We start from the raw sequence: 141,503 nt of genomic DNA, 5'->3' as shown, positions 1-141,503 counted from the left end.
TCCACTTTTCTGAATCACTTGAATTTCTGGTATTTTTATATGTATCTAGGGGTCAAAGATAATCTTTGGTCATAATGAGGAAACTGAAAGATGTGGATGTGGGTGGAATTTTTAGTTCGGAGGAGATTATCACATCAATAAAAAATTATATTCCGAAAATCACCCTATTTGATCGAATCTTTTGTAAAGCCCGTTGGCAACAGCCGAGAATTCTGTAGAGAATTTATGCGCCGTGAATTCTTTACAGTTACATACCCACTTTCGATAGAATTCACTGTTCAGTTGCATACAAAATAATCTCTGCCGTTTTCTTACCAGAATTTGGTAGAGAATTCTAGGCAAACAAATGGGCTTCGGATGTAATTGAAAATTACGTTTTTTTTTCAAGGATTTCAGTCGAGCCGGATTGGAAAAAAGTGTTTCTTTTGATCTCAGAAATGTTCCGTTAAAATATATGTACGAGTCAAAGACTCGCCCTGTATAGTGAGAATCGTTAGGATCGGTTCTGAAATTCAGGGTCATGGTTTGGGAATTCACATTTCTCCCAATGCACAAAGTGTAATCTCATTGCGCATTTGATATCGAATCATTGAACTCGATATAGAGACTCTTTGTCTAGTTCAATATGTATCATTTTTATTTTATTTCTGCAAATTCGAAATTCCCACTGATATAACAACCAGTTCAGAATTTCACAAAAAGGTATAGCATCTCTAATATAGTAGTAGTATATTCCTTCTCATTATTGAATAAACTTTTTGATTGTCTTAATTCGGTCGTCGATAATCTAGCCTTGATTACTGCCAGTTTTTATATCTGTATCAGACCCCACTTTTGAGTACGTTGTTACTAATCTACAAAACGGGCAAAGTGATGATACAATCAGATGCTGTCGGATAAACGTTAAAATACAGGTCTGAAAGATATATTGAAAATTCAGAGAATAGCGACGTGGAATGTTGTACATGTAGTTAGAGAGCCAAAGAATTGAGCTTTCGGATAGTTCTGGAGCGGAATGGTATCACTAACGTATGCTTTCGACCTGCAATGAAATCGATAAAAATTGAAAAATTGCTTTCAAATTTGTTGTTTACTTTCAGTAATGTCGCAAGTCAAAGATTGTCTTTACCTACTTAAGTTTTTCTTATTGATAGAGGATGCTCTCGAAAAGACGTGAAGATAACTCGAGTGTAACCTTCGATTGGGCATTCACTAGTAGTTTGCGTTTTTTTCAAGGTTTTTCTCTATTTTAAAGAAAAAGATTGCATGAGGGCTAAAGATGGTTCTACGGTAATATTTCAAAGGGGATTTCGAACTGGTCTGACTAACTGGTAAATTACAAAAATCAATTGGATTTCACAAACTAATGCAAACCTTACACGTCCTTACATATTTTACAATTCATTCTGAAAAACACCCAGGATAAAATAAATCCATGAAAGATATGTAGAATTATAGTAAAGAACATTTTATTAGTATAATATAAAGATGACTTATCAGTTATATACATCACATGTTTGCTAATTTGACAAAATAGAAACAAGTTGAAATGCACTTAACGAAAATTATTATAATACTAGTTGTTCTTAAATATTTGAGAAAAATATGAAGAACACAAATCAATGGTGAAAGCATATGTTGCTTTACAAAAAGTTGAGAAAAGCTGTAAGCCTTCTCCTAAACATCTTAAGTAACATTAAGAGATCAAGCCCTTCAGCAATCTGGGGCCATGTCCGTATTTACAAGGGGGTAATTGCCCCTCATTTTATACACTATATCCTACATGCTACCTTTTACCTATAACTGAACAATCATACCTACTTATGAATTGATACTATTTGAAAATAACGAACTTCTCCCCCTTAAAAGTAGAGGGTCCTCTTCCTAGCTTTCTGATTAATAAAACTAAAGATGAGCAAACATGAGAAATAAATTCAATAGTATAGTATATGCGCTTCAGAGTATAAACCTGAACAATTTTCAATTTACGCATGGAAAGGTGCATATGAATAGTTTTTGTTCCTGAAGACAAAATATGGTTTAGAAGACACTAAACAACCAAGTCATCAAGTTGAACAGTATGTTTCAAGGTTGTTGTATTTGCAAGAAATTTAAATTTGTGCACTTGTATTTTATGTTCAGAGTTTATTACTCTTGAATGTTCAGTCAGTATTTGAAGTCTTGCTTGAAGAATTAGTTCAATGTTCATGTTCAACATAATTTGCTTTTTTTATTATTCTATGATGCTTCAAAAATAATAGTTTAAAAATGAAAGCCTCTTTATGAAAAACGTGAATAGTAACGCGGAACAAAAACAACTTGTTTAAAATAACAAACTGGGATCTGCCATCAAAGTTATATTTAATGGTATCACAACCGTACAAATATTTTGGTATAAATTGAGACAAGCATTAAATGCTAGCTTAGCTTTTCAATTCACTCGAATGAATATCAATGCTCAATTTTTCATGAAAATGTAAGTATTATTTAAGTTGAATATGATTATTCTCATATTTTTTAACATAAATGAAATGAAAACAAGGGACCTGATATCTTCATAAAAAAATTAAAACTATAATATATTTACCATCGCCAATTATTATCTGAAATAAATAAGTTAATATTTTTTAATTATGAATTCATACAGTATCAAAGTCTCAATGTGTGCCTTTAAAAATAATTAAAATAAATAAAGTCTTCTCCAATTATTGAAAACCCTGAAGGAAACGGCAGTGGAATCATTAATATTTAGAAAATACTTTTTTCGAATGTTTTTAAAAAAAAAAACAGATTAGGTCTTGCCACATTCTGGTAGAATGAAATGTTTAATTTTGTTTCAGACACTTGAGTATCATTTTGCAACTGAATTGTCTGTAAATAAATTATCTAATGAGACATGTATACAGAAGGTTTTCCTTCATTTCCGGACTGACTCTTCTGATTCCTAATTTGTTGCCATTGCAAATTCATGATTATTGTGCGCATTTTCATTTACGATTCTATGGGTTATACATCAGATTTGTGAAAAAATTCAGAAATGTATTGCAAGACGAATAAAGACAAGAAAATTGCTTCAGTTCAATTTCCATATAATTATGGTATCACATATATATGTCAAATTGAGGAAATCAAAGTTATATGTTGATCTTCCCCATTTTCAGATGAATTAATAAATTAAAGACAAAACTGAGCAAGGTTCTGCCTATAGTTAAAACCCTCGAAATTCTTTTTAAGATGACATGTGAAATACACTGTGAAATAAAATCGATAAATATAATTAACATGACAAAGGCACTTCAAATGAGGTGCAATGAAAAAATGATTATTTGCTCTAATCACAGTGTATGTTATATAATGTAAGAAATACAATTGAAAATATTCACCATTTGAATTAATAAGTATATTCAACATAAATTTTTCAATATCCAAGAATAACTAAATATCTGAAATTGACCTACCATCCACATATACAACAATAAATACTTGCTTCAAATATATATTTTTTATGACAATGTAGCTCTTTCAAGCATTAACAAATATGTAAATGATTCAAATATGTTTCGCACCCAGTATAATTGCCATGTAAGGTACAATACTACTTTCTATAGGCACTATCTATTATACACACTGCAAATATTACTACTAAAAATTCAAATATGTTGTCCACAATGCTAAAAGCTAAAAATTTTCTTTGTCGTAATAGTAAAGTATCACAAAATTTGTGTTTGAATCAACTTCTATTACAAAATAAAAGTCTAATATCTGGGAGGCCTTACTGAAGGTCGTTGTTTGTCCACTGTCTTGCGGAATAATTAGAAGACTTGCTGAATGAATAATTTAGAAAGATCTCTATCTTCATAAATTATTCACTTGCTGGATTGAAAGTGTTTCCTCATTCATATGAGTTTATTCTGTGTACAATTTTTCATATTCTGTACAAATACATAATTTTTCGTATTCAATGAGGTGACACTAATAAAAATGGAATCGGTACTTACAAATTGAAAATATTCTCAAATATGTATCTGTTGAAACTAACATGATACTTTCACATATTTACATCTTGATATACTTTGGTCATTATGCAATTACTTTTATCTGTAGATAAATACTCAATTTTTACAGCAGTGTTTTAAATGGACTCCTTGGACAGGATAGTTCTGCAAGGTTTCGAAATTTTCGGCTTTCTAATACCTTCAAATATGCACCTATAAAATGATCCATTCTTTCAATTTTCTTAAAAGAAATTCTGGTCTCTGAAGGATTAGTTTTCCCAAGAATGAATATTGTAAAAATATTAGGAAGAACTAAATCTTGAAAAATGTTCATTGAAATTACATCACATATTCAAAAAGTTAAAAGCTTAACGAAAAAGCAAGCGATCTAAAATATGTATACAGAAATATTTCAACCAAATTCATCAAGTAGGCTGTAGAATATTCTTTTAAGGTCGATATTTTGTGTTTTAACTTCTCCTACTATACCATTTTGAGGTTATTTTTAAGATTAGACCAGTATTTTCTCTTCAAAAGCTCATTACTATAAAAAATAACGCATCAGGTCATGTCATCGATAGGTTAACGTTTTTCCAATCTGTGAATAATTTTTTGGTAGAAGTAAAAAATAACGTTAAGAAACATCAACTAACAAAATTCCAAAGCCTACTTAACAACTGTACTAGCTTTGTTCGACCAGAGACACTTTGGATCCACATACACAATGAAATTGATTTTAAACTCTAAGCAATTGAATGAATGAAATATTTGCTCTGAACATTTTGAAAAGAATTGGAACATCGTCAAGATATATATATATATCTTTTTTTCAGAGGGTTACGTCCGTTAAATCTCTTATGTATATATATATATATATATATATTTATCGCGTCAAAAGGGTGTACGAAATTCAATTATTTTTTCCAATTTTTTTAAATATGGCTTTGTATTAGTTTCACCCCGCCATGAGTGGTAAAGCAAATTAATTAGATGTTTCTACAAGTAAAACATTGATATGACAATGAAGTACCTTTAACATTTTTCCATTACAATGCAAGACCCATTAAACAATACTAATAAGTATAAAGAGCTGAAGGAATAGCTGATGATGTAATTTGGAATAAAAAAATGACGGCGGTCTTTACTACAATAGTTCGATTGATATTTGTTTTGTGGATATTCTTCAATAAAAAATTATGTGTCATAAAAATTAATGCCATTGTGGTGAGGGCTACGTAACTGGAGGAAGTTTACCTGAATGAAGTGTTGAAGAACGTTCATCATTTAATTGAACTCTCACCTTGCCTAATACGGGTGTTCTTGAGGAAGGTTGCTTGTTGGATGAAGACGATGTATCTGGACCAAAACTCGTTTCGACAGGAGCTCTTGGTAGCCTTCGTCGCAACCACAGATGTCGCAATGCAGCAGAAGGCGTAAGACGAGCCTCAGGATCCCATTCCAAACATCGTTTTATGAAATCTAAAAATGTGGGGTCATCACACCCTTTCAAAGCCGTTTTCAAGTCTTTAGAAGCAGGAGGTCCTCTCAATTTTCCTCGACGGCTCAATCCACCCCTTAAAGTTACTTGTCCATTAGGTAAAGTTGTGCAGGTACAATATCTGGGAATGCCCTTAGAATTGATGAAGCTTTTAGCTCTTTTTGATTGGTCAAGTAGTTTTTGTGGCGGCATTCCAAGAAGCTCCATTATACAAGCTAATTGGTCAGCTTCATCTTCTCCAGGAAGCAAAGGAAATCCAGTAAGGAGTTCAGCTAGGATACATCCCAAAGACCACATGTCGATAGGCATACCATATTGGGCACCAAGAATAACTTCAGGTGCTCTATAATATCTTGATTGAATATATGTGTAGACCCGATTTTTTTCATAACAGGATGATCCAAAATCTATTACCTGAAAAAAAAAAGCAGTTCCTGATTGATGTTGAAGAAAAAAGCTTTTGGAAATAAAAATTTGTGTCCCGCAGTACAGTAAAGAGGAATGATTTGGAAATCACATACGATAAGCAGATTTTAAATTAAACAACTAACCCATAAATTTTCAGTCACAACTCATTGTGTAATTTCTTTTTTTCTTTCTGCTATATTAACGGTTTTAAAATTTCCACATTTCCCGTTAACACCATACTTTGGCGCTCGTGTTCTTAGGAATAAGCGCGTATTATTTGGCTCGCATGTGGGTAATATTCAAATTTTTCATCAAAAATAGTCTTCAAACAGTTGGTTTTGACTCATTGTTAAAGAATTCTTGGTCGAAATCATTTATGCTCCATGTATGGTCAAATTCAAGTATTAGGAATTTTTTTTTGTTTTTTTTTTTCAGAAAGCTTTCCCAGCATAGGTAACAGTGTAATAGGTCTGTTAGTTTAGGTTGATTTGTGGTCCGAATATGATTAATATTCGGCTGTTGACTAGCCTTGTTTAGGAAATTCATGGATCTCTTGAGATCCCTAATGATATCTCTCCCTCTCAGCACCCATCTCTCTTCTCTGCGCCTAGCCTACTTTTAACTGATCTTTTTAGCATCATGAGCCAACATAAAATCCTGCTGCCCGTAGTATTTCGAAGGAGCCTACTCATGAAGGAATTCAAGATGTATTTTAATATCATTTTAGTGTTGGACTCAATATTTGACAGTTCTACATTCGCATCTGTACAGTGAGATGAACATTTTATAAATGTTTATTATGAAAAAAAAAAATTGGTTTCTTCAACATACCTTCAGGCCACTCCTTCCTTGTTGTTTGAGCAAAACATTTTCAGGTTTCATGTCACAATGGATGATTTTATTTTTGTTCAAAGCATCGAGACACTGTAGTAATGAATGACTGAATTTCCTCACTAACTGTAAACTGAATCCTTGGAATTTATTTTTTTTTATTAGTTCATATAAATTTATAGATAATAACTCGAAGGTGATGCACATATGACTTCTGAATGTGAAAGAGTTCAACATATGAATAATATTCATAGTATTATCTTTGTCTTGTTTACGTAGATGGTCTAATATTCGAACTTCCTCTAAAGCTTGTCGATGAAATCGCTTTTCATTTCTCACCATTTTGAGAGCTACATGTATGTGGCATTTATGGTCATAAGCCTTCACAACTTGGCCGAATGATCCTTTACCAATCACTTTTAACACTTCATATCTATATGCTACATGATCATGGGGAATATGTATATAAGAACCTTGGTCATTATCATACTCTGAATTATTAGGTGTACCAATTATTCCTGGTCTCTTCTTAGCATTTGCTCCAATAAAATAAATTTGAGGGTAGTTGTATATTTCAACATGTTCATATGGAGTCAGTTTATTCATGTAAAGCTTCATTACTTGCTCTGGGCTAGCTACCATAGTCTTTGGTTTGTCTGGCGGTGTAAGAGCTGAAGGAAGTGGTCGAATGGCTGATCCACTTTGTTTTCTTTCTCTTTGTTCAGATGCAGTACTGGGGACTGACTTAATTGCACGCATACACTGAAGAGCCTGAAGCTCTGGTAGCCCTGTGGAAGTACTGTTTGACGACGCTGTGCTGGTACATGTAGTCGGTGGGCTCTGTTCTTTCAAAGGAACAATTTTCAAAGGGGGCAATGCACCCCCTTCTTGGATATATGAATGGGATACTGGATATAACTGTTGAGCTCTTGTCATAGGCATTTTGACTGAACTAACTACAATAGCACTGGACATTTCTCATTCATATCTCATAATCATTGCTTGTGGTATCGGTGATTTTTTCAGAAAAAAAAAAGCATTTCCAACTAAAGCCATCACTGTACACTAGAATACAATCACTAGAAATTATGAACTCAGCTCTTTTCGAAAAGCATCCACTTTATGTTTTCTTTGTACTGACTGAATAACTGTTTGTTATTAATTTTCAATTTGATCATGATTGTCACTAAAACAAAGAGAACTTGGTTATTGTATAGCTATATTTTTCATCAACTAATTGTCAAATGTCAAGAGATCTCAACTGGAATATTTCTCCTCAATGATGCGTCACCATCTTGTGGGAAGACCCGATTTAACGTTGCAACTTATTATTCTTCTTCTACTAAAAAAATGAGCTTTATGAGTAAAATTCAGAAATAATTCCCCCTCTCAGTCCTTCATGAAAGGGTTAAACAAAGAAGAATCTTTGGTTTAATTGGCACGTGCAAATATTTTCATTGTCCGTCTAGTCTAGTTGATAAATCGCAGCCATAAATCTAAAGATGAAAACCACAGAACACTAATATACATATGATCATGGGCGTAGACAGGTAGGCGCCAGGGTTGCCCCCCCCCTCCCACCCTCCAGAACTCTCGGTGCACCACCTCACAGATTTTAAAAAGACATAATTTTCAAGCAAGCAAGCTCAAAAAACACTGAGCTTCCCAGCGCCCTTAAAACAAAACTCGGCTACGCCTCTGCCATATTGCACTATATTCAAAATTAGATTCATCATGTTAGGGAGAAGAGGGAAGTGTATTTTAAATAGTGACGAATCAAGAAACATCAGTAAATGCGGCCAACCTGATTTGTTTGAGGCTGTACAAATTTTTATTTTAACTTTGGTTTGAGATCTGTTGGATATGTGTTCATCACAGATTACAGAGTGTATTGAAGTACTTCAATCAACGATTGGAGTATATTAGTGTTCTGTGGTGGATTGGTTTCAGACATGGACCAAGTTAGTATTATACATCTATGGTTTCAGATGACCAGTGGCGTAGTCGCCAAATTGAAACCGAAAGATTTTTATTTGTGGGGACATGAAGCTACTTTTTTACAGGCCGCCGATTTGGCACGTACAATAACAATCCGGGCGCAACACCTAGAATTAATACAAAACACCTCAAAGGAGATGTTGTGCGAATACTCGTCAGTTCGACCAAAGAGGACCCTCCTCTTTGGTTCGACGCTGGCCTCTGTTGATACCACGTATTGATCATTTTTGCACTTACTCACTGTACTGGCCGAAAGTCCGAACACGTGTTCAGAATTCCATAATTTGTCTGCAGCACTATGCATGAAATACCGTCAAAAAACAAAAAAAGTGAAAGAGAGAAACTGAACATCGGGCATGCAGTTGTCTTTTTCTAGAATTTTGATTGGTCTACACTCACTTCTATGTGAACAGGTAAATGCCCGACGATCATTTCTCTCTTTCTATAAAAAGCCAATTTCATACTGACATTGCTCAGTCCATGTCTCTATGTCTATGTTTGTAGACTTGTGCAAGATCTCGTGATAATATCACTAGAAATTTTTTTTTTTATCCGAGGGAAAAGACTAGTTTTTACTCCTTTTCATTGATGGAATCATTCGCACTCGCAACTTTTGGAATTTACAAATACTGAAAGAAAAAACTTTACTAAACTATTGTATATAAGTGTTGTACGTTCAGGAATTGTGAATCTATTTTTTTTTCCAATAATTGTTGTGAATCAGTATAATTTCTACTCACACATAAACAGTAATGGCTAGTTGCTACGTACCAAAAACTTCAACAATAACAATATTTCTACATCAATAGAATAATAGGAAACATAATTTTGTCTACTGCATACAAATTTAGTTACAATTCAACAAAATATAAACGATAATCTCTAATTCTGGGGTCATTGGCGGGTACCTACACATACAATAAAAACTATTCATTCTCATTAAAACAGTACCTACATTTCGGTTTTTAGGTGTAATTGAGAGAAACGATAAAATATTGCTAGTTTTTTCAAAAACCGTAGTGACACCCTGTAAACGTATATATACCATTCTTTTTATCAAACTGTAGTTTTTCAACTTTTAGTTTTTTATGAGAACCTTAAGATGAATAATTTGCTTTTTTATCAACTTTTTTTTCATTATGATATGCAAAAATATAATTATACATTTCTTTAAAACTAATCAACTGAACAAAGTGTATTTTTACAAACAATATGGTTAATGTTGGGGGCTTCTGTAGGCTTGTTTCAACGAAGCAGATTGATCCTCCAAACTCTTTTTCAGATTAGCTATAGTGTTAATTAATACTTGATGCCTCAAACTTTCTGCACTATTTCTGTGTCGCTGCTGCAGAGCATCTGTAAAGATTTATATACATTTATATATACAAAACATTCTTCAATTTAGATTATTTTTCATGTACAGTTCATTTCATATTTTATATCTTTCAACCCAACAGAAATTAATTTGTCGAGGGCTTAGGAAAGTAAAAAATATTTACCTTTATAATCAGAGTGAATTACCTGCCAATTTGTGGCTAGAATATAGAATAAAATATACATATACAGGGTGTCCCAGAATGAATGGACAATTCTGAAATGATTTTTCAAACATCGAGTTACGTATCTGGAAATCACGGTGACAAATAAATGAAATATAATCAGTTTTCTCGTGCTAAAATATTCTTCATAGAATACTAAAAATAGATATGCAGTATCAACATGTTTTGTTATTCTAAACAAAAATTCGCAATTTAAAATTTCATCATAAGAAATAATAAATAACTTGCGTATATCCATCGAATTCTAAATATTTTGTTATGTTATTTACCCCTTATATACCTATTCAAATAATAAGAGCTATATTTACTCGAAAGTTATGACGAATCGTTATGTACCATTTTGGATTCTGCATAAATGGCACATATTATTGAAACATTTGGCCACTTCACAACGAACGATCAAACATTCACCAAATGAAGAATTTATCACATTTTATGATAAAATTTCAAGTATAGTGAATTTTTGTTTCGTATAACGAAAACACTATCTATTTTAGTATTCCATGAAGAATATTTTAGCAAGAACTGATATAGATTATTTATTCGTTACCGCGGCCCCCCGAAATGCGAATGTTGGAAAAAATCGTGTTTCAGGATTATCAATTCATTCCGGGACACACTGTATAACAATCGCATTATATACAGGGTGAGTCTTTGACTTGTACATATACCTATTTCAACAAACAATTTCATCGAATGGAATGCTATTGTGATAGCGAAACACGTGTCGTGGTTTAAAATATCATTTTTGAGAAATTCGTATAAATATAAATCTGTTTTAAGAAGAATATGATTTTGGCGAAATCGAATGGATACGGGGGAAGAAATAATGGATAGATATTATTACTTACTGCAATTGTTCGGATGAATTATAATATTTTTATTGAAAGTTGCATAAACTTTTCTTTTGACTGGCTCGCTTTGTGGCGGCGCTCGCAATCTTGGACGCTCGTCATCTGAACTAGAAGAGGTGACATCCCTTCTGATTTTACTTGACTTTTTTTTGTGTTTAGGACTCCTATGTGGAGATTGTCGCTCTGAATGTTTTCTGAATGGAATGGGTGATCTGGGAAGATAAGTGTTGGAAGAATTTAGTCCTGGAACGGTGCTTATTGCATGGCTACATCTAGGTAACATTCGCACAGATGATAAATTAGTGGACGGAACATTTACTACCCTAGCAGTTTTAGAACATTCTGTACTCCTCAAAAGTTCTACGCGTTTATTTGCTGGACCGGGAAGTCTCCTAGGGGACAACCCTTCTGTTTTCATATTCCTCAATATATGCTCAGCTTCTACTATCAGTTGCTCGTATTTTTGTTCAGCTTCTTCGTCTTTTTTATCGATCGAATCTATTGGATTTCTGTATAAATTAACGGAATTGGACCTCCTCACCAACGAATCATCGAGAGCCAATTTCGAAACCGGTTGTGGTTGAGTTCTTCTGGCAAACAACGGTGTAGCCCCCACGCTTCTGGATCCGTCACACTTATTGTATTTTGTTGTTTTCTCTGGTATAAGTACAGGTGGTGTACGTTTTCTGTGGGAGTTTAACTTATTATGTCTAGATTTTCTTGTTGTTTTTCTTCGGGAAGCCTTTCTTTTCTCTTGAAAATTGAAGTAAGAGCAGTGCCCAGTGTTCTTGCTTTCACATGTGTTCATTTCTGTCAGTGGTCCCTCATCAATGTAAAACATATCGCCTTCCTGGGGTTCTAATTCATCTCCACCATCTTGACCTGTATCTATATCTGTATCAAGGTCTGTAGGCTCACTGTCACTCAGAATGTCCGTCTCTTTTTCATACACGTAGCTCTCGTCATATTTTCCCATCATCTCATTAAGGGTGCAGTCATCTTCGCTACCTTCCCAATATGTTTCACCCCCGCTTAACGAAGAGCAAGTAGAAGATAGGGGCGATTTCCCTCTAGAACATGGACCTGCAGCTACGCATTGATTTCTGCAAAGGGGCGCTATTTTATTTGAATGAATAGATGAATACCTACTCAAATACAAATCATCGATTTTTTCATTCACAACTAAGCATTAAGTGGTAGATATAGTTTCTATACACTTACGAGAGCGTGAGTAGTCCATTCTCAGGAAGTCCTGTAGAGTACGAATTTTGAATTTGTCTACCAGATGTTGATGTGCATCTTGGAAGCCATGGGTTTGTCCTAATTCTATTCCTTTGCCTTGGTGAAGCAACATCAACAGCCTGGTATTGCACAAATTCGTCAATAAATTTAATGAGACTATGCATGCAGACAACTTAAAATATGCTCCCCACAAGTTGGTTCTTTGATTTACCTTGTTCAAAATAGGTCGATTATTTTCTAGAAGAGGTGATGCTATTTTGTGGATAGTTTGGTGTATGGAGGGATTGTTATCACATTGACGTATTGGAGGTTTTGGTTCCAATATTATTTTAACCTCAGCATAGTAGTCAGGTGGTGCTCCGGGTGAAGTACCATCTGTTGAATAGCCCGTCGAATAGGCCGATTCCGGTGATGATAAAGTTGCTACTGAATATCTACTACTTGTCGGCTCAGAACGAAGGGGGTCGTTCGTTGAGGTTCCACTTTCAACTTTTTTTATTTCCTGAAATGAGGGTCATATTTGAAAGATTCTCTTGTTATTATTTTCAATCTGGTGAAAATTCATTTCTTGTTCTACAAATTGCAGATTGCTGATTTTGAATCTTTTGTTGATGCTCAGACATCCTTACGATTTTTTTATTCTCAAGATATAGTGGAAAAGACGGTTACCTGTACCTTATAGAAATATATAATAACAAGAAAATTTTAAACTAAATAGTCGTATTCGGAAAAGGATCTCAGATTTGACTTAGGGCGGACTATTCGTAATCCACTGGCGTTTTGATTTATTTCGTCTTTGAAAATTATGTGAAAATTTAGTGCAAGCGAGGAAGGAGTTTTGGCCTTGGGGAGGCACATGCCCCTTGTGCCACTTCCTGGATTCGCTACTGGAAATGTGTTGCCGTTTTGATTTTTTGATACGATTTTAATGAAATCGCAAGGTCTCATTCCAGCACCCTGTAATTTCTTACAATTTCTGAAATAATCTCATCAAATATTCATCCAAAGGCAGAGACAACCTCTCTGCCTGTCTCTGTCCAAAGGTAACAATGCACTCCTAAAAACAATTCAATTGGAAAATGGGATGACAATTCAGGATTGGCTAGATTTATATGCCAGGTCTTTTAAATATAATTATATTCATAGGTACATATTTCTTATTGAAAAATCTACTAAATCTACTGATTTCAGATTTGATATGTTTAGGTAGGCTTGTTATAATGTTTCTTGGCAATAAAAACGATTACGGTTTTTATGAAAAAGTTTTAGAGCTTTTACCTTACAAGTATACTTTCGAAAGATTCGGTGTTAAATAAGAGAAACTATTAATGTTTGAAATATACTTACTTTCTTATTTTTTGGTGATTTCCCCGCATCCAATTTTTTTGCGAATGATAATTTGGGAGACGTTGCATCAATATTATTTTTCAATTTAATCTGTTTGTCTTTCCTATGTTGTTTCTTCCTAGGCCTCACAGCTTCCATCCAGGATCTGAATTTGCTTCCGAACATTTTTCTAGAATCGAATATAGGTACCTACCTACAGTTTTTCAGTGTAATTATAACAAAAGTTAATATGTTGTGCTAGGTATTTTACGCTAACACAAGTTACGAAATTGAGCACTCACAGACATATATGACGTGTATCAGATATTATTAAATAAAGGTTTATAAGACATATAATATATCCAAAATAAAGATACGGTCTCAATTTTTCGTTGCCCCAGCTTTACGTATGTAAACTTACCTCCTACAATCCGCAATAATCCAACTCAAAACAGAACATCGACAAATATCTTAAATTGAAAGGTACATTTCACAAATTTTAAGCACCAGCTTCGATATCCACAGTGATTATTTCACGTTCCTGGAAGCGCCATGACTGAGATCGGGAACATTCGACGCTAGCCGTCGTTCCATCTGTTGAAATCCAGACGCCTGGGCAAAATCGAAATGGGATGTGGGTTTAGGGGTGACGCAAAAGTAACGCGGTCGCTTAATTCCCATTGGAACGAAATTGAATAACCAGAATATATCTGCTGCTCCATATATAACTGTATAATTTTTAGTTGAAGCGTTTCATGAGGCCCATACCTGCGTTGATCAGAAAATATAAGAGCTTCAAAAGAGGACAATTTTCGGAATAATAAGTTTTTCCAATGAGAAACCACAAAATTTTGTGTAAATGAATCAAATGAAAATCCATATTGCATTCAATGAAATATTTATTTAAATACCTACAGGATCGGTTTTCATTCAAACAGGAAATCATTTTTCTATTTGTTGCAAAATGTATCAATCGATCGGCAAATCTCTGCATGGAAGACACCATAACGAAGTCAACCAGGATTATATCCTGAGTTTGTGTAAAAACCAGTTGGATTGGTACTACACGTGCGTAGATGAACGATGCCAATCACACATCTAACGACGACCACATTTCATTGCTAAATTTGCAATAATTCTTGTAAACGCAATATTTTGAGAACTATAATTGGTCGAAACTATAAAATATCAGGTATATTAACATCATGATCGGATATTGAGGGCGACCATCATCGAATCCATTCTCATATTATTGATGTTATTATTGATTATTATTCCTAAAGAGATTCACGAGGATAAGAATCATTACTATTATACAGAGTGTTCCATCTCAGACGAGCCACCCCGTATATTTCTTATCTCATAGTGATTGAAAAAATTTCCCGAAACACGATGAATGATTTCGTTTGGGGGACATATTTTGACGTATATTTAAGGCTTGAACGAGCAACCCCCTAAGAAGGGGGGCATCAATTCCTCAAAATTGATTAGGGGAGAAGGGTTGAGTGATACTTCATTTGAAAGGTCATGGAAGCCTCCCTTACAACGAGGAGGATCGTCTTCTAATTTTTCATTTTTCTGTTATCAACAGATCAATCGCATTTTCAAGATAAATTTCGCCATTTAAATAAGCAGGAATGAACGGAGGTCCAATTAGGTGGTCTCTCAAAATTCCTCCATTGTAAAAATAACCAAAATATTCAAGGTGGTTTGAGATAAAAATTGATTTTTGGCGAAAACGGTTCGTCAAAATTACGTTTTTCATACACCGTTGTAAAGAGACTTCCAAAACCATTATTATTATTAACGGTAGTTATCAGAGCTTGATATATAGATTTTTTTTAGAGTTCACTATATATATCAGAGACAACACAGTGTTCTGTGGACAACATAGTGTATTAGTGTTCTGTGACTTCTTTCTCTATGGTGAAAGGGAGAGATCTGTGATCTGTCATTACAAGTTCTATGACTGCGTATTTTGTATGTGAAAAAAACAGTCATTAGGAACTCAAAATTTTATTTTAAAACTAATAAATGTTTATCTGGATACCTATAAGACTACGTTTTATCCTTTTCTGAGTTAATATTTTAATGAAGACATTAAAATGATTCGAAACCACGAAAATTGTCAATTTTCTTAGAGGTATATCCAAGATGGTGGGTGTTTACTTTACTTTCATCTGTTGTATCAGTTTTTTAATAACAGTGAAATGTAACGTTTGTTCTGAGGTTTGTTCATGTCTTGGAGGTCACGTTGATTGTACCACCAAGAATTTAAGAAGCATACCACCCAATTTGCCTGAGTGGTCAAAGCAGCTGTAAGTAATCGCTGGTTCTCTAAATAAATAGTATTCTTGAAATTTTGTTCCCTCAGGTATTTGAATAGTAATCATATTAAAGATTTGAATGCTGCAGTTTGGGAAAAACTTACAGAAATACAGGAGTTGAAACTTAATAAGAATGAAATTGAAGTCATACCAAAGGATGTTTTTGTGCACCAGCGACATCTTAAGATATTGTAGGTAGATTCTTTATGAACTAAGGATAGATTAATTATTAAAAATTTACAGAGAACTTAACCGGAACAAGCTTACTACAATAAAAGGCTTAACTTTCAAGTCTTTGAAATGCCTCGATACTTTGAAATTGAAAAAGAATGAAATACATCATCTACCTGATGGAGCTTTCTTTGGATTGGAACATCTTTACAAGCTGTAAGTTTTTCATGTGATAAAAAGTATTCTGTTCACAAATATACCCAAAATAAATTTCAGCTTTTTGGATCACAATAAAATTTCTTCCATATCCAAGGAATGGCTTTATGGTTTACATAATTTAAAAGAACTCTCGTTGAGCCACAACAATTTGAACAAAATCAATGTAGATGCTTGGGAATTCTGTTCTGGCTTGGTGAATCTGTATGTACTCATTTCTAAATCTTCCTGCCAAATCATTGAATTAATCGAATTCTTATATTTTACAATTACATTGATGTTGAATAATTCCGTCAGTCTTCCCAGCTAGTTATTCCTGACTTTTTATGATGTAAGGTTGTTATGTGATCCAGAAATAATGTATTTTATATTTTAGAGATCTTTCCTATAATTTCCTGGAATCTGTCCAGTCAGATACTTTCAGGCATTTGAGAGTCGTGCAGAAGCTGAATCTGAATAATAATAAGTTGATGTTCATTGATGAAAATGCTTTCAATTCATTGATAAATCTCAAGACACTGTGAGTATTGTGTAGCTCATTATACATATATTCAACATTACTTAATATTTTTCTTCCTTTCAGATATCTGAATGGAAACAAATTATCAACAGCTATTGAAGATGCTAATGGTATTTTTCATAATCTAACAAAATTAACAAAATTTCATTTAGCAAATAATGAGATCAAATCAGTCAATAAGAATGCATTCAGTGGACTCTATTCTTTAATATTGTTAGACCTCACTAATAATAATATAACATCTATACAGGAAAATGCATTTGCTGAAATACCTCATTTAATGGTAAGTGCTTTGAATGTTATATTTTAACATAATTGGTTAACATCTCCCTGACTTCAGTTATGTAGGTTTTACACAAATTTGGCATATTGAATCAAAGACTAATAAGATGGACTGGCCCTTGGGTTGCTTTGATTCATATATTAAAGAGGAAAAAAACGAGAACTGTACTTCACACAACAATTCAAACTTTTTGATTCAGATAAATTTATGTAAAAGTTTCTTGAGTAACATTGTGGCAACGTAAAGGTGTTTCACAAACAAAAAATAGAATTTTCTTTTATATCATATTTGCAACCTTCATTGACCTTTCAGGAAACCTGAAATCACCTTCTGATTTTTGCACTAGAGAGTCTGCATAGTAAGGCATCGGTGTAATAGTTTTTCATAATGATCTGAAAATGATAGTGCCAAAACTATTTATCCATCCTATCTTTCTCCCTGTATGGCTCAATTCTCTCTCTTAGGGCCTGTCTATATATTAGTTTAATGGTTCATATAAACACTTGAATAAAAAAAAAATCTATGAAATAACAATATCTCTCTATTCAAATACATTCACTGTTGCTATGGCTTTGTTCATTATTATGAAAATGAATTCAAGAATATGACTAATAGAATACTAATTTTAGGAATTACATCTCAATACAACATCTCTTTTATGTGATTCTAATATAAGGTGGTTCCACAATTGGATCAAAAATCGCAAATACAATATTAACACAGTATGTGGCTTTCCACCAGAATTGAAAGGAAAGAATCTACAAGAAATAAAAGCTAATGAACTATCAAGTAATGAACTACCTAAGCCTAAGCTTTTAAAAAATTTAGATACAGACATCATGGCACTCAAGGGAGAAAATGTTAGTTTGCATTGTACTGCAAGATCAAGCTCTGGTGCTAATATGACATTTAGCTGGAAAAAAGACAACAATGAGTTAGATGATAGTATGTTCCATAATTTTATAATTAGCTCTTCCTCTCAAAAAGAATTAGATGTAGATTCTGTGTTGAATATAACTCTAGTACAGAACTCTGATGCTGGTAAATATCAGTGCATAGTTTCTAACCAATTTGGAACAGCCTACTCTCAAAAAGCGACCATTTCGGTTATGATATTTCCCACTTTCCTAAAAATTCCCTCGAATATAACGGTGAAAGCAGGTGAAACAGCAAAGTTGGAATGTTCCGCACAAGGTGAACCTCAACCAGAAATAGCTTGGCATAAGGATAGTGGTAACAACTTCCCGGCTGCTAGTGAAAGACGAATGTTCATGATGCCTACAGATGATGTGTTTTTCATAACAGATGTAAAATTGGCAGACATGGGAATATACAGCTGTACTGCTCAGAATGCAGCAGGTACAATAATAGCAAATGCTACCTTGAATGTAGAACAGGAACCATCATTTGTGAATGCAATGGAAAATATGGAAATCAATGCAGGTGAATCTGTTGTTTTCAAATGCAAAGCAGCTGGTGCTCCTAAACCCACTATACGTTGGTTAAAGAATGGTCAACCTATCATTAGGACTGAACGACATTTCTTCACAGCTGAAGATCAACTTCTGATCATTGTTGACACTACACAGAACGATTCAGGTGACTACCAATGTCACTTGAATAATACTTTAGGACAAAGAACAGCATTCAGTCGGCTCACAGTCAAGCCTAGCTTCTTAAGTTCAAGAGATATGTGGGGCATAATAATAATAGCAGTTGTGTGTTGTGCTGTTGTAACTTCCCTAGTGTGGGTTGTGATCATTTATCAGACCCGAAAACATATAGCCTCACCACGAAGCCCTGAATCTTCTGGTGCCTTTTCTCTACCAAAACTTTATACTGATGACAATTCAGATAAGGATAGTGGAACCGGCGATTCTGCAAAGAGAAGTAGTGACGATTTAGCAGCAGAAGAGTTTGATCTGATAGTTGAAAGACCTATGTATTCTATTAGAGAAACTCATACTCCACTTCTCCATTATTCCATACCTACAAATCATGATCGATCTAAAATTGAGATCCATGAATCACAAGTTGTCTCTGTGTGAGGTTTTTTTCTTTTTATTTCTAAGTTATTTAATTTATTAACTAGTAAAGCACCTGTAATAACAGTAAGTTCAGGAAACAAACTTATTGATATGCCTTCATAAAGTATTATCAGGATAGCCAAGTGGAAAAATGAAGCAAAGTGTACTGTTTCAAATGTAAAGCATTTTGATTTTTCAATGATGTAAATAATTTCGGAAGGTCTTAGTTGAAAATTAATTTTTGGGTTATCATTTTTACAATAAATGAAACAATTATCGAGTCCTTCATGTACAATTTTCCTTGTATATATGTATATACATAGATTTTTTTTTTAATCTTTAAAAGTTCCTCTTATAAGGTATATAGTTTTATCACTATTTATCCATTTCCACAAAGAAATGAGACCAATTAGATAGTATATTCCATTATTTAGGAAGATTTGATATTTAAGCAATATTTGAACTGCGAATGTCACATACAAATTATTTCAGTACATGGAGACCCAAAGGTGTTTAATTTTTCAGGTAGTTTGTGGTCCAGTTCTTTTTAAAATTTAGCTTCTATATTTTAATGGTCTCATTTTATTAGTATTATTGAACATACCTCATTGTGATCATTTTATTTTTGTTGAAATAAATATTTTTTCCAATATTGTGATTTTCACATCCTACTTACAAATATTACCAAGTTGATAACATGGTCGAGGAATAAGGTGGCAAGTAAAACGGATATTTCGCTGAAGTTTAGTCTTGATTTCAGATTTTATTGAGGCTCGTTTAGTGTTTTACTTTTCACCTATAGTCCCAACCCCGTCATCAACCCTATAATGTGTTCTCGAAATTTTGATGAATTTCATTACCTTTGTATAGTTAAATAATTACCAATTGTTATCCATTCCTCACGTTAAATTCTTTAGTAGGTATTGTCCTCGGAGATGTTGGTTGCTTAGGAATTTATCTCCCAGAAGCAAGTTTTAAACCTCAGTGCGAGTCTTCAGTTTTTCACCCAACACTGATTATAATCGTGATATATGTCGTATGAACAATACTTTCGTGAAGCAACGTTATGTCGATTGAATCCTGGAGAAATTGTATTTTTAGAATTATTCCTAGGGAAATTTTCTTCAAAATCATTTTTAGTTTTTTTTAGTGTTTTCCTCAGAGTGAATAACCCTTCAAGAACAGATTCTTCATATCTGCGACAAAAAACTTCTCACGTTATTGATTTTCTTCTGATCGTCATTACGCTGTGATTTAATTATTTTTTAGGGATGACAGTAAAACGAGTGTACAAAATTATTGGAGGTAAAGAAAGTAAGTACCAAAAAAGAATATTTGGAACAGAACGGTTTTGCAAAATTGGGTACTACCGAAGCTTTATTACGAAAATATTTAACGCAGTAATGTCTCGTCTTGATTCTATAGAACAGAAGTTCATTATTGAGTTTACAGTATGGAGTTGGATGGACTGAACGATTTGGATTAACTGATTTTGCCTGCAGGACTGGAAGTCCACTTGCATCTTAGGTAAAAATCTGAATTGATTATTCAATGGCAATAGTTATCAGAGGCCGCTATTTCCCCCAGAAAACACCGAAAACATTGCCTCAATATTGATATAAAAAATTGATAACTTCGATTAGTCACATCTTTTAGAGTGAACCTCAAATAAAAGTTATCAACTTGAGGAATGAATTAGAATTCGCAATCATATTATTATTATGATATGTCAACGGAATGCTGATCTGTAAACATTTCTCTACTTCGAATCCATTAAGAAACAAATCCATTTATATTAATGCTATATAAATTGAAAATTGGTTTTCATGATTTAACGACAAGGCACTTCAATTTATCATCGATGCTAGTAGAAAAAGTTTCCCATATCTTCCCAACTTTTAATTGTTCAGGAGAGAAAGTAAAAAATAATATATATTCCACAACATAAAAACAGTTCATTTGTAATGCAATAAATGTTTCTTTTTCATAGTGAATAACATACAATTCCCTTTGAATGAAAAATTTTAAGTACAATCATCTTTTTTTTGTCCTTGCTTATTACTTTTTATTGATCCACTTATAAGATCCTGTGAACTTGTAATTATTATTTAATAGTAATTCATCTGCTTCTTTTGGTCCTCTACTTCCATATCTGAAACAATAAAATGTATTTGAATAACAGATACAAATCATTTGTTGAGTTATACTTCTCACTCACTTGTAGGGAACTGGAACAACGTGTTCCTGCTGAATTTCATGAAGAAGAGGAGTAAAGATTCTCCAAGCTTCACTTAATTCATCAGATCTTACAAAATGCATTTGAGATCCACAAAATACATCCAGGATCAGCCTCTCGTAAGCGTCAGGTAGTTTCACATTCTGGATATTTATAAAAATTCGATCAATGGATTAACGTTCAAGTACATATAATATTTACCTCGTATCTACTGCTATATGTTAAATCCAACTCGGTTTCTTCCATATCGAACGCCATTCCAGGAGTTTTAACCATCATTTTAACATAAAGAGCTTCTCCAGGTTGTACTCTGATTACCAATTCATTCCTTTTAGGTTTTCCACTGAATATATCTCCAGGTACATCCCTGAATTGTATTCTGACTTCAGCTTTGCGTTCATTCAATGCTTTGCCACATTTAAGAATGAATGGTACACCATCCCAACGTTCATTATTTATCTTCAATACAGCCATTGCATAAGTTGGTGTATTTGAGCCTGGTGGAACAGTGGGATCATCCAAATATGATAGTTTGGCATCTCCTTGAAATGATATATTCATGGAATCATTAAGTTAATGTAGATGTAGCATAAGTGTGTTAGGATGACTGAAGGAAAAACAAGATTGAACATTGAAATAATGCCTATACAAATCTGAATTATAAATACATTCATACCCTCTCCTTCTTCATTTCCTATATATTGACCCAAGACCACATCTTTTAACACTATTTCTGGTATACTCCGCAAAACCTTTACTTTTTCATTCCTTATATCATCAGGTAAACAAGATGTAGGTTTTTCCATAGCAACTAAAGTGAGAATTTGCAGAAGATGATTCTGCATTATATCTCTAATTATTCCAAACTCATCGAAGTATCCTCCTCTTCCTTGGGTACCAAATGGTTCCTTGAAACTTATTTGAACAGAAGCTATATTATCCCTATTCCAGCACGGATTGAATATCCTATTTCCGAATCTAAAAATGAATGTGTGAAAAAGCTGCAAGTACAAAGGTGATATTTGAATTTGCACCTTAAAGTCATCAAGTTTTGAACCATCTCTTTTCCAAGATAATGATCAATTCTATAAACTTGTTGTTCAGTGAATAAAGAAGCAAGATGATCAGATAACTTTTTTGAGGATGCTGAATCTTTTCCAAATGGTTTTTCGATTATTATTCTAGTCCATCCCCTAAAAATATTCAAGAGGTCTTAGTAATGATATCAGACTGTTCTTATAATCACACTGACTTCAAAGCCATGCAGGCATTTCTTATATGTATTGTACAGGATTCAAACACGCTTGGTGGCAGGGCTAAATAAAAAATTCTATTTGCAGAGGAATGTTTTTCATGATTGTATAACTGTTGATTGAGTTTTTCAAAATCCACTCTAGAATCATAGGATCCAGCAACATAATGGTTAACTTTCCAAAATGCTTCATACTTCTCTTTCTCACTAGCCGCAAGCTATAAAAACCTATACTCAATTAAATTCTTGATGTGTGCAAGAATACTCACTTTCATATACTGTAGACATTTCATCTGAATATCTTCAATTGTGGTTTTACTTCTTGCATATCCATAAAAAACGGTATTTGTTGGTAGAAGGTTATCTCTGTATAACCACCATAAAGTAGGGTAAATTTTTTTCCTGGCTAGATCTCCCTATGAATATTAACTCTCGTCATTTCTATACATTTTCAGTTGTTCTTACCTACAGAAGCTCCAAGGATTACAAATACGTGAGGTATCTTTTGGTCAAAATGAGTACCATCATGGTCCATGTCCTTTGAACTAAGTGAATCTCTGTATAAAGCAAGGCATTTTTCTATACTGGTGCATTCTGCGAATAAAACAATTTCATGTTGTGGTGCTGCTAACTTGGAAACAATGAATGATTCATCAAAATTTGGTAATAGGTACTCTACTCAAGAAACTACATTTTCATCAAGGTAAAATTTCTTTAGAGTATTCGATTTTTATGTAACATAACATGGAAGTGCAACTAAAATCGGATATCCTAATTTAGTGCTTTATGGTATTAATGGTAAAACTTCGAAATTCATTCAAAATAATCACACAGATTTGTTACCTTTTTCAATATTTTTTGGACTTCTTTTCAAAGGCATGATTAAAATATTTCTTCAACAGCAAGATAACTATAGTCGACTAAAAAGTAGCACAGTGAACAACTCTGTTATATGTGGTGAACAACGAAGACAACCGCTTCTTTCAAAAATGTTCTCTAAAATAACAATCTAACAGATTTGGGAGAGGTATAATGACTTTCATTACTTTTCAATATCAACACTCAAGGTTATTCTGGTGTAGTCAATGAGTAGAGTAGGATCACTAAAATTCATGTTGTGATTTATCGCTGAATGATCGTCCTGAAACAGCATAGAGAAAGGAGGTCTCTGTGAAACAATTTCCAAACTGTGTTATGGAACTGAACATGATCCCGATAAAATAGCATAAGAGATTATCAACGAGTCTATTTGAAACAAAATCAACAGCTTTCTGCATATCTTGTTGACTTTCTGCTTTCACTTAAAAAAAAAAAGAAAAATTCTGAGATAGTAATAAATTACTTTGGCTCTGTGCAATAAGGCAGGCCTCGCATTCGGGTAATGGGGCGTTTTCCACCACTTGTGAAAATCATTTGTATATTCATCAATCTGTTTCTAGTCAAATGACCTCTTTAAAAAGAACATTGTTTTAAATCAATTTTATAGATTTACAACGTTTAAACTGATGATGATGGTTTATACTCGAGAGTTAAGACCGGTTCACACTATTCGTGCTCACCTGTCTTGGGCTTGTCTAGTAGGCTGTACAGATTACTGATATTTATGGTTGACTCGCGGCCGTGTTCGTTCTATCCAAAGATTATAGAGTTAGGCCTGACTCTATAATCTTTGATTCACATTATTTCATCTCAGTTGCTTGTCAAGCTTCGACTCGCGAGGATCCGCTTCATTTGCAGGCTTGTTGTCCTCCAGGTGACTCGAGCGGCTTGAGGAGCATAGCGATCCTTTCCTTTGATTTACCGACAACAAGCGGAGCCACTCAAGCCATATAATAGTATAGGTTCGTCAGGCTCGCTCGCTTATCTCTCGGTTCGAGCTATCGTCCACATTACTCGCAAACCACCTGAGATACACGAGCACGAGTAGTGTATACCGGCCTTTAGACTTATCGCATCAGGGACCTGACATGTAAAACTTGAGATGTACAAAATTGTAGCTAATATTTTTTTCTCTCTTATAGTTTACTATATGTGAGATGTGTCCGCTTCGTAGGGCGAATTTTCTTTCCTCAACGGGGGACCCAAGCAACGATAGGTGACTTCAAATACCAGGATGGGTGACTGCTATGGTTATGAATTTGAACGAAAGGGCATAACGTAAGCACTTACTACTGCTTAGGTATCCCATTTTTTCTTATAATAACATATTATCTATCATTCATTTATGCAATAGGATCATCTGTCGGATTTAAGTTTCTGTAGCGGCGGCTGTAGTTTCTCCAAAACTACAAATTTATTGTCGATTATTTCTTTCGTTTTTATTCGGTTTTGGATATTTATTCCCTTCTACAATGTAATGCTGTAGGGTATTGAATCAAAAATTCATAGTCATTCCTCGTATACTATATATATTGTATTTTTTTGATTCAATACCCTGTACCAAAACATCATTATATGAAGTGAAGTGATTTTCATTAGGATAATGCTATTTAACCATTAACGATGGTGAGGGTTCACACCTTATTACCTAAGAGTCAGGTAAGTCAGTTTTTAGTTTAATTATGGATTTTCATCAAGTATCTATCAGTCACACCAATTTAACATTTTCATTAAATACTTCCTATACAATTTTAGAATTATTGTCATTATCAATGATGGTACTACTACGTAAGGGTTCCCGCAGATAATTGGAGGACAGGTTTCCAATTTCCAGATATCTAGATGATCAATCTCTCATTATAAGGCCGGATTATTGACGGAACATTGGGTAGGATACTTTTGAATATAAAATTCAAACGTTTTTATTAAATACGAATTCAATTTCTACGCGATACCGACCTTTGGCTTTTATTCAAGGCATTCAATTCCTACACCTTATTTTGGGTCGGGGATCAATGTCAAATTGTAATCAAGCAGAACAATACACGAAAAATATTGAATTGCTTCATTCACGATTGAAAACGAATAAAACTAGGTAAAAATGGTTTCATTAAAAAATGTATGATATGATTATACTTTTTACATTTGCAGATATTTAATTAAGACCATGTACTTACTTGCCGAGTGCTGGTGATTCAATGTACAGGCCATAGCAGTACGTATTCCGAAATAAATCCAAATCAGATCAATGAATTTTGTCTTTGGAATACTAACCCCACCTGCTACCTCGTACCTCGAACACAATACACGTACTGCCTCAAGGCGCTACCAAATGAAATTGGTCTTGGAATCTGCGTTGAATTATACTTGCGGTTGTTATTATTCAAATTCATAATTTCCCTTTACTGGATGAACTGTATAATCAGTGATTCGATTAATTTACAATAGTGGACTTACATACAGTGCGAGTCTTTAACTCAGAATGTATTGAGTAAATCGAAGACAGTTTTTTTTCTTCTGAATTTGCTTGCGCAGGTCGATTATTATTTTTTTCCGATATAAGAGAATCTACTACAGCGTGTACAAAATTTAAGATATGACGTCATCGGTATTTTTTTAATGGCGATGCTGATTTTTTTACGACTTTTCTTGAAGGTTAAAACAAGTTTCACATGTGCACAAAATATGAAATTATTATTCTTTGTCGTTAAAAGAACATTTATTAGTTTGAGTAAATTGTAAAAACCCTTTTCACATTCATTGCTTCGAATCGAGTTCCATATTATATCCATATCCCGTCTATTCGTCACCTAAATGAGAATTGAACAGTTTTAAAAAATATATAACATCGCATCAAAAATTAAACAGTTCAATAAAGAACCCAACCTAATTATTTAGTTTTGTGTAGGAGGAGCAAAACTCTAAATAAAAAAAAATAATTATGTCTGATTGGATCGATACGTATATCTTTCTATATTCGGATTATTTGACATTTTTTTAAGCCAAGATGTGATGGTTGCGTATTACCGAATATGCCAATAAAAATTATCTGATGAAAAATAAATTTTACCAGGCGAATCAATAATTTGTTTTACAATTTCCAAGGCACTACGCTTGAAAACATGCGCCCCTCCCCCTAAACTTTTTGAATTTTTTGCAAAACATTTTTTCAATGAGATTTCGGTTTTTTCAAAACAAGCACAAATTTTATTGATAAATTATCAGTTAAATCAAATGAAATATAACGAATGAATCAAAAATTGAAAAAAGTGAACAACTGCACAAGAATAAATCAGGTACAAGATAAAATTCGAAATTGATTTATGTACTTATAATATTTAAAAAAAAGAACTAACATTTACATAAAAAATAAGGGATGATAAAAATGAAATGTAATATGAAATTCCGAAAAACTAATTAAGAAAACTCTTTTTTTTCATTTTCATGTCCGCATATTCTTTTATTGCAGCAATAGCTTCTTCATTTTCAATCGAGAGTATTCCTAAGAACTGCAATCTGTTTTCCGTCATAACTATTCTATATGTATTTATTTTTTATTATACATAGTGAGTTTTAAGTCTGGAAAGCCTCAATTATCTCGAAAATAGCATATAGGATCTTGTGATTTTTCCACAAAAATGTCTTCTATAAAATTCAAATATGTAGAACGAAGAATAATTAACTGGTTCATCGCCATCAACACTATTCGAATCTTCCTTATATTGAAGTTATTCATTGAAAATGCGACCAATATTTGGGACTAAATAATGCAAGGCAAGTGTCTTGCACCTTGCACCCCTCTCTAAAGCCTAAACCGTTTCTGCACGACGGTGGCATGTACCACAGCCCTGTACCACAGTGTTTAAGAGGGCTGTTCGTGTACCTAGACTAGAATTCAAAGGGATGCCGAAAAATTTATTGCCACCGTTGGGGGAATTTATTGTAGGCGGGTACGAATACTTAGAGAGAGTATGCGAAACCTTTGATTTGATGTTATTTTTTACTGACAGCTGTATTTTGCTCTAGGTAGTCTAGGTCTGGTTGCATTTCGTGTGATTGTGAGGCAAATATTTTTTCATTTTCACTAGCAGGACAAGTTTTCTTTCTGAAGAAATGTTTATACGATCGGGGACCCCTGTGGACCTCGGGGCCCTACGCTTAAGCGTACAGGCCGATCCGCCATTGTGTTTTAATGGAATTAATTAAATTCCATGGAATATACAGAGTGTGGCGTAATGAATGGATAATATGGTGCCTGCGGGTAGAGGACCTTATGGCGGTTCAGAAAAATATATTTCATGTTCAGTAAAAGTCCCTTGGTTTTCGAGATATTGGAGATTTTCGAAAATTCAAGGATATCACACCCTCCCCCACTCGTTTTGCAGGCACGACTACAAATGAAGGCATTTTTTCAAACTGTTTTTTGGATAGTATTCCTGGACAGATGCGCTATCGAATGTAAATTATCCATATTATCTATTCATTACGCCACACCCTGTATAGGTATACAGTGTGTGTGAATTTGAAAGGGTGCTCTCATGCAAAATCAGAAAAAATACCATCTTCGGTTCGTCGGGGTTCGGTTGGTTCTAATTTCTAATCAAGTTATTGAATCAACTCTGTAAGCGTAATGACAGGAACCCCTAAAATCTTAGGGCCGGCTGCATAAAACAATTCCAAACCTCCGTTCAACTGATCAACAACAACAACAAGTGAACTAGGTTCAACGTTTGACACGTTGCCAATCGCGAGATGAAACAGCCATGATTTTAAAGGTACATAATTCGAAAATATGTTAACCCCACACTTCCTAGTAAAATAGTCGTTTTCCAGTATCGGAATTAATGATAGATTTTGAAGTGAAAGATCCTGAATCCGGGACTGGAAACCAGTTTAGATGCGCATACTTGCCGCTATCTACCATATTTTCCTAGTGGTGTCACCGTTTGATTATCAATTTCATAATACCTAGGCATGTAACCTCTGATTTTGTCACCGATTTTTCATTAGATAAAGTATTGTATGAAGAATCGAAGACTCATATTTCAACTTGGGTTGTTCTTAAAAAAAATACGAATACTTGAAATAATTATCTCCGCCAAATTGTAATATGCATTTTCAACATTCAGAGTATGAATAACTAAACTAAATCGTTCATTATTATTATGTATATTAATATCTAACAAACTAAACACTCGCATTCTGTCGAGGACAACATTCGAACTTCCAAATTCATTAAAATTGATAGGCAAAATCTGAGTTGGACGCCAAAGTATACAGGAGTTGTATCCTAGCATGCATAGGTAAAATAAAGTTATTTGAATTACCTTATCGCAATGGATGATCCGGCGAGTACAAATTTGCGGCGGCCTTCCAAAAAGTGTGCCTTCTCCGACCGTGGCAAGGCTCCATAAGACGGAACAAAACGTCGTACAGATATTCTTCCAAATGATCCGAGCTACAGCCTGCCTCTGGGACCACCTTACGAACTTCAGTCCAAAGCCTTTCAGTGTTCTGAGTACGAGCTTCTGTATCCGGATCAACAAAGTTCAACGAGTGATTCAAGGTAAAATGACGGAAACTCTCTGTTTGTAAAGCATCGTACCCCTTCCAGCAATCGGTTATTATCGTTGTGCCAGGTTTCACAAAACGATTAATAACTCCAATTAATGTGTCGGAGGAACGATCCGGTACAGAAACGAGAAATACCTTGTTTTTACCATGATCCTCCCGTTCAACCCCGCCGATAACCCATTGTCCAGTTAACGAACGGCCACGATTGTATTTTCTCTCACCTAGTTTTGCTTCGTCTATTTCGACGATTTTCCCAACCCCTCCAATGGATTGGGAATTTCGAACGATATAGACAGCCACCACTTCACGGCTAAAAGAAAACCAATCGACAACAGTTTGTCTACTGCACTCAACCTTTAACATGGCATAGGATACTTTCGATTTTCGGTTTGATAAAAATATATCGGCTAAATAACATATTTTCACCAAACTTAAATGCGATCTCTCAAAAAAAGTACCTTGAAAGACACTTACTGAAGTCTCGCATTTCTGGTATCCTCTTCTGGGCACACGGATCATTTTTCTGCATCTGAAGAGACATTTTGTCCAATCCGGTGAAACCCGCGAACCACATCTTGAACATAAAATGTGACACGCAATTACTCCATGTTGAATTAAAAAATTGCGCGCACTATTTTCATCCAAGATCATTTGGCTCGACTCGATATTCGTGAGGGAACACTCATTGCAGGTGTTGTAACCGCAACTTTGCACAACCACGTTGAGATCCATTTTAAATATTATAATATATATTCGGACACGGTACTACAGGACGAGCAATGGCGAGCGTCTGCTTTGTTCTGATCCTAGTGGTCATCTAAAAGAAGAATCGAGTAGCGATACTAAATTCCTACGCCTGCGCCAAGTCGCTAATCCACCAATTACAAAACGAATTCTCATTACAAATTTCCACTGCGCATAATCCCTTACGTTATTTGTTTGATGATTGGTGTTCATCATCATTATACCAATAGAGTCGCAGTTCGATGCAACCCCCACTAAAAATAGCTGCAGGAATGTGTTCTGATTTCTGATTTGAACAGTAGCTGTATTCGGGTTCAAATTTCGGACAGTCCGAGAATGGTTCCAGAACTGCGCAGAGGATTCGATATTAGGGCGCAACAGTTCTGCGCAGTTCTAGAACAATTCTCGGACTGTCCGAAATTCGAACCCGAATACAGCCATTATGAAATATATTATTCCAGATGAACCAGATATCACAAAGCTTGATTCGAGAATACGCTATTCATATCGATTTGTTTTCAATCGGTTATCCAGTTATAGGCTTTCAAAACAGCATTCTTGTATATCAATGATCTATATCTAATATCGAGTATGAATTAGATTAATATTTGGAAAACTCATGGCCAGAGACTGGTTGAAAATTATGAAGAGTAGTTTTTAATTATTGTTCGAAGGAATAAATAAAATTCTGAAAAATTTTGATATGTTGAAGTATCCCAGAATTTCCCGACAGCTGGCAACATGGTAAATTTCCACGTACAATACAGAGATATATTCTATATCTCTGGTACAATATCACGGATACTTTGATCAAAGAATATGATACGTGTGAAGTTAGTTGATCGAATATGAATGTTGCCCGAAGTAAAGCCTTCGGTTGTGTCACTGTCATGACCAATAGATAGCGGCCAGCGGCGTACAGAAGGAAAGAAAAAGTGTTTATTTGTCTATGGATTTCTGTGGGCGATACCACAGAAACATTAAGATTGTGTTCTGTGATGTTGTCTGTTTCTATTATCTATGTTCTGTGTCCACAGTAAATTTTCTAATTTTCAAACATTATCAATTTGCAGGCAAAGACCGATTGTATTGCTTATTTGGCAGTTTTTCATTTTGTCATTTAAAACTCAGAATGAATTTCCATAAAGTTGAAGTTAACAAGACAGTTTGGGAAGTTCCAGAACGTTATCAGAAACTATCAGCTGTAGGTTCTGGCGCTTATGGACAAGTTTGGTATGAATTTGAAATATCTATCTATTTTCGTCGCACTGTCATACTATTGAGCTTAGTTTTATGCATTATGTAAAAAAATGATAAATTTGCAGTTCTGCTCTGGATACTCAAACTGGTAAAAAGGTAGCAATAAAAAAACTAGCACGACCTTTTCAATCTGCTGTACATGCCAAAAGAACTTACAGAGAACTAAAACTATTAAAACACATGAGACATGAAAATGTTATTGGCTTGTTGGACGTTTTTTACCCAAAACATGACAATAGTCAGGTGTGTATCGAAAGTTGGAGTTGTGGAAGGAATTCCTTACACAGGTGATCAGTGAATCACTATCCTGCCAAGTTATTTGTTGAAATAATTACACATATATATTTATCAAACACTGGTGACAGGTCTTTTTTAGATTTATCTTGTTACACATTTGATGGGTGCTGATTTGAATAATATTATAAGAACACAAAAACTAACAGATGACCATGTCCAATTTCTGGTATATCAGATATTAAGAGGTTTGAAATATATTCACTCAGCAGGAATTATACATAGGGTAAAATTTTTATTCATGAGTATTCTTGAATATTAGATATGATTCACTAGCTCTTGGTAATTTTATACTCTTTTAGGACTTGAAACCTTCTAATATTGCAGTGAATGAAGATTGTGAATTGAAAATTTTAGATTTTGGCTTAGCAAGACCAACAGAAACTGAAATGACTGGTTATGTGGCTACCAGGTGGTATAGAGCTCCAGAAATTATGTTGAACTGGATGCATTATAATCAAACTGTAGATATATGGTCTGTAGGATGTATTATGGCAGAACTACTGACTGGTCGAACATTGTTTCCAGGTTCTGATCGTATCCTTTTAAACCCTGCATACTAGAGCTTAACAAAACCAAGAACAGAGGTCAATCATCTAACATAATATAAGTAATTATAAGTCTATTATTTTATTCTTGAATAGTAGTGGAGTACTAGTTAAGAGAATTCACCTGAGTAATTAATGAAGAATATAATTTGCAAAGATTTTGTGTTTTGGAAATTATACCATTTTTTCAATAATCAATGGAAAGTATAGAATTATTTTTCTCAGCGGCAAATCAGATATTCACCAGCTGAATTTGATAATGGAGATTTTAGGAACTCCTAGTAAAGAGTTCATGGATAAAATTACTTCTGAAAGTGTAAGCATTTATCATATTATAATTGTTCTCTGAGTTTGTCTATATATTTCAACAGTTGATTTGTAGGCAAAAGTTTATATAAAATCCCTGCCACCTTTAGAGAAGAAAGACTTGCACCAATATTTTATTGGCGCTAATCCTAAGGCTGTAGATTTGTTGAGTTTAATGCTTGAATTAGACAGTGATAAAAGAATAACAGCAGAGCAAGCACTTGCACATCCTTATCTTACATCATATGCAGATCCAAATGATGAACCAACATCAGCACCTTATGATCAAAGTATTGAAGATTTAACTCTTCCTGTTGAAAAATGGAGAGGTGAGTGCAAGTCAGGATAGGTACTTTGTATAAGTAAAATAGTGAATTGTGACATTTGGTCTATTTTTCAGAATTGGTTTTAGGAGAAGTACATTCGTTTGTTTATGTTCCCCCACAGAATGAGGATAACTAATGATAACTACTCCTTTTGTTATACTAATGAATTTAGTATTTATGATTGTATGGACTGTTGAATCCATATGAATATTTATAGATTATTTCTAAATAAAGTTCTGAAATATGTACAAAATTTATTATATAATTTATGAACAAAATTGTATAATACTTTAATTAGCAAAATTCACAGCTCTACAGTTTGTCTTTGAGATTAAGTTAATAATTCATAAGTGATGCATACAATCCCCAATTTCTTTGAAATATGATTAATCCAAAGTGAGGCAATTTACTAAAAATGGATTGCGTTACATTCTTTCAATACGTAGTTCATGAGTCAACTTCTGCAAGTAGAAAGAAATTATTTTGAAAATACTGATCTGATCAATAATGAGTAATCATTTAGCGAATATCATTCAAGTGTGCTATTGAGGATATTATCTATTTAGACAAGTTTTTATATTTCTAAGAGTATTTTTTCAAAAAACTGACAGTATAGCATTTGTTCAGTTCATATCCTGCCGACTTTCTGATTGTAAAAAAAAAATTACATTTCAGATCTTTGCAAAGAGAATATGGTCGACGATTTACAATAATTTTACCGAAATGTACAAAATAATCCTAAACAGTAAACAACTTCAAGAGTAAGGCAGGTGAATAAAAAACGAAATTAATTCAGATATGTAACACCCACTGATTTTAAATCAACAAACATTACAATCTAAATTGAACGAACACATCACCATCACTCAAAGTATTAGCAGAAATCCAATCTCGTCGAGGAAGAGTAGATGTTAACCATGGTTTGTTTCCGTCTCATTTGACCTCGTCTGAGCAACACAACCCCTTGACTAAAATGGAAGGAATATATCCCAGCGATATCGGACAGGTAACGAGGACCAACTGAATTCACTTCGAGAGTAAGGAAAGTGAATTCAGTCGGTCCTCGTTTCCTGACAGGTGTCGCTATCCATATGTTGCTCTGACGGAGCCTAATGAGACCGGAACCATGGTCAGCATTTACTCTTTCTCTTGACAAGATGGGATTTCTGTTGATACTTTGTTAGTCCGATTTAGGTAGAACCATTTGTTGATTTAATATCAGCAGATGTTGTGTATTTAAATTAATCTCGATTAGTAGAAAATATTGTTTCAGAACCGCAATTTTTGTGGGTACCTGCCGTTTAATTGAAAGTTTTGATTGTTTATACGCGATATCATTGGTAGACGTTATTTGCATTTAGCTGTTGTATCGTGTACTTTCTTCCAGAGATCATATTGTTCAATACCTTTAATCATGTGAATACTAATGCCTTTTTGGACATTACACGGCGTTAATTTAACTCTTTTATTCAAAAATTCAGGGGCATGAATTCTTTTTATCTTGATATTATTTGCAACAATGCCAGTAATGAATACATCTTCTAATTTGAAATAAGTGTGATTTAAAGCAGATATATATAATTCTTTTGCCAAAGTGGCTGGTAAGAGATAAGCTGGACCAGTAGTAAAATCGGGAAATATTGCAGGTTTATACTGTTGGGGTGATATATAATACTTGGATTTTTTATTTCTTATAGGTTTCCATTTCTTAGCTAATCTTCCGTATATAGCACGAGTTTCGCGGGTTCGTTTAAGAATGAAATCCAAAAGCCGGGATATATTGATAAACATATCATCATCAGTTTTAAGTACATAATTTGCTTTAGAGCAAAATTTATCTACCCATTCTAACATTGAAATTGTTTTCAAAGTGAGGTTATCATAGGTATCTATGAATTTACCCTGGATTATATCCCCAAATAAGTTTTGCTCTCTTTTAATATTTGAATTGACTGTCTCATTTGAAGAAATACCCAACATGAAGGCTACTGCTATGTCTTTGCGTATTGCGAAATTACCCCATGTTTCTCTGATAGCAGTTCTCGCATTTTCATGGGATGGGGCGGAAGTTACAGCTATAAGCAATTTTAAGTCACTTCCTTGGTGCGGACATATTTGAAAGTTGACATCAATATGTCCTGATTCATAGATTATCTCAGCGGCTACTCCTCGTGATAAGTCGACTTCATTATTAGATGAGTTGAGTGATGATTTTGTTAATATTTGACGTGGTGGGGGTGCCTCTGATGACACTTTATTGAAGGGTGCAGATAAGTTTTTGACACCAAGATCTGGCTGTGATAGACTTATATTGAAGATATGTAGATCATTTTCAAATAATCTCATTGGTGAAACAGTAGTCGATGGCTGAGAAGTTGTCATATAGCAAACATAAAGCAGGAAAGATATTGTCGCTAATATAATAAGTGACAAGTGCAGCATTCGCACCTGGGCAAGGCATGGCACCCCCATATCTGAAAAAAAAAATCAATTTATAGCGGCATAAGTTCTATCACATCAATATTTTTCTGGAAAAGTCTAGTCTTTCCATTGAAAATTACTGAAGTTGCATACTAAAATCAAGTGCCATCTAAAAACGATTTTCTTAAATGATGGCTTCCGTCGATTGTATTCATTCAAATATTTAAATACATATTGGAGCTTGACTAACACTTGGTATCTCAGCAACCCAGAGAAACATATTTATTCTCTATTGAATCATATTACTTGGCAATCATTAATAAGGAATGAGAATTCAGTGACAGTGATAGTGGCCACAAGTTCCACTTCTTGATATTTCATCTGAAATACCCCTTGTATATCTGATGCTACATGTGATACTTTCTGAAAAAACATTTGAATCCTTCACACTTATCTCTTGTTTCCTTTGGAATACTATCAACTATCATACAATTTATTATAGCAGTCGTATGGAAACAAATGTTGAAAGAATGAGGCCCTATTAACCGTACCACACACAAAATTTGAGTGAAATTGTCCCAGAGTTTTCAAGGAAATCTCGATCTCTTTAATGTTATATTTTATTATTATTTATTTAATAAACGTCTTCAGAACATCAGTTTATATACCCCTAACAGAATCTCTGAAAAGAGAACGAATGTTGCCCGCGATGAGTTTACGTTGATGTTTTCAAATAACGAAGAAAAAATCAGCCGTTTAGGAGGCTGTTTGATAAATCAAAGAACCATAGTTCAGAAAGTAAAACGAATTGTGCGGACTAGAGATAAATGCTTTTAATGAACGGGCAATCACTGGATATTGAAAAGGTCCGGAGCCCGGTGGATACCATCAAATTATTTTCAAATTCTAATTTGGAAATGAAATTCAACATAGTGTAAAATTCGAAGGATTATTTAGTCGCTTCTCTCACGAAAACTAAACAGGGGTAAAAAATTCCTTCAATCCAAAGGTTCTTCACTGAAAACGAACCATTTCATCTCATCATTTTCACTAAATATCCGAGAATAAGGAATGTTTTACCTTTTTGTAGATAAATATGAACCAGTCCAAGAAATTTCTAGACTATGAAGTATTATTATTCTCTTAAAGTTATTTCATATCATTCTCCGTCTAAAGTTAAAACAACAAAATTATTATTACCTTAAGTGAGAATGTGTTTTTGATCTTTACGAAGCCGAGTGTATCTAAGTACCAGTAACTAAAATAAGATTCAGAATGAGCAGCATAAAGTATGCTATTCAACAACTGATTAGAAGTATTAAGAGCTTTTCGCGAGATTTTTATATCTATGTATTTCATTTTCGGCCCGTATAAAGATAAGATGATAGAGAGTTAATAAAACGTAACTTTCAAATCAGAAAAGATAAGTGAGGTCGAGCGAATATTTGAATTGTTCGAATAATATTTACTTGTCTTGGCTAAATAAATATGTCATTTATACAAAATTTCTTTGGTAAGAAACTCTCTTCCGTCAGCATGAGCGCGAGGTTACTAAGCATAAGTAAGAAAAATTTATTTCTCCAGAATATTTTTAATGAATAACCGGGGTAGAAAACGCCGGTACGGAGCTCGGGTAAAAAGAGCGGGTACAAAAGGTGGGTAAGAAGCCCGGGTAGAATGCGTGTGAGGAAAGCGCGGGTGGAATGCGTGGGTGGGAAGTGCGGTTGGATTTCGTGGGTGGAATGCGTAGGTGGAAAGCACGGGTAGAAATCGCCGGTGCGAAGCGCGGGTCATTTCTTATTGTCAACTGCTGATTATGAATTTTATTTTCAATGTGAACGAAGAAACAAGTTATTTGTTAGTTGAGATATGGGTTGAAATACTGTTTTATAGAAATAACGGAATATATTTGTTCGTGGAGAAGTTGGAGTTTATCCACAAATTCTGAGGATCCTTCCAGTAATGTTCATTCATGAGTGAAATCTTTGTCTAAAATATCCCCAAACTAACAGAATCCGCCCAAGGAGTTCAGTGACAAACACACGTACAGTAGAATTTGTACAGAGATCATAATTTTATTGAAGAGAACTGAATGCATTAAGTAAATTATTTATATAACCTCAAAGAATGTAGTATAAATGGAATGAAAGAATAAATACAGAATGAATGACATTGAAAAATCAGTGTTTCATGATCATTTGAACTATATTCATTTCCCACATAAATTTCTCACCCCTGTCTTCATGATATCAGAAAATATTTAATCATTCTGAAAGTGACTAATAATTCAAATGCACCAAGTATGAAAATGGATATAATTCAATTTCATTAGAAAATGAATCTTCTTATTGAAATGTTAGTGGTAGGAAAAATTTGTGAGGAATCGTTGTCCTGCTGTATCTTGAAAAGTTTTGTGTTTAGTTATGGTGGTATTCAAAACATTGAAATCTCTGAGTTACTTTTCTTCCCAGTAGTAATTCCTTTTTTCCAATGAGAATAAATTCGAATGATGTATTTGGTATACTTATTCAGTGCAGCCATGAAGTAGGGACTAGCACTTCCACTCACCAATTCACATTGAAATAATGGTATTCCAATATTTGCATTTATTGAAATTCATCTCAAGCGACATCACAATCACCTGGAACCAATAAAAGCTCATTAACACTTATTCAAAATAATGTTGAATTCTCACTACATTCAATGATTTGTCTCTAGTTCCCCATTTATATTTATCGATTTGACGTTATATGCATCGTGAAAGGAGGGTGGAATGGACTTGTAGGGTAGGACATATGAAAATACAGAAGTGAATATACATAATATACTATGACACAGTCAAAGTAATAATCAGCTTAAAATTACCCCATAACATTACCACAAAATTTATTTTTCCGCTAATGACCTAGTTGTTGAAGCGGCAAACAATAAATAAATGAAAATTTATTTTTGTTTGATCCTTACTTTCAGCAAACTTATAGAAGACATTTCTTCTGATTACACTTAAAGGTAAATATATACAGAGTTACTTAGAACTAATAACTAAGAAAGGGAGCAATATAATTGGCAAATCGCGTGCACGTCTTTGTCATCTGTCCATGGGATTGGTCCCTTTTTTAGGTATCAGTTCGAAGTAACTCTGCATAAACTCACCGTTCAACAAATAGTAGTTCTATTTGTTCTATTCACGCAGATCGCGTGCACGTGTATGTCATCTGCCCATAAGATTGGTACCTTTCTTAGGTATTAGTGCCAAGATACTCTTTATAAACACACCATTAATTGCAATCAGATGAAATGACCATAAGTTTGTCAAAAATAAGGATGAATAAAAACAAGAATCAGATGACAAACAATTCCAAAATAAAATGATTGAATGCCCAGGAAATTATTGTTGTGTGTCACTTCAGCAGTTATTTAGCTAATATGATCATTCGACCTCGATTTCAGTACCTACAAGGAATTTCGAGGAAAATGTCACTTTCCATATAGGTAATTTATGAAGAGTACTTCTTTTATACGCTCTCAAAATATGTATGAATACAACTTACCCAATTCTTTTCCTGTTAAATCATTTTATATTCAGGAAAAAATTATTTTCATTTGTGTGTCAAAAAGGCACACCAATTCACATTTCATTCGGCATTAATAAATTCTCGAAATTTAACTGACACGACCGGAAGGAAGATAGAAAGAAGAAATCCAACCTTTTTAGTACATACGTGCTCATTTCTAAGTTCACTTTCTTAACTTTAACTAGTTGTCAACAAGACTGGACACGCGTCAAAGCATAAAGCATAGAACGACAGAACCAAATCTTTGCATAGAACACGACGCATACAGAGGCAGAGAGTCTCTGACAGAGGGTTGTTCTGTGGAGACAATTGGTCTCTGTAAGTATCTTTCGCCCTTGATTGATGTTTATGTTCTGTGCTTGATTGATAATTGATACCAAAGATTAGAGATTAATCTTTGATTGATATTTCAATCAACGCTCGCTTTCGCATAAAGCAGGTGTGCTCAGACTTGAACCGCCTGCGATATACCCAGAGATATCTCTTCTATATCTCTGGATATACCGAAGATTTTAGAGTTAACTCTACAATCTTTGCGATTCAATGAATATTATCGATCGATCGGCTTTGAGAAACTGCAAGTATATGTAATGTAGGAAGTTATTTGTATAGAGTGAGTCTATGATTCGTACAAATATTTTAACAGTAGATTCTTGAGGTCAAAAGAAACTCTTTTTTCCTTTACCATTTTTTCCGATTCCTCCCTGATAAGAAGATAAAGCCAAGTTTTCATAATGAGCTGTGCAACCCCTGAAAAAAACGAAATTACCTTCAGCCGTAGATAGAGGAATCCTATCTACGTAGATAGAGGAATCCTATCTACGGCTGATTCTACGATATTGTTTTGGGATTTTTCTCCTGTTGATGTTCCTAATTTTGAATAGAATATCTCTGAGATCCACAGATAACAGTGGATAGCTCTACCTACGAGTGAATGTGTATATGATCTGTAGTTTTTATTATTATTTATTTATTGCGAAAATTTAACGCCAAATTGAGTTCAATGCATGAATAACAGAATTGTTGATTGAAGTATTGTACACGGCTGTGGTCCGTACATTGAACTCTATGGGAACTATATATATATATATATATATATATGTCATGACACGACACTCGACACACGACACTCGACACACGACACTCGACACTTGACACTCGACACTTGACACTTGACACTCGACACTTGACACTTGACACTTGACACTCGACACTTGACACTCGGCACTCGACACTTGACACACGACACTCGACACTTGACACACGACACTCGACACTTGACACTCGACACTTGACACTCGACACTCGACACTTGACACACGACACTCGACACTTGACACTTGACACTCGACACACGACACTCGAAACACGACACTCGACACTTGACACTCGTCACACGAAACACGCACACACACACACACACCCCCCCACACACACACACACACACACACACACACACACACACACACACACACACACACACACACACACACACACACACACACACACACACACACACACACACACACACACACACACACACACACACTCGACAAACGACACTCGACACTGGACACACGACACTCGACACTTGACACACGACACTCGACACTTGACACTCGACACACGACACTCGACACTTGACACACGATACTCGACAAACGACACTCGACACTCGACACTTGACACACGACACTCGACACTTGACACTCGACACTTGACACTCGACACTTGACACTCGACACTTGACACACGACACTCGACACTTGACACACGACACTCGACACTTGACACACGATACTCGACAAACGACACTCGACACTCGACACTTGACACTCGACACTCGACACTTGACACTCGACACTCGACACTTGACACACGACACTTGACACTTGACACACGACACTTGACACTCGACACTTGACACTTGACACTCTATGACTCTCTAACGGTCCGTATATGTCGAATTCCAGACAATTCGGTTCAATATCTGTCACCAGAGTAACCGCTCTGGTAACTTTCAGTTACCAAATGTGTATATACCATTGAACTCTATAGAGTTCAATGGTATATACGGACCATACGCCACATAAGTAACAAAGAGGAGTTAATCTTTGTAATTAATCCATCGGTCTCTATGGGAGATAGGGTTCAAATAAATTTGGGTTATCACTGCATATGCTAGTTTAAACGTAATAATTATGAGTTTCATTCATGAATTTGACAAATTCACCACGGAAACGGGTAGAGAGCACAGAACACTAATATAGACAGTCTCTGACACGGTTTTTTTATGCTATCTACTCTGTCATCTGCTTTGACCACAGATTACAGAGTAGAGTAGTAGCAGACAAAGATTATAGTATATATCTATAATCTAGTATAATCTAGTATAAATCTATAATCTTTGGTAGCAGAGATATATATCTCTGAGTAGTAGTGGCCATGGAGGTACCTACCTCCATGGTAGTGGCTTTGACTCTGACACAGATTACAGAGAGAAATCTATAGTCTATAGTCTGTGTTCTATTATCTGTGCAAGCAACTCTTTGGTGCAACCATAGACAAAGGGTCTTGTCTCTGGGTGCAACAAATCCACAGCACAGAAGCAGAACACAGAACACTCTCTACCAGATAACACGAGTACTACTATTTTGGACAGAAGTTAATTTAAATTCATTAAATTCTGATAATTCATTTGTATTTCACGATGTGTTCTGTTGTTTTTATAGATATATTTTGAAGAACGAAACTAAACACTTAGCCAAAGAGCCAAAGAGGCAGCTAATCTTTGCGCTGAAACAATAGATTTTTACCTAACATTTAATTCAACTAAAAATTGAAGGAAAATTTGCAATAGTTGAATGTCCGTAAATCGATGAATAATTCACTGAAATTCCTGAAAAAGTACCAAAAAATGTTCGATTGGAACCAATTTTATGTATATGGTGTGTTATTTCATAATAATTCGAAATGAAGTCATGACAATATTTGTGGATGCATTGTTATTGGATAACCCTGTTTTTTCTTTGTAGTAAGTTATGTATTCCAGTGCTTAAAAACTAGACACTTTTACCAAATTATTCAGAGTTATGTAACATCCTTGAATGTTACATGTATTATTTTTATTTCAGGTATGACGGGAGATCAAACTGTTACAACAGTAACATCAACATGGCTTAACTCTTTCATAAATAATAATTTCAGTATCTCTTCAATGATTGGAAAAACTAGCATCGTTTCATCTCATCCTGGCCATGTCATTTCTTCAGAAGTTCCACCATTAACAGAAAAATATCTGAAAAATCAACTTCAGAATGGAACGTTTGAGAGAGGCGGTGTCATTCAATTTCCCATTCATTCAAACCATTCCGAGGATAATACTTTTAAAGAAACTTCTGTGATAAATGAAAATATTACTCATAAGTTTTCAAACATGTCAGACAATCAAGTTAATGCAAATTTCCCAACTGATTTCAATGGTACAGATATAAACATGACATACATTGAAAATGCAACAAGGTATGAAAAAAGCTGGCTTCTCAATACCAAGCAAATGAATGTTCCAGTAAAGAGTGGACCGATGGATATGTCATCACTAGAAATTATAGGCATATTTTTATGTTGTGTATTTTTAATTGCAATATTTTGCTCTATTGGTTACTTCCTCTATAATAACAGAGGATTCAATAGACCAGAGGTACTGAATGACCATTGCAGTAATCCCGATTCAAGTGGATATCTGGATGATACTTCAGTAAGAGTAAGCAGTTGATAGTTTTCTTTTGTTGCATTTGAGTTCTGAAGTGGGTATTCCATACACATTTATTCTGCTTCTTTGAATATCTTTTTTATTGTACTAATAGTTGGTGCTGCAAGTTTGGGGAGGCTTTTTTATTATTTTACATTCATTATTGCTGAAGCTCGCTTTCTTACAGTTCTTACTGTTTTTTTGGTTAATAAGTATTTGGTAATTATTTATTTTTCTTATATTACAGGAAAATTCAGAAGAGATGTACAGTTTGGATAATGACTCCTTCCTTAATAGCTTAGAAGCAATGACTATACAAAACTATTGGACAGATACAGTGAAACACACCAAGTTATAGAATGATTTTATTAATATTCTGTTGGCAGGTTTCACAATGAATCATACTCGTACATATGAGAAATGAAGATCATAAAATGCTCTTGATAATAACATCACGGTAATTGTTCAAATGAAGTTCATAGCTTATTAGATTATTTATCTAGTTATAGTACTTAAAACGTTTAATTCAATTTAAAGTAATATAGAAGGTGGCAGATTGAAATGAAAGGCACTTTTGTTCTTGATTGATGAAATACTGCATTTTCGCTAGATGGTCACTGCCTATGGAGAAGTAGTTGGTCATGTGAAATCTGCCTCAAATATTTAGGATCTGTGATTCATATCATGAGGAAAATAATAATATTCTTTATGTTTTGACTTTTAAGTTAACCAGAGTACAAATTTGCATGTGGAGTGATAATAAATTTGTTGGCGCTCCATTTGTCATTCAAATATTCATTCTTTCTCAATTAGTCTAAGGATGGAAGCAATAATATGTCTAAAATTTTTATGAATCAGTGTATTTTAGAAAAAAAATTATAGTTGTATATTTTTTTCTTCCACTCAAAGACCGATTAATCCCACATTTTCCCTAGATGAAAATATGGTATCTTTCCAGAACTCATCCCTTCATATAACTATACATTGCTAGCAAGGAGCACCGGAATAGCTTTTTTATAATAGAGTAGGAGTTTCCGAAATTGTTCAGTTCGCAGGGCAGGTTTTGTCTCGCCGCCCTAGCTAATTGAAATAGGGTGTAACGGCACTAGTACCTGTCTCATGAGAATTTAGTGTTTTTTGACTCGCGAAAACCTGAGACTGGTTGCCGGGAAAGGATGAACATGAGAACTCGGATAATCGAAGAGGAGGGATTATCGTACATATTATTGCAAAAATTATGATGTGTATATTTATTGAGAAAAACGAAAGTAAGACTCGGCAAAATAAATAATTATTTAATAAAAAACAAATAAATTGACTGGATTCTTCTCAAAAATTTACATAATATTTTTGTTAAATCGATCCCTTGTCGAGTATCGCAGACGTCCGGATAATCGAGAATCCGTATAACGGGTACGGACAATGGGGTTTCTTCTGTATAGTAGAATAATGCAGGATTCTGCATTTTTCTAGTCGTGTGTTTTTCATCAAGACTCAGTTTTGAAAAGAGTATCATACTTGATAAATATAAACCAACAACATAGGTGTATTGCCTTTTTTCAAGCTTGAGCCAGTGTTCTATTATGTTAATTATTGAATAATTAATAATTTAAAATATAAACATTGAATACTCAATGTGTTTATATTTTAAATGATTTGATCTCTAATCTTTTCTGACAGAATGTGATCATTTTTAGGGATATATATCTGTATAAAAAGAATTGAATTTGTTCGTTGAGAAAAACTTTTCATATAGTGAAAAGAACTTTCTAATGATGTACCCACCCCACCGCTCCTAAAGAGTTTACGACAATTAAGTTTAGTTAATATAGGGGGCAGTAATTCATTGTCTCCCTTTGGTGTGAATTCGGCCAATCTACCCTTTTTCAAAATTTTGGGAGAACTTTGTCATGTCTGGTTTTCGGTGGGGTACCCTGCCCCACCTTTTCTATATACTTATTCTCACAGTTTACTAGATGGTCCCTGCCTAGGAGCGGAGAATTTAGATACCTGTTGGTCAAAACAAAAAATTCGAAATTTATCTATCCGAAATTATTCTTATATCAGTGTTTATATTCCCTACTCTTAATGAAAAACAATGGTGGGGATTAAAAAAAACGCAGTGATAAAGTTCTATGTACGTTTACAGGAATTGTATTTTCATATCAGAACAAATAAGGGCACATTTTTAATCCCAAAATTTCAACTATATCTCAAGGCTTCACGGGCCATTTTCTTATATTTAATCTTCTATACGAGGGCGTAATAGCGTATAATGGAGTAATAGCTCCTGGCTATTGCGGCCCAATTATGCATAAAGCAGTTTAGAGTAAGACATACAATTGTTGAGTACAATATTTTAAGAGAATACGTAAAACTCCTTCAGAAGCTGTCGTTAAGAGACATTAGATAAATACTCTCATTCAATACACTGTTTTAATTTGAATCGAGTGATAAATGTCTTCCCAAGTTGGAAATGGGGCATAAAATAAGGAAAATTTGCTGTTTTGAGAGTGTCAAAATATTTGCAGATGATCACTGGGTGAGTTAATGTTCCATTTGCAAATCGAATTCTTTCATATACCGAACCGCATTTATTCAGTAACATTATTAACTTCACGATAAATCCGGTATTTGAAACCCAATTGCTCAGTACCTAATTTGAAAAGCGTATAATTTTTCCAACATCCTGCTTTTGCTGTTGCATTTTTTAAATTGACTTGGCGCATGCTTTTATACAAAGCCTCTCCAATGAATGAATCGACTATACCTTCATTAGGAATCAATATAGGAGCAGTTCAGTTCATCGCACGATGTAGTCGTATGAACGTGGTGGGCTAAAAAGCCTCTCTTATACCCTATATCTTCTATTTGGAAATTCTGGCAGGTAAATGATTCGATTATTCCGCTGGATTGTAAGATAGTTAAGAATGAAATGAAGACCTTTCATTGGGAAAAGAATATAATTATTATTAGTATTATTATGCTGAAGAAGATTGAGCTCACTTTCGCATTAATTCTTCAATATATTGAAATTTAATTTAGAAAAATTGCTTCATGCAATATATCTTCAACTAATGAATAGGCTCAATAAAACGGTGAACAGCGATCCAATTTATAGACACTATCGTTTTTGTTCATTTATGTTATGAGAATAAAATATTATTATACATAAATATAAAAAAATATGAGATAACAATAAAGTATAATATCGAGGAATTGGTTGTACACGTAACGTTATATGCCATGCCCATATTGAATTTACAAGATTTTCTTGAAATATGATTTGACATGACATGACTTCCAGAAAATGATTATAATTTCTGCACCATTATATATTCGAACTATAATAATATTAACCGATGAAACTCGTTTTAGCATGCCAAATCGTGAGGCCAATTTTTTATGTTTGTTCTCTCATAGCTTGAATAAGTTTAAAAACCTATACAGTGTGCTAGTGAATAAGTGCGACAAACTTCAGTCGATTATTCATGAAAAAATAATGACATATTATGCTATATAACTTTTGTCCGAAAATGCTTCGTTTTCCGAGATACGGGGTGTTGAAGTTTTACTTGAAAACTGACTATTTATTATTGCTCTGAAACCGGTCGAGATATGCGAATGATATTTACGATTTTGATTACATTAAACCAGAACAATAACAGGAAATAACACTAATAAATAAATAGGCGCAATAACAAATGTTCAAAATGACCTCCCTCAGACGTACGTCATACAAAATTCAACTCTTAAGTAAAACTTATAAACACCCCGTATCTCGGAAAACGAAGCATTTGCGGACAAAAGTTATATAGCATAATGTCATTATTTTTTTATGCGGAATCACCTCCTGAAGTTTTTCGCACTTATTCACTAACACCCTGTTTATTAAGATATTCAATAATATATTCATATCTCGGAATCTAATACATATTTCCAAAAGTAATACTGGGCTCTGGAAAGTTATATACATATTCCCTTGCAGCATTCTCGCAAGTTTTTGTTTTATTTCACTATTCAAGAAATGAAGAATCCTTGATTTCTTTTATTCTCGCTTTTCACAGCAAAGGGAATTATGGATCACAAACCATGGCAAGTGTCAACAACATATTTATCCAGGATTGCTCAGATAGCGGGAATCCTCAGATTGCCTCCGATATTGGGACTGTAATAAAGAATGAAAGTATCGTGAATGCTGCAGTAGGAGTTACCGAAAACTCTGATAATGGAAAACTTCCAGATATTGTGGCCGAGACCACAAGGACTGGCCAAGAAGTCGAGATGGAGGAGACTTATCTTTCCATTGCAGTACAAGTTTTCATTCCATTTCTTATCGCCGGCTTCGGTATGGTTTTTGCTGGGTTGGTTCTAGATCGCATTCAGGTTGGTAATAAATACAGCAGAGAAGATAGTTCGAGATATAACTATAGGTAATAAGAAAAAGTAGGTACCTCTCCGAGCAGGACTCGCTGGTTGTAGGTTCGAGTTTAGCACGAGGAGAGGTACTTACTTTTTCCGGGATTCAATATAATTCTTCTGCGAGCCGTTAATTTTTCATATTACATTGAATAAAACACCATGGCCAGGCATTCTTAGGCTTTTTATTTGATTAAATCAGATAAATTTAAATGTTAATATATTAATTGATTTTTACTAGTAGTTTTTTCACCCCTAGACGTGTTTCGCTGTCACAAATTTGTGATAGCTGAGGAAGCTTTAAGGCTTCAAAGAATCAATAAATTTTTATTATTGTAGTAGTATTTTTTTTTTAGCATTGGCCTGTTTTTGAGGAAATCACGGAATTAGTTATTTTGATACCTGCGTTATTAGGCCTAAAAGGAAATTTGGAAATGACTCTGGCATCAAGGTTATCTACTCAAGCAAATCTTGGTCATATGGATACTGCAAGACAAAAATTCTCAATAATTGTGGGAAATCTCACACTAATCCAGGTAGGGACACATATAGATATGAAAAGTTTGTATCTTGGCTTGAATATCGACTTTTTTAGTGCCAAGCAATTGTGGTTGGATTTCTTGGTGCCGTTGTTGCAGTTGTGATGGGGGGTATAAAGAGCAACGATGTTGAATTAGATCATGCCTATTTATTATGTGCTAGTAGTTTAGTAACGGTTTCCATAGCCAGCTTCGTTTTAGGCTTGATTACAGCAGGTGTAATTGTATTATCCAGATATGTTCACATCAATCCGGATAACGTAGCAACTCCGATCGCTGCCAGTCTCGGAGATATTACTTCGTTAACTCTACTTTCGTTGGTCTCTACAGTTTTGTACGAATCAATTGGTGAGTAACCGTCAGTACTTAGATATAAGATAAATATGCGATACACTATAATAATAGATTGTATGAATATGTATCGTGAGTTGAAGGCTGCAATTTTCTGTTCTTCAGGAACCCAAGATTGGCTAGCTCCTGTAATCATAGCGGGTTATATTCTAGCCATACCAATGTGGGTGTGGATAGCCAAGAAAAATTTAGCTACAAGGGACGTTTTATACCATGGATGGACCCCAGTCGTCGGTGCCATGCTCATTAGTTCCATGGGAGGGTTGATTTTGGATTTTATGGTTTCGAGATTTGAGGGAATTGCAGTTTTCCAACCGGTCATCAATGGAGTTGGAGGAAACCTCGTAGCAGTCCAAGCTAGCAGAATTTCGACTGCTCTGCATAAGCAAGCACAGCTCGGTTTCTTGCAGAGTGAAAACGAGGATGAAGAAGCGGTCATATTCATATCTCCTGTTAACTCTTTTTGCGGCAAAGGAGTCCATTCTAGAACGACCAGGGTGTTGATGGCGATGGTTTTACCGGGACATATTATTTTCATTTATACAATTGATTACATGAAGGATGGTGACACGTCGTTGAGTACTTGGTTTGTCTTTGTATATTTACTCGCAGCAACCATGCAAGTAGCCACACTTCTGTATGTGGCGTATATTATGATTCACTGGATGTGGAAGAAAAAAATCGACCCAGACAACTCAGCAATACCGTATTTAACTTCTTTCGGAGACCTTCTTGGTATTTCGTTACTAGCAATAGCTTTTCAGTTTCTTTATCTGATATCTGATCATGATGCAAGACCTGGTAGTAATTTGAGATGAAGTTCTTCAGTAGCTTTTTTCGCCTAAAACAGAAAGGAATGACAGATCTACCAAACTAACGAGGAGACTGAAAATCAACAATATGCAGTTTTATACTTTTGAAAGAAAAATAATCCTATGAATTTTACAACCCAACGGCATTATTGATAAAAACTGAACTGTCAGTTTTTGAAAAAGATTACATAAGTTCTCACGGTGGTTTTCAGTATCTCGAAGCTGTTTCGATTTCATTCAGCAAATCGAAATGGATGATTGTTATTATCTCATACCCATAAAACGTGCCATGGATTCTATTTTTCAGTATAAGTATATCATATATCTCACATAATACCTAATTCACAAAACATATCAATAGTTTTCCGATGAAACTGTTTTGTGAGGAAAAAGCCAAATGTTCAATTTAAAAAGGAAACATACACACTATGGACGGAATGGTTTTACATATTTGAATATTTCCTTTGATTAATGACTTTCTGAATTTTTTCACGTGAAATGAATATAGAAAACGTGTTATTTGAATCGTTCCCAAATTGTCTACATCAACAAATGGAATAAATATACAGTAGTAATATTATCTACCACCAATCTATATCGAACTTAAAGGAATAGGTACATATTTTTTGGACGGGGTTTTGCAGAGAAATGGTTTTGGCGAATTTAGTGCCTTCGAGTTCGTTTATTCCTCCTATTAATTTCAACTTGGTGTTTTATAAGGGCTTCATGCAAAGTCAACCTGTACATAAATAGAAAAATTAAGCGTAATTTTTTCTCCGCTGATCCCGGATGAGATTTCAACATTCAAGTGAATATGTAATGTAATAAAATGGCGACTTGTGTTAAATTAATTTCCCAAATAAAAAATGTTCCTTCTGATTGAACAGTATATATGTTGATAATAATATAGTAACTAGTCTTCAGCAACCCTTGTCTCATTTGTGAATAAAATACGGGAGGGTATAGATCGTAAATATATAGATATATTACTGAAAAAATAGATTATATACATTATATAGATCGAATAAATAATAGATACACACTTTTGTCAAATACATATTACCCTCACTGAGAACAAAAATAGTAGGTACATACTCAGAACTTGGACTGGATATCACACAGAGTGTGCCAACTTCCATAAATTATTAATAATGGAAATTTGCTAGAGCACACACAACAATTATGCCAGATGACCACTTATGTGCTGAAAAGGGAAAACGCAAAAGGTGTCAAAAAGAAATACTAACATAATATCCAATATCTTGAGTATAATATGAATGATTTGCCGAATTAATTTCGTCCAACGTTCAATATCTGAGCGCAATGCGGGAGAGTTAAATTAACTTGAAATTGTCAGGTTTTTAGATGTCAGATTGCAATAATACGTATCAACGTATTTAGCGGATTATATTAGCGGTTCCCATTTTGCATACGGAAATTCTAGAACGACAGTTTTAATTATATAGTACGTCTATCATCATACAATCCTTAATCCGACTCTGCCGGATATTCATAAATGTATTTTGAAGCCATAAGTATTTCCAATCGTAACTAAAAAAAAACTTAAGAGGATATTTGAAATAGTTAAATACATCTTTGAAAAGTATAATTGAATTACAAATACCATAATACCAATTATGTATTTTTATTTCAAATATGTATTTTCATTTCAAATATTTATTTTAATTCCGGGTAATTAATATACTGCCCAAACATGCGAGTCAGCATATATATAAGCCTTAAAATTTTTATATATTTCGACTGACCGGAAACCCGGATTAGGGCATAAGTACCGGGTGGCATAAACCAGGCTTATTGATGTTTCATAGGCTAGGTACATGAAAACAGCATTGAGGTTTCCTCTATGGAAAACTGAAATTATCTACATACAAAAGCTCAAAGCAAACGGTTTCTATGGTAACTTTAATGACTGTTCCATCAATAGTGAGTCAAGCTTTTAAATTTTTTTTCTGCTTACTGAAACTATGGATTTTGTGGTTGATAGAGTATCTGAAGATTCATTTTTCGAAAATTTGTTGTTAGGTCTGCCAAAAATTTTAGGTTTGCATTCCAATTGAAATAATACCGAATCCAATCTTATTTCGTGTTCATTTCAGAAGAATTTCCATGTATTACCGAACTACATCTGAACAGATCCCTTCCTGTACAACACAATATAATTTGCGCCTGGGAACAAAAGCACAGTGTGTTATTACCAGAAGATGTGAGATCTTTCTACGGATCTACAGATGGGTTTTTATTCTCTTACAAATACGTCTTGGCAGGTGAGAATAGATTATTTAATCATCTTACATTTATAATATGAAGCGGGGCTCTATCAGAGCTACTGCCGCTTCCCGCATCTCACTCGCCATTATGGTTTATTTTGTGTAGGGGACTTGCCTTAACTCGATTTTTTTTAAATTTGGGTATTTGGTGAAGAGCCTAAATTCGAATCGAACAACCATTGGCCACGTCTTCTATATTTCGGTCTACAAGTTTGGGTCCTTCATCAGGATGCTGAAAGAAATACCTCAAATCGGCAAAGAACAATGCATGATTGGTGTGGGGAAGCCACACATTGACATACACCAATATTGGTCATTTTTATACTATAATGATGTTGTTACAATAAACCAGAGACAACTTTCTGCGTAGGTCTTCAGCAAAGAGTGGACCTGATCTTTGGGCTTCAGTTTAATATTAGACTAATTATTGTTAAATCAATTAATACAATTGCTAAAAGGAGATACCTACCTAATGATAAACAATTTTCATTATATTTTTTTCCAGATGATAGCAACCAATGTGCAATGAAAGGCAAATTAGAAGTCAATTGTTTGAACGACTTGATACAAATTAATGGATACGAAATAAGTACAATCCCGGGAGTGAACATGGATGGTGAAAGATATGTCTTGAAATTAGGCGCTGAGAGTAAAATCTTCATATTGGAGACATTGGAAAGGTTAGGAAAAGTGAGTATTTTATTTGTCAACTCCGCTGAAGGTGAAAAATTACAAGGCACATTCATGAATTTATCATATTTCACAGGACTAAATGTAATGAGCTGAATAATGTGAATCATGACAATCATTTCTCCTATACATTTAAATAACAATTGTGTTTTCAGGTAGTATTAGTATACATAAATTCTAGATATTTTCCGAATATTTGGATACAAACTGAGAATTCAGAATTTTATTTTTTATCAGATGACTTCACAACTTACCTTAGAATGAGTATACATCATATGGGAATTCCTTTTTGGCAGTTCGCTTACACAGAATGTGGGATACCAGATTCCAGCAAGGTAATTGTTTTATAGATGGGAAGTTAAAATTGAAATAAATTTTTCAGATGCTTTTTCGTTTAATGGCTCCTAGTATAATTCCAACAGATGAAAAAATTGAAGATGGTAGAAAGGAGATGGAGAAACTCAGGAATCAAGGAAACTCTGAAAATATTCCCAATAAAATTGATGTTGGTATATTCAGGACATATTATAGAACTTCAGCTCCGAATGCTTCTAGTATAATTGAGCAAACAAATTCAACCATCATCTCCAAGAAAAAAACAACTAATAAAGCCAGACACCTGACAACACTTATTAAAAAGAGTCAATTTAGGAAGCAATTAGATGCAAATTCACATTGAACACCTAATTTTCCAGGAACCCCATGTTGATCAAAGGAAAAGAAAACACTATACATATATTTTCATATTTTATTGATTTACATTTCAGCAAAACACATTAAACATATTCCTTATTAACACCTATATATTCTTTCTCATTAATTTCTATGATGTTAGTGAGACAAATAACTTCTAACGTGAATGTCACTTGAGTTGAATGCAGAGTTCTTGAAGAGAAATCATAATTGTAGACAATTAAGCACTGAAATCAATGCCGTTTAAAATGTTGCAATGTCCAAGAGCCACTTGGTAGTAGACTCTAACAATCACAGATACATTTATAAATTTAAGGCACTTTTTTTTTAATAAAACATTATTGTTCTCCAAGAATTTTCGATTTATCAAGATTAAAACATAGAATATGTATAGACATATAAAGATATGTATATATATTTATATGTATAGTATCCTATAACTTCAATATATATATATATATATATATATATATATATATATATATATATATCATTAGCATTATTATATATTTTTGGGATTAATCCCAAAAATAATAATGCGATCAATTTCATCCGTGAAAACCTCAAATATAATATGTGTATCAATATATGCGTATTAACTGTAATCTGAATATAGAGTTGCGGAATATTAAATTCTCGAGATAATTAAATAATTCGGCCTGCATGTTATATGCTCCAAAACTTTTGAAGTAAACTTGACATTTTCAGGTTTTCACTTATAAAACTGCAATAAGTGCGCGTAAAAAATAACATGAAAGCTTCCGTTTTTATGTTTATCGACTGACAAAAACCGGGATTATGGCTTTAGTTACTGTCTAGCATAAACCAGGTCTTACATGCACTTATTTTGAAAATTCTGAGATCCCATTTAATTTAAAAGTTGACAAGGTCATTCTATGTACAATGAATATGCTACATACAGTAATGGTTAATTTTCAATTTGACTAGTAACGGAAAAAATTTTTTTCTTTGGAATTTGATTGAATACTCAAAGGTATATAATCATAAAAAATTCTGCAGACGTAATTCTGCCTCAATCTTTGAATTAACGCAAGTGGGGGGTAGAATATTCATAATATGAATAACTAAGAACTTTTGTTGACAATCATTGGAAAGTAAATTTTTCCTTTTCATTCCAAATATTTTTTCCGTTTTTATGTGACTAAATATGGAAATACATATTGCATTCTACCCGAGTTCATTGATGAATCGCTGCGAAAACTTTCAATCGCTTTGATGGATGTAATGCGTCTGAAGTAATTTTGGCTTATCACTTCATCTCTTTAAGCGTTAATTTTAATTCATTCATCTTAAGGTCATGGAAATAAAAAATGAATATAATGGTCGCTTAACTTACATTTTTAATGAATTTTTCCCTCCCAAGCATCTTGTTCGTTTTGCCTCATCATCTTTTTTTGTTCTGAAAAATGTTTTAGTTGAAATGAAACCACAAGTAGACATGGACATACAATACTATATATTTCAACGATCTGAAACAGTTTCGAGCCCCCGATATAGTGCGAATATATATCGTTATATGAGATGCAACAAAAAGTTCATATTGTGGAATATTTTGGGCGTTATTGCAAATTATAATTTCTACAACAAATTTTCAGTCTTCGACATAACTGCTCCAATCAAAATTTTAAGCAAACCACCCAACCCAAGCGAGCCACGAATCAATCGCCCTAATAAATTACAATGGAAAAGTTCTATTTAGTACTTACCTCGTGCTTTTCGAAGTGACTCTCTTTCCATAGCTCTCTGTTCCCTTGTAACTTGGCTTTTAGTACCTAAGTGAGTTGTTATTAAACGTCTTGCTGTTTGTAGATTCGTTTGTGGTCTTTTCATGGCAGGTTTCAGATCATATTTGCCCGCAGCCGTCATTGCGACAACGCTACCGCTTGATATAGGCCTCACTTTGATGAAAGGATTTTTGACTTCAACAGCTTTTTGTGCTGGGAGAAGAGATGCAATTGTAGCAATAGTGAAATAGGAACTTTTTTACATCGCATGACGCTACTTAATTGACAAATGATGAATGTATATCAATATCCAGATTCAAAAACTCATTTTCGAATGTAAACGTTTTTCTTCGATACATTGAAATTTTGTTCATTGTATTAGGAGAGCAAAACTTTATTTTTGAAAACAAGTTCTGTGTTTTTGACTCGTACAAATATTTTAACAGTGGATTCTTGAGGAACACTTTTTTCTGTACCATATTTTTTCCGAATCGGCTCGGTTGAAGAGATACAGGATGTTGAAAACCCACTTCTATCTCTCAAACGGTTCTATCGAATTAGATCAATTTCGGAATATAGTTTTTCATTTATTTGATGAATTTTTTTCGAACATAAGACATTACCCACGTCTTCCACTTTTCTCATTATTACCATTACGTACCATAAAATACCAAAAATTCAAAGAACCCAACTCTTAAAACTAAGTTGGACACTATTAAATGAGTATTTGAACGTTTTTTTAAATAAAAGTATTCCTCATATTTGTGAAATTTGAAAAATTGGGCACTTTAGCTGAATACAACTCTGCCTTAAAGATCCACAGATGTGTAGTGTCACAGATTTAGCTAGTTCTATACAGTGGAAACTTAAAATGGCTATATTTTTCTATCAGGGCCGAACCGGAAAAAATGGTATGGAAAATATGTGTTTTTTTTTACCACAAGAATCAAAGACTCACCCCGTATAACACTAATTTTCATTTGCAATAATGAATGTAATCTCCCTTTGCCCTAAACAGACACAAATTCTAAATATTAATTTTTACCTTGACTTGAAGATCCAAGCACCAAGAGAGCATGAGTCTCATCCACCCACACAACGTACATGGTATCGGAATCGAACATATTGAAAGCGTGAATTATATCGCCAGTAGTTAAAGATGGAGGAAAATTATATATTTCCACGACATGATCCAGATCATCTGTTGATTTCGGTAGGTATGGTCGGTAATCTTCACTAGCTTTCACAATTGTCATATCTTTCCCAACCTTATGTACTATCTGAAACAAGTTCATTATCTCATCTTGAAGACTATTTCATCTCAATATGTAAAGTTTCAATATACCCACTTCGTTCAACAGCTCATCTTGAATGTGTCCTTCATCGTCGAATAAGTCTTCCCAGTTATTCACATTATCTTGCTTATCGATTCTCAGCAAATCGTCATTGTCATCTGAATATTTCATTAATGGACGCGTTTTACGGTTTATATTTTCTTTCGTCTTCCTCATTATCTCAATTTCTTCATCATGTTGACATTTCGTCTTCGATTCCATATTTTTTTTTTCCTTAATTTTTATCTCACTTTTGGTGGGCTTGCGTCCATCTTCCGAAATCTTTATCACTTCAGGTTCTTTTTTCTTCGATGCAGAAATTTCAATTGTTTTTGTTTTATCACCCTCGGAAGGCATTTTCTGCTCGCACTCTTTTTCTTTATTAGTTTTAGATAATAAATCGCGTTTTACTTCCAAAAACTGAAAATCATCGCAAGGATTATGGATTTTTAATATTGATTTTCAACAATTTGATAATACAGATAATAGTTGAAATATGAGGTCATACAATTTCTCAGAACAAAATGCTTCAACTTGATTATGAAGCCCAAAAATACAGTGCTTGAGGTGAAGCGATAATGTTCAGTGTAAAATATTCACCAGGGCTGAGTATTTCGAAAACAAAGTTACTCGAAAATCTGAGAGATTCCCGCTCCGGATCTGCATGCCTACTCAAGGTATGGTTTGGGTAGTGCCTCGAATGCAATGCTACAGTGCTACAAAATGTGACTGTAGCTTGGTAATTGCATATGGGTAGTCACATTCGGCAGCTACTGCATGCATCCGACTCGCTACCGAAACCATACCTTGCGTAGGTTTGTGCTGGTGAACGGGCGAAAGGTCAGAAGTCTCACCTTAAAAAAACACTCTGTATATATATATATACACTATCTTTGAGAAAATAAGTAAACGATTCAAAATATCTCCAATGTAATCTTTCAGGGCTAAAGCGGTTGTGCTTATAAAAATAGTTCATATATATATATGAACGAATCACTGCCTTTTAGATATCGGAAGCTTTTTCATAAAATGCATCAACACTTCTGTCAGTCAGTCCACCAGAAAACAGGGAAGGAAATTAAGTGGACTTATTATATTTACCTATCAAAATGTTTTTCCAAATGGTTTCTATTCATTATCACACTATAACAAAAACAGAAGCTTAGTTTCGGTACAGATGTTAAAAACAATCGTACAATACAATATCCAGTTCAAAATGAATAATGTACATGTAACTTCTGAAAAATCAAACTTCCAACGATCTGTTCCAACTATACCGAGATCAGCGCGAGCAATAACGCCAGAAAGAGAAAGTTTCCTATGTTAATCTCCTTCCTATGATAAAACATATTACAGCATCTATATTACATTATAGCCTGTAACTACGACGTAACATCGAAACGCTTACCTTTCCAACTGTGAATTTAAATGCCGCTATGATCATAATGATGCCACATTGCTACGTAGAAAACGCGGAAGTTTACGTCATTCTTTACCATGCTTCATTCTCCTGTAGTTGATTTAAAAATTAATCATATCTAAAAGAGGTTTTCACCCGAATTAAGACGTTTTGCTTCATTATTTCCGATAGGAATCTTCACAGTGAATAGGTGCAAGTTTTGAACATGCGGATTCCGAAAAACGAGTGAAAGCATTCGTTGTTCAGGTTTTTTCTTTGTTTATTGGAGTTCACTCAAGGAAAAGTGGTTAAAAAAATTGTGTTCCATTAGCACATTTTGAGGGTTGAAAGTTAAAGAACGATAAAGAATAATTGTTTTCGAATATGTCGCTGATGGACTCACTCGATATTGGAAAAAACGTATTGCGTATTTACATAGGAATTCAAGCATATTAAATGCTTATTACAATATGATAATACGTAGTTTTACTTCTGAATCAAAATGAAGGTTTTTAAGTACTTACGCAGTTTTTCACATTATGGCTCTGATGACACACGTGGAAGTGTTCATTTGCACTCAGATTTATTTTGAAATAATGGCCCAAATTAAATTCAGTCAAGTCTACAACGCTACCAAACATTTCACTATCACATGAAAAGTAATTGTTCTCACTAAAGGCACTTTCCTTGAAAATAACTTCAACTTCAGAACCATCATCGATGATATTACCCTGTAGAATATTCAATCGTTCACTAGAGAACCTCATCCCAATTTTGTGGCACAACTTGAATTGGTTTAATGTTAAATTATAATCACAATTAGACTCTATATCATATACGGAAGTATCTCTAGCGACATCATTGGGAATTGTCGAAGTATCCTGGAATTTATGAGGGAAAAATGTCTGCCAGCTTATTTTATCTCTTGAAAGATCCAAAATTTGGTTATTATCAATATGGAAAATTGGAATTCCTAGTTTGAGATCATTTTTGAATCTGGTTGTTAGATATTGGTGAAACTCACAAGAACACTTGTGGAAGTAGTTTAGTGATGGAATGTTACTCTTTAAAAACACAATATTATATGTTGGTAGTGATAATAAATCTAACTTAATCAGATCCATCAGGGAAGGAATATATTTGCCAAATTCACTTGCAGCTGTTTCTTTAATAAAACTGATGATTTCACTATTCATTTCTTGCTCAGTCGTATGAACTTGTGCTGTGAATAATCTCTTGTTAATTCCAATATTTGATTTCTTTCTTGGTTTTTTTTGAGCGCTTGTTGTTTTTAGAATCTTTCCATTTGCTGAATCCAATTTAGATGGATGGTATGGTTGAGTTCCATTTTCAGCTTCTCTAGTTGATGTAAACCTCCTTTGTGCAGGGGGTATATATAATTGCCTTTCAGGTCTTCTTCTACGTCCACTGCTTTCTTGAACTGTGATGAATGATTCACTCGACATAATTTTCTCCTGTCTTATTCCCAAATCTTGTTTTTCTCTATAATATAATGCCATAAATATTTAAACTTGTGAATTCTCAATAATACTTACTTTCTCATATGTTCTTTCTGACAAACAGCAATCGTTTTGAACATACCTGCAGATAATTCAAAAGTAGCAAGATCAAATGCTTCCGCCTGATACTTCAAGGCACGCTGATAAACAGGTCCCAATATAGGAAAGACAAGTACACTGCAAACGAATGAAAGTAAAACTGCTTGTTTTACATAATACAAAGAGTGAGATCATAACTCATATACTTTCTCTTTCACTGTATTCAATTCCTTTATGAGTATTTTTGAACGATAGTTGATGCATCTTATACAAACGTGCTGAATAGTAACTTCTAACTTCTTAACGACTACATAATAATAATAATAATAATGTAAATAAATAAACTTACCGAGACTTGTTTTTATCCTTCAATATCTGAAAATCGTTTAAAACGCAGCACACGAACTCACGATCGCAAAATATCCTATTAAATTTTGTAGAAAGATAAGTTACTATTTCTTCTATATTTGGCTCGCACATATCAATATTTCTATTTTCAGAGGAATCCTTGCCTGTGGCAAAGATTGCTATTTACTTTAGTGACCTTGAAATCAAAGATTATAGAGAAAGGTTAGGTATTTGTGTTCTGTGGGTTAAGTTAACTCCATTGAACTATCCATTGAACTTTCTTTAGTTCAATGGTTAACTCCATTGAACTAAAGTCTTTAGTTCTTCCTTAGTTCAATGGTTAACTCCATTGAACTCTATGGGAACATAGAGTTCAATGGTTAACTCAAAGACAAAAAATATCTTTGTTATAGATCTTTGGAGCAGAGATATAGAAGAAATGTTACTCTCTATCTACGGTTACTCTTTAGTTACCACTCTATGATAGTGTTCTATGGTCTATGTTCTGTGAGAAAGTTTTCAAGTTCAATGCACAGAACCCAAAGATATATTATCAAAGAGGAACAAGAGATTTCACTCTACTATTATGACGCTGCGTGTTACTGTGACCTTGAGCAGAAATGGGCGGAGTCCCTTACGTCAAATTCGAAAATTTCAAACATAACCTAGCAGACGGAACAGATTATTATTTTCTGAATTTTAAATTATCACGAAATATCCTCTAGAAACATTGATATTGTCAATATGATTGTCTGTTGAATTATGAAGAAAACGATTGAAACTCTTACGAATCGAAGCCATTCCAACCTTCTAACCTCACAAAAATTGTGGACGACAAAAAACGCGTCATTACAAGTGAAATTCCTCACTCGAAGAATTTAATGCTAATTCAATGTACGTATATTAACTAAAAGTACAATAATACTCCTAATTATATGATTTATATGTTTTATTTACGTACACAACACCTGTTAATCCTCCACAATTCTATTTTGATATCTATCTGACAGCGGGTTGGAGTGGCCTATTTATCGATATTATTCATAAATGGATGACTTATTCTTTATTCTAATGAAAAAATTGGATTGCGAAAACACTTTTAACCAAGGATTATTTGCTTTCAATTTGACAATCAAAACACGAGACCAGCTGATTCTGTTCGACTGAATCTTCAATCTGATTGGCCATTCGAAATTCCTGCGATCTGATTGGCTCCCTCGCAACTAGAAGACAAGTGGGAAATTGGTTCGGGGCAAAGCATTGCGAAGGTCGCCCCACCATTGACGTAGACTCGGGAACTAAATTCGAGGAGTGAAATCTCTTGTTCCTCTTTGATATTATATAATATCTTTGACAGAACCAAAGAGTAACTTTGTTGCATTGAACTAAAGTTCTTTAGTTCTTTAGTTCAATGCTTTGTTGTTACTCTTTGACAGAACATTCAATGTCTGTGACATATTTGATGTTCTGTGGACTCTGTTTTAGCAAAGAGTAACCAACAAGAGGTTTCACTCTGTCAATTTACAAGGGGAAATCTGACGCATGGAATTTTAGCCTTGGAGTGGGGACACGATACGCGCCAGGAATACTGCGAACAGAATCATCCGCAGTCAAATGGAGAATCTGGGCGTCCAATCAAATTGCGAGTTGCGAACCGAACGAATATCGGCAGACATCGGCTTTCGTTTTCGTATCCTGTCGGAAACGAATCAATTTCCGTTTATGAAAATAATGCGACTTCTTTCAAAATAGTTCGAATATCGAATTATGAGTATTGCCAATAAATAAATTGAAATAATACTTTTAGGGGAAATGAAGAATATATGTACTTCTTTTTCAAGAGATAAGTTTTATTTATCTATCCATATGGAATAAGTTCCATCTACATGTAAAATTTTCATTATTGAAAGGTTCGTTTTTTCACCACTACTACATATTAATATTTTTGAATGGAATTGAGTATGTATATACGAAGGATATTAATTAAAGATTCCATAAAGATAGTTTTCCTCTGAATATTTGCGAGTTGGGTGTTGATACGATCTACGATCTATTTTTAATTACTGTATTTCCAACCCAACACAAATTGAAAGAGTAGATTTAGAAGACATGAACCATAATATACTTTTTTATGAAGAGTGGCTTTATTTGCACATATAAAATGAATTCATTAATCGATCAATTCTCAAAAGATCTGCAAGATAGGAATCCCCATGAAGATGTAGAGATTATACATTACATGCTCATATAAGATAGAGATGACACACATTGGAAGATTCAGTTTTATGTACCAAATATTTTTTCGCAGCACTAAATCAATAACACATATCTTTTCAAATCGTTTATTCAATATAATTTAAATATATTGCAAAAACATCCTGTGAAGATGAATCATTGTACTTCTTGCCTGATAGCCTTCCAGTATTTTTTTGCAGTGTGTCCTTCAAATGGTACAGCTTCCTCGAAACCATGAAAAAGAGTATATTGAGTGGAATGAACTTCTGTTCACATAATGCAAGATTCTTACAATGGGATAGGATCCCTGAGCATATTCATAATCCATGAAAAATAGAGAGCAGTAGGAACACCTGCGAAGTTGAATCCATTTAATCATTATACTTCCTCCTTGATAGCTTCCAATATTTTTTTGTAATCCTTCAAGTTGTATAGCTTCATTGCGACTATGAAAAGAGTATATTGAGTGGAATAAACTTCTGATCACATAATGATATGCTTACAGTGGGATAGAATCCCTAAGAAACATATTATCCACAATCCTCGATTTTTGAAAAATTGAGAGCAACTCACTATTCATGTTGCAATATTTGTAGCTTTCTCAATTTGTTGCTTTTCCTCTTATTATATTCATCCGATTTGAAATTTTGATTTGCATATTTCACAATATAAAATATTCTCATTCTTATGAATAAATGTATCAAATACACATAAGGAAATTGAGGGCAAGGGTGATAAAAGGGAATAGCTCTCAATTTTTCAAAAAGAGTCTGTCTAGGTGTTCTGGTTGCCACTGATTTCACATTTGTAATCAGTAATTCCTCCATTGATGAAACATATTTTACAAATGATTCATCTGGAATCAGCAACTTTCCAAAATTTCCAGTTTTCTTTCCATATTTATCAGTAGAAGCTGCAAGTATACCTTCCATAACAAAAGGAAAAGGAAAAATTTAAACTATACCCTTAAAGTGGCAGAAAAGCTTATTAGAGTCCATATCTTCAACTTTAGATGCGTAAGTTTGGCATTCCGTGCAAGTATGTTTTTTGAGACATTTTCTTATCAGATATCCGCTAATATATTGCTCCACATTTTTAGAAGGCAAATCACTCCTTCTAAAATCCGCATTGGTGATCTAAAGAAATAATGATGTAGATTTTCAGCATGTGCATTCATAATCAACAAGTTACTCACCAGGCATGCTCAAAACGAAGCAACAAAAAAAATTTTTGATCTAATTAGAGGTACACGTTATGAAAAAATTAAAATTCAATGCATACACGATAAGTACCCCTTATTCATAGATCAAAATTGATTTTTTGTTATGATAAAAAATAAAAGCTGAAAATAAAAAGTAATTCTGATAACCAAACCATAAAAAGAAAAAACTAGTTCCATAGCCCAAAATACTTTTTCACTCTACCTTGAAAGGTTCCCTTATTTGCATTGTTAGATTTTCTTCTACAGTTGCAGGTAAATCTACAGTGGCCATTAAAAGTTTATCTACATCTGCAGCACAATTGAAGGTATCCACACAATCCAACAAATCCATACAAGACAATTTTTTAAAAGCATGCATAAATTGTATGGGTGTTGGATTCACTGAATTACCTCCTTGCTGCCTTATCTTACCAAAGAAGTTTTCAATACAATCCTGATTCAATCTTCTAGTCCTGATCTCTTGGAGTCCATCATTTTTGAGAAAATGCCACAATCTCATGATACTACTGATAGTAATCTGGAAACAATTTATGCATTTAAAAGTTCCAGTTACATCTTTTTTACCTGTATTTGTATTTGAAAAGACTTTCATTCCTTTCAAAGCATCCAACATTGACATCAAAAATTTTTCCTGGTCCTCCGATCCTGAATATGGTCTCCTATATTGATTGGTCGTTTTTGTCGTTGATGAATTCAACAGATCGAACAGGTGATCGAGCTGCTCCAAAAAATGTGCTGTGCCTGCAGCTGAAGCGGACATTTCCCCACAAGCAATATATGTCGACAAAGCTTTAAAACATGAGTATACTTCATTAAAATCAATTGATTTAATTCATAATATAATGTGCAATTTTGATACAATTTCTTACCAGAAACTACTGTTGCACTGAATATCTGAGTAGCATACTTCACTTTCATTTTCTGAAATGAAGTGGGATATATATGTGCTTCAGTCAACTTAGTAGCCATTTTCAAATTTTTATTTCTTTCAATATTATAAAGTTCCTCGATATGCTTCCAGTTTGCTGTGTGACCTTCGAAGTGCACTTCATGATTCATTAATAAATTTCTCATACACTTCATCAAGTGTGGGGCATCAAAAATATATAATAAAGTTTTACCATTGACCTGAAACTGAGAATTATTAGTGCTTATACCCAACTGTTTAGAAAACATAACAAAGTTAGAGCCCATATCAGAAATAAGAGCTCTAACATCAAGCCCTGCTTCAACCATTTTTTCTATACAATTGAAGACAATTGTTTTCAAGTCTGAAGCACTACAGACTGAATTCACGAAAAAATATCCTAAGGGCTGTTTCCACTTGTCCTTCACTCCTCTGGCCATCAAAACTAGGGCATTTTTGGCCGGTACAAATTCCTTTCCATTACCTGAAAGAAATGCAATGAAACGATTTCTTTTAAACATTAATTTATAATATTTGCGAAACTACTAACCCAAATCATGAAATCCAACAATCTCATCATTTTTCGGATCATATTGCAAATGTGCTTTCAGAGAGACTTCATCCATCGAAAGCACACAAATCCTATCTTCGTTGGCTTTATTCTTCAACCTCCATTTCAGGCTTCTGAAGACAAAATCACTCAATCCTGGTTTTCTTTGAATATTTTCTGTCATTCTTCTCAGCGTTGAGACTGAAGGGAAACAATAATTTTGTACCATCTTCCTGTATGTTTTAGGGCTCGAATAATATATTGAAAGAGCATGTTGCTTAAGCTCATTGGAATATCTTCTGCCTTGTGCTTTTCTATCTTTCAAGTCGCAGACAATTTTTGCTAAATTGCCCAAAACTTTTGGAAGATGTACTTCACAAGAATTCTTAAAAACTTCCTTCGAACTGACTCTAGAGCTTGATTTTTCAAAAGATTTCTCTAGGTTTATATTGTCCATTTTCAATCGTCTAATCATGTTTGTCTTCGTCTGGAACAATTACAGTGATTAAAAAAGAAAATACCTACTTTTGCTTTAATTACTTTCAACAAATGTCTTAATTTTTCTTTTCTTGGGGTCCTAGATGATATTTCCTGGCATGTTTGTGTCTGGGTATTTTCAGACTTTCTAGTTTCTTCTCTTCGTACAGTTTCTTTAATAATACATACTGCTTGTACTCCAACATCCCTAGTTTGTCCTAAAAACTCTGTCTGCGTTTCAACATCCACTGTTTTTGGTTTCTTAAACAAATTTAGTGTAGGAGCAGCAGCTTTACTCAAGTTGTGACTAGTCATAAAATGAGGTTCGAAGTGGTCACTACATATTCTATTAGTAGCATACAATAAGGCTGGTTCTTTTTTCATAATATTTTCATCGCTACAGGCCAATTGCCATTGCAAAACCCGATGTGGTTCTTTTGGATTGGGAAATCTGAAAAGTCTCTCACCTAACGAAGCACAATTTTTAACAGAACACTTCTTTTTCTTGCTATGGTCACCCATAATGACATGCAGTTCAATATGAAGCAAATAAATAAAACCAACAAATAAATTAAATAAAATAACAAATAAGAATCATGCAATCATGCAAAATGTGATGTATTCCAACGAGCAATACGACTACTAAACTAAATATAACAAAAAAGGGATGCAAACAGGATCAATTTTTATAGATCGTCTTGAAAAAAACGATTTAAAATATCACTAGTCACTAGTTAAACTTTGGTAAAACTTATAAAATTGAAGTTTATCAAAAGCTTGTCTTATTCGTTTGTTCGTTCATAAAAGGAATGGCGATGATTTCGGATATACCGCCAAATTCAAAATTCTAAAAGAGAGAGAGCAAAGTTTATACTTGTCTTTTTCTGGTTGACCCCCACCAATATCTAGAAAAACCTCAAGGTCATTGAAACCCAACCGGCCAAAATGACAGAGTGCATCCTCTTGTTGGTTACTCTTTGGTTTTAGTATTTTGTCAAAGATCTTTGGTTTTGTTTTGCAAAGAACATCCAGAGACAGAGTTGTCACTGCACTGCGTTTATCTGTTTGTGTCTATAGGATGAAGATAGTTTGATGTTTGATTCGGTTCGTACGAAACGAAATTCTTACACTAATTCTTATAACCTTAGATATATCTCTAATCTTTTCATATAACTGAATGGCTGTTTGGGGATTACTATTTTATTGAAAAGAGCTAGAATTAGTGAATAATCTAATAAAAAAAGGGTAATAATATCTTTCCTATTTGAACTACTTTATGAATATTTATATTAAGAAGTAAACTTGAAATTGTGACTATTGTGAGGTTTTTGTAGAACCGCAATATTCTCCCGCGAATAACAGCATAAACAAACCTCACATACTGGTCAGAAACCGTAAGGGATTAGAGAATAAGTTAACGTGCCTTGAAAATTTTCATTTCATTTGAATTTTCTGATACTGAATATAGATTTCATCGATGATGTATAATATGTGTAGATAAAATTTTCCCAAAATACCTACCTACCTACCTCTTTCAAGAACAATTCGAATATTCGTAATTTTATTCACACTACACACTTAACGACATTTTTCGCGAGTTCACACTACGTTGAATGCTGATTTTTCAATTATCATAAGAAATATTCGACTTCCCTGATAATAATTATATAATTTCACATTCCCGATTTTGTTTTAATATGTAGCGCAATATCATCATTTCGTCAAACTCTGAAAAGTAATGTTCATTATATATCGATCGCAATGCAAAAATCCACATTATGGTAAATTCTAATTTCGAATGTGTAAATGATGCAAAATCCACTTTCATTTATATCTGTTCAAGTCATTTGTTTATATGGTTCTTTGGCCTCTTTGAGTTCTTGGTATCTTTGGTCTACACATTTTTTTTTTCCGAAACTAATAACAGAGAAGTATCCGAAATTCGTTACGAATGTTATTTACCACCATTTAATATTTCTAACATCGGCTTTTAGAGATTTTTATATGAGAGGAAAAAAGGTATTCGGAAAAATATATTGATGTTAAGCTTCAATTTTATACTGAATGCTCTGAAGTATGTGAATTAACAAATTTGTGAAAGATAACCTGTAAAGGAATTAAATCCGTATAGCGTTCATTTCGTTTCGTTTGTACTGAGAAATATCAGCACCTTCATCCAAATGAAACGAATTCAATCTTGCTTCAATACATATATTCGCTTTTTTCCGTTGGGAGATTCCAATTGTCAAATTATAGTCTTGATATGAATTTGCGTACCTATTACCTTCGACGATATCAATTATAAGTTGTTAGCCATGAAATATTTATATTCATCTCGTATTATTTGTAGCGGTCGTGTCAGTAATCATTGTTTGTCGAACAGGAGATGACTTCCCATTCAGATGATGATGATCAGGAGGTGGATATCGATGAGGTAAGAGATTTCTTTCGAATAAACTAATCTTAACCGTTTTCAAAGTTTCAAGGTACTCTGATATACCCAGAATGGAATACAATTGATTTTTAATGTTCATTTACAAGAAAAATTTAGTACCTATCACTTCGAACAATAGAATAATTTACAATAATCGGGAAGGCAATCAGTACTTCAATAATTTGAATCGAGAAATATATCCAATTACTTTTTGAGGGTTGAAATTTTCGATTTTCTTCAGAATATTTTGCCAATTAGCCAATAACGACTATAAACTAGTGAACATCTATCGGTTGATATGATTAGCGATATCTTGATCGCTGAATGAATTAAGTTCATTGTATTCAAATTGAGTTTCGTCGATTTATGTAATAAGATATGGCACTGTTATCATCTGTGCCCTGATAATATTTTCGAAGATATTTCAAAATACTTAATACATGATAAATTTATCTCTAGTTGAATCCTGGTGCTGACATGAATTTATTCAATCAAACTGATGGTACCAAAAATAGAATTACATGATTTTCACTAACATGAGTTCTTGATAGAACCACGACATGTCTTGTGTTTCTCTATCAATCACAATAACATCTTCGGGTGGGTGAAGGCAAACCTTCCAAACTTTATGTAGTGGTTCAACAACTCATGTAGGGAAAATCATATAACTCTGTTTTTAAATCTCATGGATTTTCATCAAGTATCGATTCAAAACGAATGGTAGTTGAAGTAAGGCCTGAGGAAAAAAGATTGCTAAGTTTATGTAGCAATTTTCTTTAGTTCAATATATTTCCTTTCATCTTCAAGTATCTCGTAAACTTAATAAAATGAAAAAACTACGGTATCCACATCCGAGTCTACTATGAGGAAGGATGAACGTTGACGACGTCCCATATTTCGGCCAGAAGGTCTGTAGTTTCTTGCTCTTCAACTTCAGCGAGAAACACATTTCGGAATTCTGGTTGCCTAATGTTCTCAATTCAGTCAGAGTCAACACGGCTAGAAGTTTCGCAAATATCGTACCTGATTTGAAAGTTCTCCTGTATACTAGAGGCAGAGACAAACTTTTTTTGTCTGCTAGAGGGTCATATTCATTTTACTGTCTGATAATCTCCATGGTCTATAACTGATAGAATGTTAACGAAGTAATGACTGTATGACTGGATTTTTTGGGCTGAACTTGGAATTATTCTTCACAACGTTTCAGCAAGTGTTCACCAGCCGTCTTCAGGGCTCATCCTGTCAAAGTTATCAGATATGACAGCTTTGTTAATCGAATCATCAATGAAATGAATGGACCTGTCAAGTGTGAAATCTTACTGATATTTCTAAAGCAGTAGATGGCTTCATACCTTCAGTCAAACTGCATAGCGAAGATTACTTTAATTGAAACAATATGATCATCCCCGAAAATGGCTGGTCTACTAAGAATTTGTGAGCAAAGAGTTAACTAACTGTATAATCTTTGCTTGTGAGGGAAATATGATTCTTATGTTTCATTTCTCAATTCTAAAGAGTTTCAGAGTTATAGACAATTTTTTTCTCCGTATAAATTGAGAATATATACAGACCCAATTAGTGAAACTCGGTAGATATTCATTTGTTGAGTTCCGATGCGAGATCGCTTGTTGCGCACAATTTTTCGGGAATGCTACCAGGAGAAAAATAAATCCCAAAATTGAGATAGTAATAAAATTTAAAAAGTTTGGATATTTCGAAGACTTTGAAAATAATGAATCTTGTAAGCTCGCACAAAATAACTTGAGAAAATTCCAAAGTCGTAAGGAAAATTTTTCAATATGGACCAAAGCAACTCGCTGAACATCGTTGAAAGTTTGTTCAAAGTGAACATATATTTGGATTACTGATTTCTCCCCTTTTTCCAGTTCCAAGATGCTTGCGATACATCAGATATTTCTACACTGTAAGAATGCAATTTCCAAATTTTTTCTTTCTCAATTGAAAATATTTTCATTGTAGACCTGAACACATGACTCTGGATAGAGCTATGGAAGAAGCCCAAAAAGCGATCGAGTACTTCTTCAACAATCAATTCACTGAAGCCAGAAATATGATGGTTCCATAGTGAGTCAACTTCAGATATGCAGAATAATACAGTGTTATCGAGGATTTAATTAGACTATTTTCCTATCTGTGAATTTTGCGAAGCTTCTGAACCTTACCGCATTCATCCTCTCGAGGATTCTACAGTAAAGGGAACAAATATGAAGATACTTTCTTTAGCTTTTCCTGTGTTATGGGATTTCTTGTCAATGTATCATTTATGCCCTACTTGTGCTTAACTAAGATAATTTCAATTTTCAGCGCAAACAGCAGCATGTACCACGCTCTTGGAAATTCTGTGTTTTTATACCTAGAAGCTTTACTTACCTTTGATCCTCAGAATATTCAGGCAGCTTCCAAGGCCCTTAAAGATTCCATTAGAGTATGCAATAGATTTAGGAAAAAAAACACTTTGGGAGAATCGTTAGGAAAAATGGTTGTACGTAAGAATAATTTTGATCAATTTACTGAAGAAGAAGCCCATGCAGAACTCTGTTATGCTGAATGTTTGCTTTTGAAATCAATGCTCACTTTTATCGAAGATGAAACTTTAGCCAGTTTTATAAAGGCAGGTTTCAAAATCAGATCCTGTTACAACTGTTACAAGTAAGAATTACGTTCTATTCAATAAATGTTTATGTTAATCATTAATGATATTCACTTGCAGTTTCCAGGGCACATCAGTGATGTGTAGCTAAAAATAATATTAGTTCTTCTCACCTAGAAGAGAATATTTCGGTTTTATAAAAATTGTAGTTATTACCTCATGAAAACAACGATTATCACGTAAGATGAGCACAATATGTGTTTATATCTTGGAGAGATAACTCTATAAGCTTTGACCATTTCAATAGTTAGGAAATGCGTCAGTTGTCGTTTGCGAAAACTCACCATTAGTTAGTAGAACTTTGCTTTTTTTTAATAATGAAAAAAACTTTAAGACTGCTATAACACCAATAGCATCGAGCCTGAAAAATTCATATTCTAAGTTACAATGTTTATGGACGTACGGACACAATAAAATGAATGTGTTGCAAGTCATTTTCAGCTCAAAATTCGAAAACTACATGCATTTTGGCAAAATGATAACGCTCTTATTTAAAGGAACAGCCGCGCTAAAACGATAAGTGAGAAAAAGTCACTTCAATATATTTCTTCATATTTTTTAGGGACTGCCAACAGATTCTTTTTAAGAGAGATTGGAATTCTTCTACAACAAAACATCATTTTGAAGGAGGTGTTATGATGGGAATTGGCACTTTCAATTTAATGATTTCCATGTTACCAGCTAGAATCATAAAATTATTGGAATTTATCGGATTTTCTGGAAACAAAGTAATAAAAATCTAGAATCAATCAAGCAATAATGGCTTCTTGTTTTAAATTATCTTGATTTTTAGCAATTAGGACTCGATCATTTACAGAAAGGTTATCATTTGGAAGGTATTCGACAAATCTTGTGTATAATGACTCTGTTAGGCTATAATTTGATGGTGCTATACATTGTTAGCCATTCTGAGGGCGATCTTAAAATTTGTGAGGAGATTCTGAAAAAACAACTTGGAAAACACCCTAACGGAGTATGGTTTCTGTTCTTCAAAGGCCGAATGGAATTCATGAGAGGTAACCTTGACCAGGCAAAAGAATGGTACCTAAAATCATGGCGATCTCAAAATACGTGGCCTCAATTTCATCATGTATGCTTTTGGGAATTGCTCTGGTTGGAAAGGTAACACTCTGTTTTGGTATTTTAATAGCACTTATCACAAAGTATGCTTATCAGTCATGTTATATATTCCATAACTAAAAAAAAAATGTAAATTGCACTTGGCAAAAAATTGTTATTTCATAATATTTAATTTCTTTTAGTGTTCGATGCAATTGGAAGGAAGCCTTGGAGTATAGTAATCGTTTAACTAAAGAGAGTAAATGGTCTAGAACCATATATAGTTACCAAAAAGCAGCTATAATGTTGATGATGGATAACATTTCTTCTAGTGACAAAGAGATCATAAATAGCTTGATGAAGTAAGTATGAAGATTATCAAAATTCTATTATAGGTGTGTAAACTTTTATTTGTTTAAGAGATGTACCAAAGTATAAACAACGTATCGCTGGCAAATCCATACCCATGGAAAAATTCGTTATCAAGAAATCTGAGCGTTATTTCAATCAAAAACAACATCTTATTCTGCCAGTTTTCGAACTGATGTATTTATGGAATCTTTTCAAAGTGTTCAAACAGTTCAACTTAACTGACCAAGTTTACAAACTTCTTGAAAAGACATTGGCCACTCTGAATTCCTCCACCCTCAAGTCAAAATATGACATGGACAATAGAGCTCTAATCCTACTCTTGCAAGGAGCTGTACTGAGGAGAATGCAAAGTCCTCTTCAGGCTTTAGAATGTTTGGAAAATGCTATAGCTCTTCAGAAAGATATTGTTGATGATACATATTTGATTCCTTATGCAATTGTGGAACTAGCACTTATTGAATGGGATTTGGGAAACAAAGAGAAGGCTGTTTTAGCTCTAGAAGATGCTCGGTAAATTTTTCTAACATAAGTTCTCTGTATCGTAAGTTATGGTATTTTTTTTTAGGAAAAATTATACTGGATATTCCATGGAATCAAGACTTCATTTCAGAATTCACACAGCATTAACAGAATTCAAACCAGAATTGAAAAACTTTCAAGACACTCATTTGTGAATTAGCAGTCTAGTTTTTGTTATGTTTGGAATTTCATTTAAAAAATATATTCATTATCATATATTTTTTGTTAACGTCAAGGTCTTATTGGAAATATTTATTTAGGCTGTGTTATCACTTGTAATGTAAATAATGCATTTATGTTCCTTACTTTTTGTGTTTTATTCAATTACATTCATTGGAAATTCTTTTCATTGTACAGAAGTTTTTAATGACATGTCAATTGCATAATGGCTTGGGTCAATTTATTTTATGAGAATGTCGGAGTATTGTTCAATATAAAAAATAAATTTACAGATGGAATATGAACACTTCCTCAGCATTTCTCTTATATCAAGATCCTGTCAATTTCATTCTGGAAGAACATAATTCATTTTATTATTAGGTGATGTTCAATGCCTCTGCCAAAACTTTTTAGTTTAGTTTATTCAACAATTCGGCAGCTAAAACTTTTTGTATGCTCTTATTATATATAATTTGTTTTTTGATACCTAGAAATGTGTTGCTCATATTTTACGCAGAGGAACTAAGACCTAAGAAAGGAGCAGTATCATTTGCAGATGGCGTTCGCGTGATAGCAGTCTGCCGATTAGGTTGGTTCCTTTCACCACCACTAGTTATTTTTAAAAGAATCTTTAGAATGGAATAGCCGAGCAAGTCTTCTTACCGCAACGCTGGCATGGCCGATGACATGTAAGTGATAAAAGATGTAACACTCTGGTCACTGTTCATTGCGAAAATTAAATCTGATCGATCGATGGATATTTCGCCGCTCGCCCTAATTTTTGTGTCTGAGGGTTTTCGACGATTAATGTGCTCTTGTGAACACATAGCTTTTTTGTGGGCTATGTACGTACGGTATTTACGATGTTTTCGAAGAGAAGAAAAACAGAGAGTTTGTCCCTGCGAAAAATTGTCAGCCACGTTTAGTTAGAGCCGTTCGCGCATCGTTAGTGTATTTGTCTAGATCCGGCATTAGCGTTTCCAATTTTATTCACAGTTTGTGCATATATTTGTAATTCGGTGTCCTATAATATTATAATTGTATTTTTTATTTGGTGATATTCTATGCTCTCTCCTAAAGTAACTATTATTGATTAAACAAAGGTCTGGCCGAGGTAAAAGTTATCGTGTATTCGAATAGTTGTTGTGGAGATGTGTGATTGATTTATATTTGTTGATTTCCTCTGTTTAATTTGCTTCTGAAATTCAGATTGGGTGAAGGACATGCATTCTTGATGGATTTTGGAGAGGGTATTGTATGATAACTGTTTTCGCTTGCAGTAATGGGATCAATCAATCTCATATACTATTTGGATTCAAAATCTTTTTCTTCCATAATATGTATGTATATACATGTAGGTAACTAACAAATGAAGTTATCAGATTACGGTCGTGGCAATTCAAAATTGAGTATATTAATTATTTAACTTATGAAATATTTCGTAATAACTGAACCACCATACCAGAAATTTCTTTAGAATCACAATATCCAAATCTGGAGCAATCAGATAGATATAAACGACGAAATATTTCTTCCCAGATGTGATATTTTTACACCCACGTGCGATCATTCTCCATCTATAAATAGGTATACAAATTATTTTGTTGAGTTGGCTGTTCACACGAACCATTTGATTTCATGTTTACGATTGATGTTGATAAAATTTCCATTAAGCTTCGTTTGAAGGATCAACACGATCGCTCGCAAACTTTTAGTTGAGAATTTTCAATTATGTATTCGTTTACCTTATTCAGTATCATGAGCACGGTAAGAGAAGGCATCGATCCCCTTCAACATACAAGTATATATTATAGAAGAGAAGGTGCATAATTATACAAATTAACATTTGGAATTAAATCTCCTATGGATATTTTTTTTTCAGATAGCGATGAGAGCGATGGCGAGAATGGTATGGGCAACGTGAATAGGTTAATCGTGAGACCTCCAGGACATAGCGGAAAAGCAAAAAGAGGTCATTTGTGCTTTGACGCTTCTTTTGAGACTGGTAACTTGGGAAGGGTCGACTTGATCAACGAATTCGAATACGATTTGTATATAAGACCGGATTCTTGCTCCCCTAGATTTCGGTTCTGGTTTAATTTTACTGTTGATAATGTTAAGCAAGATCAGGTACAGTTTTATGTTGATAATAATAAATTCAAAGCAGTAGCGTATTTAGCCAATATTTTTTAATGATTTTCACATCGCGTTATTTTCTTCATCTTTTTTTAATATACGCCGACCTCTGATAACATTCAACCCCGCATCGCAAACAACGTACCGTTCTTCCTCTTCAACATGGTGCTTGTATTTCCCTGAACCGGGGTCGTTGGGGCTCGATTAGCCTTTCGGGAACTGCGATCATGTAAATCTAAAATCTTTGCGGTCTGTGTGTAGGCTTTGTTACTGTGTCCTTACGCCACCGTAGGCACAGCACTATTAATTTTAACCCAACACTGAATGGTGGACGGTACCCGTATCTACTAGAAAATTTCCTCCCTACCTTGCTGTTGCAATATACTGAGCCGACTGTCTAACCACCAAGCTACGTTGGTGTTAGTGAACAAAACTAAACCTGCACCATTTGCTGTAATAAATCAATAGAGAAAAACCAGGTGCAAAATCCAAATAATTAAGGAGCCCAATATCTATTATTGTCATGATAGAAAAATGGAGTTTTATCAACTCACAATGATATAATAAAAATTCAATTTTCATTTCCAGCGTGTCATCTTCAACATCGTTAATATGCATATAGGAAAGAATCTTTTCACTGCTAGAATGACTCCTATGGTTAAATCTTCAACCAGGAATAAATGGTAAGTGACGCAAGCTCTAAACGTTTGAGGGTCTTGTTCTAGTCGACGTAAACTGTTTAAACTTTTTTTTTCTCTCAACATACGAAGAGAAAAAGTAAAAAAAAAATGGTTTGTAAAAATTGGTTTTGCGGTTGTTGATAATAGAATTTCTGAATAAGAAGCCTTTATGAGAATAATTCAGAAGATGTCCGATGAGAAAACTGAAACGTTACATTCATATTGCTTCAATGTTATTTCTTATATTTCTGACAATAAAATAGTACATATAATTTTTAATGCAGATGAAACACCACTACCAAACCCCCCTCCCTCCGTAAATCCGCCCTTGCGTATGTTATTATACATATAATTTGTAAGAGACTGAAATTATATTTCAGGCAGAGGATGCCCAAAGAGTATGTATTTTATCATAGATCTTCAACTCATCGTAATCACTATGTATTGAGTTTTGTATTTGGATTCGATAAAGAAGATGAAATCTATCAATTTGCAATGGCTATACCCTACAGTTATTCCAGGCTTCAAACATTTCTCAACGTCTTAGAAACTCGAACTTTACATCTGAAAAGAAATTTCAACAGGGAATCATTAACCACTTCTTTGGTGAGTTCAGGAGTTTCAGGGAACAACACAAAATATTAATGGATAGATCCTTTTCCGAAAACTACCATTTTTCCATTTTCCTGTATTCCATTAGGTATATTTCAATGTCAATTTCAAATTCAATTGAGAAACCACAATTCAGAAGATTTTTCAAGAATTCGTCTGATGTCGACTCCGAGACATTACGAAGATATCATTTTAAAGTTTCATTTTTCGTTCATTGTCAGGCATCTGATTTGCTCCTGACAAATTAGTGCAAGAATTTACGCAGGAGCAAATCAATTATTTAAATTTTTTAATTGATTTTGTTTCAGAGACTGGGAGTGAAAACCCCAAAGAGTTGAAGAAGATGCAGAGTCCTCCAAGATAGAATGTCTGGATGTTATACAGACGGAGGGAGATGATTTACTTTGGCTATGACATATACAGAGGGCAAGTCTTCGGCTTGAACATACATTTTTTAACAGGAGATTCCTGAGGTCAAAAGAAACACTTTTTTTCGCCAATGCAGCTCGGTTGAAAACATACGGGCTGTTGAAAATCTATAATGAAAGTAATTTTGAATTATATATCTCACGAACGATTTGATCGAATTGAATGATTTTCGGAATATAGTTTTTCATTGATGTGATGAATCTTCTCCGAACAAAAATTCCACCCACATCTTCAAGATATTATTGTGACCATTACATATCATAAAAACACAATAAATTCAAAGAGCCCAAGTCTTAAAAGTAAATTACATGTAATGTAGGCGGGTGCTCATTAGCCTATGAATATTTGACCATTTTGATGGGTACAGATTTAGCTTGTTATTCTGAAGACAATTCTGCTTTTCTAGGGGTGGCGCAGCTTATAACGAAAAATTAAATCTTTTTAAATAAACCAAATCGGAAAAAATGGTAAATGAAAAAAGTATTTATTTGATCTCAAGAATCTACTGTTGAAATTTATGTACAAGTCAAAGACTCAACATTTATATTCCATACGGTACCAAGACATGCTCATCCTGTATTCTCAGTACCTACTTCCCTAAAAATATTGAAATTGATCTCTTTCAAAAAATAAATACGCATATCGTAATCTTTGTCGCAACGGATTGCCGCATTTTTGTAGGCTACGACCCAGCCTGTTCTCTGTCTGATGAAATTTATTATGAAATTATTACAGCACAATCGTCGATTAGAACTGATCACAGTTGGAAATGATAAAGGAGCGCACAACCAGAGCAAAAAAAGAATAATTGCTGTGATGGCTAGAATAAATCCTGGTGATTCTCCATCTAGTATGGTGTGTCAAGGTTGGTTTTAAATATATTTACTCAAAATACAACAGAACTAGCTTTAAATCTTGAGAGAACCCAAAATCATTGATAGGTGCTTATTTTATGGAAGGTTGATTCGACTTCATTACGTTTTCTCGTAATTGTCGACAAACGTATTTGCGTGGTGGAATCGAAACGCCCGTATATGTCGAATTCCTGACAATTCGGTTCAATATCTGTCACCAGAGTAACCGCTCTGGTAAGCGTATGTTTCGATTTTCCATAGCCACCCGAGATGTTAATCATTCTTGAATAGACTATACTTATATTTTTTTTTCTGTCAATTGTTTGTTGGGGTAGGTCTCTAGCCATTTTTCAACCAGATTATTAGTGTTTTCTTGGTAGATGAAATATTGTTTGGAAGCTTTCTTGATTCAGAATGAAGCTCAGGAAAATAAAAAAAACACTTTTATAATGTGCAGAAATATAATCTATTGACTGAGAAAAATTTACTCCAATGCTCCTCAAAATTTTAACCTTCTCGGTTCAATGAATTAAGTTATTTTCTATGATCATTTCGGTTCTATCGTAATTCGAATGTGGCCACTTCAACAGCAATATGAAACTCGGCTATTATGAGGACGAAACATCCGAGCGTGGACATTTTAAATGAGTTGCATATTCCTATTGAGAAAAAAAAATGTTCCATGAGCACTGCCCACTATTTCAGATGTCTATTTTAGATGCAGAATAAATGACAGCAATAAAAAAATATATTTTCAGGGTTACTGGAAATACTTATAAGCTCCAATTCCCTTGCATCGGTTCTGAGAAAAAACGTTATTTTCAAAGTCCTCCCGATGATGAATCCTGATGGAGTTTTCGTTGGAAATCACAGAAGTAACATAATGGGTGTCGATTTGAGTAGATCCTGGCATATAGCTACTAGTTTTTCCCATCCAACATTGTGGGCAGTCCTACAGATGTTAAGATCCTTTCAAGATGAGGTGGTGAAAAAATATAAAAATAATATTCCGATATTTTGCGAGTACATATTTCTAACATGATTATTTTTAATAATTCCAGAGTAATCAACTGGATTTCGTGATTGATATACATACTCATTCGAGTTTAAATGGGTGCTTTATTTATGGAAATACATATGACGATTTCTACAGGTAAAGTATCCGTTTCCGTTTTTTAGAAGCAAAGGTAGGTCAGTTTATGTAAATATTGCGTGATTGTTGTCTCATTGGCCATTAATGGTTCATTCTTAGTGTTGAAGTGAAGATGATTGGTTACTCTCGATAATTTGTATTTTAGATATGAACGACATGTACTGTTCCCGAAACTTTTCGCTTCAGCAGCTGTCGATTACGCCAAGGATAACACTTTATTCAACTCTGATCCCATGGCGAATGGTACATCAAGAAGACACTTATGTTGTAGTCTCGATAGTAAAGTGAATACTTATCTACTAGAAGTATCAATTTTTGGATACAAGACAAAAGAATATGATTATCTGATTCCATATTCCGAGGAGAGCTGTATCCTTTTTACCGAAGTACACCTACAAAGTCGGCCACAGAATTCGTTCTTTTTCATCTGCTTGCATCGTCGCGATTCGAACCGTCGAGTCTCCAACTATTTTGCCGGACTGGGTGACGGATACCATCGGTAAAAAATGCCGGCTCTTTGGTAGTTGTGCATGCATTGTTCCATTTTTTGATTTCTTCGTTACAGGAGAAGTGCTGGTCAACCAGGCCATGTTGCATCGATGGGAATAGATGGTAATCTGACGATCGATCTCTGGGCTGTACGGTACGGCGGTCGGTGGGTGGGTGGGGTAGTACTTCCCATTCTCTCATTTCTTATAATAATCTTCCTTCCCATTTGAGCGATTCCAGGTATGTTTTAAAAGGCGACCAAACATGTGGCCGAGTATTATCATGCTGCAGAATAAATTTGCCGTTTTTCTGTCGGCGTATTGCGGCCGTTTTTCTCGCAATACTCGGCTCAAACGAATTAATGGTCGTCCGTAGACCTCCCTTGTGACATTTCGTTCGATTGTGGCAACTCGTAATACACCACACGCAGCTGGTCCGACAAAATACAGATAATTTTCTCGCCTTGAGTACTCGGCTCTCGGCTTGACAGCTGATGATGAGGCTATGAGGCATTGCCGGGGTGTCCATATATGTTTTGCATTCTCGTAATGGACCAACTTTTAATCACCAGATAGAATTCGATGCAAAATCCGTTTTTTTTGTGCCGTTGTAGCAGATCTTCGAACTTGAAAAAACGGCGTTCGACGCCTCTCCCTACAGTTCATACGATTGTGACTGCAATTGTTTTTGCGAGTTCCCCTTGCTTGCGTTTGTGATGGATTTTCATCTAGTCTTGCCTCTATTTCTTAATCCTTGAACTTTGGTGCCGCCCCGGATCGTTCTTCGCCCTCCAAATCGAAATTGCCACTTTAAAACCATGCAAACCACTTCTAACACGATCGTTCAGCTAGAGCATGGCCACTATACATATTGGGTTTGAAGGATTTTTTTTAGCAATATCATCGCGGCGATACTATTACGTATGAAACAAAACGGAGTCTGTGGCATGCTTCAATACGTGCTTTGATAATTCTACATCATAATCGTAAAAAATTATGAGTAATATGCCATGCGCATTCCTATTCTAAAATAATTATCGATGATTTCCTTCATTCTGAAACAGATAAAAGATGTGGAATGAACTTAGTTAAAGCTTTTTTAGAATACTATCATTGCATAGGTATTATTCCGACGCAGCTCATTAAGAATTTACCAACTAAAAAAAAAAGAACGGGAAAACGCTACAAGAATAATGACAAACTGACTCTAGGCAACGTGAAAAGAAGATCAGCGCAGGTTCATGTCCAAGATATAAGTATTACATATGACAGTGAAATCACTTTGGAAACCTGTGCTAATAAAAAGATAAGGAGTCCAAAAGTATTAGTGAATACAAGGAATAATAGGATAAAAGGAGAATATACTCCAAGGAAGTTCAATAAGACGCTCCCAGAGACTAACGAACATTGTAATGTCTCACTCACAGAAACTAGCTTATCTATAATAGATATAAATAAAATGTTAGATTTTTAGATTTATAGTCAACAGTTCTGAATTACATATGTACTTGTAATTGTTAATATTGCATAATACATATGTATATATATATATATATATATATAATATTTTTACTATTGAACTTTAGCTTCTGTATTATTTTTCTTTTAAAGACATGTTTCTATTATTGCGAAAAATCCGTCGCTTGACGCCTCGACATCCACAATTATATGTAGGTACCAAAAACCATTGTAATAGGGGTCTTTATTTAGAGTTTGAGTAACAATTAATCGATATAAGTAATTCTAGTATATCTATACCGAGTTGAAAGAACAATGGTATTTATGTTTCATTAACCATCAGTTCTTTACAAATTTATTCAAAATCCAGACGATTGCAGGTGCATGAGGATCGGTGTTTTCTGTGATCTTTGTGGGATAGCACACGCATTACCTCCTCCACTTGCATCTGCAAATAAATTGTGAAAATATCAGAAGTATTATAATTTCGAGGGCGATCGACTCTGTCGAATTTACTATCCTATCCTTCTCTCCTGAATGAATTTCAAAATTATTGCTTCGATTCTAGCAATTGATTGAAAAAGAAACTTATGCTACAAAATGTTATCTCTATATGAATAGCTAGACGAAATGAACTGAGGCGGTATTTCTGTATAGAATCGTAAGAATAATAAGTATATGAATATAAATGATCACCCCCATATAAAAAGATTATTTTCTTCCATTAAACGTGATGAAAATATTGATAAACTCGGTTCAAACGGATTTAACCAGATAACAATACCTACACATATGCATAATACCTCCTTTCATAAAAACATATTAGTGACAAAAGACCATATTTTTCAGTCACAATCAGAATCATCAACTCGTTGAAATCATTAATGTTTCCTCACTCGATTTACACACGTTTCGGTCAGCTCCTTTAACTATCACAATGTATTCAACTGATTCCGAGAAAGAAGTAGCGTCTATCATTACTTCCTGCATTTTGTCCTATGGAGGAGATGGTATACCCTTGGGTGAAATCCAGGAAGAATTCGAAGCTCTTTGTGGCTATCCTATTCCATATAAGGAATTTGGTTTCGATGACTTAAGCACATTTTTGATAACTCTACCAAATATTTATATCATAAAGGACCAATTTCGAAACGACATCGTCATCGAACATAGCCCAAAATTACACCACATCAAACAGTTGATTTCAAAGCAAAGGAAGTACAAAAGAAAGTATCAAGTTGAAGAAAATGAAATACTCAATCAAAACAAGAGAAGTAGGACAGCCAGCGTGAAATCCTTGCCTCGAGGAGCCTCGATCCATTCTTCTTTCAATGTGAGAAATTTGAATGATTCCGTAAGATTTCAAGAGTTCAATAGACTGGTGAGTATTATTAATAAGTACTTATTATATTTTAATTTATTGCATGGGCTATAGTTTTTGAACACCTCCTGATGTTATTCGTAGTCAGCATATTCTTTGATGAAAGCAATCGTCTCAACCCCTATTTTTACCTATGATTTCTTGAAAATCAATTTAAGAAGTATTCTGTGAATAATATTTAAAGATTGACGGCATGCAGACAATTATTGAATTTTGAAAAAGTATATCATTGAGCAGAACAATAATTGTCTGCATGCCGTCAATCTTCTTTGATAATAAACATTAACGTTAAATTATTTGTAGGAAGGAATGTTACCTATACTCTACAAGCATCAAGCATTAGGGGATGATTTTTTTGTTGATTTAGCTGATAAAAAATTAGGCTGCTACGTATCCGATGAAGGTGACATACGTTCTCATCTTTATAAGAATTATTTTAACATCTCCTTTCATTTCAGAACCTAAAAAATGTGGTATGTGTGAGGTAGGATTGACAATTGCAAGTTTGACAGAAAAAGTAGAAAACGCCCAGCAAATTGCCCCAAGAGTTGTTATCATGATTGGAATGAATGATCTATTAATGGTAAAAATAATGATTCAATTCATTACCAGATTACCTTCCATACGAATATTGGGCTTGGTTTCAGCATCATGATTCAAAATTCAATGAGTACATGATTATGAAACTAACAAAACCGTATTAGCAGCTGTTATCGTTATTCGAAACAAATTCGCAATTCAAAATTTCATCATAATTGATAAATATTTCATTTGGTTTCTGTTTGAGCGTTCGTTGTGAAAAAAATATGTAAGAAAGCCTGAGTAGCCAACTACTTACATATGCGCCTTTTTTGCAGATTTCAAAATGGTACAATGCTTCGATTGCTTCGTCATAAATTGTGTTAATAAGAAAGTTACTAATATTTGTATAGGGAAGAGGTCAATTCTACTAAATAGCAAAATATTCAGAATTCGATGATTTCTGTTCTTAACTGACGATAATCGTCAGTGCGTGAAGCACCCGAGCAGCTCGCTTTAACTTCCCCAGCCCCTCTTGCATCAAACCAAAGGCTGGTGGTTGTCGAGTGCGTGAAGCCCGTAGCTGAGCCAGTGCATGAAGCACCAAAAAGAAAGCTCAACAACATGAAACGGACGAATCAACTTTGAAGAGAGATACATACATGTCTCTGCATACATGCATCTGGCAAACTTCGAATCGTCACTTATGGTGGGTTTACGAAGAGTTCCTAAGAACTGAAAGCTAGGAAAGGAATAACAATCTCATTGGCAGATGGCGTTCACGTCATTGAATTAGTATATACCTTTCTTGGGTCTTAGTTCTTAGGACTTCTGCATTAACCCACCATTAATCGAAGGAGACAGATCCCAGCACCAGCTCAAAATGAATTATTGAACAGGAATAACGAATGGAAAGCGCGGGTGTAATCTAAATTCAAATAAGTAATGGTCTGATTGAAACTTAAGGAAACTATAGAAAAGTTGAAAGCCCATATTCTCGTTCATTTATATTTGCATGCTTGAAAAAAATAGTTCACCAAAAACCGCAAATTTCATACATCCAAGCATTGCTTTTGTTCGACTTTTTCTTCTCCATTCCAACACAATCTAGAGAAGTTGAAACAAGAAAAGCACTGGCAGTTCTGAACGAAATTACAAGATATTCGCTACAACTGTATGCAATGTATCTTCATTAACCGTGCTATCAGACTCAAATTTTGATTCATTATCTACATTGAAATGTTACACAAGTTCAACTATCTATATTTCAGGGTAGAAATGCCAATAACATGATCATAGACTTAAGGAAGTTAGTATCAGAATTAAAGAAGAAAAATACACGAGTCACAATAGTAACACTGATACCATCACCAAAACTAAAAATGAACAAAACCTTGCAAATACGCATGGACATTTTCAATAAGTCAGTAATCGAATATGGTACAGGTAAACATTTGTTGAATATGTACTTACATAAATATAATGAATCATAAAGTATTAGAATTAAAATATGATTTTTTTGCCATCAGAGCACATATCTATTGAATTAATTCAGATTTATTAAACTCAATTTAGAAAAAATCTGAAAAATTTATTTTTTTCAGATTTCGAATTACAATGCAACATAATAGACATGAACAAGATTTTCGAGATGGAAATTAAATCGTTCAAGAAAGACTTGTGAGTATGAAATGGCATTAAAAAAAATTTCTAATTTATCTCTTACAGTGACAGATTGGAGAAAACCTGTCGTAATGATCAGTATCGAGTATTTTCTGATTACGGTAGGAAAATATTCTTGAATGCTCTTAAAACTTGTCTCAGAGAACAAGTTAATCATGGACATTAGTAGTTCATTACACATATATAAACTAGATACTTGTTTGAAGTTATTGTCTTGCTCATGATACAGATTCAGAGTTATTGCAACAATTCATCAGAACCACTTGCTCAGAGCTATAGTTTGATATTTCCTACAAAGGAGTTATATAATAAAAACTGAATCTATACACAATTAGACTTGGCAAGATGGTATTAACTTTGTTTCAACATAGAATATATATGTATAGCTTTTTTTTTATTGTTTGTTATTTGTTAGTGTTAAGATGAAATTAGACATGCAGGAACATATATTTGAAAGATAACATTTCTTAGTTGAAATAAATTGGTTGAAAATTGTTTCTAATGATGCATTCCATTTCTTTCTAGCGACTGTTTTATTTGCAAAAAAAAAAACTCTTTTGAAGGGTATACCTATATTTCTACAGTGGTAGTCTTTTAAAAATTTCTACATATAAATTCTTCTTAAATCGGAAGGTGAAGTTATCATATTACACTGAGGACATAACTTTTTTGCCCCTAGCGTCTGCAGCCAACACTGTTCACAATGTACATGCCAACAACAAACAGATATCACAGGAGTACGATATTTGTCCATACATATTAAGCATTTATAATTATCTTCTCTAAATTGTTCACGATTCTCAAGTTCACGGATCTTAGCCTTCAGAACTTGAACTATGGGATCTGCCCCTTTTTCACTTCCACATTTATTTGCAGACTCATCCTGTGAACAAGAATTAACTTCTGGTATATCACTCACCATTATTGGGTCACTTCCAATAACAGCTTTCCTTAAGGCTAAATTGTCTTTGTCACCACAGGGCAAAATTATATCACATTCTGAATATTGGGGTGCACCATACATTTGTGTATCTTCAACATCTTCAACATTTAAATCTTCATCATCATCCACCATTGTTAATGAAGAGCCTAAGCTTGATACTCCTCCAGGAAGTAATGAAGTTGCTCTAATTCTAGACTGCCCTGCCCATTCATATTCTTCGAAAGCTTCAACATCTATAGTTTCACCACTGTCTTCATTTTCATTAGATGATTCTGATCTCCTCAAACACATCTCTACGTGGAACATCAAGTCTTCAGTAGTAGAAGATATATCTTTATTACAAATTGGACAGAGAATTTCTTCACTTTTTCTTTTTCTCGATTTAACTTTTTGTCTTGACTGTCTATTAGAACGCACTTTCTGATATATTTCCCATTTTTTGTCCTTATGTAAAGTTGATGTGTTTCTTATTGATGTGCAATTGGAAGAAGAGCTTGATGGAATATTTCTTCCATTGATACGCACCTTTGGTGGAGGTATTTTATTGAGTTTTTCTATCTCTGACATTAAATGCATTTCAACTTCTGAAGTTCTGAGGGTTACTCCACATACAGGACAAACTATAGGATCAACTTGTTTCCTCTTGAGTCTGAACCCTCTACCAGCTTCTTCATTACATCCAGAAGTACTAGGCTGATTTTCATCCATTTTATAAAACCAAGAGAAAAACAGAACCTTTCATTTTTCTTCCTCTACTGACGCTGAAATAAATGATATGCTTGAAATATTTAACGCCCTATTAATCACATAATAAGAAAATTATCCATTAAAATTAACCAACCTTATAAAAAATGTATATAAACTATGGAAAGTAAAGAAAAAACCCAGGATGTGTTAGACGATCAGAGTCTCTCATAGAAAACCTGGTTTCCGTCAGTACTGTCCAGCGCACAGAACACTAACAAAGATTAATTTGTGTTCTGTGGATTAACCTCAGAGTTTGACTGTTAACCTCCTCTTTGATCCAGTCCACGAGAATCACAGAACACAATGAAAACGTACGAAAGTTCCTCCAGTCTCTGGTTCTTCTTTACACAATACACCTTCGTTGTGTTCGGAATCAACGTCGAATCCTCGCCCGGTGTGCTTCCGAAGTCTGAAACGCTTGTTCTATTGGTTGTCGGATCGTTAAGTCCCGTTAAAGAGCGCGTTGGGCAACGTTCGACGTTGATTCCTAACACAACCCTTCATTCTTTCAGCTTCCATGGATAGCACATACGTCATTTATGATAACGGTCCCTCAAAGATTAACCTCTTTGATTTTAGAGTTCTGTGGTCTCAAAGATATATATAGTTCAATGGTCATAATCATAGAGAAATGTCTATTGTCGTAATATAATAAAGAGTAAAATTTTACAACACTTAATTGGTTCGAAAACCCCTATTTCACCTCTTATATATGTATATATATATATATATATATATATAATAATTAAGAGATTAAACGAACTTACCTTAAGTGAAGTTTGATCTTAATTATATGAAGCGTCTCGTCCGAATAGATCATAATTGTAGTATACTTGTTTCCGAAGGAATTCACCACAGTGTTCAAAGTATATGACCATAGAGTCATATTTCCAACCTAAAAAACTGCGCACGCATCCCCATGCTTCCTCGATGCTCCTTTAACCTAGAGCCGCCATTATTTTTTAAAGCAAATTTTCCAGATTTCCCTTTTGTTTTACGCCTTTTTTGTCCAGGGAACAAAGTAAGGGTTGGGTGGGACTGATCTATTCGGACGAGACGCTTCATATAATTAAGATCAAACTTCACTTAAGGTAAGTTCGTTTAATCTCTTAATTATATTGCGCGTCTCGTCCTCTAGATCATAATTGTAGATGTTTAAAGAACTGATGTAAATCAGTGCAAAAAAGGTGCCACTAAAAACCAGAGATGTCCAAGATGTATTTCTACAACTGGGTATCAAAATAAAACTTAAGTTTTATTTTGAACAAAAATAAGAGATTGATTTTTACTATGCATATACGATTAAATCAATCTGGTTTTTCCAAATAGTTACAACTTGTAGCTCTTTTCGTACATCTGAAGGTCTGGAAAATCATCGTATGGATGGTCGTACCTGGTTCCAAAAACTTTTCTGGGTCAATACCATTGGGTAAATTATTTCGTATTTGAGACTTCAATATTTTTTCAGTGCAGAAAAGGTCTCAACGAACTGCATTCTTCTGTTTTGATTCCAGAGAAAACAACGATGTATTTTCACAACTGAGTATCAAATGGAAACAAAGTTTTAATTTGAACAAAAGGGAAAACTACTAGCTCTCATACCCCACTAAGGATTATTACTTTCCACGAGTGGAGATAACTGTCCAAGTTGTATTTTTTCAACTAATGTCCAACATAGTTATTTGATCTTAAACAAGACGGTAGAGCTTTTTTAACATTTTTCTCAGTTTTTCGCAAACTGCACTGGTCTCCCGTTTGACAATATCTAACTTATAAGATTCAGAAGTTAAAATTATTAACTCTGATCAGAGTCAAGGAAGAACAATTTTATTCTTGTTTGCCTATGCATATCTGCTGACTGAGGGAGATAACTGTCTCTGACCGAAGTATTCGATCAGCCAATACTTTTCTTTATTGGTCGTCACAGATCCGCAATAGTGTTCACACCTATCTGAAAAAACCACAGAGTTACCATTCTCTGAAGCGTAGAACAAATGGCTGGTTACTCGACTGTTTCTCAAGACAAAACGTTTATGAACTTTTCTGATGGTTGATTTATTCTTTGCATTGTTTGTAATTTAATGGTCATGCAGCTTAATCCATTACTTCGATTGGAGAGTTCATACACAAGCATTAGATGACTTTTCTGAGCTCTCTCAAATTTTGAATTGTATTGTATGCTATTAGGGTGAATTAATTATAACTATTATTTCATTACTTGCTACCTAACATTTTCTGTATACCTAGCTTGCGTTAACAACTTTTAGTTCCTCGGAGTATGCTCTCTGAGCATGGCCATACTCATACTATACTGTCGAAGTAAGTTTGTGAATGTACCCCTTGCCTAGTTAGCGTTTTGGGTAAAAGTTCTAATGGAATCTTATGTAAAAATGAGACAAGCAACTCCCTCAGCAAAGGTAATTTTTTGGTGCATGTAAGGACCCAGAATATCGTTTTCTTGGTAACAACGGTCTCCATAAATTCTCCTCTCAAACCTGCGTAATTCCTCACCAGTCTCGGATGACAACTAGATGATGTTCATCTGAGTATTGGCAATACTTGGAAAAGTTCAGTCTGAAGTCTAACGTCATTCCAAAGGGGATGAAAAGTTTTGGTTTCTCTTTCATATCACCAAATTGAGAAAGGAGTTATATACTGCTTCATAGCTGTCTTTGTTAAGGGTGAGATGGACCTTTCTGTGGCTTCCTTTGGTTCACCACTACTCCCTTGATGAGCCTCTGGCTACCACAGCGAGCTTTCTAGTTGTATAGAAACAACTTTCTACAGCGTCAAAAGTAGCAAAGGCTCTTCAAAAATTACCTTCCAATTGCAGGAACCTGCGTTCTATCAGCAATAATTGTTTGCTTATTTCTGGATCAGAAATTTGAGAACAGCATAAAACTATCCTAAAATTGAGAACACTATAATTACAGCCTCAATATTTGGGTAAGCAGAGAACAATCTCTCGCATTTGATGTTGTTTATACAAAACCTTTATCATAACACTAAGAGTTTATGCCCAATTGGGGGATTTTTCATCCAAAAGCATATTTAATTTGTAGTAGTCGGTTCCAGGTCCCTGATCTACTTCTTTTCTTAGATTATATCTATGATGAGTAAGTGAGAGTTTCTCTTTCCACCATCCACAATTGCTTCTTGCTACTATATTCAAGTGAGGAGGAGTAAGGAGTTACCCCCCCCCCCCTTAATTCAAATAAAATTTAATTGTATTCTCAGTTCTTAATAGAACATTAAAATTGAATTTTGTGCAATTTGCAAAGCAGGAGCTGAGCAATACTTTTCTTCTAGCTTTGAGTTGAGGAATTTTTCCTAATAACTGTAAGGTCATATTTTTCCAGTTACTAACAGTATTTGTAATTTAAAGACTAAATTCAGAGGAGGATTTTCCAATTATAAGTTTACCATTAAGGTCTGCAAACAGAGGCTTCTTAAGTAGCTATTAAGGATTTCCTGACCTTTGCTCAAAGGATAAGGTACTATATCATTACCTCCGATATGGAGGTAACGGCTATACTGAGACGCACAGGTACACAGTTTATCGATGTTTTATTTTTGAATTTCTTTTCCTACCTTTTAAATAAGAATTGAATGCTGAGCACAGCTAGAAAACAATGAAAGGATGTTCCCTTTGAAACCATATTATGGTCTTTTTACAAAAATGGGATTTCAACAAGTTTTTGAGTATCTTAAACACTGTTCAGGACACTCATGACAACTCAGTGTCTTTGGTATTACTTCCTTTTTCATTGGTTGGTTACACATGTTTGAGACATTCAAACATTTTATGTAATTTTATCTGAAATAGCTCTCCACTGCATGCCTGAAGTGTTTCAAGCGACCATTGAGAATTTCACCTATATATAGCCATTTTGGCTATTCAATGTGTTGGCTCCCTCTCCTATTTCCATTCCTAAATTGATTTTAACAAATCTGTATTATATTTCTAGTTTCAGGGTTGTCTTCACATTTTGAAGATCTGTCAAAGCAAAAAAAAAAGCTATCTTCTCTGAGGTCACAGCATTGCCAAACGATTTCCTAATTGTATTCACACAATTATGGCTAATGCCAGGAATTCGAACTGAAAACAAAGAAGCGTTATAACAACTAGCATCTGTTCAACAACACATCTCCACTTCGGATAGTCATTCCATTGTGAGAATTATCATAGTCTACCGACAAAGGCATAGCAACTGTCCAAAACAGGAATCCTAACTGCAGATGATCCATCCATTAGGGGCATGAAGATCCGTCTGATAACAGGGTTCCATGCTTCAGATAAAAAGTCTGTGTTAACCACAGGCATCTATAATGAAAGTTACACACCACAATCTGCAGCCTGTACTGTGGACAGCTAGCCATTACAACAACAGGCACTTATCTGACAGCCAGACCGGCATTCCATTGTAAAAAATGGGGGTCTGAAATATTAAAAGTCATTAATATTGTATACAGTATGATGGCAAATGGCATGGCAGTCATCCATATTGAAAGATGGCATCTGTCTGATAATAGTGAGACAGGAAATGTGTTCAATAATCGGGAATGTAATAATAGCATTCATAAACCATATATGTCTATATAAAGACAGTCAACCATACTGTAAGCTAGCATCTGTTATAACAACAGGCCTCTCTCTGACGATAGTCAGACAGGCATTTGTATATATGAACAATCCGTTATAACAACGGTTTTCTGTAATATAATAATTACCAATAATATGTATCTGTGTGTTGAGACATCGATACTGTGGGCTTACAATCTGTTCTAGCAGCAGCAGTCTGTTCGGCAAGGGGCCAAGGGTCCATCATCTGTTGTAAAACAGGCATCTTTTCTTGGCAACGGCCATCTGTCTATACATCCATAGACAGACATCAGTACTGGGTACAGGCAATCCGTTTTTTCAAACGGGCATCCATCCATCTATTGACGGACAGGCATCCACCAGTGTCTATTGACAGGGGGCAGTCCGTTTTTACAAACGGCCATCCATCCGTCTATTGACGGACAGGCATCCACCAGTGTCTATTGACAGGGGGCAGTCCGTTTTTACAAACGGCCCTCCATCCGTCTATTGACGGACAGGCATCCACCAGTGTCTATTGACAGGGGGTTATCCGTTTATACAAACGGCCTTCCATCCGTCTATTGACGGACAGGCATCCACCAGTGTCTATTGACAGGGGGCAGTCCGTTTTTACAAACGGCCCTCCATCCGTCTATTGACGGACAGGCATCCACCAGTGTCTATTGACAGGGGGTTATCCGTTTATACAAACGGCCTTCCATCCGTCTATTGACGGACAGGCATCCACCAGTGTCTATTGACAGGGGGCAGTCCGTTTTTACAAACGGCCCTCCATCCGTCTATTGACGGACAGGCATCCACCAGTGTCTATTGACAGGGGGTTATCCGTTTTTACAAACGGCCTTCCATCCGTCTATTGACGGACAGGCATCCACCAGTGTCTCTTGACAGGGGGCAGTCCGTTTTTACAAACGGCCCTCCATCCGTCTATTGACGGACAGGCATCCACCAGTGTCTATTGACAGGGGGTTATCCGTTTTTACAAACGGCCTTCCATCCGTCTATTGACGGACAGGCATCCACCAGTGTCTATTGACAGGGGGTTATCCGTTTTTACAAACGGCCTTCCATCCGTCTATTGACGGACAGGCATCCACCAGTGTCTATTGACAGGGGGTTATCCGTTTTTACAAACGGGCATCCATCCGTCTGGGCTTCGGGGTCTTCTGGCTAAAACATATTTTAGTTATGATTTAAACATACCTTCTACAAAAGTTATCTTTGACAACTGTTTTGTGCTTCATCTGAAAGCGTATTCGATTCGTTTGCATCATTCTTCTGCCAATAGGAACGTAACTTGTTGAATCTTCTCAATTCCATTCCAATATATGGATTCTTCGTCACCAACATGGTTCTCAATAATTTATGCAAGGATTGTAGCTTATATCTTTGAATATATAATTCCGAAGAATCGATAACTTCACTTTTGTCCTTAGTAAGGGCAAAATTTTAAACACGTGTGGTTCTTCCGACACAATAAACAAATAATGGCGGCTCTAGGTTAAAGGAGCATCGAGGAAGCATGGGGATGCGTGCGCAGTTTTTTAGGTTGGAAATATGACTCTATGGTCATATACTTTGAACACTGTGGTGAATTCCTTCGGAAACAAGTATACTACAATTATGATCTAGAGGACGAGACGCGCAATATAATAACAGATATTCGAGCCACAGAACCCTCCATACACAGAACGCCAAAATTCGATTCGACATTAGCATTCTTCTGTGATTGGGAGCTCTTGGTTTGGTCAAGTTTTTCCAATAAGATGTTTTTTTTTCTCCGGAATTAATCAGTTCATATGAGAATGATATTCCTTTGAGATGCAAATTCTGAATTCTTTATTTATAAATACAGAAAACATTCTTTTAAATAGATTCTTTTGACATACAATTTTCTAAGATTCATGTTTCTCAATTTTATCTAGTGATGACCGACTTAATCATATGGTTTCGTTTAGGATATTGGCTCGTTCGATTTTTACGTGAGAATGGAAAATGGGATTGCCGATTTTTTCTCGTTATTTAGTAACTAGAACGATTTTATGAAATGGCTCATTTCGATACCAACTGACAGAAAAATACTAAGGACCAAGTATGAAAAATTGAATATTAGTTGAAAATCTCACCAATAAAATTCGTATACATTATTCAGAAATTTCCCAATGGTCATCACAATCTTCTTGTTCGAAGCCTCGAACAATCGTCGTAAAAATGGGATGGAATAAAGTTACAATAATAGCACTTTGTGAACATGAGCACTTTCAATGAACTGTCTCAATTTTCTAGTCTTTTTTCAACCTAAATCGAACGATACAACAATTTTTTCAACTGACCTGATGCAACTAATCAGATCGACTCGGAAGTACTGAACCATTCATTGCCCAGCCATATATTTAAGTTTTGTGTGAGCGACAAATGTTCCTAATTTGTCGCGCCAATGCCTCGTACTTTGTAATTTTTTTCGGAATGAGCTTTTGAGACGATTTCTTCAACTTATTCCACACCACAATATCTGGACGATTTTGCTTGGTCCGTTATAACCGTGAGGTCTCAGCGTGTCTTGATGTACTCGTTTTCTGACAGAGTTTTCGGGACATAAACGTGGTGCGGTGTGAAATGATCCAATAGATGTTCTTTCAGGCACAACAGCTGGATCACAACTTTCCCCATGTTGTTGTGTCGGGACAAATATTCGGTGTTGACCGACTCTTCGGCGTTGTTGCAGAGTCTACATTTTATGGTGTCGACCTGAAGCTGCATTTGTAATCAATTCGCGGGCGGAAGTGCACTTCGGCATGGAAGCTGAGCAGATGGCGTTCCCTGTTACCATTCGTAATGAAATTCAAGTCTAGCACGGAATTCGAAGTGTTCAAAATTTCTTAAATGGTCCAAACTATCACTACTTTCGTGCCGTCTATGAATGATACTAATGATGATGTTTTGATTAGTTACATTTTTAATTCTTTTGACTATTTTGTCGGGAGTTTATCGTGAAAAGTAAATTTCGTGCCGAAGTGCACTTCGGCCCGCGAATTGATTACGAATGCAGTTTGATTCATTGTAAGTTTCTTATTGACACTTGTTGGTACCAGCTGGTCCTGGATTGCCAGGAGCGTGCCTTCTGATTGATGCTATTACATGTACCTCAGTCTGGTGTAAATGAGTGAGAAACTTGCCATGTAGGGGTTTTGATCTCCATTTTGCTCTCAGTGTTTCATAAGGGTCCTCTGCTGCAGGTTGTAATATGTTAATTACAGGTGGTGTAGAGGTCTGGCGATAGGCTATCCACCATTATTTCTCAAAATAATAATTCTTTTTCTTTCAGGCCCGCGGCGTGCTCTAAGTTGCAGAGTCCTCGACCTCCTTCTGGTCGAGGTAGGTATAATATTTCATATTCACGTATTGTGAAAATACCCTTCACCTATGGAGAATGAAAAATCACTCTTGAGACGATCTCATTGAACTAAAATCAGCTAATCGCCATTCTAGAACCCCCGAAATATATTTGTCGATCAGAGATTCGTAATGAGGCCACAATTTCTCTGTATCCGGAACCTCAGCACTCGCGACCTACATATAGTATTCACTAAAAAAAAAATAATTCATTATTATCAGTACTCTTGTGTACTGACCAATTCTCTCACTAAAAACTCAGGATCCATTTTCTCATTTCTACCTATTTTCTGGTAGCTTCTTCCTCTTCTTTGATCAGGATCTTATGGTATCTGCTTCAGTGCCACGGAACTTTGATACGTAATACAGGAATTCTTCGGGAAGTGTGGACTTGTTGTGGACTAACAATCTGTACATCTCCTCGTCGTGGCCCAAGGATAAGGTCAGCTTGTAACGTAAAATTCAGAAATATCCCTGATGAGACAATCAAGGAATGAATGAATATCTCATTTGATTTTACTTTCCTCGAAGAAATCTGTGGAATCTCACTTGTATTCGTGGTATTTCCGATCCTTGTTATCCACAAAAGAGGAATATATCTATAGATAATATTCTCGTTCCAATTGCAACCTACTAAAAAAGTATTTCCAACCACAGCACACTGAGGATCTTTGAAATATACCTAAAAATGAAGGATGAAGAGTCACCATTTTTCAATATTACCAATTTGTTTAAAAAAAAATGGTGGATGCGCTGCATATGTATAAAAAATCGAAATTTTTTTTGAGCCTTCAGAACGCAACTGGCAGTTAAATCATCACTATTTCTCAGTTTTCGAATGAAAGTGTAAATTTCAATAGAATCCCTACATTTCAAATAAAAAATGAAAACCGGTGGATAAGCTAGCCTCAAATATAATGACGTAAAACTTGACTATCCCAGACTATTGTGAAAAATTCAAACTTGTTTTTTTGTTCAGAGATGACCGAAAGAAGCGTTCGTTTTTGAATGATCTGACTGGGTCAGATTGCTAAGAATCGTTCGTTAATGATATCCACATGAATATAGGCGTTCTATTGAACAAACTCTTTATTCTGTGAGACTTTTCCTCATCTGACGAAAAAATCCAGCGCCTCTCAGTTCGTAAGGATGAACGCATCTAATGTTACCTCCTAAACATAAATTTTCGTTGTAGTTTTCGAAACGAAATCGTCTATGACAAAGAACGATGACGCGCTTGCGTTTCCACCTCTTTCCATTACGTGATTCAAAGGAATCGTTTTGAAACGAAGCGCAGTCTAGTTTTTCGTTTGTTGCCGGCAAGTTCTAGCTTTTATCGGAATAAAAACGATCGAAGTGAAAAAAAGTGTTTCAAAGGTGATTGTCTCGAGAAATGCCTTCTGAGAGATCACAATATGAAGTTTTCATCATTTATTTGACTCGATTACTTGAAGGTAGATTCGAAGCGATTCTAACAGTTTTTTATTACTTTCAGGAAATAGAAAAAAGGAGTGGAAAATAATGAAGTTTCACGAGATGGTTGGATTGGCCAAAGTCCCATAGGATTTTTATAGTAGGAGACGAAAAGAACAATGGATTATTGTTCTAAAAGTGAGTTTAATCTTGAACCCAAAATTCTTTCATAATTTTCTTGGGGTTTCTTCGAAATCTTCATATTACAAACCCATTTTATTTCTCAAAACAAACTTCCTCAATTGTTAGATCTTCCAAACATTTTTTATCTCGTCAAGTTTTCGATTTTCTAAGGTGTAAGTTACTTTCGAAGAGGCTCCTCTGAAAATTCCTTTCATTGCACTCGATTTTGACCACACCAGATATTCATGTCTGTTCACCTTAAGAAAAGCTATGATTTTTCGTCCTCTCTCATTTTAAATTTTTTAAATTATAAACCAAAGTTACCTTTGACGGGAGTCGGTAATGCGCCTGCGCGTCTGCCGTATTCTGATACGAGATTCAAAAACATTCGCCTCAAAATATTCAGCTTTGGTCGGACATTTACATTTTATTAAATTTATCAGAGTTTTTAGAAGATTTTCCACCACTTCTGATAAATATTCAACATAATGTAAGCTAAAAAAATGGATTTTCATTTCTACATGGTTATTATTCAAAAATTATAACCTGAAATATTCACAGTTGGTGAATTCTCAGCTTGATTTAGATTTATCCATTGATTATTTCTTTTAGGGAGAAGAGATTGAGCAAAGCAGTCATTCCATCCAATTTGTGCCTAGAATTAACCATGTCAAAGAAAATTTTCAACTCCTTCGATGGTAACGGATAGCACAACAACAAAGTTTCTTACAAGGTTAGTTCTAATTTCTGTGTACTGTATTCTTTCGGAATGTTTTTATACGTGTTTTTGTATGTGTGTGTGTGTGTGTGTGTGTGTGTGTCATACAAATTATCCCAAGTTCCCATTTCATTTTCTGTCCCAAACAAATAATTCCGAACACTATTCTGGTCGAATGCTAATCAATAGATGCGTTAATTCATTTCATGCTTTCAAAAGAGTGTAAACAACAGATTAATTCAGAATATAGAATGCGAATTTGATGTTGAATTGAAGTATTCTTTCATTATTTCATAATTCATTCCTTCAAAATGCGAAAAGCACTTTTGTCCCTATTTTCCTAAAGTAATTTCGTAAATTGTTCCGTTCTTCTTGGAATTCTTTCATTGCACTCGATTCTGACCACACCAGATATTCATGTCTGTTCTCCCTAAGAAAAGCTATGATTTTTCGTCCTCTCTCATTTTCAATTTTTTAAATTATAAACCAAAGTTACCTTTGACGGGAGTCGGTAATGCGCCTGTGCATCCGCCATATTCTGATACGAGATTCAAAAACATTCGCTGGCTTTGGTCGGACATTTGCATTTTATTCAATTCAGCAGCGTTTTTCGACAATTTTCCACGATTTTTGATGAATATTCATCATAATGTGAGTTTAAAACAATTTATTTCCATTTCTACATCGTTATTTTCAAAAAATTATCTGGAAACTTTCGTTGTTGGTGATTGCAAAACATCCCGAGGAAAATTTCTCGTTTTTTCACCTTGATTTGTTTTAACTGTTAAATTATTTCTTTCAGAGAGGAGAAATTTAGAAAATTGGTCATTCCCCTCAATGTGTACTTCGAAAAAACCATCTATAAGAAAGTTTTCAACTCCTTAGATGGTAACGGATAGCTAAACGATGAGGTTTTCCTACAAGGTAAGTTCTAATTCGACCATCTATATACTTTTTATATCTGGTTATTTTCTTCCACTTTATACCCATTATTGATAAATTATGTCTTGAGCACTTTTCTGGTAGATAATTATCGGGTTATATATTTTAAAATGTAAAAAATACTCTTCACTTCACTCAATTTTCAAACCAGAGTGTTAAAAACCGTTAAATACTTACACTTAAAAAATAGAATTCTCACCTTTCCAACCTAGTCAAATGGAACCATTCAAGATGCGGGTAATCCTTATCCTTCCTGCAGTTTGAAAAGCATGGACGATATTCGGCATATCCACATCCGGATCGCTTTCGTCCACCAAATTGTTCAATCTCAAAAGGGCCTCTTTGATCGTCGCCTTGAAGTTATTGAATTGGCACCATTTCTGAATTTTTCTGTAGACATTGATATTTTATCATTCGGTTCACTCCATCCAGATAATATTTTTATTTATTCATGCTAATGACTTTTTGATTTTTCAGGAAACCTAGTGTTAGTGAGTGATTAGATCCGGGATGTCAAGAAAGAAGAAAAGGAATGATTGAAGGGTCTTAGAGCACAGTCTTGTCCCTTTTAGGGCTGGGCTGCTAAGGGATCTCCCGGATGTCATTCCCAACTTTAGCCATCGATGGACCAAGAGCGAAAAAGCAAGATATAAACGTCAATGTGAGTCGTTTTCAATTTTCCCCTGGTGTGGATTATTTTTTTCCTAGAACTCATTCTCTGGTTAAAATTAGGTAAATTCCGCGCACGAAATAAATTAAAGAGTGTGAAATAGTGACAGTGTATTATTCAGGTGAGTTGTCGATGATATAGGTGATTAAGAATATGTGGAATATTTGTAATATTACTTCACCAAATGCATTTTGGTCTACGTTACTGTCAAAATGGGTAGTATTGAGAGACCAATACGTATTTTTTTTACGCAGTAACGTATTCCTCGTGGAAAAGGATCGTCTAATGTTTCTTTTTCAGTTAAGTCATCCAAACTCTCTCATTCCTTCCCAATGTACGAGTACAACCCTGAGTTCAGAATAAGATGGCTACCTGATCTTCCTGTGAAAGAAGTTATTTGGTGAGTTCATCATTATTGACTTCGATACTATCATATATGGATTAAATAATGTCATTTCTTTCCAGACATTTGATGAATCATCAAGGCAAGGCAGAAGGCAATGAATTTTCCCGTGTTGTAGATAGTTGATCTTCGAGAAGAGCTTTCCTCAAAAAGTATAATTTGTTTATGCGTTCATAAAATTCTGAATACTCAGATAATATTTCTTTCTAGATATATTCTATTCTCTATGATCTGAAAAATCTACAAGTAATTGTATTGCTCCTGATTTTCATCTGAGCCAACTTAGAAATGGATTTTCATCCAACTGTGAGTAGGTGAATTTTTCAGTTATTATATTAATTTTCAATTATATTTCTCATCTTTAATCTGTCTCAATTTCCTATGCATTTTCAGCAAATCTGGTGTTCGTGATCAAAATTTTCTGTCAATTGACTCGAGAAAGAAGAAAAGGAATGACTGAAGGGTCTTAGAGCACAGTCTTGTCCCTTCTAGGGCTGGGCTGCTAAGGGATCTCCCGGATGTCATTCCCAACTTTAGCCATCGATGGACCAAGAGCGAAAAAGCAAGATATAAACGTCAATGTGAGTCATATTCAATTTTCCCCTGGTGTGGATTGTTTTTTCCTAGAACTCGCTCTCAGGTCAAAATTCGGTAAATTATCACGAAATAAATTTAAGACTGTGAAATAGTGACAGTGTAATATTCAAGTGAGTTGTCGACATTATAGGTGAGTAAAAGGATGATAAGTACGGTAATACCTGAAATATTTATAATATTATTTCACAAAATTTTTTTTGGCTCTGCGTTACTGACAAAATGGGTAGTATTGAGAGATCAATACATATTTTTATAGATAGTAACGTATCCTTATGGAACAGGATTGTCTTATTCTTCTTTTTCATTTAAGTCATCCAAAACCTCTCTTCAGTTTCCAAAGTACAACCCTGAGATTAGTAAAAAGATGGTTATCTGATCTTCCTATGAAAGTAATTGGTGAGTTATCGTTTTCTAATTTTATTCGATAATATGATATTATAACAGCATTTCTTTCCAGATGTGATGAATCATCATGAAGGCAGAAGGACTAGATTTCTGTTTTCCTTTAGTTCAACTCTCCTCAAAAGGTGGGTTATTTCGCCTGTTATAATTCTACAAATGATTACAACTCAAAATCATCAATTCTTTCCAGATATTCTATCATCTTCTATCTGATTGATCTACCAGAAGGCATTGGATTAATATTGATGTCCAACCAAGAGAACTTGGATGGTTTTCTCCAATTGGTGAGTTTTTAAAAGTTTCTCTGATATTTTTATGTGTTTGCTGGCTTCGAGATGTTGAATTATATTAAACAAATTTCATCTGAATTGATTCCCTTTTAATTTTCCAAGGAAACTGGTCTTGGTCATTTCACCCAATTTGTGCCTTGAAGTAGCCACCTCAAAGAATATTTTCAACTCCTTTGATGGTAACGGATAGCATAAAAACAAAGTTTCCTACAAGGTTAGTTCTAATTTCTGTGTACTGTATTCTTTCGGAATGTTTTTATACGTAGGTATTTTGTGTGTGTGTGTCATACAAATTATCCCAAGTTCCCATTTCATTTTCTGTCCCAAACAAATAATTCCGAACACTATTCTGGTCGAATGCTAATCAATAGATGCGTTAATTCATTTCATGCTTTCAAAAGAGTGTAAACAACAGATTAATTCAGAATATAGAATGCGAATTTGATGTTGGATTGAAGTATTCTTTCGTTATTTCATAATTCATTCCTTCGAAATGCGAAAATCACTTTTGTCCCTATTTTCCTAAAGTAATTTCGTCAATAGTTCCGTTCTTCTCGGAATTTTTTCATTGCACTCGATTTTGCCCACACCAGATATTCATGTCTTTTCTCCTCATGTAATTCTACAATTATTCGTGATCTGTAGTTTTCCAATTCTTAAAATTATAAACCAAAGTTACCTTTGACGGGTGTCGGTAATGCGCCTGCGCGTCTGCCGTATTCTGATACGAGATTCAAAAACATTTGCCGCAAAATATTTAGCTTTGGTCGGACATTTGCATTTTATTCAATTTATCAGCGTTTTAAGATGATTTTCCACGATTTCTGATGAATATTCAACATAATGTAAGTGCAAAACGGTTTATTTTCATTATTACATCGATATTTTTCGAAAATTATAACCTGAAACTTTTATAGTTGGTTGCAAAAATATCCTATGTATATCTCCTTGAATTTTCAGCTTGATTCGAATTTATCGATTGATCATTTCTTTCAGGAAGGATAGATTGAGAAAAACAGTCATTTTTGTGCCTTGAAAAAATCAATGTAAGTCCAAAACGGTTTATTCTCATTATTACATCCATATTTTTCGAAAATTATAACCTGAAACTTTTATAGTTGGTTGCAAAAATATCCTATGTATATCTCCTTAAATTTTCAGCTTGATTCGAATTTATCGATTGATCATTTCTTTCAGGAAGGATAGATTGAGAAAAACAGTCATTTTTGTGCCTTGAAAAAATCATCTCGAACAAAGTTTTCAACTACTTCAATGGTAACGGAAAGCAGGACAAAGATTCTTACAAGGTTAGCTGTGATTTTTTTCAAACCAAAGTTACCTTTGACGGGAGTCGGTAATGCGCCTGTGCATCCGCCATATTCTGATACGAGATTCAAAAACATTCGCTGGCTTTGGTCGGACATTTGCATTTTATTCAATTCAGCAGCGTTTTTCGACAATTTTCAACGATTTTTGATGAATATTCATCATAATGTGAGTTTAAAACAATTTAATTCCATTTCTATATCGTTATTTTCAAAAAATTACATCTGGAAACTTTCGTTGTTGGTGATTGCAAAACATCCCGAGGACAATTTCTCGTTTTTTCACCTTGATTTGTTTTAACTGTTAAATTATTTCTTTCAGAGAGGAGAAATATAGAAAATTGGTCATTCCCCTCAATGTGTACTTCGAAAAAACCATCTATAAGAAAGTTTTCAACTCCTTAGATGGTAACGGATAGCTAAACGATGAGGTTTTCCTACAAGGTAAGTTCTAATTCGACCATCTATATACTTTTTATATCTGGTTATTTTCTTCCACTTTATACCCATTATTGATAAATTATGTCTCGAGCACTTTTCTGGTAGATAATTATCGGGTTATATATTCTAAAACGTAAAAAATACTCTTCACTTCATTCAATTTTCAAACCAGGGTGTTAAAAACCGTTGAATACTTATACATAAAAAATAGAATTCTCACCTTTCCAACCTAGTCAAATGGAACCATTCAAGATGCGGGTAATCCTTCCTTATCCTTCCCGCAGTTTGAAAAGCATGGACGATATTCGGCATATCCACATCCGGATCGCTTTCGTCCACCAAATTGTTCAATCTCAAAAGGGCCTCTTTGATTGTCGCTTTGAAGTTATTGAATTGGCACCATTTCTGGATTTTTCTGTAGACATTGATATTTTATCATTCGGTTCACTCCATCCAGATAATATTTTTATTTATTCATGCTAATGACTTTTTGATTTTTCAGGAAACCTAGTGTTAGTGAGTGATTAGATCCGGGATGTCAAGAAAGAAGAAAAGGAATGATTGAAGGGTCTTAGAGCACAGTCTTGTCCCTTTTAGGGCTGGGCTGCTAAGGGATCTCCCGGATGTCATTCCCAACTTTAGCCATCGATGGACCAAGAGCGAAAAAGCAAGATATAAACGTCAATGTGAGTCGTTTTCAATTTTCCCCTGGTGTGGATTGTTTTTTCCTAGAACTCACTCTCAGGTCAAAATTCGGTAAATCCGCGCGAAATAAATTTAAGACTGAAATAGTGACAGTGTTATGTTCAAGTGAGTTGTCGACATTATAGGTGAGTAAAAGGATGATAAGTACGGTAATACCTGAAATATTTATAATATTATTTCACTAAATTTTTTTTGGCTCTGCGTTACTGAGAAAAAGGGTAGTATTGAGAGATCAATACATATTTTTTTACATAGTAACGTATCCTTATGGAACAGGATTGTCTTATTCTTCTTTTTCATTTAAGTCATCCAAAACCTCTCTTCAGTTTCCAAAGTACAACCCTGAGATTAGTAAAAGGATGGTTACCTGATCTTCCTATGAAAGTAATTGGTGAGTTATCGTTTTTTAATTTTATTCGATAATATGATATTATAACGGCATTTCTTTCCAGATGTGATGAATCATCATGAAGGCAGAAGGACTAGATTTCTGTTTTCCTTTAGTTCAACTCTCCTCAAAAGGTGGGTTATTTCGCCTGTTATAATTCTACAAATGATTACAACTCAAAATCATCAATTCTTTCCAGATATTCTATCATCTTCTATCTGATTGATTTACCAGAAGGCATTGGATTAATATTGATGTCCAACCAAGTGAACTTGGATGGTTTTCTCCAATTGGTGAGTTTTTAAAAGTTTCCCTGATATTTTTATGTGTTTGCTGGCTTCGAGAATTATATTAAACAAATTTCATCTGAATTAATTCCCTTTTAATTTTCCAAGGAAACTGGTCTTGGTCATTTCACCCAATTCGTGCCTTGAATTAGCCATCTCAAAGAATATTTTCAACTCCTTTGATGGTAACGGATAGCATAACAACAAATTTTCCTACAAGGTTAGTTCTAATTTCTGTGTACTGTATTCTTTCGGAATGTTTTTATACATATTTTGTGTGTGTGTATCATACAAATTATCCCAAGTTCCAATTTCATTTTCTCTCCCAAACAAATAATTCCGAACACTATTCTGGTCGAATGCTAATCAATAGATGCGTTAATTCATTTCATGCTTTCAAAAGAGTGTAAACAACAGATTAATTCAGAATATAGAATGCGAATTTGATGTTGAATTGAAGTATTCTTTCGTTATTTCATAATTCATTCCTTCGAAATGCGAAAATCACTTTTGTCCCTATTTTCCTAAAGTAATTTCGTCAATAGTTCCGTTCTTCTCGGAATTTTTTCATTTTATTGAATTTATCAGCGTTTTTTGAAAGATTTTCCACGACTTCTGATAAATATTCAACATAATGTAGGCTAAAAAAATGGATTTTCATTTCTACACGGTTATTTTTCAAAAATCATAACCTGAAATATTCACAGTTGGTGAATTCTCAGCTTGATTTAGATTTATCCATTGATTATTAGTTTCAGGAAGAAGAGATTGAGAAAAGCAGTCATTCCACCCAATTTGTGTCTAGAATTAACCATCTCAAAGAAAATTTCTAACTCCTTCAATGGTAACGGATAGGACAACAACAAAGTTTCTTACAAGGTTAGTTCTAATTTCTGTGTACTGTATTCTTTCGGAATGTTTTTATACGTGTTTTTGTATGTGTGTGTGTCATACAAATTATCCCAAGTTCCAATTTCATTTTCTCTTCCAAACAAATAATTCCGAACACTATTCTGGTCGAATGTTAATCAATAGATGCGTTAATTCATTTCATGCTTTCAAAAGAGTGTAAACAACAGATTAATTCAGAATATAGAATGCGAATTTGATGTTGAATTGAAGTATTCTTTCGTTATTTCATAATTCATTCCTTCGAAATGCGAAAATCACTTTTGTCCTTATTTTCCTAAAGTAATTTCATCAATAGTTCCGTTCTTCTCGGAATTTTTTCATTGCACTCGATTTTGACCACACCAGATATTCATGTCTTTTCTCCTCATGTAATTCTACAATTATTCGTGATTTCTAGTTTTCCAATTCTTAAAATTATAAACCAAAGTTACCTTTGACGGGTGTCAATAATGCGCCTGCGCTTCTGCCGTATTCTGATACGAGATTCAAAAACATTTGCCGCAAAATATTTAGCTTTGGTCGGACATTTGCATTTTATTCAATTTATCAGCGTTTTTAGATGATTTTCCACGATTTCTGATGAATATTCAACATAATGTAAGTGCAAAACGGTTTATTCTCATTATTACATCGATATTTTTCGAAAATTATAACCTGAAACTTTTATAGTTGGTTGCAAAAATATCCTATGTATAACTCCTTGAATTTTCAGCTTGATTCGAATTTATCGATTGATCATTTCTTTCAGGAAGGATAGATTGAGAAAAACAGTCATTTTTGTGCCTTGAAAAAATCAATGTAAGTCCAAAACGGTTTATTCTCATTATTACATCCATATTTTTCGAAAATTATAACCTGGTTGGTTGCAAAAATATCCTATGTATATCTCCTTAAATTTTCAGCTTGATTCGAATTTATCGATTGATCATTTCTTTCAGGAAGGATAGATTGAGAAAAACAGTCATTTTTGTGCCTTGAAAAAATCATCTCAAACAAAGTTTTCAACTACTTCAATGGTAACGGAAAGCAGGACAAAGATTCTTACAAGGTTAGCTCTGATTTTTTCAAACCAAAGTTACCTTTGACGGGAGTCGGTAATGCGCCTGTGCATCCGCCATATTCTGATACGAGATTCAAAAACATTCGCTGGCTTTGGTCGGACATTTGCATTTTATTCAATTCAGCAGCGTTTTTCGACAATTTTCAACGATTTTTGATGAATATTCATCATAATGTGAGTTTAAAACAATTTATTTCCATTTCTACATCGTTATTTTCAAAAAATTACATCTGGAAACTTTCGTTGTTGGTGATGGCAAAATATCCCAAGGACAATTTCTCGTTTTTTCACCTTGATTTGTTTTAACTGTTAAATTATTTCTTTCAGAGAGGAGAAATTTAGAAAATTGGTCATTCCCCTCAATGTGTACTTCGAAAAACCCATCTATAAGAAAGTTTTCAACTCCTTAGATGGTAACGGATAGCTAAACGATGAGGTTTTCCTACAAGGTGAGTTCTAATTCGACCATCTATATACTTTTTATATCTGGTTATTTTCTTCCACTTTATACCCATTATTGATAAATTATGTCTCGAGCACTTTTCTGGTAGATAATTATCGGGTTATATATTCTAAAACGTAAAAAATACTCTTCACTTCATTCAATTTTCAAACCAGGGTGTTAAAAACCGTTGAATACTTATACATAAAAAATAGAATTCTCACCTTTCCAACCTAGTCAAATGGAACCATTCAAGATGCGGGTAATCCTTATCCTTCCTGCAGTTTGAAAAGCATGGACGATATTCGGCATATCCACATCCGGATCGCTTTCGTCCACCAAATTGTTCAATCTCAAAAGGGCCTCTTTGATGTTATTGAATTGGCACCATTTCTGGATTTTTCTGTAGACATTGATATTTTATCATTCGGTTCACTCCATCCAGATAATATTTTTATTTATTCATGCTAATGACTTTTTGATTTTTCAGGAAACCTAGTGTTAGTGAGTGATTAGATCCGGGATGTCAAGAAAGAAGAAAAGGAATGATTGAAGGGTCTTAGAGCACAGTCTTGTCCCTTTTAGGGCTGGGCTGCTAAGGGATCTCCCGGATGTCATTCCCAACTTTAGCCATCGATGGACCAAGAGCGAAAAAGCAAGATATAAACGTCAATGTGAGTCGTTTTCAATTTTCCCCTGGTGTGGATTGTTTTTTCCTAGAACTCACTCTCAGGTCAAAATTCGGTAAATCCGCGCGAAATAAATTTAAGACTGTGAAATAGTGACAGTGTTATGTTCAAGTGAGTTGTCGACATTATAGGTGAGTAAAAGGATGATAAGTACGGTAATACCTGAAATATTTATAATATTATTTCACTAAATTTTTTTTGGCTCTGCGTTACTGAGAAAAAGGGTAGTATTGAGAGATCAATACATATTTTTTTACATAGTAACGTATCCTTATGGAACAGGATTGTCTTATTCTTCTTTTTCATTTAAGTCATCCAAAACCTCTCTTCAGTTTCCAAAGTACAACCCTGAGATTAGTAAAAGGATGGTTACCTGATCTTCCTATGAAAGTAATTGGTGAGTTATCGTTTTTTAATTTTATTCGATAATATGATATTATAACGGCATTTCTTTCCAGATGTGATGAATCATCATGAAGGCAGAAGGACTAGATTTCTGTTTTCCTTTAGTTCAACTCTCCTCAAAAGGTGGGTTATTTCGCCTGTTATAATTCTACAAATGATTACAACTCAAAATCATCAATTCTTTCCAGATATTCTATCATCTTCTATCTGATTGATTTACCAGAAGGCATTGGATTAATATTGATGTCCAACCAAGTGAACTTGGATGGTTTTCTCCAATTGGTGAGTTTTTAAAAGTTTCCCTGATATTTTTATGTGTTTGCTGGCTTCGAGAATTATATTAAACAAATTTCATCTGAATTAATTCCCTTTTAATTTTCCAAGGAAACTGGTCTGCTTAAGTATCTCTCTCAACTTCAGCCATCGACTGACAAAGCAACATTTGAATGTTAATGTGAGTTTTATACCTTCTTGATGTCTTTTCTACGAGAGAAACTATATTTGGGGCGACCATATCTTCTCGACTTCTCCCTGAGATCAATATCCAGTAACGTTCGCTTCAACAAATTTTCAAAACGTCTATTTTGTTAAATTTTTTTTTTTACATCATTCTACCCACAGATGGAGGCTACCTTACACAGATTACAGAGTAATCAACTACAATACAGCAAATTTTTGCCCTCCATATTACCAAAGAGTTATTATTACCATAGAATCAAAGATTAACCTTTGTCCTTTGTCTCTACTCTGTGAACCACAGAATATGGAACTCTTCTTCCCGTAGAGTTCAATGTCTGTGAACTACATCAACCATAAAGTAATTATGGTATGTGTTCTGTACAGAGATATATATCTCTGGTTCCTTAACATCGATTTCGCACTCTTTGCAGTTATCTCTGTGGCAGTTTTGCAGAGTGAAACAGAGAAGTGAATAAGAATAATAGCCCTCTATGCTCGATTGCATTTCAGTTGCGCCATCTTTTGTCAAAACGCATTACCCCATGAAAGTAGGATCCTTTTACTTCTATTTATTATCAAAGATTTCTCTTTGGTATTTCTCTACTGTCTATCAAAGATTATAGAATTAACTCTATAATCTTTGCTGCTGATATTTTATCAAAGACGGCTGTGATTTTATCAATCATTTGTCAACGTCACCGTTGATTTTACAGTTTTTCTGTTCTTCTCGTTTTGTCTTCTTATCAACTGATGGTTAATTGTCTTCTTATCAACTGATGGTTAATTGAAACATCTTCACGCACACACCTGCCAGCATAATATTTGAATTTCACTTTCATTGAGATTCCTTCTATGCACTTTCGAAAAGTTTTTGTTTCCAATTCTTCAACTTTTTCATTTAAGTATTAAATATGGTCCATATCATTTTATCACTTGCCTATAATTTTTTGAGGGTCCTTTACATTAGTTGAATTGGCGTTATATTTATGACCAACTTGAAAATTCCTCATCTTCTGTCTTCAATTAAGAATCATTACTGATTTCCTTGAATCGAAAAATTGATATCCTGACCCCCAGGATCTCCTTTCGAAATCAGCTAGTGCAGATAGTGTATTAGCTGAAATTGCGCAGAAAACTGCCTCTCGCTCATATTAATTACACTGATCGACAAAATTATAGCTTTGTTCTCCCACCTAAGGAAAATATATATATTTTTAATCTTCGTAGCCAAGGTATAAACGCACGATAAATAAGAAGTGGAAGTTAGCTTTTGTTGTTTTTTAATAATTATATTCATGATTTTTAACAAAAACAACGCATTATAATATTTGCAATGGTGTAAAAGATTCCGATCGCTTAGATCTTTTGTCTTTTCTGCTGTAGGACGACTCCAGTATTTCTCTAACGATGGACCAACAATAATCAGCAAGCATAGAGGGTTCCCCTTTGCCTTGGTAGCGTTTTTCGAATGACGCGATGTCTTGATGGAATCGCTCTCTATTCTCGTCACTTACGGCTCCCATATTTTGTGGAAAGAAATTAATATGTGATTGCAAAAAGTGTATTTTTAAAACCGTTTGCAACAGCCGAGAATTCTCTAGAGAATTTGGTCGAAAATTCATGCGCCGTGGATTATATACCGCTGCATACGCACTTTCGGTAGAATTTTCTGTTCAGTTGCATACAAAAAAATCTCTGCCGTTTTCTTGTGAGAATTTTGTAGAGAATTTTAGGCTGTTGCAAACGGGCTTTAAGGACATGTTGCATCCCATTTTTTGATTAGCCTGTAACATCGTTTTGACGATATTTACATATTGCGGAGATTTGTGATTGCCAAGAAAATTTTTGGTCACTTCTACAAAGGACAACCAGGCTTCTTTTTCAAAGTCATTCAATGCTGCCAGAAACTGAACTTGTTTCAATAGTTTGTTTATTTTATAAAGTATCGTAGGGTACAGAAGTGCTAACATGGACAATTCACGCACGTCTTTTATTTTGATAACGGGACCTAAACAAACGTAAGTACTATTATTTTTGTAATAAGGTGAGGAATACCTAACAAAAAAATATAAATCTCTTAGGTGGGACATGTTGCATCCCATTTTTGATGAGCCTGTAACATCGTTTTGACGATATTTACATATTGCGGAGATTTGTGCTTGCCAAGAAAAATTTTTGGTCACTTCTACAAAGGACAGCCAGGCTTCTTTTTCAAAGTCATTCAATGCTGCCAGAAACCGAACTTGTTTCAATAGTTTGTGTATTTTATAAAGTATCGTAGGGTACAGAAGTGCGAACATGGACAATTCACGCATGTCTTTTATTTTGATAACGGGAGCTAAACAAACGTAAGTACTATTATTTTTGTAATAAGGTGAGGAATACCTAACAAAAAAAATATAAATCTCTTAGGTGGGAGAACCCTTGTTGAATAGTGTTATTAGTTCGATTATACTCCAGTTTTTGTCAATAAGTTTTAGGTATTACATCGACATTTTCTAAGAACTGGATCGATAACCATTTGGTCTGCAATGTTTTTTCAAATTGATCAATCATTTTCTTTCCTGCAAAAGGTATGATTTATTTATTCGCTTATTTAACTCTACTAATCACAAATACTCGGATATTCGTATTCTTCACAGAACAGGATCTTCCAATGTTTTTTTTTTCAGTTAAATGATCCAAACCCTCGCATTTCCCCCAAAAGGAGAACCTGGAGTTTAGGATGGTTATTTGATCTACCTGTGAAAGTTATTGGCGAGTTCATATTATTGATTTTGATATTATTGTATGGATTCAAAATACCATTTCTTTCCAAACATCTGGTGAATCATCATAAATGCAGAAGGACAATGCTTTTTCCCTGGTTCTAAATAGTTTTCGAGGAGGAATTGCCTCGATAGGTACGATTTATTTATGCGTTCATATAATTCTACTGATAATTTTGGGCCTTGAAAACTATTGGTCATCAATCATGTACACTCAGATAGTATTTCTTTACAGATATTCGATTTTCTATGATGTGAAGAATCTAATAGAAGGCATTCTTTTGTTCCTGATTTTCGTGTGAGCCAACTTTGAAGTGGATTTTCATCAAGTGGTCAGTTAAATTTTCTTTCACATTGTGTTGCAGCTCCGATAGCTTGAAAAATATTTCTTATCTTTCACCCGATTCAACTTCCTATGTATTTTTCAGAAAATCTGATCTAAGTGACTCAAGAAAGAAGGAGAGGAATGATTGAAGGGTCTTAGAGCATTCTCTGGTTAAAATTAGGTAAATTCCGCGCACGAAATAAATTAAAGAGTGTGAAATAGTGACAGTGTATTATTCAGGTGAGTTGTCGATGATATAGGTGATTAAGAATATGTGGAATATTTGTAATATTACTTCACCAAATGCATTTTGGTCTACGTTACTGTCAAAATGGGTAGTATTGAGAGACCAATACGTATTTTTTTTACGCAGTAACGTATTCCTCGTGGAAAAGGATCGTCTAATGTTCCTTTTTCAGTTAAGTCATCCAAACTCTCTCATTCCTTCCCAATGTACGAGTACAACCCTGAGTTCAGAATAAGATGGCTACCTGATCTTCCTGTGAAAGAAGTTATTTGGTGAGTTCATCATTATTGACTTCGATACTATCATATATGGATTAAATAATGTCATTTCTTTCCAGACATTTGATGAATCATCATCAAGGCAAGGCAGAAGGCAATGAATTTTCCCGTGTTGTAGATAGTTGATCTTCGAGAAGAGCTTTCCTCAAAAGTATAATTTATTTATGCGTTCATATAATTCTGAATACTCAGATAATATTTCTTTCTAGATATATTCTATTCTCTATGATCTGAAAAATCTACAAGTAATTGTATTGCTCCTGATTTTCATCTGAGCCAACTTAGAAATGGATTTTCATCCAACTGTGAGTAGGTGAATTCTTTAGTTATTATATTAATTTTCAATTATATTTCTCATCTTTCATCTGTCTCAATTTCCTATGCATTTTCAGCAAATCTGGTGTTCGTGATCAAAATTTTCTGTCAATTGACTCGAGAAAGAAGAAAAGGAATGATTGAAGGGTCTTAGAGCACAGTCTTGTCCCTTCTAGGGCTGGGCTGCTAAGGGATCTCCCGGATGTCATTCCCAACTTTAGCCATCGATGGACCAAGAGCGAAAAAGCAAGATATAAACGTCAATGTGAGTCGTTTTCAATTTTCCCCTGGTGTGGATTATTTTTTTCCTAGAACTCATTCTCTGGTCAAAATTCAGTAAATCCCGCTCGGGAAGAAATTTTAAGTGTGTGAAATAGTGACAGTGTAATATTCCGGTGAGGAATCGATATTTCAGGTGAATAAAATTATGATAATAATAGGTGGAATATTAGTTGTTATGATATTTCACCAATTGTATTTTGGTCTATTTTCAAGCCGTAACGTTTTTTCCACGAAACTGAATCCACCAATGTGTTTTAGGGCTTCAACATCTTTCTTGAAATCTTCCTTTAAACTTCATTTAATTTTTGTTACGATATTGCGGCCTTTTCGTATCGATTATCGATATGTAAACTTTTTTGATTTTAGTCCATCGTAATTAGTAAAACATAAAATCGACGTTTTTTTCGATAGTGTATTTCAAGAAAGCGGTCAGTTACCCAAAAAAAGAGGACCTGCAATCCTCTTTTTTTGCCATCCATCTTGGAAATAATGTGCGAGCAAAGACAGAAGTGGAAGACGGTCGCGTAGTGTGTTTTTTTTATAACACACGGAGAATTTTCAAGGGATGGTTCGCGGGTCTCAAAGTATTTTGTAGCGTTGCGTTCGTGTAATATAGAGGGCGGGTCGCGTACTGTGTTTTTTATAACACACGAAGAATTTTCCAGGTATGGTTCGCGGATCTCGAAAGTGTATTCATCGCGTTACGTACGGTCGGTTAATGTAGATGGTTTGTCCTGTATTGTGTTTTTGATAACACACGAGGAATATTCGAGGGGTGTTCGGTGGATTTCAATGATATGCAGATCGAAGCATCGAGGTACCTTCGGTTTATATAGAGGGTGGGTCGCGTATTGTGTTTTTGATAACACACGAGGAATATTCGAGGGGTGTTCGGTGGATTTCAATGATATTTAGATCGAAGCATCGAGGTACCTTCGGTTTATATAGAGGATGGGTCGCGTATTGTGTTTTTGATAACACACGAGGAATATTCGAGGGGTGTTCGGTGGATTTCAATGATATGCAGATCGAAGCATCGAGGTACCTTCGGTTTATATAGAGGGTGGGTCGCGTATTGTGTTTTTGATAACACACGAGGAATATTCGAGGGGTGTTCGGTGGATTTCAATGATATTTAGATCGAAGCATCGAGGTACCTTCGGTTTATATAGAGGATGGGTCGCGTATTGTGTTTTTGATAACACACGAGGAATATTCGAGGGGTGTTCGGTGGATTTCAATGATATTTAGATCGAAGCATCGAGGTACCTTCGGTTTATATAGAGGATGGGTCGCGTATTGTGTTTTTGATAACACACGAGGAATATTCGAGGGGTGTTCGGTGGATTTCAATGATATGCAGATCGAAGCATCGAGGTACCTTCGGTTTATATAAAGGGTGGGTCGCGTATTGTGTTTTTGATAACACACGGAGAATTTTCAAGGGATGGCTCGCGGATCTCGAAAGTGTATTCATCGCGTTACGTACGGTCGGTTAATGTAGATGGTATGTCCTGTATTGTGTTTTTGATAACACACGAGGAATATTCGAGGGGTGTTCGGTGGATTTCGATGATATGCAGATCGAAGCATCGAGGTACCTTCGGTTTATATAGAGGGTGGGTCGCGTATTGTTTTTGATAACACACGGAGAATTATCAAGGGATGGCTCGCGGATCTCGAAAGTGTATTCATCGCGTTACGTACGGTCGGTTAATGTAGATGGTATGTCCTGTATAGTGTTTTTGATAACACACGAGGAATATTCGTGGGGTGTTCGGTGGATTTCAATGATATTCAGATCGAAGCATCGAGGTACCTTCGGTTTATATAGAGGGTGGGTCGCGTATTGTGTTTTTGATAACACACGGAGAATTTTCAAGGGATGGCTCGCGGATCTCGAAAGTGTATTCATCACGTTACGTACGGTCGGTTAATGTAGATGGTATGTCCTGTATAGTGTTTTTGATAACACACGAGGAATATTCGAGGGGTGTTCGGTGGATTTCAATGATATGCAGATCGAAGCATTGAGGTACCTTCGGTTTATATAGAGGGTGGGTCGCGTATTGTTTTTGATAACACACGGAGAATTTTCAAGGGATGGCTCGCGGATCTCGAAAGTGTATTCATCGCGTTACGTACGGTCGGTTAATGTAGATGGTATGTCCTGTATTGTGTTTTTGATAACACACGAGGAATATTCGAGGGGTGTTCGGTGGATTTCAATGATATGCAGATCGAAGCATCGAGGTACCTTCGGTTTATATAGAGGGTGGGTCGCGTATTGTTTTTGATAACACACGGAGAATTATCAAGGGATGGCTTGCGGATCTCGAAAGTGTATTCATCGCGTTACGTACGGTCGGTTAATGTAGATGGTATGTCCTGTATTGTGTTTTTGATAACACACGAGGAATATTCGAGGGGTGTTCGGTGGATTTCAATGATATTCAGATCGAAGCATCGAGGTACCTTCGGTTTATATAGAGGGTGGGTCGCGTATTGTGTTTTTGATAACACACGGAGAATTTTCAAGGGATGGCTCGCGGATCTCGAAAGTGTATTCATCGCGTTACGTACGGTCGGTTAATGTAGATGGTATGTCCTGTATTGTGTTTTTGATAACACACGAGGAATATTCGAGGGGTGTTCGGTGGATTTCAATGATATGCAGATCGAAGCATTGAGGTACCTTCGGTTTATATAGAGGGTGGGTCGCGTATTGTGTTTTTGATAACACACGAGGAATATTCGAGGGGTGTTCGGTGGATTTCAATGATATTCAGATCGAAGCATCGAGGTACCTTCGGTTTATATAGAGGGTGGGTCGCGTATTGTGTTTTTGATAACACACGGAGAATTTTCAAGGGATGGCTCGCGGATCTCGAAAGTGTATTCATCACGTTACGTACGGTCGGTTAATGTAGATGGTATGTCCTGTATTGTGTTTTTGATAACACACGAGGAATATTCGAGGGGTGTTCGGTGGATTTCAATGATATGCAGATCGAAGCATCGAGGTACCTTCGGTTTATATAGAGGGTGGGTCGCGTATTGTTTTTGATAACACACGGAGAATTATCAAGGGATGGCTCGCGGATCTCGAAAGTGTATTCATCGCGTTACGTACGGTCGGTTAATGTAGATGGTATGTCCTGTATAGTGTTTTTGATAACAGACGAGGAATATTCGAGGGGTGTTCGGTGGATTTCAATGATATTCAGATCGAAGCATCGAGGTACCTTCGGTTTATATAGAGGGTGGGTCGCGTATTGTGTTTTTGATAACACACGGAGAATTTTCAAGGGATGGCTCGCGGATCTCGAAAGTGTATTCATCGCGTTACGTACGGTCGGTTAATGTAGATGGTATGTCCTGTATAGTGTTTTTGATAACACACGAGGAATATTCGAGGGGTGTTCGGTGGATTTCAATGATATTCAGATCGAAGCATCGAGGTACCTTCGGTTTATATAGAGGGTGGGTCGCGTATTGTGTTTTTGATAACACACGGAGAATTTTCAAGGGATGGCTCGCGGATCTCGAAAGTGTATTCATCGCGTTACGTACGGTCGGTTAATGTAGATGGTATGTCCTGTATTGTGTTTTTGATAACACACGAGGAATATTCGAGGGGTGTTCGGTGGATTTCAATGATATGCAGATCGAAGCATTGAGGTACCTTCGGTTTATATAGAGGGTGGGTCGCGTATTGTGTTTTTGATAACACACGAGGAATATTCGAGGGGTGTTCGGTGGATTTCAATGATATTCAGATCGAAGCATGGAGGTACCTTCGGTTTATATAGAGGGTGGGTCGCGTATTGTGTTTTTGATAACACACGAGGAATATTCGAGGGGTGTTCGGTGGATTTCAATGATATTCAGATCGAAGCATCGAGGTACCTTCGGTTTATATAGAGGGTGGGTCGCGTATTGTGTTTTTGATAACACACGGAGAATTTTCAAGGGATGGCTCGCGGATCTCGAAAGTGTATTCATCGCGTTACGTACGGTCGGTTAATGTAGATGGTATGTCCTGTATTGTGTTTTTGATAACACACGAGGAATATTCGAGGGGTGTTCGGTGGATTTCAATGATATTCAGATCGAAGCATCGAGGTACCTTCGGTTTATATAGAGGGTGGGTCGCGTATTGTGTTTTTGATAACACACGGAGAATTTTCAAGGGATGGCACGCGGATCTCGGAAGTGTATTCATCGCGTTACGTACGGTCGGTTAATGTAGATGGTATGTCCTGTATTGTGTTTTTGATAACACACGAGGAATATTCGAGGGGTGTTCGGTGGATTTCAATGATATGCAGATCGAAGCATCGAGGTACCTTCGGTTTATATAGAGGGTGGGTCGCGTATTGTGTTTTTGATAACACACGGAGAATTTTCAAGGGATGGCTCGCGGATCTCGAAAGTGTATTCATCGCGTTACGTACGGTCGGTTAATGTAGATGGTATGTCCTGTATTGTGTTTTTGATAACACACGAGGAATTTTCGAGGGGTGTTCGGTGGATTTCAATGATATGCAGATCGAAGCATCGAGGTACCTTCGTTTTATATAGAGGGTGGGTCGCGTATTGTGTTTTTGATAACACACGAAGAATTTTCAAGGGATGGCACGCGGATCTCAGAAGTGTATTCATCGCGTTACGTACGGTCGGTTAATGTAGATGGTATGTCCTGTATTGTGTTTTTGATAACACACGAGGAATATTCGAGGGGTGTTCGGTGGATTTCAATGATATGCAGATCGGAGCATCGAGGTACCTTCGGTTTATATAGAGGGTGGGTCGCGTATTGTGTTTTTGATAACACACGGAGAATTTTCAAGGGATGGCACGCGGATCTCGAAAGTGTATTCATCGCGTTACGTACGGTCGGTTAATGTAGATGGTATGTCCTGTATTGTGTTTTTGATAACACACGAGGAATATTCGAGGGGTGTTCGGTGGATTTCAATGATATGCAGATCGAAGCATCGAGGTACCTTCTGTTTATATAGAGGGTGGGTCGCGTATTGTGTTTTTGATAACACACGGAGAATTTTCAAGGGATGGCACGCGGATCTCGAAAGTGTATTCATCGCGTTAAGTACGGTCGGTTAAGCATGATGGTATGTCCTGTATTGTGTTTTTGATAACACACGAGGAATATTCGAGGGGTGTTCGGTGGATTTCAATGATATGCAGATCGAAGCATTGAGGTACCTTCGGTTTATATAGAGGGTGGGTCGCGTATTGTGTTTTTGATAACACACGAGGAATATTCGAGGGGTGTTCGGTGGATTTCAATGATATTCAGATCGAAGCATCGAGGTACCTTCGGTTTATATAGAGGGTGGGTCGCGTATTGTGTTTTTGATAACACACGAGGAATATTCGAGGGGTGTTCGGTGGATTTCAATGATATTCAGATCGAAGCATCGAGGTACCTTCGGTTTATATAGAGGGTGGGTCGCGTATTGTGTTTTTGATAACACACGGAGAATTTTCAAGGGATGGCTCGCGGATCTCGAAAGTGTATTCATCGCGTTACGTACGGTCGGTTAAGCTAGATGGTATGTCCTGTATTGTGTTTTTGATAACATACGAGGAATATTCGAGGGGTGTTCGGTGGATTTCAATGATATGCAGATCGAAGCATCGAGGTACCTTCGTTTTATATAGAGGGTGGGTCGCGTATTGTGTTTTTGATAACACACGAGGAATATTCGAGGGGTGTTCGGTGGATTTCAATGATATTCAGATCGAAGCATCGAGGTACCTTCGGTTTATATAGAGGGTGGGTCACGTATTGTGTTTTTGATAACACACGGAGAATTTTCAAGGGATAGCACGCGGATCTCGGAAGTGTATTCATCGCGTTACGTACGGTCGGTTAATGTAGATGGTATGTCCTGTATTGTGTTTTTGATAACACACGAGGAATATTCGAGGGGTGTTCGGTGGATTTCAATGATATTCAGATCGAAGCATCGAGGTACCTTCGGTTTATATAGAGGGTGGGTCACGTATTGTGTTTTTGATAACACACGGAGAATTTTCAAGGGATGGCACGCGGATCTCGGAAGTGTATTCATCGCGTTACGTACGGTCGGTTAATGTAGATGGTATGTCCTGTATTGTGTTTTTGATAACACACGAGGAATATTCGAGGGGTGTTCGGTGGATTTCAATGATATGCAGATCGAAGCATCGAGGTACCTTCGTTTTATATAGAGGGTGGGTCGCGTATTGTGTTTTTGATAACACACGAGGAATATTCGAGGGGTGTTCGGTGGATTTCAATGATATGCAGATCGAAGCATCGAGGTACCTTCGGTTTATATAGAGGGTGGGTCGCGTATTGTGTTTTTGATAACACACGAAGAATTTTCAAGGGATGGCACGCGGATCTCGGAAGTGTATTCATCGCGTTACGTACGGTCGGTTAATGTAGATGGTATGTCCTGTATTGTGTTTTTGATAACACACGAGGAATATTCGAGGGGTGTTCGGTGGATTTCAATGATATGCAGATCGAAGCATCGAGGTACCTTCGTTTTATATAGAGGGTGGGTCGCGTATTGTGTTTTTGATAACACACGAGGAATATTCGAGGGGTGTTCGGTGGATTTCAATGATATTCAGATCGAAGCATCGAGGTACCTTCGGTTTATATAGAGGGTGGGTCGCGTATTGTGTTTTTGATAACACACGAAGAATTTTCAAGGGATGGCACGCGGATCTCGGAAGTGTATTCATCGCGTTACGTACGGTCGGTTAATGTAGATGGTATGTCCTGTATTGTGTTTTTGATAACACACGAGGAATATTCGAGGGGTGTTCGGTGGATTTCAATGATATGCAGATCGGAGCATCGAGGTACCTTCGGTTTATATAGAGGGTGGGTCGCGTATTGTGTTTTTGATAACACACGGAGAATTTTCAAGGGATGGCACGCGGATCTCGAAAGTGTATTCATCGCGTTACGTACGGTCGGTTAATGTAGATGGTATGTCCTGTATTGTGTTTTTGATAACACACGAGGAATATTCGAGGGGTGTTCGGTTGATTTCAATGATATGCAGATCGAAGCATCGAGGTACCTTCGGTTTATATAGAGGGTGGGTCGCGTATTGTGTTTTTGATAACACACGGAGAATTTTCAAGGGATGGCACGCGGATCTCGAAAGTGTATTCATCGCGTTACGTACGGTCGGTTAATGTAGATGGTATGTCCTGTATTGTGTTTTTGATAACACACGAGGAATATTCGAGGGGTGTTCGGTGGATTTCAATGATATGCAGATCGAAGCATCGAGGTACCTTCGGTTTATATAGAGGGTGGGTCGCGTATTGTGTTTTTGATAACACAAGGAGAATTTTCAAGGGATGGCACGCGGATCTCGAAAGTGTATTCATCGCGTTACGTACGGTCGATTAAGCTAGATGGTATGTCCTGTATTGTGTTTTTGATAACACACGAGGAATATTCGAGGGGTGTTCGGTGGATTTCAATGATATGCAGATCGAAGCATCGAGGTACCTTCGGTTTATATAGAGGGTGGGTCGCGTATTGTGTTTTTGATAACACACGGAGAATTTTCAAGGGATGGCTCGCGGATCTCGAAAGTGTATTCATCGCGTTACGTACGGTCGGTTAATGTAGATGGTATGTCCTGTATTGTGTTTTTGATAACATACGAGGAATATTCGAGGGGTGTTCGGTGGATTTCAATGATATGCAGATCGAAGCATCGAGGTACCTTCGTTTTATATAGAGGGTGGGTCGCGTATTGTGTTTTTGATAACACACGAGGAATATTCGAGGGGTGTTCGGTGGATTTCAATGATATGCAGATCGAAGCATCGAGGTACCTTCGGTTTATATAGAGGGTGGGTCGCGTATTGTGTTTTTGATAACACACGGAGAATTTTCAAGGGATGGCTCGCGGATCTCGAAAGTGTATTCATCGCGTTACGTACGGTCGGTTAAGCTAGATGGTATGTCCTGTATTGTGTTTTTGATAACATACGAGGAATATTCGAGGGGTGTTCGGTGGATTTCAATGATATGCAGATCGAAGCATCGAGGTACCTTCGTTTTATATAGAGGGTGGGTCGCGTATTGTGTTTTTGATAACACACGAGGAATATTCGAGGGGTGTTCGGTGGATTTCAATGATATTCAGATCGAAGCATCGAGGTACCTTCGGTTTATATAGAGGGTGGGTCGCGTATTGTGTTTTTGATAACACACGAAGAATTTTCAAGGGATGGCACGCGGATCTCGGAAGTGTATTCATCGCGTTACGTACGGTCGGTTAATGTAGATGGTATGTCCTGTATTGTGTTTTTGATAACACACGAGGAATATTCGAGGGGTGTTCGGTGGATTTCAATGATATGCAGATCGGAGCATCGAGGTACCTTCGGTTTATATAGAGGGTGGGTCGCGTATTGTGTTTTTGATAACACACGGAGAATTTTCAAGGGATGGCACGCGGATCTCGAAAGTGTATTCATCGCGTTACGTACGGTCGGTTAATGTAGATGGTATGTCCTGTATTGTGTTTTTGATAACACACGAGGAATATTCGAGGGGTGTTCGGTGGATTTCAATGATATGCAGATCGAAGCATCGAGGTACCTTCGGTTTATATAGAGGGTGGGTCGCGTATTGTGTTTTTGATAACACACGGAGAATTTTCAAGGGATGGCTCGCGGATCTCGAAAGTGTATTCATCGCGTTACGTACGGTCGGTTAATGTAGATGGTATGTCCTGTATTGTGTTTTTGATAACACACGAGGAATATTCGAGGGGTGTTCGGTGGATTTCAATGATATGCAGATCGAAGCATCGAGGTACCTTCGGTTTATATAAAGGGTGGGTCGCGTATTGTGTTTTTGATAACACACGGAGAATTTTCAAGGGATGGCTCGCGGATCTCGAAAGTGTATTCATCGCGTTACGTACGGTCGGTTAATGTAGATGGTATGTCCTGTATTGTGTTTTTGATAACACACGAGGAATATTCGAGGGGTGTTCGGTGGATTTCAATGATATGCAGATCGAAGCATCGAGGTACCTTCGGTTTATATAGAGGGTGGGTCGCGTATTGTGTTTTTGATAACACACGGAGAATTTTCAAGGGATGGCTCGCGGATCTCGAAAGTGTATTCATCGCGTTACGTACGGTCGGTTAATGTAGATGGTATGTCCTGTATTGTGTTTTTGATAACACACGAGGAATATTCGAGGGGTGTTCGGTGGATTTCAATGATATGCAGATCGAAGCATCGCGGTACCTTCGGTTTATATAGAGGGTGGGTCGCGTATTGTGTTTTTGATAACACAGAGAATTTTCAAGGGATGGCTCGCGGATCTCGAAAGTGTATTCATCGCGTTACGTACGGTCGGTTAATGTAGATGGTATGTCCTGTATTGTGTTTTTGATAACACACGAGGAATATTCGAGGGGTGTTCGGTGGATTTCAATGATATGCAGATCGAAGCATTGAGGTACCTTCGGTTTATATAGAGGGTGGGTCGCGTATTGTGTTTTTGATAACACACGAGGAATATTCGAGGGGTGTTCGGTGGATTTCAATGATATTCAGATCGAAGCATCGAGGTACCTTCGGTTTATATAGAGGGTGGGTCGCGTATTGTGTTTTTGATAACACACGAGGAATATTCGAGGGGTGTTCGGTGGATTTCAATGATATTCAGATCGAAGCATCGAGGTACCTTCGGTTTATATAGAGGGTGGGTCGCGTATTGTGTTTTTGATAACACACGGAGAATTTTCAAGGGATGGCTCGCGGATCTCGAAAGTGTATTCATCGCGTTACGTACGGTCGGTTAATGTAGATGGTATGTCCTGTATTGTGTTTTTGATAACACACGAGGAATATTCGAGGGGTGTTCGGTGGATTTCAATGATATGCAGATCGAAGCATCGAGGTACCTTCGGTTTATATAAAGGGTGGGTCGCGTATTGTGTTTTTGATAACACACGGAGAAATTTCAAGGGATGGCTCGCGGATCTCGAAAGTGTATTCATCGCGTTACGTACGGTCGGTTAATGTAGATGGTATGTCCTGTATTGTGTTTTTGATAACACACGGGGAATATTCGAGGGGTGTTCGGTGGATTTCAATGATATGCAGATCGAAGCATCGAGGTACCTTCGGTTTATATAAAGGGTGGGTCGCGTATTGTGTTTTTGATAACACACGGAGAATTTTCAAGGGATGGCTCGCGGATCTCGAAAGTGTATTCATCGCGTTACGTACGGTCGGTTAATGTAGATGGTATGTCCTGTATTGTGTTTTTGATAACACACGAGGAATATTCGAGGGGTGTTCGGTGGATTTCAATAATATGCAGATCGAAGCATCGAGGTACCTTCGGTTTATATAAAGGGTGGGTCGCGTATTGTGTTTTTGATAACACACGGAGAATTTTCAAGGGATGGCTCGCGGATCTCGAAAGTGTATTCATCGCGTTACGTACGGTCGGTTAATGTAGATGGTATGTCCTGTATTGTGTTTTTGATAACACACGAGGAATATTCGAGGGGTGTTCGGTGGATTTCAATGATATGCAGATCGAAGCATCGAGGTACCTTCGGTTTATATAAAGGGTGGGTCGCGTATTGTGTTTTTGATAACACACGGAGAATTTTCAAGGGATGGCTCGCGGATCTCGAAAGTGTATTCATCGCGTTACGTACGGTCGGTTAATGTAGATGGTATGTCCTGTATTGTGTTTTTGATAACACACGGGGAATATTCGAGGGGTGTTCGGTGGATTTCAATGATATGCAGATCGAAGCATCGAGGTACCTTCGGTTTATATAGAGGGTGGGTCGCGTATTGTGTTTTTGATAACACACGGAGAATTTTCAAGGGATGGCTCGCGGATCTCGAAAGTGTATTCATCGCGTTACGTACGGTCGGTTAATGTAGATGGTATGTCCTGTATTGTGTTTTTGATAACACACGAGGAATATTCGAGGGGTGTTCGGTGGATTTCAATGATATGCAGATCGAAGCATCGAGGTACCTTCGGTTTATATAAAGGGTGGGTCGCGTATTGTGTTTTTGATAACACACGGAGAATTTTCAAGGGATGGCTCGCGGATCTCGAAAGTGTATTCATCGCGTTACGTACGGTCGGTTAATGTAGATGGTATGTCCTGTATTGTGTTTTTGATAACACACGAGGAATATTCGAGGGGTGTTCGGTGGATTTCAATGATATGCAGATCGAAGCATCGAGGTACCTTCGGTTTATATAGAGGGTGGGTCGCGTATTGTGTTTTTGATAACACACGGAGAATTTTCAAGGGATGGCTCGCAGATCTCGAAAGTGTATTCATCGCGTTACTTACGGTCGGTTAATGTAGATGGTATGTCCTGTATTGTGTTTTTGATAACACACGAGGAATATTCGAGGGGTGTTCGGTGGATTTCAATGATATGCAGATCGAAGCATCGAGGTACCTTCGGTTTATATAGAGGGTGGGTCGCGTATTGTGTTTTTGATAACACACGGAGAATTTTCAAGGGATGGCTCTCGGATCTCGAAAGTGTATTCATCGCGTTACGTACGGTCGGTTAATGTAGATGGTATGTCCTGTATTGTGTTTTTGATAACACACGAGGAATATTCGAGGGGTGTTCGGTGGATTTCAATGATATGCAGATCGAAGCATCGAGGTACCTTCGGTTTATATAGAGGGTGGGTCGCGTATTGTGTTTTTGATAACACACGGAGAATTTTCAAGGGATGGCTCGCGGATCTCGAAAGTGTATTCATCGCGTTACGTACGGTCGGTTAATGTAGATGGTATGTCCTGTATTGTGTTTTTGATAACACACGAGGAATATTCGAGGGGTGTTCGGTGGATTTCAATGATATGCAGATCGAAGCATCGAGGTACCTTCGGTTTATATAAAGGGTGGGTCGCGTATTGTGTTTTTGATAACACACGGAGAATTTTCAAGGGATGGCTCGCGGATCTCGAAAGTGTATTCATCGCGTTACGTACGGTCGGTTAATGTAGATGGTATGTCCTGTATTGTGTTTTTGATAACACACGAGGAATATTCGAGGGGTGTTCGGTGGATTTCAATGATATGCAGATCGAAGCATCGAGGTACCTTCGGTTTATATAGAGGGTGGGTCGCGTATTGTGTTTTTGATAACACACGGAGAATTTTCAAGGGATGGCTCGCGGATCTCGAAAGTGTATTCATCGCGTTACGTACGGTCGGTTAATGTAGATGGTATGTCCTGTATTGTGTTTTTGATAACACACGAGGAATATTCGAGGGGTGTTCGGTGGATTTCAATGATATGCAGATCGAAGCATCGAGGTACCTTCGGTTTATATAGAGGGTGGGTCGCGTATTGTGTTATTGATAACACACGGAGAATTTTCAAGGGATGGCTCGCGGATCTCGAAAGTGTATTCATCGCGTTACGTACGGTCGGTTAATGTAGATGGTATGTCCTGTATTGTGTTTTTGATAACACACGAGGAATATTCGAGGGGTGTTCGGTGGATTTCAATGATATGCAGATCGAAGCATCGAGGTACCTTCGGTTCATATAGAGGGTGGGTCGCGTATTGTGTTTTTGATAACACACGGAGAATTTTCAAGGGATGGCTCGCGGATCTCGAAAGTGTATTCATCGCGTTACGTACGGTCGGTTAATGTAGATGGTATGTCCTGTATTGTGTTTTTGATAACACACGAGGAATATTCGAGGGGTGTTCGGTGGATTTCAATGATATGCAGATCGAAGCATCGAGGTACCTTCGGTTTATATAGAGGGTGGGTCGCGTATTGTGTTTTTGATAACACACGGAGAATTTTCAAGGGATGGCTCGCGGATCTCGAAAGTGTATTCATCGCGTTACGTACGGTCGGTTAATGTAGATGGTATGTCCTGTATTGTGTTTTTGATAACACACGAGGAATATTCGAGGGGTGTTCGGTGGATTTCAATGATATGCAGATCGAAGCATCGCGGTACCTTCGGTTTATATAGAGGGTGGGTCGCGTATTGTGTTTTTGATAACACAGAGAATTTTCAAGGGATGGCTCGCGGATCTCGAAAGTGTATTCATCGCGTTACGTACGGTCGGTTAATGTAGATGGTATGTCCTGTATTGTGTTTTTGATAACACACGAGGAATATTCGAGGGGTGTTCGGTGGATTTCAATGATATGCAGATCGAAGCATTGAGGTACCTTCGGTTTATATAGAGGGTGGGTCGCGTATTGTGTTTTTGATAACACACGAGGAATATTCGAGGGGTGTTCGGTGGATTTCAATGATATTCAGATCGAAGCATCGAGGTACCTTCGGTTTATATAGAGGGTGGGTCGCGTATTGTGTTTTTGATAACACACGAGGAATATTCGAGGGGTGTTCGGTGGATTTCAATGATATTCAGATCGAAGCATCGAGGTACCTTCGGTTTATATAGAGGGTGGGTCGCGTATTGTGTTTTTGATAACACACGGAGAATTTTCAAGGGATGGCTCGCGGATCTCGAAAGTGTATTCATCGCGTTACGTACGGTCGGTTAATGTAGATGGTATGTCCTGTATTGTGTTTTTGATAACACACGAGGAATATTCGAGGGGTGTTCGGTGGATTTCAATGATATGCAGATCGAAGCATCGAGGTACTTTCGGTTTATATAGAGGGTGGGTCGCGTATTGTTTTTGATAACACACGGAGAATTTTCAAGGGATGGCTCGCGGATCTCGAAAGTGTATTCATCGCGTTACGTACGGTCGGTTAATGTAGATGGTATGTCCTGTATTGTGTTTTTGATAACACACGAGGAATATTCGAGGGGTGTTCGGTGGATTTCAATGATATTCAGATCGAAGCATCGAGGTACCTTCGGTTTATATAGAGGGTGGGTCGCGTATTGTGTTTTTGATAACACACGAGGAATATTCGAGGGGTGTTCGGTGGATTTCAATGATATTCAGATCGAAGCATCGAGGTACCTTCGGTTTATATAGAGGGTGGGTCGCGTATTGTGTTTTTGATAACACACGGAGAATTTTCAAGGGATGGCTCGCGGATCTCGAAAGTGTATTCATCGCGTTACGTACGGTCGGTTAATGTAGATGGTATGTCCTGTATTGTGTTTTTGATAACACACGAGGAATATTCGAGGGGTGTTCGGTGGATTTCAATGATATGCAGATCGAAGCATCGAGGTACTTTCGGTTTATATAGAGGGTGGGTCGCGTATTGTTTTTGATAACACACGGAGAATTTTCAAGGGATGGCTCGCGGATCTCGAAAGTGTATTCATCGCGTTACGTACGGTCGGTTAATGTAGATGGTATGTCCTGTATTGTGTTTTTGATAACACACGAGGAATATTCGAGGGGTGTTCGGTGGATTTCAATGATATTCAGATCGAAGCATCGAGGTACCTTCGGTTTATATAGAGGGTGGGTCGCGTATTGTGTTTTTGATAACACACGGAGAATTTTCAAGGGATGGCTCGCGGATCTCGAAAGTGTATTCATCGCTTTACGTACGGTCGGTTAATGTAGATGGTATGTCCTGTATTGTGTTTTTGATAACACACGAGGAATATTCGAGGGGTGTTCGGTGGATTTCAATGATATGCAGATCGAAGCATCGAGGTACCTTCGGTTTATATAGAGGGTGGGTCGCGTATTGTGTTTTTGATAACACACGGAGAATTTTCGAGGGATGGCTCGCGGATCTCGAAAGTGTATTCATCGCGTTACGTACGGTCGGTTAAGCTAGATGGTATGTCCTGTATTGTGTTTTTGATAACACACGAGGAATATTCGAGGGGTGTTCGGTGGATTTCAATGATATGCAGATCGAAGCATCGAGGTACCTTCGGTTTATATAGAGGGTGGGTCGCGTATTGTGTTTTTGATAACACACGGAGAATTTTCAAGGGATGGCTCGCAGATCTCGAAAGTGTATTCATCGCGTTACGTACGGTCGGTTAATGTAGATGGTATGTCCTGTATTGTGTTTTTGATAACACACGAGGAATATTCGAGGGGTGTTCGGTGGATTTCAATGATATGCAGATCGAAGCATCGAGGTACCTTCGGTTTATATAGAGGGTGGGTCGCGTATTGTGTTTTTGATAACACACGGAGAATTTTCAAGGGATGGCTCGCGGATCTCGAAAGTGTATTCATCGCGTTACGTACGGTCGGTTAATGTAGATGGTATGTCCTGTATTGTGTTTTTGATAACACACGAGGAATATTCGAGGGGTGTTCGGTGGATTTCAATGATATTCAGATCGAAGCATCGAGGTACCTTCGGTTTATATAGAGGGTGGGTCGCGTATTGTGTTTTTGATAACACACGGAGAATTTTCAAGGGATGGCTCGCGGATCTCGAAAGTGTATTCATCGCGTTACGTACGGTCGGTTAATGTAGATGGTATGTCCTGTATTGTGTTTTTGATAACACACGAGGAATATTCGAGGGGTGTTCGGTGGATTTCAATGATATGCAGATCGAAGCATCGAGGTACCTTCGGTTTATATAGAGGGTGGGTCGCGTATTGTGTTTTTGATAACACACGGAGAATTTTCGAGGGATGGCTCGCGGATCTCGAAAGTGTATTCATCGCGTTACGTACGGTCGGTTAAGCTAGATGGTATGTCCTGTATTGTGTTTTTGATAACACACGAGGAATATTCGAGGGGTGTTCGGTGGATTTCAATGATATGCAGATCGAAGCATCGAGGTACCTTCGGTTTATATAGAGGGTGGGTCGCGTATTGTGTTTTTGATAACACACGGAGAATTTTCAAGGGATGGCTCGCGGATCTCGAAAGTGTATTCATCGCGTTACGTACGGTCGGTTAATGTAGATGGTATGTCCTGTATTGTGTTTTTGATAACACACGAGGAATATTCGAGGGGTGTTCGGTGGATTTCAATGATATGCAGATCGAAGCATCGAGGTACCTTCGGTTTATATAGAGGGTGGGTCGCGTATTGTGTTTTTGATAACACACGGAGAATTTTCGAGGGATGGCTCGCGGATCTCGAAAGTGTATTCATCGCGTTACGTACGGTCGGTTAAGCTAGATGGTATGTCCTGTATTGTGTTTTTGATAACACACGAGGAATATTCGAGGGGTGTTCGGTGGATTTCAATGATATGCAGATCGAAGCATCGAGGTACTTTCGGTTTATATAGAGGGTGGGTCGCGTATTGTTTTTGATAACACACGGAGAATTTTCAAGGGATGGCTCGCGGATCTCGAAAGTGTATTCATCGCGTTACGTACGGTCGGTTAATGTAGATGGTATGTCCTGTATTGTGTTTTTGATAACACACGAGGAATATTCGAGGGGTGTTCGGTGGATTTCAATGATATTCAGATCGAAGCATCGAGGTACCTTCGGTTTATATAGAGGGTGGGTCGCGTATTGTGTTTTTGATAACACACGGAGAATTTTCAAGGGATGGCTCGCGGATCTCGAAAGTGTATTCATCGCGTTACGTACGGTCGGTTAATGTAGATGGTATGTCCTGTATTGTGTTTTTGATAACACACGAGGAATATTCGAGGGGTGTTCGGTGGATTTCAATGATATGCAGATCGAAGCATCGAGGTACCTTCGGTTTATATAGAGGGTGGGTCGCGTATTGTGTTTTTGATAACACACGGAGAATTTTCGAGGGATGGCTCGCGGATCTCGAAAGTGTATTCATCGCGTTACGTACGGTCGGTTAAGCTAGATGGTATGTCCTGTATTGTGTTTTTGATAACACACGAGGAATATTCGAGGGGTGTTCGGTGGATTTCAATGATATGCAGATCGAAGCATCGAGGTACTTTCGGTTTATATAGAGGGTGGGTCGCGTATTGTTTTTGATAACACACGGAGAATTTTCAAGGGATGGCTCGCGGATCTCGAAAGTGTATTCATCGCGTTACGTACGGTCGGTTAAGCTAGATGGTATGTCCTGTAATGTGTTTTTGATAACACACGAGGAATATTCGAGGGGTGTTCGGTGGATTTCAATGATATGCAGATCGAAGCATCGAGGTACCTTCGGTTTATATAGAGGGTGGGTCGCGTATTGTGTTTTTGATAACACACGGAGAATTTTCAAGGGATGGCTCGCGGATCTCGAAAGTGTATTCATCGCGTTACGTACGGTCGGTTAATGTAGATGGTATGTCCTGTATTGTGTTTTTGATAACACACGAGGAATATTCGAGGGGTGTTCGGTGGATTTCAATGATATGCAGATCGAAGCATCGAGGTACCTTCGGTTTATATAGAGGGTGGGTCGCGTATTGTGTTTTTGATAACACACGGAGAATTTTCAAGGGATGGCTCGCGGATCTCGAAAGTGTATTCATCGCGTTACGTACGGTCGGTTAATGTAGATGGTATGTCCTGTATTGTGTTTTTGATAACACACGAGGAATATTCGAGGGGTGTTCGGTGGATTTCAATGATATGCAGATCGAAGCATCGAGGTACCTTCGGTTTATATAGAGGGTGGGTCGCGTATTGTGTTTTTGATAACACACGGAGAATTTTCAAGGGATGGCTCGCGGATCTCGAAAGTGTATTCATCGCGTTACGTACGGTCGGTTAATGTAGATGGTATGTCCTGTATTGTGTTTTTGATAACACACGAGGAATATTCGAGGGGTGTTCGGTGGATTTCAATGATATGCAGATCGAAGCATCGAGGTACCTTCGGTTTATATAGAGGGTGGGTCGCGTATTGTGTTTTTGATAACACACGGAGAATTTTCAAGGGATGGCTCGCGGATCTCGAAAGTGTATTCATCGCGTTACGTACGGTCGGTTAATGTAGATTGTATGTCCTGTATTGTGTTTTTGATAACACACGAGGAATATTCGAGGGGTGTTCGGTGGATTTCAATGATATGCAGATCGAAGCATCGAGGTACCTTCGGTTTATATAGAGGGTGGGTCGCGTATTGTGTTTTTGATAACACACGGAGAATTTTCAAGGGATGGCTCGCGGATCTCGAAAGTGTATTCATCGCGTTACGTACGGTCGGTTAATGTAGATGGTATGTCCTGTATTGTGTTTTTGATAACACACGAGGAATATTCGAGGGGTGTTCGGTGGATTTCAATGATATGCAGATCGAAGCATCGAGGTACCTTCGGTTTATATAGAGGGTGGGTCGCGTATTGTGTTTTTGATAACACACGGAGAATTTTCAAGGGATGGCTCGCGGATCTCGAAAGTGTATTCATCGCGTTACGTACGGTCGGTTAATGTAGATGGTATGTCCTGTATTGTGTTTTTGATAACACACGAGGAATATTCGAGGGGTGTTCGGTGGATTTCAATGATATGCAGATCGAAGCATCGAGGTACCTTCGGTTTATATAGAGGGTGGGTCGCGTATTGTGTTTTTGATAACACACGGAGAATTTTCAAGGGATGGCTCGCGGATCTCGAAAGTGTATTCATCGCGTTACGTACGGTCGGTTAATGTAGATGGTGTGTCCTGTATTGTGTTTTTGATAACACACGAGGAATATTCGAGGGGTGTTCGGTGGATTTCAATGATATGCAGATCGAAGCATCGAGGTACCTTCGGTTTATATAGAGGGTGGGTCGCGTATTGTGTTTTTGATAACACACGGAGAATTTTCAAGGGATGGCTCGCGGATCTCGAAAGTGTATTCATCGCGTTACGTACGGTCGGTTAATGTAGATGGTATGTCCTGTATTGTGTTTTTGATAACACACGAGGAATATTCGAGGGGTGTTCGGTGGATTTCAATGATATGCAGATCGAAGCATCGAGGTACCTTCGGTTTATATAGAGGGTGGGTCGCGTATTGTGTTTTTGATAACACACGGAGAATTTTCAAGGGATGGCTCGCGGATCTCGAAAGTGTATTCATCGCGTTACGTACGGTCGGTTAATGTAGATGGTATGTCCTGTATTGTGTTTTTGATAACACACGAGGAATATTCGAGGGGTGTTCGGTGGATTTCAATGATATGCAGATCGAAGCATCGAGGTACCTTCGGTTTATATAGAGGGTGGGTCGCGTATTGTGTTTTTGATAACACAGAGAATTTTCAAGGGATGGCTCGCGGATCTCGAAAGTGTATTCATCGCGTTACGTACGGTCGGTTAATGTAGATGGTATGTCCTGTATTGTGTTTTTGATAACACACGAGGAATATTCGAGGGGTGTTCGGTGGATTTCAATGATATGCAGATCGAAGCATTGAGGTACCTTCGGTTTATATAGAGGGTGGGTCACGTATTGTGTTTTTGATAACACACGGAGAATTTTCAAGGGATGGCTCGCGGATCTCGAAAGTGTATTCATCGCGTTACGTACGGTCGGTTAATGTAGATGGTATGTCCTGTATTGTGTTTTTGATAACACACGAGGAATATTCGAGGGGTGTTCGGTGGATTTCAATGATATGCAGATCGAAGCATCGAGGTACCTTCGGTTTATATAGAGGGTGGGTCGCGTATTGTGTTTTTGATAACACAGAGAATTTTCAAGGGATGGCTCGCGGATCTCGAAAGTGTATTCATCGCGTTACGTACGGTCGGTTAATGTAGATGGTATGTCCTGTATTGTGTTTTTGATAACACACGAGGAATATTCGAGGGGTGTTCGGTGGATTTCAATGATATGCAGATCGAAGCATCGAGGTACCTTCGGTTTATATAGAGGGTGGGTCGCGTATTGTGTTTTTGATAACACACGGAGAATTTTCAAGGGATGGCTCGCGGATCTCGAAAGTGTATTCATCGCGTTACGTACGGTCGGTTAATGTAGATGGTATGTCCTGTATTGTGTTTTTGATAACACACGAGGAATATTCGAGGGGTGTTCGGTGGATTTCAATGATATGCAGATCGAAGCATCGAGGTACCTTCGGTTTATATAGAGGGTGGGTCGCGTATTGTGTTTTTGATAACACACGGAGAATTTTCAAGGGATGGCTCGCGGATCTCGAAAGTGTATTCATCGCGTTACGTACGGTCGGTTAATGTAGATGGTATGTCCTGTATTGTGTTTTTGATAACACACGAGGAATATTCGAGGGGTGTTCGGTGGATTTCAATGATATGCAGATCGAAGCATCGAGGTACCTTCGGTTTATATAGAGGGTGGGTCGCGTATTGTGTTTTTGATAACACAGAGAATTTTCAAGGGATGGCTCGCGGATCTCGAAAGTGTATTCATCGCGTTACGTACGGTCGGTTAATGTAGATGGTATGTCCTGTATTGTGTTTTTGATAACACACGAGGAATATTCGAGGGGTGTTCGGTGGATTTCAATGATATGCAGATCGAAGCATTGAGGTACCTTCGGTTTATATAGAGGGTGGGTCGCGTATTGTGTTTTTGATAACACACGAGGAATATTCGAGGGGTGTTCGGTGGATTTCAATGATATTCAGATCGAAGCATCGAGGTACCTTCGGTTTATATAGAGGGTGGGTCGCGTATTGTGTTTTTGATAACACACGAGGAATATTCGAGGGGTGTTCGGTGGATTTCAATGATATTCAGATCGAAGCATCGAGGTACCTTCGGTTTATATAGAGGGTGGGTCGCGTATTGTGTTTTTGATAACACACGGAGAATTTTCAAGGGATGGCTCGCGGATCTCGAAAGTGTATTCATCGCGTTACGTACGGTCGGTTAATGTAGATGGTATGTCCTGTATTGTGTTTTTGATAACACACGAGGAATATTCGAGGGGTGTTCGGTGGATTTCAATGATATGCAGATCGAAGCATCGAGGTACCTTCGGTTTATATAGAGGGTGGGTCGCGTATTGTGTTTTTGATAACACACGGAGAATTTTCAAGGGATGGCTCGCGGATCTCGAAAGTGTATTCATCGCGTTACGTACGGTCGGTTAATGTAGATGGTATGTCCTGTATTGTGTTTTTGATAACACACGAGGAATATTCGAGGGGTGTTCGGTGGATTTCAATGATATGCAGATCGAAGCATCGCGGTACCTTCGGTTTATATAGAGGGTGGGTCGCGTATTGTGTTTTTGATAACACAGAGAATTTTCAAGGGATGGCTCGCGGATCTCGAAAGTGTATTCATCGCGTTACGTACGGTCGGTTAATGTAGATGGTATGTCCTGTATTGTGTTTTTGATAACACACGAGGAATATTCGAGGGGTGTTCGGTGGATTTCAATGATATGCAGATCGAAGCATTGAGGTACCTTCGGTTTATATAGAGGGTGGGTCGCGTATTGTGTTTTTGATAACTCACGAGGAATATTCGAGGGGTGTTCGGTGGATTTCAATGATATTCAGATCGAAGCATCGAGGTACCTTCGGTTTATATAGAGGGTGGGTCGCGTATTGTGTTTTTGATAACACACGAGGAATATTCGAGGGGTGTTCGGTGGATTTCAATGATATTCAGATCGAAGCATCGAGGTACCTTCGGTTTATATAGAGGGTGGGTCGCGTATTGTGTTTTTGATAACACACGGAGAATTTTCAAGGGATGGCTCGCGGATCTCGAAAGTGTATTCATCGCGTTACGTACGGTCGGTTAATGTAGATGGTATGTCCTGTATTGTGTTTTTGATAACACACGAGGAATATTCGAGGGGTGTTCGGTGGATTTCAATGATATGCAGATCGAAGCATCGAGGTACTTTCGGTTTATATAGAGGGTGGGTCGCGTATTGTTTTTGATAACACACGGAGAATTTTCAAGGGATGGCTCGCGGATCTCGAAAGTGTATTCATCGCGTTACGTACGGTCGGTTAATGTAGATGGTATGTCCTGTATTGTGTTTTTGATAACACACGAGGAATATTCGAGGGGTGTTCGGTGGATTTCAATGATATTCAGATCGAAGCATCGAGGTACCTTCGGTTTATATAGAGGGTGGATCGCGTATTGTGTTTTTGATAACACACGGAGAATTTTCAAGGGATGGCTCGCGGATCTCGAAAGTGTATTCATCGCGTTACGTACGGTCGGTTAATGTAGATGGTATGTCCTGTATTGTGTTTTTGATAACACACGAGGAATATTCGAGGGGTGTTCGGTGGATTTCAATGATATGCAGATCGAAGCATCGAGGTACCTTCGGTTTATATAGAGGGTGGGTCGCGTATTGTGTTTTTGATAACACACGGAGAATTTTCAAGGGATGGCTCGCGGATCTCGAAAGTGTATTCATCGCGTTACGTACGGTCGGTTAAGCTAGATGGTATGTCCTGTATTGTGTTTTTGATAACACACGAGGAATATTCGAGGGGTGTTCGGTGGATTTCAATGATATGCAGATCGAAGCATCGAGGTACCTTCGGTTTATATAGAGGGTGGGTCGCGTATTGTGTTTTTGATAACACACGGAGAATTTTCAAGGGATGGCTCGCGGATCTCGAAAGTGTATTCATCGCGTTACGTACGGTCGGTTAATGTAGATGGTATGTCCTGTATTGTGTTTTTGATAACACACGAGGAATATTCGAGGGGTGTTCGGTGGATTTCAATGATATGCAGATCGAAGCATCGAGGTACCTTCGGTTTATATAGAGGGTGGGTCGCGTATTGTGTTTTTGATAACACACGGAGAATTTTCAAGGGATGGCTCGCGGATCTCGAAAGTGTATTCATCGCGTTACGTACGGTCGGTTAATGTAGATGGTATGTCCTGTATTGTGTTTTTGATAACACACGAGGAATATTCGAGGGGTGTTCGGTGGATTTCAATGATATGCAGATCGAAGCATCGAGGTACCTTCGGTTTATATAGAGGGTGGGTCGCGTATTGTGTTTTTGATAACACACGGAGAATTTTCAAGGGATGGCTCGCGGATCTCGAAAGTGTATTCATCGCGTTACGTACGGTCGGTTAATGTAGATGGTATGTCCTGTATTGTGTTTTTGATAACACACGAGGAATATTCGAGGGGTGTTCGGTGGATTTCAATGATATGCAGATCGAAGCATCGAGGTACTTTCGGTTTATATAGAGGGTGGGTCGCGTATTGTTTTTGATAACACACGGAGAATTTTCAAGGGATGGCTCGCGGATCTCGAAAGTGTATTCATCGCGTTACGTACGGTCGGTTAATGTAGATGGTATGTCCTGTATTGTGTTTTTGATAACACACGAGGAATATTCGAGGGGTGTTCGGTGGATTTCAATGATATTCAGATCGAAGCATCGAGGTACCTTCGGTTTATATAGAGGGTGGATCGCGTATTGTGTTTTTGATAACACACGGAGAATTTTCAAGGGATGGCTCGCGGATCTCGAAAGTGTATTCATCGCGTTACGTACGGTCGGTTAATGTAGATGGTATGTCCTGTATTGTGTTTTTGATAACACACGAGGAATATTCGAGGGGTGTTCGGTGGATTTCAATGATATGCAGATCGAAGCATCGAGGTACCTTCGGTTTATATAGAGGGTGGGTCGCGTATTGTGTTTTTGATAACACACGGAGAATTTTCAAGGGATGGCTCGCGGATCTCGAAAGTGTATTCATCGCGTTACGTACGGTCGGTTAAGCTAGATGGTATGTCCTGTATTGTGTTTTTGATAACACACGAGGAATATTCGAGGGGTGTTCGGTGGATTTCAATGATATGCAGATCGAAGCATCGCGGTACCTTCGGTTTATATAGAGGGTGGGTCGCGTATTGTGTTTTTGATAACACACGGAGAATTTTCAAGGGATGGCTCGCGGATCTCGAAAGTGTATTCATCGCGTTACGTACGGTCGGTTAATGTAGATGGTATGTCCTGTATTGTGTTTTTGATAACACACGAGGAATATTCGAGGGGTGTTCGGTGGATTTCAATGATATGCAGATCGAAGCATCGAGGTACCTTCGGTTTATATAGAGGGTGGGTCGCGTATTGTGTTTTTGATAACACACGGAGAATTTTCAAGGGATGGCTCGCGGATCTCGAAAGTGTATTCATCGCGTTACGTACGGTCGGTTAAGCTAGATGGTATGTCCTGTATTGTGTTTTTGATAACACACGAGGAATATTCGAGGGGTGTTCGGTGGATTTCAATGATATGCAGATCGAAGCATCGAGGTACCTTCGGTTTATATAGAGGGTGGGTCGCGTATTGTGTTTTTGATAACACACGGAGAATTTTCAAGGGATGGCTCGCGGATCTCGAAAGTGTATTCATCGCGTTACGTACGGTCGGTTAATGTAGATGGTATGTCCTGTATTGTGTTTTTGATAACACACGAGGAATATTCGAGGGGTGTTCGGTGGATTTCAATGATATGCAGATCGAAGCATCGAGGTACCTTCGGTTTATATAGAGGGTGGGTCGCGTATTGTGTTTTTGATAACACACGGAGAATTTTCAAGGGATGGCTCGCGGATCTCGAAAGTGTATTCATCGCGTTACGTACGGTCGGTTAATGTAGATGGTATGTCCTGTATTGTGTTTTTGATAACACACGAGGAATATTCGAGGGGTGTTCGGTGGATTTCAATGATATGCAGATCGAAGCATCGAGGTACCTTCGGTTTATATAGAGGGTGGGTCGCGTATTGTGTTTTTGATAACACACGGAGAATTTTCAAGGGATGGCTCGCGGATCTCGAAAGTGTATTCATCGCGTTACGTACGGTCGGTTAATGTAGATGGTATGTCCTGTATTGTGTTTTTGATAACACACGAGGAATATTCGAGGGGTGTTCGGTGGATTTCAATGATATGCAGATCGAAGCATCGAGGTACCTTCGGTTTATATAGAGGGTGGGTCGCGTATTGTGTTTTTGATAACACACGGAGAATTTTCAAGGGATGGCTCGCGGATCTCGAAAGTGTATTCATCGCGTTACGTACGGTCGGTTAATGTAGATGGTATGTCCTGTATTGTGTTTTTGATAACACACGAGGAATATTCGAGGGGTGTTCGGTGGATTTCAATGATATGCAGATCGAAGCATCGAGGTACCTTCGGTTTATATAGAGGGTGGGTCGCGTATTGTGTTTTTGATAACACACGGAGAATTTTCAAGGGATGGCTCGCGGATCTCGAAAGTGTATTCATCGCGTTACGTACGGTCGGTTAATGTAGATGGTATGTCCTGTATTGTGTTTTTGATAACACACGAGGAATATTCGAGGGGTGTTCGGTGGATTTCAATGATATGCAGATCGAAGCATCGAGGTACCTTCGGTTTATATAGAGGGTGGGTCGCGTATTGTGTTTTTGATAACACACGGAGAATTTTCAAGGGATGGCTCGCGGATCTCGAAAGTGTATTCATCGCGTTACGTACGGTCGGTTAATGTAGATGGTATGTCCTGTATTGTGTTTTTGATAACACACGAGGAATATTCGAGGGGTGTTCGGTGGATTTCAATGATATGCAGATCGAAGCATCGAGGTATCTTCGGTTTATATAGAGGGTGGGTCGCGTATTGTGTTTTTGATAACACACGGAGAATTTTCAAGGGATGGCTCGCGGATCTCGAAAGTGTATTCATCGCGTTACGTACGGTCGGTTAATGTAGATGGTATGTCCTGTATTGTGTTTTTGATAACACACGAGGAATATTCGAGGGGTGTTCGGTGGATTTCAATGATATGCAGATCGAAGCATCGAGGTACCTTCGGTTTATATAGAGGGTGGGTCGCGTATTGTGTTTTTGATAACACACGGAGAATTTTCAAGGGATGGCTCGCGGATCTCGAAAGTGTATTCATCGCGTTACGTACGGTCGGTTAATGTAGATGGTATGTCCTGTATTGTGTTTTTGATAACACACGAGGAATATTCGAGGGGTGTTCGGTGGATTTCAATGATATGCAGATCGAAGCATCGAGGTACCTTCGGTTTATATAAAGTGTGGGTCGCGTATTGTGTTTTTGATAACACACGGAGAATTTTCAAGGGATGGCTCGCGGATCTCGAAAGTGTATTCATCGCGTTACGTACGGTCGGTTAATGTAGATGGTATGTCCTGTATTGTGTTTTTGATAACACACGAGGAATATTCGAGGGGTGTTCGGTTTATTTCAATGATATGCAGATCGAAGCATCGAGGTACCTTCGGTTTATATAGAGGGTGGGTCGCGTATTGTGTTTTTGATAACACACGAGGAATATTCGAGGGGTGTTCGGTGGATTTCAATGATATGCAGATCGAAGCATCGAGGTACCTTCGGTTTATATAGAGGGTGGGTCGCGTATTGTGTTTTTGATAACACACGGAGAATTTTCAAGGGATGGCTCGCGGATCTCGAACCTGTATTCATCGCGTTACGTATGGTCGATTAATGTAGATGGTATGTCCTGTATTGTGTTTTTGATAACACACGAGGAATATTCGAGGGGTTTTCGGTGGATTTCAATGATATGCAGATCGAAGCATTGAGGTACCTTCGGTTTATATAGAGGGTGGGTCGCGTATTGTGTTTTTGATAACACACGAGGAATATTCGAGGGGTGTTCGGTGGATTTCAATGATATTCAGATCGAAGCATCGAGGTACCTTCGGTTTATATAGAGGGTGGGTCGCGTATTGTGTTTTTGATAACACACGGAGGATTTTCAAGGGATGGCTCGCGGATCTCGAACCTGTATTCATCGCGTTACGTATGGTCGATTAATGTAGATGGTATGTCCTGTATTGTGTTTTTGATAACACACGAGGAATGTTCGAGGGGTTTTCGGTGGATTTCAATGATATGCAGATCGAAGCATTGAGGTACCTTCGGTTTATATAGAGGGTGGGTCGCGTATTGTGTTTTTGATAACACACGAGGAATATTCGAGGGGTGTTCGGTGGATTTCAATGATATTCAGATCGAAGCATCGAGGTACCTTCGGTTTATATAGAGGGTGGATCGCGTATTGTGTTTTTGATAACACACGGAGGATTTTCAAGGGATGGCTCGCGGATCTCGAACGTGTATTCATCGCGTTACGTACGGTCGATTAATGTAGATGGTATGTCCTGTATTGTGTTTTTGATAACACACGAGGAATATTCGAGGGGTGTTCGGTGGATTTCAATGATATGCAGATCGAAGCATCGAGGTACCTTCGGTTTATATAGAGGGTGGGTCGCGTATTGTGTTTTTGATAACACACGGAGAATTTTCAAGGGATGGCTCGCGGATCTCGAAAGTGTATTCATCGCGTTACGTACGGTCGGTTAATGTAGATGGTATGTCCTGTATTGTGTTTTTGATAACACACGAGGAATGTTCGAGGGGTTTTCGGTGGATTTCAATGATATGCAGATCGAAGCATTGAGGTACCTTCGGTTTATATAGAGGGTGGGTCGCGTATTGTGTTTTTGATAACACACGAGGAATATTCGAGGGGTGTTCGGTGGATTTCAATGATATGCAGATCGAAGCATCGAGGTACCTTCGGTTTATATAGAGGGTGGGTCGCGTATTGTGTTTTTGATAACACACGGAGAATTTTCAAGGGATGGCTCGCGGATCTCGAAAGTGTATTCATCGCGTTACGTACGGTCGGTTAATGTAGATGGTATGTCCTGTATTGTGTTTTTGATAACACACGAGGAATGTTCGAGGGGTTTTCGGTGGATTTCAATGATATTCAGATCGAAGCATTGAGGTACCTTCGGTTTATATAGAGGGTGGGTCGCGTATTGTGTTTTTGATAACACACGAGGAATATTCGAGGGGTGTTCGGTGGATTTCAATGATATTCAGATCGAAGCATCGAGGTACCTTCGGTTTATATAGAGGGTGGGTCGCGTATTGTGTTTTTGATAACACACGAGGAATATTCGAGGGGTGTTCGGTGGATTTCAATGATATTCAGATCGAAGCATCGAGGTACCTTCGGTTTATATAGAGGGTGGGTCGCGTATTGTGTTTTTGATAACACACGAGGAATATTCGAGGGGTGTTCGGTGGATTTCAATGATATTCAGATCGAAGCATCGAGGTACCTTCGGTTTATATAGAGGGTGGGTCGCGTATTGTGTTTTTGATAACACACGAGGAATGTTCGAGGGGTTTTCGGTGGATTTCAATGATATTCAGATCGAAGCATCGAGGTACCTTCGGTTTATATAGAGGGTGGGTCGCGTATTGTGTTTTTGATAACACACGAGGAATATTCGAGGGGTGTTCGGTGGATTTCAATGATATTCAGATCGAAGCATCGAGGTACCTTCGGTTTATATAGAGGGTGGGTCGCGTATTGTGTTTTTGATAACACACGAGGAATATTCGAGGGGTGTTCGGTGGATTTCAATGATATTCAGATCGAAGCATCGAGATACCTTCGGTTTATATAGAGGGTGGGTCGCGTATTGTGTTTTTGATAACACACGAGGAATATTCGAGGGGTGTTCGGTGGATTTCAATGATATTCAGATCGAAGCATCGAGGTACCTTCGGTTTATATAGAGGTTGGGTCGCGTATTGTGTTTTTGATAACACACGAGGAATATTCGAGGGGTGTTCGGTGGATTTCAATGATATTCAGATCGAAGCATCGAGGTACCTTCGGTTTATATAGAGATTGGGTCGCGTATTGTGTTTTTGATAACACACGAGGAATATTCGAGGGGTGTTCGGTGGATTTCAATGATATTCAGATCGAAGCATCGAGGTACCTTCGGTTTATATAGAGGGTGGGTCGCGGATTGCGTTTTTGATAACACACGGAGAATTTTCAAGGGATGGCTCGCGGATCTCGAACGTGTATTCATCGCGTTACGTACGGTCGGTTAATGTAGATGGTATGTCCTGTATTGTGTTTTTGATAACACACGAGGAATATTCGAGGGGTGTTCGGTGGATTTCAATGATATTCAGATCGAAGCATCGAGGTACCTTCGGTTTATATAGAGGGTGGGTCGCGTATTGTGTTTTTGATAACACACGGAGAATTTTCGAGGGATGGCTCGCGGATCTCGAAAGTGTATTCATCGCGTTACGTACGGTCGGTTAATGTAGATGGTATGTCCTGTATTGTGTTTTTGATAACACACGAGGAATGTTCGAGGGGTTTTCGGTGAATTTCAATGATATGCAGATCGAAGCATCGAGGTACCTTCGGTTTATATAGAGGGTGGGTCGCGTATTGTGTTTTTGATAACACACGGAGAATTTTCAAGGGATGGCTCGCGGATCTCGAAAGTGTATTCATCGCGTTACGTACGGTCGGTTAATGTAGATGGTATGTCCTGTATTGTGTTTTTGATAACACACGAGGAATGTTCGAGGGGTTTTCGGTGGATTTCAATGATATGCAGATCGAAGCATCGAGGTACCTTCGGTTTATATAGAGGGTGGGTCGCGTATTGTGTTTTTGATAACACACGGAGAATTTTCAAGGGATGGCTCGCGGATCTCGAAAGTGTATTCATCGCGTTACGTACGGTCGGTTTATGTAGATGGTATGTCCTGTATTGTGTTTTTGATAACACACGAGGAATGTTCGAGGGGTTTTCGGTGGATTTCAATGATATGCAGATCGAAGCATCGAGGTACCTTCGGTTTATATAGAGGGTGGGTCGCGTATTGTGTTTTTGATAACACACGGAGAATTTTCAAGGGATGGCACGCGGATCTCGAAAGTGTATTCATCGCGTTACGTACGGTCGGTTAAGCTAGATGGTATGTCCTGTATTGTGTTTTTGATAACACACGAGGAATATTCGAGGGGTGTTCGGTGGATTTCAATGTTATTCAGATCGAAGCATCGAGGTACCTTCGGTTTATATAGAGGGTGGGTCGCGGATTGTGTTTTTGATAACACACGGAGAATTTTCAAGGGATGGCTCGCGGATCTCGAACGTGTATTCATCGCGTTACGTACGGTCGGTTAATGTAGATGGTATGTCCTGTATTGTGTTTTTGATAACACACGAGGAATATTCGAGGGGTGTTCGGTGGATTTCAATGATATGCAGATCGAAGCATCGAGGTACCTTCGGTTTATATAGAGGGTGGGTCGCGTATTGTGTTTTTGATAACACACGGAGAATTTTCAAGGGATGGCTCGCGGATCTCGAAAGTGTATTCATCGCGTTACGTACGGTCGGTTAATGTAGATGGTATGTCCTGTATTGTGTTTTTGATAACACACGAGGAATATTCGAGGGGTGTTCGGTGGATATCAATGATATGCAGATCGAAGCATCGAGGTACCTTCGGTTTATATAGAGGGTGGGTCGCGTATTGTGTTTTTGATAACACACGGAGAATTTTCAAGGGATGGCTCGCGGATCTCGAAAGTGTATTCATCGCGTTACGTACGGTCGGTTAATGTAGATGGTATGTCCTGTATTGTGTTTTTGATAACACACGAGGAATATTCGAGGGGTGTTCGGTGGATTTCAATGATATGCAGATCGAAGCATCGAGGTACCTTCGGTTTATATAGAGGGTGGGTCGCGTATTGTGTTTTTGATAACACACGGAGAATTTTCAAGGGATGGCTCGCGGATCTCGAACGTGTATTCATCGCGTTACGTACGGTCGGTTAATGTAGATGGTATGTCCTGTATTGTGTTTTTGATAACACACGAGGAATATTCGAGGGGTGTTCGGTGGATTTCAATGATATTCAGATCGAAGCATCGAGGTACCTTCGGTTTATATAGAGGGTGGGTCGCGTATTGTGTTTTTGATAACACACGGAGAATTTTAAAGGGATGGCTCGCGGATCTCGAACGTGTATTCATCGCGTTACGTACGGTCGGTTAATGTAGATGGTATGTCCTGTATTGTGTTTTTGATAACACACGAGGAATATTCGAGGGGTGTTCGGTGGATTTCAATGATATGCAGATCGAAGCATCGAGGTACCTTCGGTTTATATAGAGGGTGGGTCGCGTATTGTGTTTTTGATAACACACGGAGAATTTTCAAGGGATGGCTCGCGGATCTCGAACGTGTATTCATCGCGTTACGTACGGTCGGTTAATGTAGATGGTATGTCCTGTATTGTGTTTTTGATAACACACGAGGAATATTCGAGGGGTGTTCGGTGGATTTCAATGATATTCAGATCGAAGCATCGAGGTACCTTCGGTTTATATAGAGGGTGGGTCGCGTATTGTGTTTTTGATAACACACGGAGAATTTTCAAGGGATGGCTCGCGGATCTCGAACGTGTATTCATCGCGTTACGTACGGTCGGTTAATGTAGATGGTATGTCCTGTATTGTGTTTTTGATAACACACGAGGAATATTCGAGGGGTGTTCGGTGGATTTCAATGATATGCAGATCGAAGCATCGAGGTACCTTCGGTTTATATAGAGGGTGGGTCGCGTATTGTGTTTTTGATAACACACGGAGAATTTTCAAGGGATGGCTCGCGGATCTCGAACGTGTATTCATCGCGTTACGTACGGTCGGTTAATGTAGATGGTATGTCCTGTATTGTGTTTTTGATAACACACGAGGAATATTCGAGGGGTGTTCGGTGGATTTCAATGATATTCAGATCGAAGCATCGAGGTACCTTCGGTTTATATAGAGGGTGGGTCGCGTATTGTGTTTTTGATAACACACGGAGAATTTTCAAGGGATGGCTCGCGGATCTCGAACGTGTATTCATCGCGTTACGTACGGTCGGTTAATGTAGATGGTATGTCCTGTATTGTGTTTTTGATAACACACGAGGAATATTCGAGGGGTGTTCGGTGGATTTCAATGATATTCAGATCGAAGCATCGAGGTACCTTCGGTTTATATAGAGGGTGGGTCGCGTATTGTGTTTTTGATAACACACGGAGAATTTTCAAGGGATGGCTCGCGGATCTCGAACGTGCATTCATCGCGTTACGTACGGTCGGTTAATGTAGATGGTATGTCCTGTATTGTGTTTTTGATAACACACGAGGAATATTCGAGGGGTGTTCGGTGGATTTCAATGATATGCAGATCGAAGCATCGAGGTACCTTCGGTTTATATAGAGGGTGGGTCGCGTATTGTGTTTTTGATAACACACGGAGAATTTTCAAGGGATGGCTCGCGGATCTCGAAAGTGTATTCATCGCGTTACGTACGGTCGGTTAATGTAGATGGTATGTCCTGTATTGTGTTTTTGATAACACACGAGGAATATTCGAGGGGTGTTCGGTGGATTTCAATGATATGCAGATCGAAGCATCGAGGTACCTTCGGTTTATATAGAGGGTGGGTCGCGTATTGTGTTTTTGATAACACACGGAGAATTT

General features: G+C 36.5%; 14 protein-coding genes and 1 long non-coding RNA gene across 34 annotated transcripts; 8 read left to right on the top strand and 7 right to left on the bottom strand.

Moving 5' to 3' along the window:
- Positions 1-1,452: 1,452 nt before the first annotated feature.
- On the bottom strand, positions 1,453-8,205 carry LOC123321401 (dual specificity tyrosine-phosphorylation-regulated kinase 2). The gene is made up of 2 exons (XM_044908966.1): positions 6,733-8,205; positions 1,453-5,907 (listed from the first exon to the last, which is right to left on the bottom strand). Exons 1-2 carry the CDS (start codon positions 7,705-7,707, stop codon positions 5,227-5,229), a joined length of 1,656 nt encoding a protein of 551 aa, XP_044764901.1. The 5' UTR covers positions 7,708-8,205; the 3' UTR covers positions 1,453-5,226.
- Positions 8,206-9,446: 1,241 nt separating this feature from the next.
- Positions 9,447-14,493, bottom strand: LOC123321525. 2 transcript variants are annotated; one of them, XM_044909179.1, is made up of 6 exons: positions 14,133-14,493; positions 13,733-13,925; positions 12,597-12,887; positions 12,365-12,504; positions 11,141-12,246; positions 9,447-10,086 (listed from the first exon to the last, which is right to left on the bottom strand). In XM_044909179.1, exons 2-6 carry the CDS (start codon positions 13,895-13,897, stop codon positions 9,947-9,949), a joined length of 1,842 nt encoding a protein of 613 aa, XP_044765114.1. In that variant the 5' UTR covers positions 13,898-13,925; positions 14,133-14,493; the 3' UTR covers positions 9,447-9,946. The 2 variants fall into 2 exon arrangements, with proteins under 2 accessions (XP_044765114.1, XP_044765112.1); XM_044909177.1 differs by having other exon boundaries at positions 13,733-13,901; positions 14,133-14,491.
- A 1,163-nt stretch (positions 14,494-15,656) lies between these two features.
- On the top strand, positions 15,657-19,907 carry LOC123321620 (leucine-rich repeats and immunoglobulin-like domains protein 3). Its single transcript, XM_044909316.1, has 7 exons — positions 15,657-16,029; positions 16,086-16,229; positions 16,282-16,425; positions 16,486-16,629; positions 16,802-16,945; positions 17,009-17,228; positions 17,858-19,907. Exons 1-7 carry the CDS (start codon positions 15,866-15,868, stop codon positions 19,274-19,276), a joined length of 2,379 nt encoding a protein of 792 aa, XP_044765251.1. The 5' UTR covers positions 15,657-15,865; the 3' UTR covers positions 19,277-19,907.
- Positions 19,908-21,174: 1,267 nt separating this feature from the next.
- LOC123321621 (glucose-6-phosphate 1-dehydrogenase) lies at positions 21,175-26,089 on the bottom strand. Of its 2 annotated transcripts, none has more exons than XM_044909318.1 (9): positions 25,800-26,089; positions 23,213-23,337; positions 23,013-23,159; positions 22,744-22,961; positions 22,526-22,684; positions 22,168-22,469; positions 21,693-22,033; positions 21,474-21,634; positions 21,175-21,407 (listed from the first exon to the last, which is right to left on the bottom strand). In XM_044909318.1, the coding sequence occupies exons 1-9, from the start codon at positions 25,831-25,833 to the stop codon at positions 21,314-21,316; spliced, it is 1,581 nt and encodes a 526-aa protein (XP_044765253.1). In that variant the 5' UTR covers positions 25,834-26,089; the 3' UTR covers positions 21,175-21,313. The 2 variants fall into 2 exon arrangements, with proteins under 2 accessions (XP_044765253.1, XP_044765252.1); XM_044909317.1 differs by lacking the exon at positions 25,800-26,089 and adding an exon at positions 23,587-23,835.
- A 4,785-nt stretch (positions 26,090-30,874) lies between these two features.
- Positions 30,875-32,927, top strand: LOC123321622 (mitogen-activated protein kinase p38b-like). The gene is made up of 7 exons (XM_044909319.1): positions 30,875-31,173; positions 31,266-31,443; positions 31,577-31,720; positions 31,797-32,031; positions 32,279-32,358; positions 32,425-32,677; positions 32,749-32,927. The coding sequence occupies exons 1-7, from the start codon at positions 30,890-30,892 to the stop codon at positions 32,808-32,810; spliced, it is 1,236 nt and encodes a 411-aa protein (XP_044765254.1). The 5' UTR covers positions 30,875-30,889; the 3' UTR covers positions 32,811-32,927.
- Positions 32,917-38,876, bottom strand: LOC123321623 (beta-1,3-galactosyltransferase 5-like). 5 transcript variants are annotated; one of them, XM_044909320.1, is made up of 3 exons: positions 38,647-38,876; positions 37,664-37,736; positions 32,917-35,148 (listed from the first exon to the last, which is right to left on the bottom strand). In XM_044909320.1, the coding sequence occupies exon 3, from the start codon at positions 35,144-35,146 to the stop codon at positions 34,022-34,024; it is 1,125 nt and encodes a 374-aa protein (XP_044765255.1). In that variant the 5' UTR covers positions 35,147-35,148; positions 37,664-37,736; positions 38,647-38,876; the 3' UTR covers positions 32,917-34,021. The 5 variants fall into 5 exon arrangements, with proteins under 5 accessions (XP_044765255.1, XP_044765256.1, XP_044765259.1 ...); XM_044909321.1 differs by having other exon boundaries at positions 38,803-38,875; XM_044909324.1 differs by having other exon boundaries at positions 38,818-38,859.
- A 2,415-nt stretch (positions 38,877-41,291) lies between these two features.
- LOC123322446 lies at positions 41,292-43,323 on the top strand. Its single transcript, XM_044910419.1, has 3 exons — positions 41,292-41,704; positions 41,805-42,433; positions 42,669-43,323. The coding sequence occupies exons 1-3, from the start codon at positions 41,668-41,670 to the stop codon at positions 42,777-42,779; spliced, it is 777 nt and encodes a 258-aa protein (XP_044766354.1). The 5' UTR covers positions 41,292-41,667; the 3' UTR covers positions 42,780-43,323.
- A 963-nt stretch (positions 43,324-44,286) lies between these two features.
- Positions 44,287-49,469, top strand: LOC123322443 (solute carrier family 41 member 1-like). Of its 2 annotated transcripts, none has more exons than XM_044910414.1 (5): positions 44,287-44,963; positions 46,489-46,807; positions 47,197-47,376; positions 47,436-47,727; positions 47,836-49,469. In XM_044910414.1, the coding sequence occupies exons 1-5, from the start codon at positions 44,953-44,955 to the stop codon at positions 48,546-48,548; spliced, it is 1,515 nt and encodes a 504-aa protein (XP_044766349.1). In that variant the 5' UTR covers positions 44,287-44,952; the 3' UTR covers positions 48,549-49,469. The 2 variants fall into 2 exon arrangements, with proteins under 2 accessions (XP_044766349.1, XP_044766350.1); XM_044910415.1 differs by lacking the exon at positions 44,287-44,963 and adding an exon at positions 45,015-45,308.
- Positions 49,470-49,790: 321 nt separating this feature from the next.
- LOC123322445 (tubulin polyglutamylase complex subunit 2-like) lies at positions 49,791-52,313 on the top strand. Of its 3 annotated transcripts, none has more exons than XM_044910416.1 (5): positions 49,791-50,486; positions 50,660-50,827; positions 51,336-51,520; positions 51,676-51,855; positions 51,903-52,313. In XM_044910416.1, the coding sequence occupies exons 1-5, from the start codon at positions 50,381-50,383 to the stop codon at positions 52,197-52,199; spliced, it is 936 nt and encodes a 311-aa protein (XP_044766351.1). In that variant the 5' UTR covers positions 49,791-50,380; the 3' UTR covers positions 52,200-52,313. The 3 variants fall into 3 exon arrangements, with proteins under 3 accessions (XP_044766351.1, XP_044766353.1, XP_044766352.1); XM_044910418.1 differs by having other exon boundaries at positions 50,349-50,603; positions 50,663-50,827; XM_044910417.1 differs by having other exon boundaries at positions 50,349-50,603.
- Positions 51,864-58,806, bottom strand: LOC123322442. 5 transcript variants are annotated; one of them, XM_044910412.1, is made up of 8 exons: positions 58,600-58,806; positions 58,248-58,388; positions 57,216-58,194; positions 55,308-55,712; positions 55,004-55,238; positions 53,941-54,171; positions 53,571-53,633; positions 51,864-51,999 (listed from the first exon to the last, which is right to left on the bottom strand). In XM_044910412.1, exons 1-7 carry the CDS (start codon positions 58,728-58,730, stop codon positions 53,575-53,577), a joined length of 2,181 nt encoding a protein of 726 aa, XP_044766347.1. In that variant the 5' UTR covers positions 58,731-58,806; the 3' UTR covers positions 51,864-51,999; positions 53,571-53,574. The 5 variants fall into 5 exon arrangements, with proteins under 5 accessions (XP_044766347.1, XP_044766346.1, XP_044766345.1 ...); XM_044910411.1 differs by lacking the exon at positions 51,864-51,999 and adding an exon at positions 52,255-52,440; XM_044910410.1 differs by lacking the exon at positions 51,864-51,999 and adding an exon at positions 52,255-52,405.
- Positions 58,807-64,962: 6,156 nt separating this feature from the next.
- Positions 64,963-71,349, top strand: LOC123322230 (tetratricopeptide repeat protein 39B-like). Of its 4 annotated transcripts, none has more exons than XM_044910135.1 (10): positions 64,963-65,093; positions 66,373-66,423; positions 68,310-68,347; positions 68,404-68,508; positions 68,749-69,093; positions 69,657-69,822; positions 69,888-70,216; positions 70,357-70,515; positions 70,574-71,035; positions 71,091-71,349. In XM_044910135.1, exons 1-10 carry the CDS (start codon positions 65,082-65,084, stop codon positions 71,197-71,199), a joined length of 1,776 nt encoding a protein of 591 aa, XP_044766070.1. In that variant the 5' UTR covers positions 64,963-65,081; the 3' UTR covers positions 71,200-71,349. The 4 variants fall into 4 exon arrangements, with proteins under 4 accessions (XP_044766070.1, XP_044766072.1, XP_044766073.1 ...); XM_044910137.1 differs by having other exon boundaries at positions 64,970-65,093; positions 66,340-66,423; XM_044910138.1 differs by lacking the exon at positions 64,963-65,093 and adding an exon at positions 65,103-65,234 and having other exon boundaries at positions 66,340-66,423.
- A 729-nt stretch (positions 71,350-72,078) lies between these two features.
- Positions 72,079-85,023, top strand: LOC123322231 (cytosolic carboxypeptidase 6-like). 3 transcript variants are annotated; one of them, XM_044910142.1, is made up of 10 exons: positions 72,079-72,453; positions 73,086-73,333; positions 73,928-74,022; positions 74,400-74,625; positions 75,796-75,925; positions 76,673-76,896; positions 76,976-77,067; positions 77,213-77,436; positions 78,620-79,051; positions 79,090-79,309. In XM_044910142.1, the coding sequence occupies exons 1-9, from the start codon at positions 72,438-72,440 to the stop codon at positions 79,027-79,029; spliced, it is 1,665 nt and encodes a 554-aa protein (XP_044766077.1). In that variant the 5' UTR covers positions 72,079-72,437; the 3' UTR covers positions 79,030-79,051; positions 79,090-79,309. The 3 variants fall into 3 exon arrangements, with proteins under 3 accessions (XP_044766077.1, XP_044766076.1, XP_044766075.1); XM_044910141.1 differs by lacking the exons at positions 72,079-72,453; positions 79,090-79,309 and adding exons at positions 72,594-73,025; positions 84,995-85,023 and having other exon boundaries at positions 78,620-79,049; XM_044910140.1 differs by lacking the exon at positions 72,079-72,453 and adding an exon at positions 72,595-73,025 and having other exon boundaries at positions 78,620-79,059; positions 79,293-79,673.
- LOC123322233 lies at positions 79,812-83,091 on the top strand. The gene is made up of 6 exons (XM_044910144.1): positions 79,812-80,394; positions 80,698-80,797; positions 80,853-80,977; positions 82,185-82,359; positions 82,518-82,593; positions 82,642-83,091. The coding sequence occupies exons 1-6, from the start codon at positions 79,951-79,953 to the stop codon at positions 82,760-82,762; spliced, it is 1,041 nt and encodes a 346-aa protein (XP_044766079.1). The 5' UTR covers positions 79,812-79,950; the 3' UTR covers positions 82,763-83,091.
- Positions 83,152-84,534, bottom strand: LOC123322232 (E3 ubiquitin-protein ligase Rnf220). Its single transcript, XM_044910143.1, has 2 exons — positions 84,381-84,534; positions 83,152-84,300 (listed from the first exon to the last, which is right to left on the bottom strand). Exon 2 carries the CDS (start codon positions 84,245-84,247, stop codon positions 83,201-83,203), a length of 1,047 nt encoding a protein of 348 aa, XP_044766078.1. The 5' UTR covers positions 84,248-84,300; positions 84,381-84,534; the 3' UTR covers positions 83,152-83,200.
- A 14,638-nt stretch (positions 85,024-99,661) lies between the features above and the next one.
- On the bottom strand, positions 99,662-105,236 carry LOC123322210. 2 transcript variants are annotated; one of them, XR_006539075.1, is made up of 5 exons: positions 104,778-105,236; positions 104,526-104,705; positions 103,688-103,866; positions 99,890-100,084; positions 99,662-99,795 (listed from the first exon to the last, which is right to left on the bottom strand). It is a non-coding gene; the product is annotated as an uncharacterized LOC123322210 (long non-coding RNA). The 2 variants fall into 2 exon arrangements; XR_006539074.1 differs by having other exon boundaries at positions 104,526-105,236.
- Between the last annotated feature and the right edge of the window lie 36,267 nt (positions 105,237-141,503).

Source organism: Coccinella septempunctata, chromosome X, assembly GCF_907165205.1.
Source record: "Coccinella septempunctata chromosome X, icCocSept1.1, whole genome shotgun sequence".
In the NCBI taxonomy this organism is placed as follows: domain Eukaryota; kingdom Metazoa; phylum Arthropoda; class Insecta; order Coleoptera; family Coccinellidae; genus Coccinella; species Coccinella septempunctata.
Note: the sequence above shows the minus strand (reverse complement) of the source record. Positions and strands in the feature narration are given on the sequence as shown.

What these genes read in the sequence shown, in the direction of transcription:
- LOC123321622 (XM_044909319.1), top strand. Translation starts at nt 30,890, where the DNA reads ATGGATTTCTGTGGGCGATACCACAGAAACATTAAGATTGTGTTCTGT. An exon ending in CAAAACATGACAATAGTCAG is followed by an intron (nt 31,444 to 31,576) that starts GTGTGTATCGAA and finishes GGTCTTTTTTAG; the next exon opens with ATTTATCTTGTTACACATTT. An exon ending in CAGCAGGAATTATACATAGG is followed by an intron (nt 31,721 to 31,796) that starts GTAAAATTTTTA and finishes ATACTCTTTTAG; the next exon opens with GACTTGAAACCTTCTAATAT.
- LOC123321621 (XM_044909317.1), bottom strand. Translation starts at nt 23,623, where the DNA reads ATGCCTTTGAAAAGAAGTCCAAAAAATATTGAAAAAG. An exon ending in TCCAAAAAATATTGAAAAAG is followed by an intron (nt 23,338 to 23,586) that starts GTAACAAATCTG and finishes TTTTATTCGCAG; the next exon opens with AATGCACCAGTATAGAAAAA. An exon ending in AATGTCTACAGTATATGAAA is followed by an intron (nt 22,962 to 23,012) that starts GTGAGTATTCTT and finishes AGGTTTTTATAG; the next exon opens with CTTGCGGCTAGTGAGAAAGA.
- LOC123321620 (XM_044909316.1), top strand. Translation starts at nt 15,866, where the DNA reads ATGGTGGGTGTTTACTTTACTTTCATCTGTTGTATCAGTTTTTTAATA. An exon ending in CAGCGACATCTTAAGATATT is followed by an intron (nt 16,230 to 16,281) that starts GTAGGTAGATTC and finishes AAAAATTTACAG; the next exon opens with AGAACTTAACCGGAACAAGC. An exon ending in TTGGAACATCTTTACAAGCT is followed by an intron (nt 16,426 to 16,485) that starts GTAAGTTTTTCA and finishes AATAAATTTCAG; the next exon opens with CTTTTTGGATCACAATAAAA.
- LOC123321623 (XM_044909320.1), bottom strand. Translation starts at nt 35,146, where the DNA reads ATGGGGGTGCCATGCCTTGCCCAGGTGCGAATGCTGCACTTGTCACTT.
- LOC123321401 (XM_044908966.1), bottom strand. Translation starts at nt 7,707, where the DNA reads ATGTCCAGTGCTATTGTAGTTAGTTCAGTCAAAATGCCTATGACAAGA. An exon ending in AAGGAAGGAGTGGCCTGAAG is followed by an intron (nt 5,908 to 6,732) that starts GTATGTTGAAGA and finishes TTTTTTTTTCAG; the next exon opens with GTAATAGATTTTGGATCATC.
- LOC123322230 (XM_044910135.1), top strand. An exon ending in AGGAGGTGGATATCGATGAG is followed by an intron (nt 66,424 to 68,309) that starts GTAAGAGATTTC and finishes CCCTTTTTCCAG; the next exon opens with TTCCAAGATGCTTGCGATAC. An exon ending in GAATTGCTCTGGTTGGAAAG is followed by an intron (nt 70,217 to 70,356) that starts GTAACACTCTGT and finishes AATTTCTTTTAG; the next exon opens with TGTTCGATGCAATTGGAAGG.
- LOC123321525 (XM_044909179.1), bottom strand. Translation starts at nt 13,897, where the DNA reads ATGTTCGGAAGCAAATTCAGATCCTGGATGGAAGCTGTGAGGCCTAGG. An exon ending in AATCACCAAAAAATAAGAAA is followed by an intron (nt 12,888 to 13,732) that starts GTAAGTATATTT and finishes CCCTCATTTCAG; the next exon opens with GAAATAAAAAAAGTTGAAAG. An exon ending in AATGGACTACTCACGCTCTC is followed by an intron (nt 12,247 to 12,364) that starts GTAAGTGTATAG and finishes GCCCCTTTGCAG; the next exon opens with AAATCAATGCGTAGCTGCAG.
- LOC123322445 (XM_044910416.1), top strand. Translation starts at nt 50,381, where the DNA reads ATGAAAACAGCATTGAGGTTTCCTCTATGGAAAACTGAAATTATCTAC. An exon ending in TTACAAATACGTCTTGGCAG is followed by an intron (nt 50,828 to 51,335) that starts GTGAGAATAGAT and finishes ATTTTTTTCCAG; the next exon opens with ATGATAGCAACCAATGTGCA. An exon ending in CATTGGAAAGGTTAGGAAAA is followed by an intron (nt 51,521 to 51,675) that starts GTGAGTATTTTA and finishes TTGTGTTTTCAG; the next exon opens with GTAGTATTAGTATACATAAA.
- LOC123322443 (XM_044910414.1), top strand. An exon ending in TGGTTCTAGATCGCATTCAG is followed by an intron (nt 46,808 to 47,196) that starts GTTGGTAATAAA and finishes TTTTTTTTTTAG; the next exon opens with CATTGGCCTGTTTTTGAGGA. An exon ending in AGTTTTGTACGAATCAATTG is followed by an intron (nt 47,728 to 47,835) that starts GTGAGTAACCGT and finishes TCTGTTCTTCAG; the next exon opens with GAACCCAAGATTGGCTAGCT.
- LOC123322233 (XM_044910144.1), top strand. Translation starts at nt 79,951, where the DNA reads ATGTATTCAACTGATTCCGAGAAAGAAGTAGCGTCTATCATTACTTCC. An exon ending in GAATGAATGATCTATTAATG is followed by an intron (nt 80,978 to 82,184) that starts GTAAAAATAATG and finishes TCTATATTTCAG; the next exon opens with GGTAGAAATGCCAATAACAT. An exon ending in AGTAATCGAATATGGTACAG is followed by an intron (nt 82,360 to 82,517) that starts GTAAACATTTGT and finishes TATTTTTTTCAG; the next exon opens with ATTTCGAATTACAATGCAAC.
- LOC123322231 (XM_044910141.1), top strand. Translation starts at nt 72,935, where the DNA reads ATGTATTCGTTTACCTTATTCAGTATCATGAGCACGGTAAGAGAAGGC. An exon ending in ATAATGTTAAGCAAGATCAG is followed by an intron (nt 73,334 to 73,927) that starts GTACAGTTTTAT and finishes TTTCATTTCCAG; the next exon opens with CGTGTCATCTTCAACATCGT. An exon ending in TCCATATTCCGAGGAGAGCT is followed by an intron (nt 77,437 to 78,619) that starts GTATCCTTTTTA and finishes ATTCTGAAACAG; the next exon opens with ATAAAAGATGTGGAATGAAC.
- LOC123322446 (XM_044910419.1), top strand. Translation starts at nt 41,668, where the DNA reads ATGCATTGTTATTGGATAACCCTGTTTTTTCTTTGTA. An exon ending in AACCCTGTTTTTTCTTTGTA is followed by an intron (nt 41,705 to 41,804) that starts GTAAGTTATGTA and finishes TTTTTATTTCAG; the next exon opens with GTATGACGGGAGATCAAACT. An exon ending in TGGATGATACTTCAGTAAGA is followed by an intron (nt 42,434 to 42,668) that starts GTAAGCAGTTGA and finishes CTTATATTACAG; the next exon opens with GAAAATTCAGAAGAGATGTA.
- LOC123322442 (XM_044910412.1), bottom strand. Translation starts at nt 58,730, where the DNA reads ATGTGCGAGCCAAATATAGAAGAAATAGTAACTTATCTTTCTACAAAA. An exon ending in CAGAAAGAACATATGAGAAA is followed by an intron (nt 58,195 to 58,247) that starts GTAAGTATTATT and finishes ATTATATTATAG; the next exon opens with AGAAAAACAAGATTTGGGAA. An exon ending in GTCACTTCGAAAAGCACGAG is followed by an intron (nt 53,634 to 53,940) that starts GTAAGTACTAAA and finishes AACATTTTTCAG; the next exon opens with AACAAAAAAAGATGATGAGG.
- LOC123322232 (XM_044910143.1), bottom strand. Translation starts at nt 84,247, where the DNA reads ATGGATGAAAATCAGCCTAGTACTTCTGGATGTAATGAAGAAGCTGGT.